At 53.5% G+C, this 103,618-nt stretch overlaps 3 protein-coding genes across 4 annotated transcripts; all 3 read left to right on the top strand.

The window, feature by feature from the left end:
- Positions 1–9,114: 9,114 nt before the first annotated feature.
- Positions 9,115–30,992, top strand: LOC102443810 (SLAM family member 8-like). 2 transcript variants are annotated; one of them, XM_006119411.5, is made up of 8 exons: positions 9,115–9,306; positions 10,560–10,680; positions 19,019–19,360; positions 20,872–21,165; positions 21,843–21,962; positions 22,507–22,595; positions 24,943–25,066; positions 28,831–30,992. In XM_006119411.5, exons 2-7 carry the CDS (start codon positions 10,614–10,616, stop codon positions 25,057–25,059), a joined length of 1,029 nt encoding a protein of 342 aa, XP_006119473.3. In that variant the 5' UTR covers positions 9,115–9,306; positions 10,560–10,613; the 3' UTR covers positions 25,060–25,066; positions 28,831–30,992. The 2 variants fall into 2 exon arrangements, 1 of the variants encoding a protein (XP_006119473.3); XR_012897414.2 differs by lacking the exon at positions 9,115–9,306 and having other exon boundaries at positions 10,303–10,680; positions 22,507–22,584.
- A 272-nt stretch (positions 30,993–31,264) lies between these two features.
- LOC142819719 (SLAM family member 8-like) lies at positions 31,265–47,242 on the top strand. The gene is made up of 5 exons (XM_089772359.1): positions 31,265–37,549; positions 40,516–40,857; positions 45,285–45,581; positions 45,831–45,947; positions 46,661–47,242. The coding sequence occupies exons 1-5, from the start codon at positions 37,396–37,398 to the stop codon at positions 46,732–46,734; spliced, it is 984 nt and encodes a 327-aa protein (XP_089628485.1). The 5' UTR covers positions 31,265–37,395; the 3' UTR covers positions 46,735–47,242.
- Positions 47,243–60,228: 12,986 nt separating this feature from the next.
- LOC106732720 (SLAM family member 8-like) lies at positions 60,229–73,621 on the top strand. Its single transcript, XM_075907590.2, has 6 exons — positions 60,229–60,469; positions 62,733–63,029; positions 66,749–66,868; positions 68,671–68,762; positions 70,034–70,141; positions 72,116–73,621. Exons 1-5 carry the CDS (start codon positions 60,229–60,231, stop codon positions 70,124–70,126), a joined length of 843 nt encoding a protein of 280 aa, XP_075763705.2. The 3' UTR covers positions 70,127–70,141; positions 72,116–73,621.
- Positions 73,622–103,618: the final 29,997 nt, after the last annotated feature.

Genomic DNA, 103,618 nt, shown 5'->3' on the forward strand with positions numbered 1-103,618 from the left:
GGTTTCTTAGAACCGGACAGAACTTGTTCGGGGTAGGTGGGATTGGGTGCTAGGACCCCCTCCACACCTGTGTATGAGGCCCGGGGCCAGCAGGGGCACGGATATTGCTGGGGTGTCGGAAGGGTTTTGCTCGGGAGGCTTCAGGCAGGTTGCTGAAGTGCTCTGTGGGACTGGTTTGTGGCCTGTTTGGAGAGGTCACGAGTCTGGGGGCTCTAAGGAGCCCCGGATTTGAGCATTTCGCCCTGAGCGGACGCCCTCAGCTGTGCCCAGACACGGCCCGGTCCATCAGTCAGGCATTAGGTTAGAGCGGAAGGGGATTGGGGGGGAGGGAGATTGGTTTATAATGGGGGGGGGGCTAGGAGTGCCTGACTCTGGGGGAGGGGAGGTGCATTGGATTAGAGTGAGGAGCTGGGGGTGCCTGGCTCTGGGGGAGAGGAGAGGGATCGGGTTAGAACGGGGGGTTGAGGGTGCCTGGATCTGGGGGAAGGATGAGGCATTGGGTTAGAGCGGGGGTGGGAGGGTTAAGCACCTTAAACTCAAAGTCTTTGTGGATGCAGAATAAGGCAGCCAACACAGATGTTATATTTAAATTCCAGGGCAAAAAAAAAAAAAAAAATCCGCATGTACCTGGTTTACACTGTTTCTTTAAAGAAAATTCAAAGGCTACTATTTACCAGGCTGAAGCAATTATTCTGAGATATGAGTCTCTCCCTTATTGTTTTTGAACATCTCATATTTGCAGCCTGGGACAGACCTGAATTTTTAGAACTATAAAAATGTCACAATCTTCATAATTAAAAAAAAATGAGGAAACCATACCAGAGAGCAACAAATTGGAGTGAAACAGGCACTTCAAATTGTGCTAATTTACTTTTCAGTTCAGTTTAATTTAAAAAACCAGGACATAATAGGGCAGTAGTGTTAAACTTAAATGACATGGTTGGGATGCTTTTTTTAGTGTGAGACTATTACTGTATTTTTAAAGGGTTTTTTTAAATTTCATGTTTGTTCCTTGTCAAGTTCTCTGAAGATCTATAGACTGTCCGTGAATGTTTTAAGTGACTAGAGGCTTTTTTATTGGTTTTTGTCCGAAATGTCCTGTAATGTTATTTTCATCACTACATTTTGTGTGCTGTATCTATCTACATATAGATATACAGACAGTCCCCGGGTTACGTACAAGATAGGGACTGTAGGTTTGTTCTTAAGTTGAATTTGTATGTAAGTCAGAACTGGCGTCCAGATTCAGCCGCTGTTGAAATTGACCAGCGATTGACTACAGAAAGCCCGAGGCAGAGCTGCTCTGCCCCTAGCTTCCTGGAATCAGCTGCTAATGAGTTTCAATAGCCGCTGAATCTGGACACCTGGGACAAAGCAGCTGGGGCACTGCCGGGTTGGTCCCACAGCGCCACTCCTTAGGGCTACTGGACCAACCCAGCAGCACCCCAGCTGCTCTGCCCCAGGTGTCCCCAAGTCACTCGGATACTTCACTCAAGCTTACCTCACCTTACGGCCACACACAGACGTACTCTCCCCCTCCCAAGACGTCCCCCAGCGTGGGGGAATAGACATTTTCTAAGTCCCGCCCGCTCGCCGCCCTCTCCTCGCTCAGGGCGACCGCAGCGAGACCGACCGACTCACCCACCCCGCGCGCCTCCTCCGGCCTCCCCTCCCTCGCCCCAGGGAGGCCCGGGTGGTGGTGGGGCGCCGGGGGCCCTCTGGGCGGCGCCCCGCTCGCCTCCCTCCCTCCCTCCTGCCTTCCTCCCTTCCCGGCAGCCCCCGGGCTCATCTGCAGGCGGGCTCCGCCCCCTCTCCCCGCAGTCTTTCTGTCTTTGCCTCTGCTCTTCCGAGCCCTCACTCCCTTTCTTGATTAAAAAAAAAAAATGAAAAAAAGCGGCGGCTTGCCAACGCTGCCTTTGAAAAAACCTCCCCCAGGAGACCAGGGAGACGCGGAGCAAAGCCGCAGCGAGAAAGTACGCTCCGCGGACCAGGGAGACGCGGAGTGGCTTTGCTCCCCGCGGCTTTGCTCGGCGTCTCCCTGGTCTGCTGGGGGGGCAGCAGATGGGGGGGAGGGGCGGGGAGCCGGCAGACTAGGCAGATGCGGAGCAAAGGTCCAGATCCAGATCCAGCAGAGCAGATCCACAACCGATAGCAGAGGATCCAGTGTAGCAAAAAGGAAAGAGCAGCTCTTGCTTTAAGGCAACAGAAGAGCCTCCGCCAATAGGCAGTCTCAAAAGACCTGCCTGGGTGGGGCCTGAACAGCTGATTGCAGATCAGCTGTAGAGCGCCCGGCAGAAAAACCGCGGTAGGGGTTTAAATCCCTTCCAGGCTAAAAAAAAGAAACTGCACACAACTGGAGCCTTTTAGGCTCCGAAGCGGTTTCCAAGGGGCCTAGAAATACGGCTGTTGATTGCAGAGTCTTGGTGTCAGAAGCCCTAAAAAGGGTTGGATCCGATCGGGTCCCACGGAGCAAAGGATTCGATCCCACGGCGGTTGCTTAATCAGGCGATCTTCAAACAGGACCCCGGGCGGATACTACACTCGAGCTTACCACACCTTATGGTGCACACAGACGTACTCTCCCCCTCCCAAGACGTTCCCCAGCGCGGAGGAATAGAAATTTTCTAAGTCCCGCCCGCTCGCTCACCGCCCGCCGCCCTCTCCTCGCTCAGGGCGACCGTAGCGAGACCGACCGACTCACCCACCCCGCGCGCCTCCTCCGGCCTCCCCTCCCTCGCCCCAGGGAGGCCCGGGTGGTGGTGGGGCGCCGGGGGCCCTCTGGGCGGCGCCCCGCTCGCCTCCCTCCCTCCCTCCTGCCTTCCTCCCTTCCCGGCAGCCCCCGGGCTCATCTGCAGGCGGGCTCCGCCCCCGCTCCCCGCAGTCTTTCTGTCTTTGCCTCTGCTCTTCCGAGCCCTCACTCCCTTTCTTGATTAAAAAAAAAAAAATGAAAAAAAGCGGCGGCTTGCCAACGCTGCCTTTGAAAAAACCTCCCCCAGGAGACTAGGGAGACGTGGAGCAAAGCCATAGACATACCCTTAGAGAGGCTCATTAGCATAAATTGCAATCTCATTAGCATATTTTCTGGCACTTCTTTTTGTGCAAAAAGAAGCCGTGTGAACGCGGGGGAAGGAGGAGTTTGCACAAAACCCCCTTTTTGTGCAAGATCCTTATGCCTGTCCCTGAGACTACATCTACACTGCAAGGTTTTTGCCCAGAAACAGCTGTTTTTGCGCAAAACGCCGTGGAGCGTCCACACCTCGGCTGCACTTTTGCGCAAGTCAATCAACAGTAAAATGGCAGAAGAGAGGGTTTTTTTCCGGCATAGGTAAACCTCCTTCTACAAGGCATAACTCCTTTTTGCACTACAGTTATTGTGCAAAAAGGCAACTGTGGCCACTTCAGAGGGGAAAAGCACAGGTATTCTGATGGCCATTCTGTGAATGGCCATCAGAGCTTTCTTGTGCAAGAACATCCATGCCATGTGGACGCTGTCTTGTGCAAAAGCGCATCTCTTTTGCCATGTGCTTTGAGGTGTGGACGTGCTCTTGCACAAGAAGTTTTTGCTCAAAAACGCTTGCGCAATAGGCTTCTTGCGCAAGAAGCTTGCAGTGTAGACGTAGCCAGACAGGCATAAGAATCTTGTGCAAAACAGGAGTTTTGTGCAAAAAGCCCCCATCCACACAGCTTCTTTTTGCGCAAAAACAGCTTGAATACATTATGCAAATGAAGCACGGCGATATGCTAATCTGTGCTTCATTGGCATAGGCTCTTGTGGCAAAAGCTGCAGGGCAGACGAAGCCCCACTGGGGGAAAGTCGATGGCTTTGCGGGGCCAGCAGACAGACGGGGTGGCCCCAATAGGCCCTTTTGGCTGACCTGTCTCGGGTTCCAACGAGCAAGGCGTTAGACTGCTCGGCTAACGAGCGAGGCGATAACGGACGCCAGGGTTCTCTGTCATTTTTTCCACTTCTGAGTGGAATTATTTGTCTTATGTGCACCCACGCAGGGGTGAGGGGCGGCACATCACCTTCGAATTGGTGCCCAGAGCAAAATCCATGGGGGTCCTGAGTGGGGGCGGGGGCACAGACCAGAGGCTTGGGTGTGGGGGCTTAGCTGGGGGCTCTAGGCTGGGGTTGAGGGGTTCAGGGCTGGAACAGAGGGTTGGGGTGCAAGGGCTTTGGCTGGGGGTGTGGGCTTTGGGTGCAGGGCTGGGGCCCTGGGGGCTGGGGTTTACCGGGGCAGCTCCATGCTGTGGCCAGCAGGGCAGGGCACCTCCTTGCCATTCCCAGCAACGTCAGGGCTTGGGGAGGGCAACTCCGAGCCCGGAGCCCCTGTGGCGGGCTCAGTGGGAAGCCACACGGCTGTCCCCCTTAGGGCAGGGGTCTCCAACCTTTTTAAGCACGAGAGCACTTTTTGAATGTAAGTGCAATGCAAGATCCACCTCATATATAAATACCCTGGCCCCTTCTCCAAGGCCCCACCCCTGCTATCGCCAAGCTCCCTCTCTTGCCCATCCTCACTCACTTTCACCAGGCTGGGGCAGCGGGTCGGGGTGCAGGCTCTGGTCTTGAATTAAGGGATCTGGAGTGTGACAGGAGCTCTGAGCTGAGCTTAGGGCAGGCAGTTGGGATGGTGGAGGGGGGGTCTAGGGTCCGGCTCTGGGAGGGTGTTTGGATGCAGGGTGCTCAGGACTAGGGCAAGGGCTTGGGGTGCAGGAGGGGGTTCACGACTGGGGCAGGGTTTCAGGCTGTAGGCTCTGACCAGGCACTGCTCACCTCCGGTGGCTCCTGGGGGGTGGTGCAGTGGGGCTGAGGCAGGCTCATCCCTGACCTGGCCCTGCACCACTCCCCAAAGCAGCCCGCAAACTCCCTCCATCCCAAGCCCTGTTGTGCCCCCCCTCTGCTCTGTGGAGAAAGGATACAGAATGGGAGGGGCACCTCCCTCCTTGCCCTACCCAGAAAGCAGGAGGCTCCCAGGAGGGCAGGAGATGCGCAGCAGTGGGAGGAGGGGCAGCTGAAGTGCCGGCACTTGACAGCCTCTTGGCCAAACCAGTCAGGATCCCCTGTCGGAGGCACCAAGATCTACCCGTAGATCCCGACCTACTGCTTAGTGACCTCTGGCTTAGGGTTAAGGGTTCTGGAGTGTGAGAGGGGCTCTTGACACTCTCCCATTGGCTGCCCTCCTCCTGCGTCCGGCACCCATCTTGCAGGCATCCCTGCGGGTGTCGGGGAGCGACTGGCCCGATGTGAGACTAGAAGCCACTCGGGAGGGGCGGTGTGGTCCAAATGTGCACAGGCAGCGATCTAAGGCACCCAAACAGACCTGCTGCCCTTGGCTGGCTGGTTTCACTTCCCTCTCGAAGGAGGCATTGTCTTTCCAAAAGCCTTGGGAGTGGGGAGTTTACACTGTGCTGCCCGTCCTCCTTACAAACTGATTCCCCCACAAGTTTTGAAGAGGGTGGTTTCCATCTGCTGCCTCCTCCCTTCACATCTGCAGCTTTCAGTTCCCCCGACTCACGAGGGAATAAGGGAAATTAAGCACAATTGAGTCAACTGCTCCGTCCAGGAACCCGCCGGAAGAGTTTCTGTGAATTCGCTTGAAGTTCACAGTGATACACGCCAGTGGCCTGCTGCGGAGGCATTGGGTGGGCCTGGATGCTTTGCTGTGAATATTGGTGCAGTCATAAGTGCTTGTAAAGTAATGCACATCGGGAAAAATAACCCCAACTATACGTACAGTATGATGGGGGCTAATTTGGCTACGACAAATCAGGAAAGAGATCTTGGAGTTATCGTGGACAGTTCTCTGAAAACTTCCACACAGTGTGCAGCGGCGGTCAAAAAGGCAAATAGGATGCTAGGAATTATTAGGAAAGGGATAAAAAATAAGACCCAGAATATCTTACTGCCCCTGTATAAAACTATGGTACGCCCACATCTTGAATACTGTGTACAGATGTGGTCTCCTCACCTCAAAAAAGATATTTTGGCCTTGGAAAGGGTTCAGAAAAGGGCAACTAAAATGATTAGGGGTTTGGAATGGGTCCCATATGAGGAGAGGTTAAAGCGACTGGGACTTTTCAGTTTAGAAAAGAGGAGACTGAGGGGGGATATGATAGAGGTCTATAAAATCATGAGTGGTGTGGAGAGGGCCGATGAAGAAAAGTTATGTATTAGTTCTGTAAGTAGAAGAACTAGAGGACACCAAATGAAATTAATGGGTAGCAGGTTTAAAACTAATAAAAGAAAGTTCTTCTTCACACAGCGTGTAGTCAACCTGTGGAACTCCTTGCCAGAGGGGGCTGTGAAGGCTAGGACTATCATAGAGTTTAAAGAGAAGCTAGATAATTTCATGGAGGTTAGGTCCATAAAAGGCTATTAGCCAGGGGATAAAATGGTGTCCTTGGCCTCTGTTTATCAGAGGCTGGAGAGGGATTGCAGGAGACAAATCGCTTGATCATTGTCTTCGGTCCACCCTCTCTGGGGCACCTGGTGCTGGCCACTGTCGGTAGACAGGATACTGGGCTAGATGGACCTTTGGTCTGACCCAGTGCGGCCGTTCTTATGTTCTTGTGTTCTTGTCTGCTGCCTAAGGCTTTCTCCAGCCCTCTGCTCACTGGGGAATTTCCCCCTGGAAGTTGTAAGGTGCTTTGAGATCTTCAGAGGGAAGGTGCATCCACTGGAGAATGGCTTAATTAGTGTTTTGGGAATAGAGGACTCATTTCTTGTCAATTTCCAGAACAGCTGATATCAGAATTGGAAACACTTGACAATACCCGGACCCTAGCTTTATCCTGCTGAAACAAAACAAACCATTATGTCAAAGCGCTTCCATTGTTCTTTTACCTTGGGGAGTTTTTGTCAATAAATTAGAATCTTGTTAGCAACATTTCCCTCTTCTCTGCCAGCTCTTTGCAAGAGACCGTCAGCATATTTTTAACTGCTCAGAAAAGGGGATTTCTCCCTTCCTGCCTGAAAAATGTCGTTGAAAAGGGGTGGGAATTTTTTTCCTTGAAGCTTTCAGCAGAAAATGGAGACATTTCTTGTTAGGGCCTAAAATACATGTGGTCCGGGACTGAGAAGCCTTTGTTCTTTGAGTTTCTCCAGTCTCTGGTGAAAAACCAAAATGTTTCAAGGACAGCAGATGCTTTCCGCAAAAAATTTCATTGAATCAAACCCCCAAATTGCAGAAGAAAAAAAAGTACTGGTTGACCTCTCTAGTCCGGCACTTTCTGGTTCAGCAACTTCCATGGTCCGGCATGATTTGAGTGAGCCGGATGTCTGCTTAGCATGGATGTCGCCAAGTTTCCCACAATCCCATAAAGTTTGTTTACAGCCACCAGTGGTGGTTCAGAGTCTTCTGTACTGTGATTTTGTTCTAATTTCCCCTAAATATCTACTCAGAGCCCAGGAAGCAGTGGCAGCGCTGGTGATGCTGCTAGACAATTTTGACCTCCCGTGGTCCGGAAAATTCTTTGGTTCGGCACCGGTCAGGTCCCGAGGGTGCCAGACTAGAGAAGTTCAACCAGTAGAAGGAACCCTTTTAGCCATCCCTAATTAGTATCCCCCTTTCAGTAGGGAAACTGAGGCATAACAGCTAACAAATCTGTGGCAGAACCAAGATTAGAACTCAGGAGCCCTGATGCGGGGCCAGATACATAAGGGTACATTGGTACCTAACTCCTGTTAATTTTAAAGGTCTGCATCTTATTGCCAACTGCCTTATCCTCTGGACTGCCTCCCCCCACACTTCTTGTTAACGCTGTCGCCCAGGGGTTTGGCCATGTTCTAACACCTCCTTCCCATTGCTGCCCTGCTTACTGTGTGTCCAGCTCATCCAATATCAAGGCCCTGATCTCCCTTCCTGCACCCCAAGCCAGCAAGACTCACTCTCACCCCCAGCAGCCTACCCCAGCCCTGCCTCTGGACTTTGCCTGTTTCATGGGGGAAAAAGGTGTCACCCGGTCACACCCCCTCCTGGGCTCAGGTTACGAAGGGTATCAGTTTGTGGGGGAGGCTATCGCACTGAAATTCCCATCCCCATCTAGGTATTGATGTGGTGTGGTGTGGGAAACTGAGGCACGCACCCGGGGTTACTACAGGACAGTAGAAATCACATGCAACATAATAAGGTGACTAAAAGTCCCACAAAGACACAGGAACAGAGGGTGGTGAATTTAAAGGACTCTTTACCCGGGCTGTGGGACACAGCCAGACCCCGGGGGCCCCATGGGCTCCCCGGCCCACATTGTCTTAGCACCAAATTGTGGAAGAAAACATTGTCCTCACTCTGCGTTTGTAAGCAACAAGTAGCCAGAGGCAGTTTTATTACGAGCTGCAGCAAGGGAAAAACTGGTTCGAATGGGGGGGGAAGCCCCCCCGAGGCAGATCTTCGAATACAAGCAATTATGAAGCAGTTTATATACTGTCCATTAGATATAATAACAATAACAATTAGTCCCCTTCCCATTACAAACACCAATGGCTAACAGTTTAGTTCCACCCAGATGCTCCTTATTTCAAGGTCCCTGCCAGAGTCAGCATTTTATCCTTATCTCCGCAAGGTGGTTCTCTTTTCCTGCCTCCACAGTCCTGGCCTGGACTGCACAGGGTTATTGGCTGGGCTACCTGCCTACAGGCAGAATGTGGCTGTAATTAAGGCACTGACTGCAGCTACTTCTCTCTTCTCTAAGCTGCTCCTCTACTTTCCCACAGACCATGTGGCTGAGAACCGAGCGTTTCAGTTCCAGCCCGGTGCAGGTACCGCTAGCACGTCACCCCAGCCGTAGCATGGGAGAGACACTGAGCCGGTTCCCCTGCGGGTGTAAATCAGAGGTCAGTGTCTGGCTGTTCGCATAGGACTTCCGGCTCTCAGACACGGCAGCTTGGTGGTCCCAAGCGTGACCGGGAACAGAGGCTTGGGGCCTGGCCAGAGATGAGTCCATATCCTGGGATAGCTGCCAGAGCTCCGGGTGCTGAAAACCAGCCAAGTCAAGCACATCATCCCATGGAAGGACACCCATTGACTCCCCCGGGACCTGGCCCGGCTCGCCAGCTTGCTGGCTTTAAGAGAAGGAAGCTGAGCCAAACCCCCGTGAGCCTGTTGTGGGGAGCGTTTCCATCGGCTGCCAAGGGCCAGGCTGGACATCGCATTTCCCTGTCTGGAGAGCCTTTTCTTTGTGGCCGGTTGTGGCTACGGCTAAGGCTGAGGCTTGTTCCCAGGTGTCCCCAAGTCCCGGCCGCCTTCTTCTCAAGGATTTCGGCTGTCCCTCTTGGGTGCTTCAGAACAGCAAGCCGGATACGTAGAGGTAGGTGGCCTCCCTGTTGTGGGAAATTCTCCGTCTCTTGCAGTGCGCGTCTGCAGTCCTGCATGTTGCTCTCCCGCCGCGGCCTGGCAGGCTAGTCCAGCCCCCGTGAAATGATGGTGCCTAGGGGATCACACGGAGTCACAGTCAGCTCCCTCCAGGCTTGGCGGCTGCAGAATCCCCCCGGGCCTGATCCTCTGCTGCCCCGTGTCCCAGGCCCCTCTTTACACCGGTGTAAACTGGGCTCCAAGAACCCACAGCGCATAACGATGGCAAGACCACTGCACCGTGGTACGGGACTTGACAGCAAAGGCGGCCCAGGACTCTGGCTTGTGTCTTCAGTCATCCCAAAATCTTAGGGCCCGATCCTTAAAGCTCTCCCTTCGACGTCCTGAGGCTAGGGTTGCCAGGTGTCTGGTATTAACCTGGACAATCCGATATTTTTGCATCCTGTCCAGTAAAAAAATTCAGAAAATACCGGACACCTAGAATGTCGAGTATTTTCTGATTTTTTTTCCCTGGCCAGGAGGTGAAAATCCCAGGTGCTTACCTGGTTCCATAGGGGAGCTCTTGGGGTCCTTTTTTTTTCCTCAACAACTTTGGTCTCCCCCTTTTTTTTCTCAACAGAATTTTTTTCCCTGGTGGGTTTTTTTTTGTGGGGGGGAGTGTTTGGTATTTTTGGTTAAACCATCTGGCAACCCTACCTGAGGCCCAAATCCTTTTAGTTGCCTGACTCCCTGGGGAGATCAGGGGTGAAGTGCCTCTCAGGATCTGGGCCTCGGTGTCTTCACTTCCCATTGCTGTCAGTGTGAGTCGAAAGTTCTCAGCACCGCACAGAATCAGGCCTGGGGTGCCTGCCTTCTTGGTGCCTGCCTGTGGAGATCTGGGTTAATGCATAGGTAAACCGGTGTGCAGGCCAGCCCTTAGATGAGGAGACAATGCCCCTTCTGAAAACAGGAAGGTCCCTGGCTCAGGGAGGATATGGCTCTGGGGAAGGGGTTATTTAATTTCCCTGATGCAAGATTCCTTAACGAGCCAGCTCATCCATAAGCAAGCATTGCACAGCCTGGCTGAGCAGCTGGATGGAGGATCCGCCTGCCAAAGAAGCAATTTTGGTTTTGCATGCACATTGACCAGTGCCCTGCATACTCGATCAAATACAAGTGGATAATCAGCTAATAACGGTGCTGAGTTCCCGGATGCACAGACTCCCTCGAGAGCGTGCATGATGCCGTTTTGCTCCTCCTATCTCCCAGCATCTGCCACTGCTGCCGGGATCAGCACAGAGACGCAGAGAGAACCGTGAAGACATGGAGGTGGCCAGCAAAAAACCCTCTCTCCCTTTCTTGCTCATGACGCTGATTACCCTCTCTGCAGGTAGGTGAAGCAGAACTGATTTAAATTGGACACGTGTAGGGCAGAGTAATGTAATCATTTTCTAGCACAGAGCAGGAGAGCAAAGGGAAACCCGGCTGGTATGTCTTCCTCCATAGTAAATTGCTTTCTGTGCATTTATGGCAGCTTGCTATGCTTTTTGCTTTAGACTGGGTCATTGCTGAATGGTAAATCAATGTGAGTGGAATCTCAAAGCTGTATGAACAGAGGTAGAACAATTCTTGAGCCCATTTTCCTGTTGTCTACTGCAGATTTGTGGCTAGATAGTTTCCAGTGTGTTATCTAATCCAGTTGATTTGTCCGGTTATTTTCCAAAGGATTTAGAACTGCACCGCCGAGGGAATAAACAGTGCTGACAATCCTGATTTCTTCCTTAGGTTGTTGATTTTCAGGTGTCCGAGGAAAAGACTCTGTTCTTTTCAAAGGTATCATCTGATTTGGGTCAACAGCTCATTAATGATATGGGCCAGCTAGTATAAACGGGCGTAGACTCCCTGAATACAGGGCAGCTTTGCCATTTTAGGCCAGCTGAGAGCTGGGGCTCTTATGTAAAAAAAAGCCAGAAGAACCTCCGTTAATTCTCACTTTGCTAATCCACAAATCTAATCATTCTCACCAGAGCTGCAGTTCCTAGAAAAATCTTTTAATAGCAGAGACAGATCCGCAGGGAGGTCTTCTTCCTAAAATGGGCTATTTTTACAAAATATGCTGCAGGACATAGTGGTGCTATGGAAAGATGGTCTCATCCCGAATCCGAACAAACAGTTGATGCTTCAACAATTTTACAACCAGAAGGCTAATCATTCCTTAAAAGGAACGCTCGTCTAGCCCTCCACGTCCCGTGATTCTGCCGGGCGGCTGAGGAAGATCTCAAATAAAACACACTGTCACGAAAGGACATTTCTGGTGACTTAGCACTTCCCAATGGCTCTTTGTTCTCTTCTCTCTGCACCAGGGTATAGGATAGAGGGGGGTGTCACTGTGCGCCGTGACAAAAAATGGGTGAGCACTGAACAAACGCAGAGCCAAAAAAATCTCGTAACAGTGGCACGGCCGTGTAGCTGCGGTGCTGGAATTCAATTAGACCTAAATTGGACTGATTCATGTACAAACAGCACTAGGATCACTTGGTTCAAATCAGTTACAATTCTTGCCTCTGTACAGGCAGTCCCCGGGTAACATGGATCCGACTTACATCGGATCCCTACTTACAAACGGGGAGAGGCAACCCCGCACTAGCTGCTTCCCCCCAGCAGACCGGGGAGACGCGAAGCTAGCGCCCCCCTCCCCCAGCAGACCAGGGAGATGCGAAGCTAGCGCCCCCCCCAGCAGACCAGGGAGACGCGGAGCGGCTTTTCTCAGCAGACACCTCAGCTTGAGAATAAAGGACTGAGGGAAGTGAGGTGTGGGAGAATAAAACTGAGCTCTGGAGAAATGTTTGGCTAGAGTTTCCCCTACAATATGTACCAGTTCCGACTTACATACAAATTCAACTTAAGAACAAACCTACAGTCCCTATCTTGTACGTAACCCGGGGACTGCCTGTACTTCATTAATATCAGCAATTCACAGACACTTACCTTCCTTCCTCCCCCTTCCCACCCCCCCCCCCCCCGCATCCCCCTTCTGTTCTGCAATGTGATTTGTCCTTTTCATATTTGTTCATTTTTTTTAATTGTATCCTTTGGTATATATGGTTGTGACTACTTTCTTCCACTATTTGATCTGAGGAAGTGGGTCTGGCCCACGAAAGCTCATCATCTAATAAACCATCTTGTTAGTCTTTAAAGTGCTACATTGTCCTGCATTTTGCTTCAACTACCCCAGACTAACACGGCTACATTTCTATCACTGTACTTCATCTGTGTCTCTCTCTCATCATTACTCTGTGATCCTTCCCATCTATGTATCTCTGCCTTCTCCTCTCTCTAGCTCAGAGTTTCCTGTGGCACTCTAGTATTTACACTTCCCCCCTTTTACTCCTAGACCTTTCTGGTGTTATCCTCCCTCCGCCTCACAAGCAGTGAGTTTGATGCCAGGATTTACTCAGATTAGCACATTCCAAACAACTGCTGGGTAAACAGGATAAAAATTGCCCGGCCTTTGCCAATTCAGGAAATGGTTTGATTGTCTTAAAGCGAGCCAGCCTTGGTATGTTTCCAACCCGTCATTTCCTCACTCCCCCGAACAATGATGCGGCCGCAGCAAATGGAACTGGAGTCATTGAGACCAAATCGGCAGCTCTGGAACGGTCGCCTTTTCTAAAGCGGACGTTAGCGTTGTGGTGAGACCCACGCGTCGCTCGAGCGACGGGTAAACTGGCACGAGAGCGGATGAGGCTAGTGGAAAAAGTTTGTGGCGGCCACAGGAAAGCGCCGGCATCTGTGTCTGCGCTGTTTTCACGGAAGCGGGGTGCTTGGCAGAGATCTTGATGGGCAGCCCTCACCTTCAACACAATGGGAAGTGTTAATTCAAAGCCAAGTGTTCTAAAAGCGAGGAAGGATGGCCCAGTGGTTAGCGCCCCCGCCTCAAACTTTGATTCATACGGTTCAGGAGCGAAAAAGGTGCATTTGCTCATCTGGTCTGACCTCCGCTGCATTGCAAGCCAGTTTTCACCAGTCAGGTTGTGTTTGTCCTTTAGAGAGCCAATTGCCTGCTCTGGCACAAATGTCCTGGTAATGGGTAGAGGCCCTGTGCCTCAGTTTCCCCATCTGTAAAACAGGGTGGCGTGAGACTTTATAAAGACTGGAGGAACGTGAGTGCCATGGTAGTGGGGGCTGTTGTATCTAGGCACCGAGTCCTCCCCTTTTAAATTGTTTGCAAAGCCCTCGAACGGTGCTCATTGCGCTCCGTGTTTGAGAAGCCTGCCAGAAAGGTAGTGGGCAGGCGGCTAAACTGGGTGTTTGGTGAATACAGTGAGTTGGGCCCACGTGATTAATTCGGATGATTTTGGTTTGTGGTGGAAACATCAAAAGACAGCTGAGAGCAGGTGTTTCTACTGGTGGTGCACATAATTGGGTGCACAGAACAAAATTGATTCCACCCACGGATGGAAAAAATTAGAGGGCACACTGCCACTCACTAGCCTAAGTTGCCCCGCACTGCCAGAGTTTCTGCACACCCCAGAAGTGCTGTGGGTGAATGCCACGCCCCTGGTGAAGTCCATGGGAGCTGTGCGTGGGAGGTGAACTTTACCCAGTGACCAGGGTTTTCAAAAGGGCTCAGTCAAGGACGCTGGGATAATTTTTGCTGAGAGCCATTGAACCAAACTATAAACCCTGTGTAGAATTGAAACCATATCAAGCCAGGGGGAGGGCAACGGCTTCGTCCCCCCCTCCCACCCCATATTCCTGTGCTGCCTCCTCCTCCCCCCACACACACCCTAGTTCCCTCACCTCTGGGCTCAGCACTGACAAGTGAGGCTAGATGTTCCATACGAATGTTGGATCTCCACTGGGCGCAGTGCCAAGGGGAGCCAGGTTTGAAGAAATGTTGGCCATTCCCAGAATGCCTGGAGCTGGCCCACATCGCTCCCCTTCTCAAACTTCCTCCCCGCACCTGCCTATGGCTCTGGGAGGGAGTTTGGGTTTGGGCTCTGCGGAGCCAGCAGACACAGGTGGGGGAGAGACCCAGCCCCAAATTTCCGTGGAGCTGAGCCCCAGGCCAGGAATATCCCCAGTGTCCGGGCACCGTGGGCCCGTAGACCTCACCACCTACGGCTCTGCCCCCTAACTGCCCAGCTAGTTGTCGGCACTGAGTGCTGGAGAAAGTCTGACCCTTTAGCACGTGCTTAGCTACTCTCCTGGATCGGGATAGGTGAGCACCACAGACACCAGGGCTGCGTCTAGACTGGCAGGTTTTTCCGCAAAAGCAGCTGCTTTTGCGGAAAAACTTGCCAGTTGTCTACACTGGCTGCTTGAATTTCTGCAAGAACACTGACGATCTCATGTAAGAAATCAATGCTTCTTGTGGAAATACTATGCTGCTCCCGTTCAGGCAAAAGCCCTCTTGCGCAAATGCTTTTGCGCAAGAGGGCCAGTGTAGACAGCGCGGTATTGTTTTGCGCAAAAAAGCCCTGATCGCAAAAATGGCAATGGGGCTTTCTTGTGCAAAAGCGCGTCTAGATTGGCACGGACGCTTTTCTGCAAAAAGTGCTTTTGCGGAAAAGCGTCCGTGCCAATCTCGACGCTCTTTTCCGCAAATGCTTTTAACGGAAAACTTTTCCGTTAAAAGCATTTGCGGAAAATCGTGCCAGGCTAGACGTAGTCCAGGTGCCCCTTCCTCTCTGCACAATGGCTGCAAACCTGTCGGCTTGGAACGCGTGACGTGGGAGGGGAGTGAAATTCAGAAGTGGTTTAAGGCACAGATTTAAAAAAAAAGGAAACTCAAAGGAAGCCTCAGACAAATAGGATCAGTGTCAGAAAAGCCCCGCTGAGGCTCAGCACGTCTTATGCAGAGATGTGTACAAAGCAATGCAAAGAGGCAGCTTGTAATGTGGGCTGCGGGAAGGTTTATAAGAAGTAAACTCTCTGATGTTGGTATTTAATCTTCTTTAATACACAGGCGCAGCTGTTTCTCCTCCCCATCCAAGCGGGCTAGGAGAGGAGGGAAAGCATGGCTGGAGGGACTAGGTTTAATTTCAATGATGCATCACCTTTCATCCTACGGACTTAACTTGTTAGAACCAGAGATCAGTTCGCCCACCTCTGGGGTGCCCATTGCTGCCTTGGTTTCTGGGCACCCCACAATCTTGAATGGCGTGAGCCTCACCACACCCCTGTGAAGCAGGCCAGTGGGACTGACCCATTTTACTGCTGGGAAAACGGAGGCCAGGATTAGAACCCACAGCCCCGGAATCCTGAGGCCTTAGACCCTGCTACACTAGGCAGTAAAATAATAGGCTGCCTGCTCTGTGCTGAGCCAGAGCCCCATGAGAAGCAGGGGGCGGGCCTGCATGGGGCCAGAGGGCTGCCTGTTGTGCACTGTAGGCTGATAAAGGCTGAAAGAGGCATTATTTTCTGAGGAAGGGAGACAATCCATAGGACCTGCCTGGCCTGCTGGGGTACGGTTGCTAGATACTTTCACAAAAATTACTGAACATGGGGGGGGGGGGAGGGGAATTCGTTGAGAAAAAAAAAACGGGACCAAAGTTGTTGAGGGGGAAAAAAAAGACCAAAAAAAAGAGTCACTGCGCCTTTAAATCCCCATGCTCCCCGCTTCCCCGCCCTGCCAGATGCAGCATTTTACATGTCTGGTATTTTCTGGTTTTTTAAATCAGATAGAGACCACAAATACTGGACTGTTCAGGCCAATACCAGACCCCTGGCAACTCTTTGAGAGAGGGTAATGGGGAACAGCTGCTAGAAGCAGGGAGGCCCTTGAGCTGGAGTCAAGCAGCCCCTGGGTTTACATGGCACTGTTTTATTTGGGGTCTGCTGAAGGCGGCCAGTGCCCTGAAGAAAGGCTCTGGGGTCTAGTGGGATAAGCCAGCAGGCTGCAGCAGCTGCGCTTCCTGCCGCGGCTGGACGACAAACCTGTTCAGCCTGATGTCCCACATTTAACATCGGACGGGAATCTCCAGGGGGGTAGGAAACAGCTGCCCTCCCTCACTTCAGCGGTGGCTGCATTGTGCGGGTGGGCGAAACAGTCCTTTTCTGTAGAGGGCTTTTGTTAACCCTTCCTCCTCCCCCCACTGAAAGGGGTCGTTCTGACAGGGAATCTGACGTCCCACCCAGCACGGTGCCTCCTGCCTCCCTCACTGTTGCGTAACTCCTGGCTGAGCTAGAGCACAGCTTTGGCTGCCTAAGGGGGGAAAGGTGCGAACTATGGTTTATCCGGGGCCAGATCTGGGGTAAATCACAAGAGCCATCCACAGAGCAAAGCGGACGGATCCCTGCCAGGGAGACTTCAATAGAGTCAAGCTCCTCGAGAGGCCGGGGAGATCTACCCCAGCTGTCTCCGAGAAGACATGAGAGAGGCCCACTCCCATTCTACATCCACAGCAAAACTCCCCGGCACACGCTTGCCCGTCGTCACGTCTTTCAAATGCACCAGATGGTTGGGGGATCCCATGGCCTAATCCCAAAGAACTATCAGATTTCTCGGCAGGCTTTTGTGGGCTTTTAATGAGGCTGGCATTTGTCGGCATAGAAACAACACAGAGAACATTCGTTCTCCCTGCCTCCAACGTGACTTCGGGGCTAGGCCGCGGCAGTAGGGTTGCCAGATGGTTTCTCAAAAAATACCGAACACACATGCTAAAAATGTGTTGAGCAAAAACAAAAAAACCCCATAAATACTGAACACACGTGCTAAAAATTTATCGAGCACAAACAAAAAACCCTCATAAATACCAAACACACGTGCTAAACATTTGTCGAGCAAAAACCCCCCCCCATAAATACCGAACACGTGTGCTAAAAAAACCCCACAACTATGCTTAACACTGACTGGGAACTTTATTATAAACAATCAATAGTCTACATCATATATTTTGACTACATGGACTTCCCAGTGCCGATCGCTGGTGGGGGTGGGGAGAGTGGCTGGGGAGGCAGAATCTCCCGGCGCCGATCGCGGCCCCGCTTCCCTAGCCACTCCTCCCACCCCCGCTAGGCTTCCATCAGGCGCCCAGCTGGAAAAGCAGAAAATACCAGACATTGCACATGTCCGGTATTTTCTGAACTTTTTTACTGGACAGAAGGCGCAAAAAACAGACTCTCCAGTTAAACACTGGACACCTGGCAACCCTATTTGGCAGAGGATCCCGCAACCAGGCCGGCGCTAAATAAACCCATGTGTTTAGACCAACGCTGCTCCAGAGAAACAGCTGTGCTCAGAATCCTCGCAGGGTTCCTTGTGCTCAGGAAACTCTTCCTGCCAACAGGCGGCTGGGTCTGGGGAAAGGCATTGCGCTGACCAGACGTTCTCCTCACGCGGATCTAGCCCCGTCAGCCCTTCTTCGGAGTGGGGCTCTCGTTATCTATTGTCTCAGCGGGGGCACCTGGGAGCGCCAATCCCGGAGCAGGATTCTGCTGTGCTTGGCGCTGCACAAACGCGGCACAAAGTCAGTCCCTGAGCTCCCAGGCGGCTGGTGGCAGTAAGGTTTCTAATTTCCGGAGGGGCGTCAGGGGCCCGAATACCTGGGTGGCCTGCGTGGCTATTCACCTGATCTGCAGGCTCAGGCCGGACTCCTGCTGGGTGCACGTTCCCCAGGCAAAGGGCCACTCGAGAGGGGTTAAGCATCACTTAGCTCTGTCTAAAGCCCTATCCCGAGATCGCCAATGGGGCAGTGTTTCTTGTGCCTGCCCTCTGCACAGGGAGGCGCTTCCCTTCCGCCTCGGCCTGCTGTCTTCCCTCAGGGCGTGACAGCAGCATGCGCAGAGGTCCCCACGCCGGCGTTAATCTCACTCGCTCACCCGCCAGCCGCAGGGCAAGGCCACGGCTGCTGAACGCTCCGGCTGCCGTGACTTAGCCGCTCTGGTTCCCAGGCTAGCTCACTCAGAGCTAGTGTGGGTGGGCGTGTGCTGCAATCACACCCCCGGACTGCACACCAGACATAGCCCGATGCTCTATCAGGGTGGGGAACCTCCGACTTGTGTAGATCCAGCCCCCCAGGCTAGCTCCCGCCCAGCATAGGGGAGCCGGCCCTGTGCCCCCCCACCAGCTCTCCATGGGGCTGGAACGCCAGCGTCAGCTCCCACTGTGGGGGCTGGATCCAACCCACAGGTTCTGCCTGATGGGGGGAGGAAACTTCTGCACCCCCCCCCCCCCCGCTCCCACCCAGATCCCAGTGCCGGACTCCGCACTCCCAGCCCGCTCCTGCAGCCTACCACTCTCCCAAACCTGCCAACCCCCAACACTCTCCTGTGCCCTCCCTCCCACTCAGATCCCACATCCCACGCCTGCTTCCCGGCAACCCCGCCCACACACTGAACCCCTCATTTTGGCCCCACCCCAGAAACTAGGGGGCCCACAAAATCGAGTAGCCCCCCAGGCTCTGGTATGTGAAGGGAATGCGGGGAGCATCTTTGCTTCTGAGTTCGAGGCCACCTCGTTTTTGTTTTGTTTTGTTTTGCTTCTCACTTTTGTTCAGCCCCTGACGGATTTTTCTCTGGGTCAGCGACCCCCCCAAAAAGGTTCCTCAGCCCTTCTGTATCAAGAGCGCGGAGGGGGGTTCTTTTTAAAAGAGATGCAGGCTGGAAGGGACGTTTTAGCAAACTAAAAATCATGTTTCGATTGGTCTCCTTGCTGCGGGTTTTCTGTGTCTCTTGTAACACACTCGAGAGTTGTCACCGTTCGGCCTCGCCCTCTTTCTTAGATATCCTGGTTGCCCAAGCGCCGACTCCCCGCCGCCAGGTGAATGGGACTCTGGGGGGATCGGTCTTGCTGTCCGTGGTCCCGTCCCCTGGGAGAAAGGTGAGGACAGTCGAATGGAGCTTTGGTGCTGGGACGGGTGATACGATTCAGCTGGCTGAGTTCACCAGCGCGGGATTCGAGCGGCCCAATCCCAAAGATCGATTTCAGCAGCGGCTAGAAATGCACAACGCGACCTCGCTGAAGATCAAGGCTCTGCAGCTGGGCGACAGCGGCGTTTATGAGGCCCGGATTAAGACAACACTCGCCACTGTGGAGGATCAGGCCTTTCTCCTCACGGTCTATGGTAGGTGATAATAGATCGATATTTAATAGTTTCCAGGAGAACGCAGAGTCTGGTGCTCTGATATTAACAATAATTCCTCCTTCTTTTCATTTGTAACCTCAAAGCACTTTACAATAGAAGGCAGAGGCATTATCCCCATTTGACAGATGGGAAAACTGAGGCCAGGGGAAAGGACCAACCTAAGGACACCCTACAAGGTCGAGGCAGGAATAGATGCCACATCTCCTGAGCCCCAATCCAGTGACCACCATGCCATGCTGCCAAATGGTTTGGTGCACTTGGGGTGAAATTCTCCCCTGGCAGAGGAGAAGCAGCGGCACAGGGTCTATTAAGTCTTCCATAAAAGTTTGAGAAGTGCACTGCATGTGCCTGAATGTTACCCAGGATGCACAAAGTCGGGGCTTCAGCCACACCCAGAGGTGAAAGTTAGCGGGTGCGCCCTGGTGTGCAGCTCTGGCAAGCGCTGGCTGAGCTGTGGCAAAAGCCACCAGGGAGCTATTGAAAGAGCTGGCAGGGACAGTGCCAGTAAGAAATGTTAAGGTACTTTCACCACTGGCTACGCCCACCACTTAAAGCCTCACCTCTAGAGCCATGGTCTTGTCACTGTGGTCATTCTACCTCTCCAAGGAGCAGGCAGCAGCTTGGTCAGTGAAAGAATTCTTCCATCGGCCTATCGCCGTCCATGTGGCGCCATAGGGCAGCGTAATGACATGTCTCAGGGTGGAGGTGCGGTGCACAGGGGGAGGTTCAGCCCCTAAGCAAAGTAGCTAGGCCAGCCTCAGCTTGTCATGTAGCTCAGTGGTTGTCAAGCCATGGCTGTGCCCCAGGACTAGGGGGTGGGACGTCCGGCGCTGGGTCTGGTTGCTGCAGAGGGATCAGGCGAGCAGTGCGGGGAGCGGAGGCAGTTCCCTGCCTGTCCAGCACCGCAAACAGAGCTGTGCCCCAGAAGTGGCCGGCAGCCGACCCGGCTCCTAGATGTGGGAGCAGGGAGCTTACAGGGCACCCCGCACAGCCCCTGCCCCGCACACTAGCTCCGCACTCCCATTGGCTGGGAACCAGCTGCTTCTGGGGGCAGCTTGGTCTGCGGTGCCAGGAGAGGCAGGAAGCTGCCTTAGCCCCCCTGCTGCACCGCGGACCGGGAGCCGCTCAAGGTAAACCCCTCCTGCCCCAGCCCTGCTCCCGCCCAAAGCCGGAGCCTCCCCCAGAGCCCGCACGCTAGTTAAATTCTATTGGGTCGTGGCAGCAACGATTTTCTTTAGCTGGGTGATGAGAAGAAAAGGGGAAACCGCTGGTGGAGACTAGTCTTAGAGATGCCGGCCTCCTGGACCTTGCTGGGGAGCCGCGCTCATAACGCCTACGTTCAGGGAATTTCTGCCTCGCTTTAGGGGCGCTCAGTCATGCCCTTCCAGCCTGCCCTGCATCGGGGGATGGGGCCTCTGTTGCCTTGCGCCGCTGTTACGGTGTCCGGAGCGTGACCGATTCCTCTGATCGTTGCTTGTCTTTGAACCCAGAGCCAGTGGCGACCCCCCAGATCCAGAGTCAGCTGCTGGCCAGCACGCCGGAGGGGTGCAACGTCACGCTGCAGTGCCGGGGCTCGGGGAAGGGAAACGTGAGCATCTTTTGGGGCAAAGGGAACCCGGCTCAACAGCTGGATCCGGGCCGGTACCAGCTCTCCCCAGATGGCAGGACGCTCCAGCTGTCGCTGCAGCCCAGCTCCCTGAATACGACCTACACCTGCACCGTCAGCAACCCTGTGGATCAGAAGATCATCTCCTTTGACCTGCAGAGCATCTGCCTCAGTGGAGGTGAGGAGGCTTGTCACCGTTCTGATGGCAGTGCCTGCTTCCTTGATTCAGGGAGAGAGCGTGGTCTAGTGGTTAGGTCACTGGCCTGGGACTCGAGGAACTCATTTTTATTCCCAGCTTGGCCACTAACCTGCTAGGTGGTTTTTGTCCAGTCACATTCCCTCCCCACCCCCCGGCTCCGTGCCTCAGTTTCCCTGACTGTAAAAGCGAGAGGGTCCTGCTGCTCCGTCTCACTGCGGTGTCCTGGTGCTACGTTTCTTGGTGCTGCCCAGATGCTACAGGGGACAGGAGCAGCAGATCCGATGAGAGACGTGAAGAGTCAGCCTAAGGAACACAGACCCATTCGCTACACAGCATAGAAAGGGACTGCATACCTCAGGGGATTTGGGTGCAGAATGGGCCATTGGTTTGTATCCAGCTCAGTCATCAGGGGGTCTGGTTACTCTTCAGAGAGCGCAATCCGTAATACTCCCTTGACTGGCACTAAATGGCCTTGATGGGTGTAGAAGCTAAACTCTCCTTCTCGCCAAGGACCCGACCCTCAGCCACTAAAGGTTTCCCTTTGGCCCTGGACACCAGAGCAGCATCTTCTCTGGCCACGGCCTGATGAGATGTTAGAACTTCATTGCTGCAAGTTCTCGGTGGGTGCTGCTAACCTCCATCCTCTACAATTCCAGGCGCCGACGCGTCCTTCTCGAAGCCAGGGTACATTGTGCTGACTTTCTTCCTGTTAGTGCTAACCCTCGGGACTGCCGTCTGGTGCTGGCGGATGAACAACAAGAAGTCGGCTGATCCAGGTACGAAAAGTCCTTTCCTGCCCCTTTCCGGCTGCGACGCCTGAATTAGACCCCTTCCGCGGGACTGGGATCCCGCAGGAATCGCTGCCATCATGGCAGGAGGGGGATTCAATAACAGCCCAGCGCTGCTCGAATTTGAACTCTCCTCGGTGAAGGGGGCTAAAATCTGGCTTCTTTTTAAGCACGTGACTCCGGGAGCTGGGGCTTTAAGAAGCACATCGACCACCACAAGGCGGGTGATAAACCCCTGAGAGCTGACCATGGGGAGATTAGCGCTAATGCCCGGTGTGTTCAAGGTCTTAACCCCTTTTTCATGAGCCCCCCCTTCTGATCCAAGCATCCCCATCACCCTGATTTTCTGGAGAAGGACTCACACGGATTCCCTGCCTGTGATTTTGGTGGGGGTGGCTCTGAGGAGTTGGATCTGCGCAGGAGCTCAGCTCATGACAAAGGGGAGGCGTGATCGGCAACGGTCCAGACACTCCAGCCTGCTGGGAACTTGGCTTTTCCTCTCTCCTTTCTGAACCTCGTGTTCTTTCCTCAGCCGCCACCCCCACCGGCCCAATGGAAGAAAGTCTGGCGGAGCCCCAGTATGCTGATATCTTGAGGAGTCCCCCAGAAGGTAATGACCAGGTGAGCGCTCTGATTGCTGATTATCCAGGAGCTTGCTCCTCCTTCCTCCTTCCCCCCGCCCCTGCAGCTCCGGCACTGCCTCGTGGAAGGGAAAGGCTGGGACTCTTTCCTTAGCAGCCAAAGGAGGGATGCGGCAGGCAGGGATGTAGGAAAGCAATCCTCCCTCGGTGTCTCTCGCCCTGCGCGCGTTCGGACCGCAAGCTTTCGAGGAAAGGGGTTCCCACTCCCTCGTTAAACATCCTTATTGCATCAGCCACAGGCTGGGGGAGGACGTTGCGTCGTCTTGCGGCGCCGTCACCAGCTGCCGCTGTTTTTCCCAGCCGCAGTGTGGATGTCGGCCAGCAGATGGGCTCTCTCTCTGGCTGGTGCGCTGCTCCCTTTTCATCTGTGTGGCTGGTCTTTGCTGTGTGAATGTGCCTTTCCTTTGGGGAGCGTCCTGCTCTGCGCATGGGGCAGGGCGGGGGGGTGTCCTCTCACGGTGCGTGTGACTTCTCTCTTGGCGGGGCTGTGTGCGTGATGCTCCTCCGCGCAGGTCTCCCCTGCATCTCCCCCAGGGTTAGAGCTGTCATTCAGGTGTGGGTCCGCAGCAGTGTTCCCTCCTAAGTTTTTCCCATCCGTGTGCGGAATACATTTTGTCCTGCGCACCGAGGCGTGTACGGGTGTGCACCACCAATAGAAACACCTACTGCCGGCCGTGGGCGCGCTGCTAACAGCTGGACGGCACTTGAATCTCTCCTGGGCAGTCACCCAAGTGCTCAGCTTACAGGGAACACCGGTCGATAGCCTCTCCGAGCGCTGCTCTATTCTGAGGGGCTGGGGCTGAATTTCTAACAGGTGCATGTGCCCTTCCTGGAAGGGTGTTGCTCTCTCCAGGATGTGCATGTCTCTTTCTTCCCTTCAGAGACATTGATCTTCCCTTCCCCCCCTCCGCTGTGTGTGCGCATGCACGTTGCACCTCACAGGGGTGTATTGTCCCTGCGGAGCTGGCCTGGACTTTTGTTCTGGCTGTCCCTAACCCTCTCCTGTCCACACACAGTCCTCTCCCCTGAGTTCAGGGGGGCTTTCAACCTGGACTAGCTGGCCCCAAGATGAAGCAAGGGTGGAGCCAGAGGGTTGCTTGCACTCAAGTTGATCCCCCCAAACCAGCTTTGCAGAGTCACCGCAGGCTACGTCCCGCCTAGCCCTCCCATGCCTCCCCACAGACCCTTACGTGCCCAGAACGACAGTGCCATGCAGAGGAAGGTGCAGAGGTGCCATGACACACACACACACACACACACACACGCCGCCTTTGTCTATAGGCTGACAGAGAGGCAGGGAGTCCCAAGGGTTCCGACACGTCCTGTCTCCCAAGGCAGAGTGGAAACTACCTCGTAGGCTTTGCTGCCAGCAGAAATAGAAGGCACTCGGGCTGGGGCCTCCAGAATCCCAGAATGCACTGGTGCAGCCACGGCTTGGCACGACGCGCCAAGAGAGTGTTGTGTGAATGTGAAACCCGCTGCTGAAATGTGCCACCTCACCCTCTAGTGACTGCTATCTAAAGAGGATAACAGCCTACTACTGCCGTTAGTTAATGTGATGCTCCTTTAGCTCCAGCGGATGGGCTTTATGCTTCTTGAGCAGGGGTGGGCAATAGGCAGCCCGGGGGCCAGATGCAGTTCGATAGGGTTAGCCACTGGCAGGCCACCGGTGCTATATTTACTTGCGTGTCCACAGGTACGGCCGCTTGCAACTCCCGTTGGCCATGGATCGCTGTTCCCAGCCAATGGGAGCTGTGGGAAGTCCCAGTTCGTGCTGCTTCCTGCAGCTCCCATGGACCAGAAGCGGCAATCCACAAGCCAATAGGAGCTGCAAGCCGCAGGTAAATACAGCGTCGGCGGCCTGCCAGGGGCTAACTGTGACGATCCACGTCTGGCCCACAGCCTCTTATCACCCACCTCTCTTCTTGAGGCTGAAGGTGCTGGGTTTATCTCTGCTGAAGGCCTAACGTGGGGTCATCACAGACGCATCAAACCATTGCAAGAAAAGAGGGTCAGACACTTCCTCCAAACAGTGTCCCTCCCAGAGTTTCCTCATTTTGAGCTTTGAAGAGGTTAGATTATGTGTTGTCCAGTTCTGAAAGTGTAACAGCAGTGTGGGTCACGCCCCACTCTGTTCTGACTAGAGGATAACAACCTACAACTGCTACCGGGCCAGGCAGTTGCTCTGCTAGCTCAGATGGTAGAAGTCCGTGCTTTGGCACCTTCAACCCTTTCTGCTTTGGGAAGAGACTTGTTGGCAAATTCACCTGCAGAGAAGACGGCTTGCACCGTCCTTCCGAGAACAAGCCTATCTGCTTTTGTTTCAGGCCCTGCGTCACCTGGAAAATAACATGGAGCGGAGCCCGCAGAAAGAGCATCTAATCACCACTGTCTATGACCAGATCCGCAGGACCCCGGAGAATACGTCCGAGGAGGTGACCTAGGCACCAGGTGAGGAGGATGCTGCTTTCTGTACAGGTGTTGAACAAAGTGAGGAAAGGAGCGTGCAGAGAAGTTTGCAAGAGTGCACTGGACTCAGATGGAGCATGCAGGAGCTGAGAGCATTCTCCAAAGCATCTGCTATTTACCCAGAACTGGATGGCTCACAGCATGGGAATAACTATACGGCATCTAGCTCAGTGGTCCCCAATGCAGTGCCCACGGGCGCCATGGTGCCTGCCAGGGCATTTATGTGCGCCCGCCGAAACATTTGGCAATGCACGGCGCCGGCCCCGGGTGCGTGGCGCATGGGCGGCCCCTACCCCGGGCGCGCAGCACATGTGCGGTGCCGGCCTCAGGCGTGTGGCGCATGGGCAGCCGCTGCCCCTGGGTGTGCAGAGCGTGAGCGGCTCCCACCCCCGGACGCTTGGCATGTGAGTGACCCCGCCCCCGGGCGCCCGGCAGCCATGAAGGGTTGGGGACCACTGATCTAGCTCTTCTCGTTCATAGATTTTAGTGCACCCTACCAAGGAGGTCAGTGTCCTTAACTCCATCTCACTAATGGGGAAACTGAGGCACGCGGTAATGCCATGACTTCCCAGAAAGCCACTAACAGAGCCAGGAATATAATCCTGGGCATGCTGAGTCCTAACCTATGGCTCTATCCACTAGGCCACGTTGCCTTCTCCAAAGGGCCACCTGTAGAGGGGCTGGCCTTGTCTGTTGCCAAAGTCCCAGTGGTTTTGTTTAAACCTCTTGAAAAACCAGCTGAGTTAAACTCATGCAAGCCCCCGAGTGGACGCTCTTAATTCATTTTAAATCTGGTTTGTCGCATTAGCGGAACTGGATGAGGAGCTGGCGAACTCACTCACTACAAACCAGATTCAAATCAGAGTACGAGCGTCCACACAGGTAGCTGAATGAGTTGCCGATCGCTCCTTCCCTCCAGTCGCTGCGGTGCTGAAGATGGACGAGGCCTTTGTGACAGCGCATTGGGGTTTCCCCGTCTCCTGCACCCCTGTAGTGGCACGAACAGACTCCGCCAGCCAATAGAATAGAGGAAGTTTATTGCTTCTCCAGGATACAGCACAGCACTGATGTAATCTGGTTACAGGAACTGGGGCTAGGAGGCCTCAGTGCCCCCCCTTGAGATGAGGGATGGCTGGGCCCTACAGTCCCAACCCCCCTCCCTAGCTCCTTCTCCCCTGCTTCCCAGACCGAAACTAACTAACTAACTCCCGGCCCTGCCTCCCTGCCAGGGCTCCACTCCACCTTCTTCCCATTGTTCCGCTCCCTGGGAGATAACTGGCAGGACAGGTTCGAAGCCCCCTTGCATAATGACTCATCCCCTGCCCTGCTGGGCTGTGCTGCAGACAGCAGCCAGCGGAGGTCACCCACAGCCCACTGCCCAGCATAGCAGCCAGCAAGGTACCCCCACTACGTCACAGCCTTCGGGCCAAATAATTTCCAGAAGCATCCCCTGTCCTGGAACACAGCAGGTCCCAGCTGGACACGCTGAACTTTCAAAAGCACTGGGGCAGCTCCCATGGGGGAATGGAAGATTCTCCTCACTTCTTGAGAACAATGCAAACTCCCCTCCCACCCTTGCTGAGGACAATGGGACCAGCTGAGTGTGGGGAGCGGAAAACCTGATTAACAGATCAGTTTCAGATTCATCCTCAGCCAAGCACAGACTACGCAATGGTGTAAGGCAGTGTTTCTCAACCAGTGGGACGAGTCCCCTCAGGCGTATGCGAGAGAAGTCGGAGGGGGAGGGGGGGGGTTGGTCAACCTCACTGAAATTTGGAGAAAACTGAATGTTTGTTTGAAGTTACACTGTGCCTTATTATTTTTGAACTTAGAATCATAGAATCATAGAATAATAGGACTGGAAGGGACCTCGAGAGGTCATCGAGTCCAGCCCCCCGCACTCAAGGCAGGACCAAGCTCCGTCTACACCATCCCTGTCAGATGTCTATCTAACCTGTTCTTAAATATCTCCAGAGAGGGAGATTCCACCACCTCCCTTGGCAATTTATTCCAATATTTGACCACCCTGACAGTTAGGAATTTTTTCCTAATGTCCAATCTAAACCTCCCCTGTTGCACTTTAAGCCCATTACTCCTTGTCCTGTCCTCAGAAACCAAGAGGAACAAATTTTCTCCTTCCTCATAGACTCATAGACTTTAAGGTCAGAAGGGACCATTATGATCATCTAGTCTGACCCCCTGCACAGTGCAGGCGAATCTCAACCACCCCTCTTAGAATAATCCTCTCACCTATATCAAAGATATTGAAGCATTCAAATACTTTGAAGGACCCAACATGCAGAGAGTCCTTCAGCTGTAATCTGTGCCCAATGCTACAGAGGAAGGCAAAAAACCTCCAGGGCCTCTGCCAATCTACCCTGGAGGAAAATTCCTTCCCGACCCCAAATATGGCGATCAACTAAACCCTGAGCATGTGGGCAAGACTCATCAGCCAGACACCCAGAAAGTTCCCTATAGCAACTCCTATAGGGAGTTTTTTACACCCAAAAATGTCATCGCCCTCCTCGCTACGGTTAAGTTGTTTAAACAAATGTGTTGCAAGGGTAGAAAAAAATGTGTCTGAAAACTGTAGGTACCAGGGGTACTTATTTTTTTAAAGGGGTACTTGATAAAAAAAAATAGTGATAGAAATGTAGCTGTGTGAGTCTGGTGTAGCTGAAACAAAAAACAGGACTGTGTAGCACTTAAAGACTAATAAGATGGTTTATTAGGTGATGAGCTTTCGTGGGCCAGACCCACTTCCTCAGATTAAGTAGTGGAAGAAAATTGTCACAACCATATATACCAAAGGATACAATTGGTATATAAGGTTGTGACAATTTTCTTCCACTATTTGATCTGAGGAAGTGAGACTGGCTCACGAAAGCTCATCACCTAATAACCCATCTTGTTAGTCTTTAAAGTGCTACATAGTCCTGTTTTTTGTTTTGATTAAAAAAAATTTGAGAAACACTGGTTAAGGCACCCGAAAATGTGGGGCACTCCTGGGAGTTAATGTTCACCCACCCCTCCTCCTCCTGTCCCCGTTCTGTGGTTCTGCTTCCTCCGGAGAGGATCTAATTAACTTAAAAGTGACACAGCTGGCCAGGGCTATTAGCCGAAGAAGCCAGCCAAGGGGGAATGTAGGCATGTCACAGGCCTGCCCCAGGTAGATACTGTCAGTTTCTGAACTTCCTGTGTGAGCCGACAGGACCTGGGTTTAAAATTTGTTTTACAAAGATTTAATTTGTGTGCTGCGCAAGATGATAAAATCACGTCTCTAAAAAATCACCCCCTCCCCTCCCCAGTTGCCGTTGGGCAGAGGGGTACCAGTTTAACAGTGCTGCCAGAAATCCTTAGAGCAGCCCTGCATGGATTTCAGAGCTGCTGACCCCAGCTGCTCCTGCTGCTGGCAGAGGGCTGGGTGGGTTCCCACGCAGGAGGGAGAGAAGAGAACAGCCCCTCCCCTCCCACCTGGCCGCTCACCCATCTCCTGCACCACGAGCAGGTTGGGTGGGGAAATGGAAGAGAGCAGTGAAAAGAGCCACGCCAGGGATCATGGGCCGTTGTGATGTCCAATGGGTGTCGTGCGCGGTGTCAATCAGGGTAGCTGTGGGGAGGGGGCTGTGTGCCCCAGCTGACTGTCGGGGCCCGTCGGATCAGTCGTGTCCTGCCCATGCTGGTGGCCCAGAGGCGGTGAGCAGGGGCCTGCTGGCCACGCCCTGAGGCTTCTCTCTTTCCTGCAGGAGCCAGAGGAGGTGGAGTATCAGAGCTTACCAAGGGCTTTGACGTGCACCACGTGCCCCCGTCGCCTCTCTAGCTGAATGGTCTCCGGTCCACCCACGAACCCGAATGGGAGAAGACCCGTTCTCCAGCTCTGTAGCCTGCCTTGTGACACTCCCCTCCCCACCCCACCCCCGGATCCTCGTGTGTGAAGCCCTCCCAGGCTGCCCGGGGCAGGAGGAACCCGGCGGAAGGCGGAGGATCGGACTCTGGGAGGAGCAGGACCTGCAGCCGGGACGCTGCCACCCGTGCGAGACGGGCCGCTGAGTCTCCGGCGACGTCGCTAGCTGTTTCGCCGGGGGTTGGGGGAACAGTGCTGAGTGCGGCGCGGCTCGCCCTGCCTGCGAGGGGACGACCGACGGAGCCCGTGTGGCCGGCGAGGGGGGGTGCGGCCCTCCAGCCCCCTCGCCGACTGCAGAGCCAGAGGGCGGAGAGGGGGAATGCACCATGGCCCAGAATGGCCTGTCCCGAGAAGGACGCCGGCCACGTCTCAGCCAGGCTGCCCAACTGTGTAGAAGCCTACGCTGGAAAGCGGCCTCCCCCGGGGGCAGGGGCGTCTCCTCGCCGCGTGATGCTGCAGAGCCCGGGGGCTGGGAGGTGCAGCGTGTATCTATGTATCGGTTCCATTTAGCCCTGCGACACGTGACTGAGGCGGTGGATCTAGGGGCCCGTTCTCTCGGTGATCCTTGGAGGGAGGGAAGTTCTCTGAGGGAGGAATCGGAGCAGATGGTGCTGTCGCGTGGGGGGAGAGAGGAAGCCACAGGAGGTGGGGAGAGGGCGACGGGGGGTTGGCTTTCCCCTGACGGTTGGCTGGCTGAGTGAGGGGAATGCGGGTTTCTGTGGCCGCGGACAGGGCAGTCAGATTGCGGTGCACCTGCGGGAGAACTAAACACTCCAATCTCCCCGTGTGCTGAATATGGGAAGGCACCAGAGCCACGCGGCGCGTGGCTGGCAGAAAAGCTCACCTGAAGCTCAGGCAGGCGCTGCGAGGTGGGGCTGGACCCCGCTGGGAGTGTCCTCAAACAGGAATCGGAGACAGGAGTCCAGTCCTGTTTGCTCCAGAGGGCAGGTGAGTTAAGGCAGGGCCTGATACGAGCGGAGGTGAAAGCGAGCGGGTGTGCAGCTCTGGCAAGCACCGGCTGAGCTGCGGCAAAAGCCAGCCAGGAGCTATTTAAAGAGCCGGCAGGGACCCAGGTTACCATAGGACAGTGCTGATAAGAAATGTTAAGTTATTTTCACCCTGGGTATGGGGCACGTGTCCGCTTGCTTGTGCAACATCTAGGGAGCAGCAGCCCGAGATCTGGGAGATTTTGCTATGCCCCCGGCAACCCTGCTTGGCCCAAGAAGAAAAGGGCCCAATCTGGCACCAGGGAAGGAGAGTGAGTCTCTCGTCCGCCTGAAGACGCTGCCCAGGGTAGCTCAGAGTAGCAAGCGAATGGCAGAGATGCGGGTGTGCATTGGGGTAGCTGTTCCGGCCTCAAAGGGCTAATTGTGGGTAGGCATCCATGCAGAGTCCCAGCCACCTGCTGTTCCTAGCGCTCGTACCATGGAAACCGGCGCCGAGCAACCACCAATCACGAAAGAGCAGCATGAGATGGTCCTTCTGCCTGGGAAAGTTTCCCTTCAGTCCAGGGAAGCTCTTCAGAAGGAGACTCGCGGCCCTCGACGGCCCCCACATCTTTCCGAGGGGCAGGGGAAGGAGAAGCCAATCCGCCGCCACATTGGGTTCAGCAGCGGTGCCCCGGGCCCGTCCGCTCTCGAGTGACGCACGAAGTGCTGAGCAGCATGTGGTGATCCCGAACCCGCCGCCCACGTACTCATGGAGAAAAGCTCCGGCGGGGGAAGGTGGCGGGGATGACGTGCTGGGAGATAGCAGCTCATCCCTTCTCCCGTCTGTCCTGTCTACTCCCCCGGGGGGACTTTGCAGGGGATGGATGGTCTCTGTGTCCAGCAGAGCCTAGCACACTGGGGCAGCTTGGAATATATCACCTCGCCTGTGAACCCCGCCGGTGGGGGTGGTGTGTGGAGAAGCAGCCCCTTCCACTGTCATCTTCCCGAGTCTCCTTGTGCTCTGGCTTCCGTCCCTGGTTACACTAATCTGTCCAATAAAGCATCGGCTGACGTGTGCCCGTGTTCATGCCAATATCAGGAAACGGAGACCACTGGACAGCCTGGCTCGGGGGTGTATTTCTTGGTGGGGGAGCAGAGCTGATGGGACGCAGGTGGGGAGTCGGGAGGGTGTGGGGCAAATCGGGCCTGTTCGCCGGAAGCAGCGAGTGCTCACACCTGTGGGGGATGGCAACAGATGCTGCTTATGTAACCCACACACCTACTGTGGGTCACTGGCCCATGCAGTGGCATTTAGACCACAGCAACGGCTAAGAACAAGAGACAGCACGGGCTGGGAGGCAGCTGGCTTTTAGCTCAGAGGGTAGAGACTCCTATACTCTGCTTCAGAGATCCCAAGTTCAAATCTGCCCGGTGGGTGATTATACTTGCAACCCCAGTGGGAGAGGAGTGGGGTGTTTGGATCAGAGGGCTGTTCAGGGCGGGGGTCTGCTATTTCCTGTGGTGTGTGAATGCTCCAGGATCCCTGCATTGAGGAAAGAGAACTGGGTCTCTTCTGGCTTCTGCTCTCCTCTGCGTATCCCATGGGAGGCTCAGCCCTTCCTTTCTTTCAGAGGGGAGGGAGAGAAGCAGCAATGCCCAGACACCCTGGTGATGGTCGCAGCCAGAGCTGGGCTAGCGTCAGAGTAGGAGCTGCCCCACACCATTCCTGGTTGCTGACGGGTGGCGGGACGTGCTCTCCGGAGCTTGCCTCCTGCATTGGATGACTTTCCCCATTGCACACAAGCCCGGCATGGCAGGGAGAGTCTCCCCGTAGTGATGTCCCATCCGTGTGGCTCCCGGTGCTGACCGTTAACCCCTCCCTCCCGTACGCCATGCTTCCCCTGGAAATCCTCTGCCCAGCTTCTCGCTCCTGGCACAGGGGGGTATGTGTCTCTCTCCTGTTTAGTGGTGGGGGGCGGGGCGTTGTGCCTCTGAGGTGACCCTCTCCATCTGTGGAGAATGTGGCTCATCCCCTGAAAGCTTCACTCTGCTCTGCACTTCTCATGTGCCACAGGGATATGAACATAAGAACGGCCCATCTAGCCCTGTGCCCTTTTTGCCAGGTGTCCCACAGGGAATGAACAGAGCAGGGAATCATCAAGTGATCTGTCCCCTGTCACCCATTCCCAGCTTCTGGAAAACAGAGGCTAAGGACTCCATCCCTGCCCATCCTGGCTCATAAGCATGGATGGCCCTATCCTCCATGAATTTCGCTAGCTCTTTTTGGAGCTTTGTTAAAGTCCTGGCCCTCACAACATCCTCTGGCAAGGAGTTCCATAGGTTGACTGGGCGCTGAGTGAAGAAATACTTCTTGTTTGTTTTAAACCTGCTGACTATTAATTTCATTGGGTGACCCCTAGTTCTTGTGTTAGCCTTATGGGCAGCTTTGGAATCCCCTCAGCTGTGTCCCAACATGGTCCCCCAAGGGCTAGAGGGGAAGTTAACTCCCAGGCCTTTGGTCTCTCCTGGCAACACTAGGGGTACATCTAGACTACAAGCCTCTTTCGAAAGAGAGCGTCTAGATTGCAACCACTTCTTTTGAAAAAGCAAGCCGCTTTTTCGAAAGAGAGCACCCATGCAGTCTGGATGCTCTCTTTCGAAAAAAAAATCCTGTTTGCATTCAGGAACGCCTTTTTTCAAAAGAGCACTTTCGAGAAAAGGCGTTCTTCCTCGTAAAATGAGGTTTACTGCAGTCGAAAAAGCCACCACGTTCTTTCGATTTAATTTTGAAAGAACGCAGCAGCCGTCTAGACGCAGGGAAAATTTTTTTGAAAAAAAGCCTTGTAGTCTAGACACATCTTATGTGTCCATGCTGCAGGGTCCGTGTGGGTCTTCTGCTTGCCCCCTGCTGTGCGGTTGGTCCCCTGTGGGCGTCAGAGAATCTAACCCTCACCCTCCTAGAACACCCTCCCAGGGTATGTCTACACTGGGAAACTATTTTGAAGTAACTAAATTTCAAATAATAACTCCTGAAATAACAAAATCAAAGTAGCGTATCCACACTACAGGGGAGCCTGCAAATTAATCTGAGGCAGGCTCCATTATTGTGGATGTGGTACCTTGACTTAGAGTCCCAAGAAGCACTGGGGAGTAATTCAAATTCCTCTGGGGATTAGTTATTTCGAAATAGCAGCAGCGGAGCATCCACACTACCGCTATTTTGAAATAACTCTTGAAATTAGCCTTCTTTCCCGAGGAACGCAGGAGTACATATTTCGACATAACCAGCCCTTTATTGCGAAATAATATTGGGTTTGGTAGTGTGGACGCTCCACTTATTATTTTGAAATACGGGGGGTTATTTTGAAGTAACTCCCTAGTGTAGACCAGGGACTAGAGCGGGTGTGGGTCCCATCAGGGTTCTATGTGTGGCCCCCAAGACAGATTCTGCGGGTTTCTGTCCACGTAGGGTTTTTTTCCTACCGGTATCACCAGAGGGATGTGCATATAAGCAAGGGCAGGTGACGTGAGGGGTGCACTGATTGCACGCAACTTTGTGAGAGCTGTGGGCTGCCTCTGCAGCCGGTCCCAGCGCTGCTCCAGTTCAGTCAACACCTCCGCACATTCTAGGTACACAAGCACCAGGAGCAAAACTGCCCTGCCTGGGAATCCATCTTGGTTACGACACTCTTGTGGCCCCACAGAGAAGAGGCACCTCATGCAGCCCCTCACTAGCCTAGGTTGCCCAGTGCTGGACTATACCATAGCCCAGCACAAGGACTGATGGGCCGGAGAGCCAAAACTCAGCTTCTCATGCAGGTTTGCTGCCACGGGAAGCCAGCGGCTGCTACACTCGAAAAGCTGAGGACCTGCGGTGGAGACCTACAGGTGTGCAGGTCGGGGTCCAGCCATCAAACAGCCCCACAAAGCAAGGCCAAACGACAGCCGTGCACGCTGCAGGGGAGACAGCCAGGCCATAAGAGGTGCCTACAGACGCAGGGAAGTTGCTGACACCTGTTGGCTCACCTGGCCTGCAGGGCTACAGACAGGGCCAGGAGAGTGTAAAAGAGCTTCAGCCGATGGCAGGTTAGGCTTGAAATTGCAGAAAGAAGGTTGGTAATACTCATAGACTCATAGACTTTAAGGTCAGAAGGGACCATTTTGATCATCTAGTCTGACCCCCTGCACAGTGCAGGCCACAGAACCTCACCCACCCCTCCTAGAATAATCCTCTACTGCGACCCTTCCCCTCAAAAAATAACCTTGCAAACCTCCTGCAACTCCCTGTCATGACTCTCCTCCCTTCCCCATTTGAGAAATGCTGCTCTCCCTGTGAAATGCACGTAGTATGGGATAAAAGCACACATAAGACCAGATTTCATAGAGGGGAGACCAGATTTCACCATCCGTGATGCATTTTTCATGGCATGAGTTTAGTAGGGCCCTATCCGTGAGCCGTGAGCTGGTCTGAGGTAGGAGGGCTGGAAGCAAGATATCTAAGCAAAAGAGCGATGGCAGCAAAGGGGAAGTAAGAGCCCCACCACCAGCAATGACATGGGCCAGAGGGAGACTGGTTCGAAGGCCGGCACACTCAGATGACTAGGAGGCCCAGCAGATTGCAATGAGCGGACAGCACAGAGAATGTCCCTGCAGTGGGCTTTGTACTAATAACCTCTGGCCTCAGCAAGTCAGCCAACACTGGTACAAAGGGCAAAACGGCAATGGAAAGTGTTGCAGGGAAAGAGGGAGCAACCTGCATGGAACTTGGGAAGAGGAGCACAGGTTGCAGGAGGGAAGAATTTGGAGGCGGCACCTGGAAGTCAGTCTGTGCACACAGGACTGGCATCTGGGCTGCAGTTGCAGCATCTCTGTGCAATAATTTGCATAATAAAGAGCCAGGTTAGCTTTCCATGGAGTGCTCGTTTGACCACCCAGCACACGGTACCTGAACCACTTTCCTCTTTGGAGAGGAAAGTTCTAATTTGGACCGTTCAAAAGTTTTACCATTTAAAAAAATGTTTTTGCTGGAAAATTGGGTTTTTTGACTTAACCAAAGATGTACAGGAAAAGTGGCTGCTTTGTGCAGAAGAATTTGCTCTCTCATAATGTTGCATAAATTGCTGGTTTCGTCCCCTTGGAGGCTAGTCTGATTTACCCCAAGAAGAGAGTCACACTTTCAGGCTGGGTCCAACTCAAGTTTATTGGTTGCAACCAAGGTACGGCTAAGGAACTCAATGTTCAAAGCAGAGCCGACCTCGGACGTAGGCTAAGCATCCTTTTTTATACTTTCTTTAACTTTCTTATCTAACTTGGCATGTCTTGATTTGTTACCTTAGCTTCGTGTTGCAGCGTTATTGGTTAGCATACTTCAACTTTATTCCACTCAGTAACAACCACCAGTATAGCTTACTTAAGCAATAGCAATTAGCAAATTTCCCTAACTCAAGTAATACGTGTAATCCAGTCCTTGAGAAATGGGTCTAAACGGCTAGTTCCCCTTTTTACTACAGCTTCTAAAACATGCGCAATTAGCTAAATGATATGTGCTGTTTCAAGCTTAAGTAATGGAAAGGGGAAGAAGCACACATAGTCTTTACTAAATTTTACTACAATAACAAAAAAAATCAGAGTGAGGGAAAATGGAATTATGTTAAGAAATGAGCGAGCAAAAAAAAAAAAAAAAAAAGGTTGCTGCACCTTCAAGAAGATTGTCCCCGCAGGCCTCCCGTCCGAGAGAAACAGACTATACCAGACATTTTACATGTCCAGTATTTTCTGCATTTTTTTACTGGTCAGGTGCCAGAAATAACGGACTACCCAGGCAAAATTCCTGGCAACCTGGGCCACCTGGCAACCCTATTTGTGTGCCTCCTGTTTCCATTCTCTATGGCTGACCTGCCTACATTTCCCACAATGCACCATGGCTAGGGACTCCCAGCGTGAAGAAGGAATTTCTGGAGCACCAAGGGATTTGTAGTCTAACTAGGGAGCCTGGCCTATGTGAAGCAATGGGAATTCAAGGCATCCAGACTACAGTTCCCATCAGGCAAAGTGGCAGCATTTCCAAATTGAAATATTTGGGGGTTTGGCCAAAAGGATTTAGTTTTAAATTTCTACCGAAACTTGAAGTTTTCTAGAGGACAAAAATGATTTTTTTATTCAACTGCCCTTCCAAGGGTTGTTGCCTGTGTCCTGTGTGGGGTTAGCTGGTTGTTAGGGGGTGTTTGTGTTTGCACGAGGCCTGCATGTTCATTGCAGCCTTCCACAACCCTCCCTCCCCTTGGTTTCTCCCTGATTGATTTTCCAAGCCAAGTCAAATCAAGATGACCATAAAGCTGCTTGAGAACCACTAGGGGGCGCTTTCCATCTAGGCCAGACTCTGTCCTGTGGCCCCGTCATTGGCCAGGAGCGTGGGAGATCTGAGTTTTGTCACCATAAGACCTCAGTCCCATGACTTCATCTGAGCTGGGTGTGCGGCTGTGTGTCATATTCCCCCCGCTACAGCTGGACAGGAGTACAGCTCCTGGCTAATAGACACAGGCCATGGCTTCTCTGCCCCCCAGAAGGATGTGAGAATTTCCTTCTCCCTCCCCTTTTTATATAACCAATGTGCTGTAAACCCTGAATGGAGACAGCGCTCTGTAGCCTGTCCTGCCACCAGCGAGGTGAGCTCGCAGACCGGCAGCCGGGTTGACCTCGCCTCGCTGCAGTGGGGTAACAGCTCCGGAAACTGGTCTCCGCTCGAATTGTACTGTGCAATAGGGATCCCCTGTTAGCTGCCCAGGTGCGTGTGCGCGTTAGGTGGTGATGACCTACAGACACACAGCTCTCACCCAGCACGTCTCATCGGTAGCTCTGAAAGCGCTTCCTCAAGGAGGCCTCGCCAGGCTTTTAGCTCAAGAATCAGGGGGCTGCCCTTGGAGATCTCAACTTGAGAACTCGCCGATGCTCAGAGAGTTGCATGTACAAGGCAGACCACGTGGCCCCCGTGTGATGGAGATAATTAGTCCCTATGTGGGAGGCTGGGGGATCGGAGCCGTGGCTGTGTGAGAATTGTGTTCGCCAGCAGAAATGTGCCGCCAATAAAAGCATCTGTGGAAAACAAACCCAGGCCGTTTTCGGCCACTTTGTTGTCTCAGCAGGACGAGTCAGGCTGCCCGTTCGACTCACCTGGCTCGAAGAGAAAAGATGAACATAGAGTCCACTAAGGCGCCGTTTATACTGACTAGAAATGTCCAGCTGGAGAGGCTGAAAGAGCCCAGGGCTCGTTTCTGCCCATCTCCGTGACATGGCTGAGAGGTTTACATGCGAGTGGGTGCAATAATGGGACAGTGAGAGGGTCCCATTCTGCACTGCTTGGTGGCTGGCCGTCCCACCTGCACATTTGGTGGTTAACTAGTTGCTGGCTGTTTTATGTCCCTTCCTCTACCCCCGCCCCCCTCCCTCCGCCAGTGTCTATCTAATAGGCGAGGAGATGCATGGCAGGGTGTGTCTATGTGCTGTCTCTACTTCCCCCTCTGCGTTCGCAGCTCAGCACTGCTCCAGCTGCAGGCAAAGATGAAGCCATGGAGGTGACACTTGTCAGCCCCTCGGTCCCCTTAGTGCTCCTGGCGCTGATCAGTTTCTTGGCAGGTAAGTCACTAACCGCTGGCTTAAATCCTGCCAGCACAGGGGGGAACCCGCATGTGGGCAGGGAAGCAGGAATTTGTCTGCAGTAGGAAAGTGCTGGTGATGCAAAATGAGGTGTGATTAGCCCAACAGGTGCAGGGAACTGCTAGATTCTTTAGCAAATTATCTGGCAGTAGTTTAGATTTGGAGGGAGAAGGGAATAGCCAGTGGAATGTAAGCTGAGTATTATGGGAGTATTTGGTAACTAAAAGCTGGTGAGTCACTAAATCTCTTTAAAGTGCCTAATAGTTTGTAATTCTTTAACCACCAAATGCATTTCAGTTGCAGGGATGTAGGAAACAGGCAGGGCAAGTGGCGTGAAACATTGCAGAGGGAAATTGGAAATGTGTAAATCAACATCAGGACACCCTGCCCTATCGATGTTGCTCAGTGGAACCGAAATGCCTGCTAATGAGAAGAGAGGCTCAAAATAGAAAAGAAAAAACAAGGAGTCCTGTGGCACCTTATAGACAGCAGATTTTGGGGGCATCAGCATATGTCCAAATAAATCTTTCTTTAAGGTACCACAGCCACCCCTCTAAGGGTACGTCTTCACTGCAGAGTTTTTTCAGAAACTTACATTCACACTGCAGTTGCGTTCTTTCGAGAATGAGGAGCATGGGGCCATTTAAAGACGCAGTGGGGGTTTTTTTTTTCTGCTTAACAACTTTGGTCTCCCCTTTTTTTTTCTCAACAAAATTTTTCCCGGTATTGGTTTTTTGGGGGGTAGGAGGCCAGTGTTCAGTATTTTTGTTAAACCATCTGGCAACCCTAGTGTAGACCAGCCTCGGCCCTTTACTCTGCTCCAGCAGCATCAAGAGACATTCCCGTAAGAACTAATTATATTTGTGCCCATTTGCGGGGTGGAGATGGAAGCGTGTGTCTTCCCTGCCCTACAAGATGTGTAGGGCCAGTTCTAGGCCCATCAGCGCCCTAGTTGAGGGCTGACTTTGCCGCCCCCTCCGTTGGTTAGACTTTGGGATGCCTTATTGTGTATTGCGCTGGTAGCTCATTTTTGGACTGTGCATGATTTGCGTGCGTGATTTATCCTCACCATATGGGATGCCCGCTAGGATCTGTAAATCTGTATTTATTCGTGCCGTATGGAAGCAAATAAAACAAATCCATTTGCTCTATGCTTTCGGCAACGGCTTCCCTTTAAGACACACTGAAGTGTAGGCACGTGATAAATGGACCCACCGACAGGCTACACTGCACATTGTACTTCAAACCCATTTCCCCCCAGCCCAGCGCCCCCAAACCCGGCACCCCAGGCTGTTACTTGGGGCGCCGGCCCCTAGATCTGGCTGGAAGGTGGGAACTAACCCTGGCTGTGCTAACCCAGGTTCAAATAGCAAGGAGCACCTGGGCACTTTGCAGTGTGATCGGGGGTTGAGGGCTTCCGGGGGCCCAGCTTGCAAGGCTAACCAGAGCGCCGTGTGGCTAGGTCTTCGTGGTGGCTGCAAGCCGAGCTCAGAGCACGTCGCGCTGCTGCTAGCTCGCTGGGCTGTTTTGCAGCCTGCATGCACCCGGCCGGCTGTGGGAATCACGTCCCTGCAGTGCTCCGGGCAGCCAAGCCACTCTTTCGGGGTGGGAGTGGGAGGGGGTGTGTGTGTGCCGTTTCCCACGGAGCAGACACAGGAAACAAGCAGAGTGTCATTTTGGCCACTGGGGGAGTGAAGGCAGAACAGCCTCTGTGCTGTGGTCAATTGATCTTCCTGTTCAGACACACGCGCCGCTGTCGCCTCCCCCTCAAAGGGCAGCATGGCAGGCGAAGAAGGCTGGCTCTGAGTCCGCCGAAATTTGTGCGCCCCTGACTTTTCATGCAGCCAGCTTCCTCCCAGTGCTCTTTCTAAAACACAGGCCAAATCCCACAGTCCTTACTCAGGCAATGCTCCCAGCAAGAGTCGAGCTAACAGCAGCTTTGCCTGCATAAGGATGAGGTGATTTGGCCCTGAGGTACAAGCTGGCAAAGAGAGGTGTGTGGGGGAGTCACTAGGCTCAGGAACTACAGGACTGAATTTTTCACAAAAGCTCTGCTCCCAACATACAGAAATGTTTCTGAACATCTGGCTCCTCCCCTCCCCCATTATATTCTTTGGGGTCAGGGAGTGACTCTCACTACATACAGCACCTAGTACAACAGGGCCTGATCTCAGCTCGGGTACTAGGTGCTTCTGAATGAATAATCTACCCCTGGAATGCAACCACCTCTGAGGTGGAGCGGGGCAGCTGTTCAACAGCGCCCAGTAACACAACAGCAGTTCAGGAGAGGAAGTCAGAGAAGGAGCCTGTTTCCCAGTGGAATTGCAGTAGTTAATTAAGGGGAGGAATTGAATTGGGAGGACAATACAAAGAACAGATCTGTGTGATTATCTGCCCCAGGGCCATTCACACTGGGGTAAGATGAGGTGAATTTAATGCAACCAGAATTACCCTCAATATCAAATTAGAAGGGAGACAAAATGACACCAAAAATGACGAGAAAAATGTGGATATTTTGCTGGTTACCTGCCATTCATGGGAAGGCTGCGATAAAGAAAACCTGTGCTGGTGGATAAGAAACAGGTTCTGTAGCAGAGAACAAACTATTCCTGCTTATCAAACAAACACAGGGAGGGGTAAGTTACATTTAAGGAGCATGTGAAATGATGGGGGGTGGGTGTGAATGAAACGTTCTCACCGCCACTAACTGTCTGTGCCTTCTCCGTAACCAATACCTGGAGACGGGATGTGATACCCTGTTAACTTCTCCGTTCTTGTTCTCCACACGCCACATCAGCCCTGCGCTTGGTCCGAAGCCTTACAAAAGCAAGGGGCAGCTCTAGCTGTTCCTAGGCAGCGCCGGTCTGATCAAGTATCACTGCCTGTGTAGGGGAGAGTTGTTTGGTTTGGATTGTTTTGGGTGGCTTGTTTTTGCATTTTCTTAGGCATCAGAACTAGCCAAGAATTGACGCCCCACCGCCGGGTGAATGGGATTCTGGGAGGATCCGTCCTGCTGTCTGTGGCTCCATCCCACAAGGGAAAGTTGAAAGGCTTCGAATGGAGCTTTCGTATTAGTAAAGAGGAGACGATTCTGCTGGCTGAGTTCATTGGCAGTAAATTTGAGCGAACCAATCCCAGTGACAGATTTCAGCAGAGGCTGGAAATGCACAACGAGACCTCGCTGAGGATCAGGGCCCTGGAGCTGGGCGACAGCGGAGTTTATGTGATCCGGATTAAGACAGAACCAGCAAATGTGGAGGATTGGACCCTTCTCCTCACGGTCTATGGTAAGTGACGACCAATCGATGTTTTAGCTGTAACCAAGTGACCAGACACACTAGGGTGCGGCTGACGCGCTCGTTTTGTGCGTTTAGGGAAGTTCCCCTCAGTGCTGAGGGACCAGCACCTCTAGCGTCTTTGTAATAGGGCTGAAGGGGAGCCATAGAGTCTCTCATGTGCAGCAGCCACACGACAATCCCCCCTTTGTAGCGCTCGTATCCCAGTCCTGTCTCCTCTGCACCACAAGTGCCGCGTCACGGCCGGGCCCCGGTGGGCCAGTCTCACCACATTCGAGTCTATAATGTATGAAATGGAGCCAGATACATTGGTGCAGTGAGTAGGGGCGCCTGGGTGCTGCATAATCCCCCAGATTTTAGACCCTACGCCAGAGTCCCAGCCCCCAGCCCACGCTCGGGGCCCTGCTGCCCCCTGGTGTCTTGGGCAAGGGATGGTGAGAGGGGGTGGACGGGTTTGCAGGAGGCAGTGAAATAAAACACTCATTTTTGACATCTTGGGCACAATCGCACGGGACTGGCTGTTCCTGGTGGCGGTTGGTTGCCCCTGAACCAGGACGGGGAACCAGCTTTGGTCTTAATTACTCATCCCTATCCCACACAGCCCTGTCCTGCACACGGAACCCCTCTTTTCTCCCCATGCCAGAGCCTTAAGGGGCTCCATAAAATTCACTAGCTCCAGAACCCTAGAAAAGTAAATCTGGCCTATGGGAAGCCCTGAACTGGGGATGTTAGGGAATAGTCAACTACAGGCAGTCCCCGAGTTACGCGGATCCGACTTATATCGGATCCGCAGTTTCGAACAGGGATTTTCTCGCCCCGGAGGACTCGAGCGGCGGGACGCCTGGTTCCGCCGCCCGCCTCCTCCGGGGCGAGAAAAGCTGCTCCCCGTCTCCCTGGTCTGCTGCGGGAGCCAGCAGACCAGGGAGACGGGGAGCAAAGCGGCGGAGGATCTGGAAGCGGCCGCGGGTCAGCGGATCTGGAAGCGCCGCGGGTCTGGCCCAGGTCCTCCGCCGCTTTGCTCCGCGTCTCCCTGGTCTGCTGGGGGGGGGGGGGGGGACGAAGCTAGTGCCCCCCCCAGCAGACCAGGGAGATGTGGAGCAAAGCCCGGTGCCTGTGGTAGAGCAGGTGGGGCGCTGCCAGTTGGTCCCGCAGCACCGCTCCTTGGCGCTACTGGACCAACCCGGCAGCACCCCAGCTGCTCAGCCCCAGGAGTCCTGATTCAGCCGCTGCTGATCAGTTTCAGCAGTGGCTGAATCAGGACGCCTGGGGCAGAGCAGCTGGGGTGCTGCTGGGTTGGTCCAGTAGCACCGAGGAGCGGCCGTGCTACTGGACCAACCCAGCAGCACCCGAGCTGCTCTACCCCAGGCATCCCCAAGTCAGCTTCCGCTGAAACTGACCAGCACTGACTACAGGAAGCCCGAGGCAGAGTTGCTCTGCCCTGGGCTTCCTGGAATCAGCTGCTGATCAGTTTCAGCAGCAGCTGACTTGGGGACGCCTGGGGTTCTTAAGTTGAATCTGTATGTAAGTCAGAACTGGTGTCCAGATTCAGCGGCTGAATCTGGACGCCAGTTCCGACTTACATACAGATTCAACTTAAGAACAAACCTACAGTCCCTATCTTGTACGTAACCCGGGGACTGCCTGTACCTGAGAAGCAAAAGCTTAATGGGTAGTCGAGTAGAGTATCGACTACTTGCTCCCCGCCCCCTTGCTGCCGAAATAGCTGATGCTGGGGGGAGCTGACTTAAAAGCCGGTTCCCCCGTACCGCCTCCACAGTGCTGCCTGCCCCTGCACCCGTTGCCACTATCAGACGAAGCAGACGGGGAGCTAGGGGAGGTCTGTGGCAGGCCAAGGCTCGCTGGGGGCAGAGGCTACTCGGGCAGCAGCCGCTGTCCGCGGGGGTCTCAACGGGGAGCTGGACCCCTTGCGGACAGGGGTTGCTCCTGTTCATTGTGGCCTGGGAGGTCTGCCATGAACAGGGCCACTGGACTCAGTGCGAGCCGGGTCCAAGCAGTCCTGGCTTGTGCTGGTCACTGCGCCTCTGCATGTTAAATGTAATAAGAGTCTGGCGGCTCTTACTACATTTCAAATGCAGAGCCGGAGCACGGGTGGCTCCCAGGATGGCTGAGTCCCAGCTAAAGCCGGCTCCTGGAGCTACCCCACTGAGGCTCTGCAGAGCGGTCCTATCGACTAATCATGTAGTTGATACAACTACGCGGTTAGCCTGATAACCACAATTTAACATCCTTACCTTGAACCTCTGTCCCGTCTCCTCACCCTGTGGAGCTGGGACACCAGAGGAGTGAGGTGTCTCAGTTGGGGGCCAGATCAGTGAGGGGTGGGGGGGGGGGTTCTTCACACCTGTGTGGTCCCCAGCTGATTTCTCTGTGGGCCAGTGGCCCCCAACCCAAAAAAAGTTCCCTGGCTCTGCCATAAATAAAGAAAACATTGAAACCATTTGTGTTGGTCATCAATTAATATTTTACTTTATTTAAAATGAAGTTTGATAAACTAATATGAGAAAGTTAAAACACTTAATCTGTTTAACGATTTAAATTAAACCATTCTCCCTAGTTGCAGTGTTAGCAAAATGGATCGAGCCTTATTATGTAATTAACAGTGGGTGTGTCTAGACTACACCTCTCTGTCGACAGAGAGATGTAGATTAGGCACATCGAAATTACTAATGAAGCCGGGATTTAAATATTCCATGCCTCATTAGCATAAACATGGCCTCTGCTTTTTTTCAAAACGTAATTTTTACGGAAAAAACGGCAGTCTAGATGCGGATCTGTCGAAAATAAAGCCTTTTTCGATAGATCCTGTAAACCTCATTTTTTGAGGAATACAGGATCTGTCGAAAAAGGCTTTATTTTCGACAGATCCGCATCTAGACTGCCATTTTTTTCTGAAAAAATGCAGTTTCGAAAAAAAGTGGTAGCCATGTTTATGCTAATGAGGTGCAGGATATTTAAATCCCGGCTTCATTAGCAATTTCGACGTGCTTGATTTGCAGTCTAGACGTAGCCAGTGAGTTTTCATTAGCAACCGGTGGTTCGCAGAACGGTTTACATTGAGCCAGGAGGTTCACAGGCCAAAAATATTGAGAACTACTGAAATAGAGGCACCCCTGGCCTCTCCCCCCGAGTTAATGCAATGCAAGTTGGATTAATGAAATTGCAGCATAGTTGCATGGGAGGGTTCTTTGGGGGCCAGACCCATCCCTACTGGCAGAGGAGAGTGGGAAGAGTTCTTAGAGGGGTCACATGGCACTCTTTACTCCCAGTCATGTGTCCATTTTAAGCATGGAAGTACTACCTCCAGGGATGGGACTTTATGTGACAGGTGGGCGTGGCCTAATGGATCAGGAGGTGTGGCTAATAAGGTGGGAGGCGTGGCTAATGTGTCTCTATTTTTGGTTCAGAAAATATGGTCACCCTATTTCTAAAGCAAATAAGCTTATCAGCTTCCGTAAACACACATTGAAAAACCTGGGTTTTACCATTGAGAGCAACAGCTGCCATCTGTGCCAGGAGCAAATTACAGGCAATAAAACCTTAGTGCAGCGAGGAAAAGAAAAGTCTCCGTATCCCGGTACCATCCGTCTCTTTGTCCCTGGGTGACTCAGCCAGAGGTGAGGGTCTGTCCCAGGAGTGGGCGGAGGAGGCTTTAGGCCTGTGATGGGCAGGAGGCCCCCGCAGCTGATCATGATGGTTCCTTCTAGCCATAAAGTCTCTGTGTCCGTGTGCAGGGGCCTGACTCTCCATCCCCCTCCCTGCGTCTGTCGATCGCCCTTCCCCTCCATCCTAGCCAAACACCCAGCGTGCAGGGGTCCCTGCCTGGGCTGCCCACACCCCACGGGGACAATGAGGCCAGTTACTCAGGGACACCCCAATGAGTCGGCTCCCTCCCTTCTCCACTGACCCCTCGGCCTCGCATTGGGGCTGAACAGACTCCGCCTCCCCCTGGCCACTGGGAACCTGTGGGGCTCCTGCACCCGGTACAACGAGGGGCTGGAGCTGCTGTTGATTCCAGTCCCCGCAGCGGAGGGGACGTTGGCCAGGCCGGCCCGGAGCGGGTGCCAGGCCCCAGAGACATTCTATGGGGTAGGCAGGATGCAGCAGCGGGGAGGTGCCACAGGCTGTGGGCCACTCTAGGGTGAGGCTTGTGGGTGGCCAGTAGCACCAGTGCAAGGCAGCGCGCCGGGCAGGGCCACACAGGGCAAGCAGAGGAAGCCAGGAGGCCGCCTCCCCTGCTGGAGGGGGTCTCAGTGGAGGGCTGGTGGGGCTTTCAGCTGGGCTGGGCTGACTTGGCCCTGCCTCAGCGCAGCATCTGGACTAGATGCCCTCTCGAGGGTCCTTCCCACCTGGCCTTGCTGGGGTCTGGGATAAGGGATTTCTTTGTGGTTTCAATCCAGAGCCCGTGCCGGTGCCAGAGATAAGGAGCCACTCGCTCTCCAGCACGGCAGCTGGGTGCAACGTCACCCTGGAGTGCCTGGTGCCCGGCAGGGAAGGGGTTAACATCTCCTGGACCAGAGGGAGCCCACTGCGAGACCTGGGCGATCTGGAGCGGTACCAGCTCAGCCCTGATGGCAGGAGCCTCCAGCTGTCCCTGCAGCTCAACCCCCCGGAGTCTATCTTCACCTGCACGGCCAGCAACCCTGCGGACCAGAAGAGCTCATCTTTTGTCCTGCCGAGCATCTGCCAAAGCAAAGGTGAGGGATTTACAGCCTGTCCCAGCCTTGCCTTTTGTTTCTTGATATTTCCTGGCCCCTCCACGGAGCAGCAGCAGAATTCAGGGCATGGCAGGACAGCTCCTTGGTACAGGAGGAATCAGTGAGGCGGAGTCTGAGTATTTTCCCGTGTCCTTGCTTTGATGGGATGTTAGACGCTGACTCTTTATTATTGCAAGCAATGCAACCAATGTACAGGGTGCCGCTAACCTCCAGCCTCTGCAATTCCAGGTGCACACAGGCCATTCTCAAACCTGTGGTGCATTGTGCTGACTTCCTTCCTGTTATTGCTAATCCTTGGGACTGCCATCTGGTGTTGCTGGATGAACAAGAAGTCGGCTGATCCAGGTAAGAAAATCCCTTTCTATCCCACTGCTGGCACCAGGACTGGACTGTGCCATGATGTCTGAACTACAGTCCTGCAGCGGGACTGGGATCCCGCAGGATTCCCTGCCGTAATGGCGGGACTGGGATTCAATAACAGCCCAGCACTGCTCGAATCTGAAATCTCTTCTGTGAAGGGGGCTAAAATCTGGCTGATTCTTAAGCACATGATTCTGGGATCTGGGGCTTAAAGAAACACATCGACCACCACAAGGTAGGTGATAAACCCATGAGAATTGGCCACCGAGAGAATAGCCCCAATGCCCGGCGTATTCCATGTGTTGCCCATGCACAAAGTTGCTGGTGCATTTTTCACGAGACCCTCTTATGCTCCATATATCCCCAACAGACATGCCTGGTTGCGCCTTCTCTGGAGAAGGACTCACATGGATTCCCTGCCTGTGATTTTGGTGGGGGTGGCTCTGTGGAGCTGGATCTGCGCAGGGGCTCAGCTCCTGACAAAGGGGAGGCGTGATCGGCAACGGTCACCACATGCCAGGCCATTGTGATGTCAATGGGTGTCGTGTGTCAATCAGGGTAGCTCTGGGGAGGGGGCTGTTTGCCCCAGCTGAGCGTCGGGGCCCGTCGGCTCAGTCGTGTCCTGCCGATGCTGGTGGCCCAGAGGCAGTGAGCAGGGGCCTGCTGGCCACGTCCTGAGGCTTCTCTCTTTCCCGCAGGAGCCAGAGGAGGTGGAGTATCAGAGCTTACCAAGGGTTTTGACGTGCACCACGTGCCCCCGTCGCCTCTCTAGCTGAATGGTCTCCGGTCCACCCACGAACCAGAATAGGAGAAGACCCATTCTCCAGCTCTGTAGCCTGCCTTGGGACACTCCCGCCCCCCGGCATTGAATCCTCATGTGTGAAGCCCTCCCTGGCTGCCCGGGGCATGAGGAGGTTGCTCTGGGAGGAGTAGGACACGCAGCTTTGGCACTGCTGCCCGCATGAGAGAAGGGCCGTTCCATTTCAGGCGATATTGCCTGCCCAGGGGGATGGAGGTGGGGGTGCAGAAGTCAAGGCAGGTGGCAGGTTCAGGACTCAAGGCAGGGGGCTCAGAAGAGGAGGTTGGGAGGTGGGGGGAGCTTACCAAGCCACCCATGATAGCGAGGGTGGTTCTGCTCCGGTGACGGCTCCTCCCAGGGGGATGTGGCAGTGCTCCGCGGCCAGTGGCTCCTCCCGAGGGGCTGGGCCTTTTCCAATGCCGATATATATATTTTTGAGATGAGGCGACCATACCTGTATGCAGTATTTAAGATGTGAGAGTGCCATGGATTTATACAGAGGCAATAAATAGTCTTGGTCTTATTTTCTCTCCCTTGTTAAATTATTCCCAATGTTCTGTTTGCTTTTTTGACTGCCGCTGTACACCGAGTGGATGTTTTCAGAGATCTCTCCACAAGAGGGGTGGGCAGTAGCTTTTGGTGGGCGGGGGGCACTCCAAGGTTTTGGTAAGTGTTCAAGAGCTGCACTTTTCTGTGGAGGGAGAGCAGAGTCTAGGATAGAGGCTGGTGCAGAAGGGCGTAAGGAACTGGGGGTTCAGGAGACGGTGTGGGGTATGAAAGAGTGTTTGGATGCAGGAGGGGGTTGTGACCTGGGGCAGGGGATGGGGCTGTAGGGTCAGGGAGGGAGTGTGGGTGCAGGAGAGGATTCTGGCCTGGGGGAGGGGTGTGGGAGGGAGTTGTCACCCGGGGCAGAGGGTTTGCACAGTGATCTGGGGGAGGAAGTCGGGGTGCAGGAGGGACTGGGGGGCCACAAGCAGGTGCTGGCTGGGAGGAGTTTATCTAGGTGTTTCCTGGCCAGCAGGCTGCAGCACCCCCAAGGCAGGCTGGGCTCCCTGCCTGCTGCAGCCCCAGCCCCCTTGGAAATACAGCCTACTCCTTCCACCTGGCTCTTAGCTCAGGCTGCCCCAGGCGCTCAGGCCAATCTCTCAGCTCCGATTGGCTGGCTGTTTCCAGCCAATTGGAGCTGAGAGATTGGCTGAGGTCAGTTCTTATTAGCCGGTTGTTTCTGGCCAATAGGAGCTGAGGATTGGGCTGGGGGCGGGGAGGTGGCAAGTCGCCTCCCCCTCCCCCTTCCTGCAGAGCAGAGAGCCACATGTGTTTTAAACTGCAGCAGCTGCTTGTGCCTGAGGGTCCTGGCAGGGGGACCGTGGGCTGGATCCGGTGGCTTGCCGGGCCGGATCCAGCCCCTGGGCCGTATTTAGCCCAGTCCTGATCCACAATGCCTTCAGGATCTCTCTCTTAGGCGGTTGTAGCTAAATCAGTCCCCATCATGTTGTAGCTGGGGTCATTTTTTCCAATGTGCATCACTTTGCATTTATCAACATTCAGTGTCATTTGCCATTTTGTCGCCCAATCCCTTAGTTTGCTGAAGCTCTTCACAGGAAGCGCAGAGTGGAGGCAAAGCTACAGACTGCAAGCGGGGGGGGGGGGGGGGGGGAAGGGGGGCTTGCTCCGAGACCCCAGGGAGGAGGTGTTGTGGGAGCGGTAGGGGAAGTGGCCCAGGGAGAGGATGCTGTTGTGGGGATAAGGACAAGAGAGCCCCGCTGGTGGCTGCCATCTAGGGCCCTGGGCTGCAACCCAGAGTAAGTGGGTGGGACCGGGTTTCCCCACAACCCTCCCCGTGCCCGGTGTGCTGCCACCAGGGAAAAGGGGACTTTTGGACCAGGGAAGGGTTTTTCCCTCCAAGCTAGTGACTGGCCTATGATGAAAATGGCTCATGAAGCAGGGAGCCCTCCCCTCTGAGAGAAAGAGGCAGTGGAAGAGTCACTGTGAGCCTCTGAGGCACACTAAAAATTCACCAGGAAGCGTAGGACCAAGGGAGCACAACCAGAGCTCTGCCACAATATATATTAGAGTGTGTCTGTCTGTCTGTCGTTCCATTGATCCGTGCGTCCGTTTTTTCCATAACTCCTTCTAAACAATAAGACCTAGGACCGCCACATTCGGTAGGCAGCTTCCTCTGATGCTAACTTAAACCAAGGTGCGCGTTTGGTTGTGCCTGGAGAATGGGAAGTGCCAGAAATAGGACTGTTTTCCATAACAGAGAGGGAGGGGCACAGACAGCAGGGATGCAACACTGAGGCTGTGTCTAGATTGGCCAGATTTTCTGGAAAATCAGCCGCTTTTCCGGAAAAACTTGCCAGCTGTCTACACTGGCCACTTGAATTTCCGCAAAAGCACTGACTTCCTACTATAAGAAATCAGTGCTTCTTGTGGAAATACTATGCTGCTCCCGTTCGGGCAAAAGTCCCTTTTGCGCAAAACTTTTGCGCAAACGGGCCAGTGTAGACAGCTCAGATTTGTTTTCCACAAAAAAGCCCCGATTGCAAAAATGGCAATCGGGGCTTTTTTTGCGCAAAAGCGTGTCTACATTGGCCACGGATGCTTTTCCGCAAAAAGTGCTTTTGCGGAAAAGCGTCCGTGCCAATCTAGACGCTCTTTTCTGAAAATGCTTTTAACGGAAAACTTTTCCATTAAAAGCATTTCTGGAAAATCATGCCAGTCTAGCCGTAGCCTGAGAGTGGCCAGTGGGGCAGGTGCAGGGATGTGGTTGCACCATCTTGCCTGCCAGCACACTGGTAAGTTGGCCCTAACTGTGTCGAACCTGGATGTCACTCTCCCTCCCCCCCCCCCATTAGATTGCATGCAGGCTGCAGGGGAGCGTGAGAGTGGGGCAAGGGGCAGCCCCCCGAGCCTCTCCCCTGAACAGCCTGCAGGTTGCAGGGGAGCCACTGTAGAGAGGGCAGCATGAAGGGGGAAGGCCCCTGAAGTCTGGCCACACCAGACAGCCCTCAGAGCCTGTCCCCTCCCAAACAGCCTGCATTACATGTGAGGAGGGCTCACTGGAGGCGTGGACAGCCGCTGGAGCCTCATTCCTCACCAGACAGTCCGCAGGCTGCGGAGGGGATGCTGGAGGCTGGGCAGAGACCACAGAACCTCACCATGAATTTGGTAGGGCCCTAACTACGATTCTTAAGCTGGTCTGACATCGGAGGGCTGGAAACCAGAGAACTCGGCAGCCCAGCATCGACGGAGCGATGGCAGCAAGAGGGTGGAGTTACGTCCAACAAAGGGCAGAACAGCATTGAAAAGTGTTGCAGGGAAAGAGGGAGCAACCGGCGCGGAACTGAAGAGGAGGAGCACAAGTTGCAGGAGGGAAGAGCGTGGAGGAGGCACCTGGAAGTCAGACCGTGTGCCCAGGTGTGGCGGCGCATCAGGTACCCCCAACCCAGCACCCCCGTCTGCAGCTAGACGTGACTCCGCCAGCTAGTGAAATAAGGGGGGTTTATTGCTTCTCAGAGATACAGCACAGCCCGGGGTCAATGTGGACATAGGAGTAAGGGTCAGACAGGGGTACACAGGCCCCCTGATCCCTCAGTACTCGACTTAGCCTGTTCTCTTCATGTTTGCACAGCCAAGACAGCCCCTTCTCCAAACCACAGACCACTCATCTCCCCAGGTAGCCACACCCCTTCCTTTGTTCAAACTCCTTCCCCTGGCCAGGTGTGAAGCTGCTCACCATGCCTACCTGCTTGTCCTCAGGGATGCCTCTCCCTCCCCCACCCTGGGGTAGTGCTTACAGACACAGGCCAGTAGGGGTCACCCACAGCACAACACAGCACTAGTGAATGCCCAACCAGCGTGGACTCAGGGCCACAAGAGTGTACAGCACACCCCACTACGTCACACGAGGGCTGACATCTGGGCTGCAGTTGCAGCATCTCTGTGCCATAATTTGTATAATAAAGAGCCAGGTTAGTTTTCCATGGTGTGCTCGTGAGATCACCCAGCACACGGTACCTGAACCACTAACAGCTCTTTGGAGAGGAAATTTGGTCCGTTCAAAAGTTTTACCATTAAAAAAGCTGTTTTTCCTGGGAAAATTGGAATTTTTGGCAGAACAAAAAATTTACAGAAAAGCAGCTGCTTTGTGTAGAAGACTATTCTCTGTCATGAAAAAGAATCTGTGAGGGAAAATGGAATTATTTGGATTAGGAAATGTTACCATGGTGCTTCATGGGAATTGTAGTTTGTGCCTCCTGTTTCCATTTTGTATGGCTGACCTGCCTACATTTCCCACAATGCACCATGGCTAGGGACTCCCAGTGTGAAGAAGGCATTTCTGGAGCATCAAGGGATTTGTAGTCTGACCAGGGAGACTGGCCTATGTGAAGCAATGGGAATTTAAGGCATCCAGACTACAGCTCCTATCAGGCAAAGCAGCAGCATTTCCAAAATGACATATTTGGGGTTTGGCCAAAAGGATTTAGTTTTAAATTTCTACTGAAAATTGAAGTTTTCCACAGGGAACAAAAATGTTTTTTTAATCAACTACCCTTCCAAGGGTTGTTGCCTGTGTCCTGATAGCTGGTTGTTAGGGGGTGTTTGTGTTTGCATGAGGCCTACATGTTCATTGCAGCCTTCCACAACCCCCCCTTGGTTTCTCCCTGCTTGATTTTCCAAGCCAAGTCAAATCAAGATGGCCATAAAGCTGCTTGAGAACCACTAGGGGGCGCTTTCCATCTAGGCTAGACTCCGTTCTGGAGCCTCGTCATTGGCCAGGAGCGTGGGAGATCTGAGTTTTCTCACCATAAGACCTCGGTCCCATGACTTCATCTGAGCTGGGTGTGCGGCTGTGTGTCATATTCCCCCCGCTACAGGCGGACAGGAGTAGAGCTCCTGGCTAATAGACACAGGCCATGTCTTCTCTGCCCCCCAGAAGCTGTGAGCATTTCCTTCCCCTTCCCCTTTGATTTAGCCAATGTGCTGTAAACCCCGAATGGAGACAGCGCTCTCTAGCCTGTCCTGCCACCAGCGAGGTGAGCTCGCAGACCGGCAGCCGGGTTGACCTCGCCTCGCTGCAGTGGGGTAACAGCTCCGGAAACTGGTCTCCGCTCGAATTGTACTGTGCAATAGGGATCCCCTGTTAGCTGCCCAGGTGCGTGTGTGCGTTAGGTGGTGATGACCTACAGATACACAGCACGTCTCTCAAAGCGCTTCCCCAAGGAGGCCTCGCCAGGCTTTTAGCTCAAGAAGCAGGGGGCTGCCCTTGAAGATCTCAACTTGAGAACTCGCCGATGCCCAGAGAGTTGCATGTACAAGGCAGACCATGTAGCCCCTGTGTGAGGGGATGATTAATCTGTATGTGGGAGGCTGAGGGATCGGAGCCGTGGCTGTGTGAGAATGGTGTTCGCCGGCAGAAATGTGCCGCCAATAAAAGCATCTGCCAGCATCTCTGTGGAAAACAAGCCCAGGCCGTTTTCGGCCACTTTATTGTCTCAGCAGGACGAGTCAGGCTGCCCGTTCGACTCACCTGGCCCGAAGAGAAAAGATGAACATAGAGTCCATTATGGCGCCGTTTATACTGACTAGAAATGTCCAGCTGGAGAGGCTGAAAGAGCCCAGGGCTCGTTTCTGCCCATCTCCGTGACACGGGTGAGAGGTTTACATGCGAGTGGGTGCATAATGGAACAGTCCCATTCTGCACTGCCTGGTGGCTAGCAGTCCCACCTGCACACTTGGTGGTTAACTAGTTGCTGGCCACTTTATGTCCCTGACTCCCACCCCCAGTGTTTATTTAATAGGCGAGGAGATGCATGGCAGGGTGTGTCTATGTGCTGTCTCTACTTCCCCCTCTGCGTTCGCAGCTCAGCACTGCTCCAGCTGCAGGCAAAGATGAAGCCATGGAGGTGACACTTGTCAGCCCCTCGGTCCCCTTAGTGCTCCTGGCACTGATCAGTTTCTTGGCAGGTAAGTCACTAACCGCTGGCTTAAATCCTGCCAGCATAGGGGGGGAACCCGCATGTGGGCAGGGAAGCAGGAATTTGTCTGCAGTAGGAAAGTGCTGGCGAGTCACAGTGACTTGTGATTAATCCAATGGTTGCAGGGAACTGCTAGATTCTTTAGCAAATCATCCGATGTGCTGGTGCTCGCAGCAGCCACCTTATCTATCTGGGTAATAGTTTAGAATTAGGGGGAGAAGGGAATGGCTGGTGAATGCAAGCTGGGTATTATTAGAATATTTTGTAACTAAAAGCTGGTGTGTCACTAAATCTCTTGAAAGTGCTCAGTAGTTTGTCACTCTAACCACTAAATGCATTTCAGTTGCAGGGATGTAGGAAACAGGCAGGGCAAGTGGCGTGAAACATTGCAGAGGGAAACTGGAATCGTATCCCTCAAAAAAATCTCACAGTTGTCAAAAAAAGTAAGCAAAGCCCTTGGACTTTTGTTCATTTTTGACTGGCTGTGAGGACGAAAGGCAGTTAGTTGGTCTGAGCGGCTTTTTCATACCCGTAACCCATCTGGCTGTTCCTGTGGATTTATTCAGTTTGCTGATATGTGTGCATTTTTGTGCTCCAAAGCCCTAGGTACTTGATGGTTTTCGATGCTGCCGTATATACAGTAAATCTAGAGAATTTACAATACAGGCTATAGTGAGCAGCAACCCAAAACTATGCCAGGAGATTCCTTCTTTATTCTGTTTCGATGCTACCCATAAAAAAGAAATAACAATTTCTGTAGAGTGTGGAAAATGGGTAGCCTGAGAAATCCTAGAGAAACAAAAAATGGTTTTGGATGCTGCCATATATACAGTAAATTCAGATAAATTTACAATACACACTATAGTAAGAAGCGACAGAAAATTAAGCCGGGGGTTCATATCAGCATTTTATTCATTCCTTATTCTGTACCACTGCTACCCTTAAAAAAACAATTTTCCGTAGAGTTCCATAAAATGGGTCGCTTGAGAAGTGGTAGAGAAACAAAACGTTTGAAGGATTTGGGAGTTCCAAGTTAGAAAATGCCTGTCTCGGTCTAGGCACCTCTCATGCTATCAGTACAGCTCGACTTTGAAGTGTTGTGTCTTAAAACTGCTCCAAGGACAGTTAAACCAAGTCCTGGGCATACAAGTGTGTGTGGAACTGATCACAGACTGCATCAGAAGGGTTTTAACATGCACAGTCCCATTTTTGGAATATATTTTTGGACTGAAATGCCGCTCTCCGTTCTTTTCATTTGCCCATAGAAGTTTTAGAGAGGGATAGAAATTTGAGGCTATGCTTTCTTCATTGGATAAAAATATTATTTTACCTCTGCAACTGGCAAAGGTGTAGACCACGGTTCTAAGCCTTCAGTGTCAGGCCACCCTGCCCTGTCCATGTTGCTAAGTGGTTCTGAGATGCCTGCTAATGGGAAGAGGAGGCTCAAAATAGAAAACAAAAAGAAGGTGTCCTGTGGCACCTTATAGACTAGCAAATTTTTTAGGGTATCAGCATATTTCATTTAAATCTGTTTATCTTTAAGGTGCCACAGGATTCCTCGTTGTTTTTGCAGATCCAGACTATCAGAATCACCCCTCTAAGAGTACATCTACTCTGCAGAGTTTTTTTGGAAAAACAGTCATGTTTCTGAATAAACGTCACTTACGTCCACACTGCAATCGCATTCTTTCAAAAAAAGTTTTAAGAACAGAGGGGTTTTTCTGACATCTTTCTACAAGGGAGTAGCCTTTTTCCGAAAGCTCTTTCGGAAAAAGGCGTGTGTGGATGGGGAAGAGGGAGTTCTTTTGGAAGAAGAGGAAAAAGTGGTGGCCATTCCATCCATAGTAATCACATGTGTCCATTGAGTGTGGACGCTATACTTTGAAAAAGCACATCGCTTTTTCAATGTGCTTTTGCTGGGTAGATGCTCTTTTTCGGAAGATCTCTTCTGGAAAACCTTCTTCCGAAAGAAGCCTGCAGTCAAGAGATAGCCTAAGATAGAAAAGGGTTGTCTGCTCTGCTAGCTTGGTGTTTCTTAACCAGTGGTACGATTATCCTTAGGTTTTGTCTATACTGCAGAGTTTTTGTGCAAGAGATCTTCTGCAAAAACTTCTTGTGCAAAAGTACATTCACACATCAAAAGCGCATTGAAAAGTTTGATGTGCTTTTCCACAAGAACATCCACAGTGCATGGATGCTCTTGCACAAGAAAGCTCTGATAGCTGATAACAGAATGGCCATCAGATAACCTGAGTTATTTCTCGTGGGGAGAGGAGTAACTCTACTGGCAAAAGCCCTCTGTCCTGTCGATTGTCTGTATTTTTTTTTTTTTGCGCAAAATGCGCTTGAGGTATGGACACTCCACTGGTTTTTACACAAAAACCTTGCAGTGTAGACATAGCTTTAGGGGTACTCGCGAGAAGTCTGGGGCATACGTCAAATTTGGAGAAAACTGAATTTTTGTTTTAAGTTTTACAGCGCTTTGTTATTTTTGTATTTTTCACACCCCAAAATTTCATTGCCTGCCCAGCTACGATTAAGATGTTTAAACATATGTGTTGCACGGGTAGAAAAAAAAAAAGGTGTGTCTGAAAACTGTAGGTACTGGGGGTCCTTTATTTTTTAAATGGGGGTACTTATAATTTCTTTTTTAAAGAGTTACTTTATAAAAAAAGGTTGAGAAACACTGTGCGAGATTATGGAGTGATAGAACTCCATCGTTACCCTTAAAGTAAAGCTTCCATTATTCTCTCTTTCTTGTTCTTCTATCCATCCAATTGCCATGAGGAAATTACAATAAGAGTAAAAATGGTCAAAAACTATGTTCAGAAGCCTGTGAATCTCACCCCCGCAAAAAGCCCTCTCTGTCTCAAACCGGGCGAGTTAGCTCTGGGGTTGAGGCAGAATTTTTGTCTCACATTGGAAGGAAATGGGCCAAGAATATCTTAAAGTAGAACACTCTAATAATAGGACTGGGAGTTAAAAAAAAATGTTCTCACACTTATAGAACACTGTGTAGTAATGACAGAGAAACAGGGGGACAAAACTTCACTCTCGGGATTCCCCCAGTTTAAATCTAGGGTTGGCACACTGTCTCTCTCTGGCACCATGTGTGGCAAGCACAAGTGAGCTCAGTTTAGCCAGTGAAAGAGAAATCGCTGGAGACCTGCCTTTTCAAAGGGAGCAAATTTTCGTTTACACCGGGCGGGGGGGTATTTGTGCCAGTTTCAGCCAGTCGACTGCTCTGGATCCCCCCGGGCCGGGGTACTAGGTAACTGCAAACAGGGCACTCCTGCCTGTAAGCTGGAAGAACCACTTTATACCATTCACACCAGTTCCAAACAGGAATAATAGCTATCAGTGCAAGTAACGGATTTGCCGGGTGATGCGGCTGATCCTGGGACCAGAGCTGGGGCAAAACCCCAGTGTAGACAAAGCTTCTGGCACTGTCCAGCCCACAGACTTCTGCAAGTTCAGTTCTGCCAGTCGGGTGTGAGGCAGGGCTGAGTCCTGGCCCACCAACGTCCCTGGGGTAGACACAGTTTTCCCAGGGTTGCTCGTTTCGCTGGGAAGCGGCGCAATGAGCCTTCCCTGCAAAAGCCCTGCGTGGCTGCTCTCGGCCGTGCCCGCTCTAGAAGCGCTTTGCTGGTCTCCTGTGTAGACATGGCCTCCACCTCTAGCCCTTTCCCTGCAGGCTTAAAGCCCAGTGTGCAACCAGAGTGCAAGGGAGACACGGCCATAGGAACAGGGCCATGTAGCTAGCCACAGATATGGCCCCCCCCCCCACACACACACCTGTTCCTCTCCTGCTTCATGCTGCCCCTCACCGTGGCCTCCAGCCTGGTGTAAAAACTGCCTCATTTTAGAGCTCCTATAAGATCACTGCCTACTCCTGTTGTCGATGTGCAAGAGCCCAGTTTCTCACTGTGTGTAGGTGCCCCCATCAGACACAGCGGGACCTGGAGTATGAATGGCCCGGAGTTCAGGGACCCTTGGCTCTAGGGGAGCCCATCTGTCATTTTAGCTGTAAAACTGCAGACTGATCCATGGGCCCTTGAAAGCCCGTCTTGTCTCGAGAGGCGCGCAGCTGCCCAAATCCTTGGGTGACAGCGGCTCTTTGGATCCACCCTGGTGTTCCCTCCAGGGAGGCGTTGATCAGCTGTAGGAATGTTCCCGCTCAATGAATGCACCAACTCCATAGAAACTAATGACTAATTACCCGTTAATTAATGACTCACTAAGGATAAGCTCTTCATCTTGCCCAAGCTCAGGGCTGCGTATTCGCTCACTCCCAGCGGGAGGGGCTCTACTCTGGTTCAGTTCCATCTGGTCCCGAGGGAGGCCCCGTGCTGGGAAATCAGGCTGCGGGTTGGAAAGTCTGAGAAAGGAGGGAGTTTGGGTCGGTGGCTCTGGACTGGTCCCTTTCTAAATAAAACACAGATAGTAACACGGTGCAGGTGGGAGCCAGCCAGGCCCAGGTCCCAGGCAAGACTCTGCTTCTCACAATGCCATTCACTCAACCCTTCACTCAACCTCAATTCGTAATGACAGGTGCTGGGACTCATGCAGGTTTTTTACTTTAAGTGATGCCGCAAGCCCGGAGGTGCTGGGGCTAGAACCTAGAGGGACGGGGGCCTTGGCACAGATTAAACCCTGAGCCTGATTCCCATTCACACTCAGGCTCTGTCTACACGGCAGAAAAGGGAGTGAGTCTCAGAGCCCAGGACCACAGACTCACGGTGCCCGGCTAAAAAAGCAGTACAGTTATTTGGGGTGGGGCCGAGCTCTGAAACCAGCCAGGGGGGAAGGTCTCAGAGACCTGGCTCCAGCCCAGCCCCCAGAGTCAGCCCAAGTCCGATGTCCCAGGATCGGAGTGTGGCTGCTGCTGGATTTTGTTTGCTGAGCAGACAGGTTCTCAGGGCGCACCTGGGCTGCACAGCTGCCCCCTTAGACTCTCCCCCACTCCATACCTGCACTGTCAGAGCCACGTTGCCGGCATAATCTGAGCTAGCGCAGGCAGGGCTGCCGGGACTGGATCTCCCACGCTCAGCTGCCGTGTAGACGCAGCCTCGGCCCTTTACTCTGCTCCAGCAGCATCAAGAGACATTCCCATAAGAACTAATTATATTTGTGCCCATTTGCAGGGTGGAGATGGAACCATCCATCTTCCCTGCCCTACAAGGTGTTCAGGGCCAGTTCTAGGCCCATCAGTGCCCTACTTGAGGGCTGACTTTGCCACCCCCTCCATTGGTTAGACTTTGGGATGCCTTATTGTGTATTGTAGCCCATTTTTGGACTGTGCATGGTTTGCGTGCGTGATTTATCCTCTGCATAGGGGATGCCTGCTAGGGTCTGTAAATCTGTATTTATTTGTGCCATATAGAAGCAAATAAAAAAATCTATTTCCTCTACGCTTATAGCAATGGCTCCCTTTGAGACTCACTGAAGTGTACACCCATGACAAACGGGCCCACTCAGCACATTGTACTTCCAACCCATTTCCCCCCAGCCCAGCGGCTCCAAACCCAGCACCCCAGGCCGTTAGCTGGGGCGCCTGCCCCTAGATCTGGCTGGAAGGTGGGAACTGACCCCGGCTGCACTAACTCCGGTTCATATAGCAGAGAGCACATGGGCACTTTGCAGTGTGATCGGGTGTTGAGGGCCGCCAGGGGCCCAGCCTGCAAGGCTAACCAGAGCGCCTGGGTCTGCGTGGCGGCTGCAAGCCGAGCTCAGAGCACGTTGCCCTTTGTCTAGCTTGCTGGGCTGTTTTGCAGCCTGCGTGCGCCCGGCGGGCTGTGGGAATCACATCCCTGCAGTGCTCCAGGCAGCTGAACGACTCTTTTGGGGCGGGGGGCGGGGCGTGCGCCGTCTCCCACGGAGCAGATCTATGCGTCTCATGCAAACCCACATGCCGCAGGGAGTCTGGTACAGACAGCGTGCGGTGGCTTGGCCAGGCCTTGGCTGGCCATATCAGTTCGTGCTTTGCAAACCAAAGCGGCTTCGGGGAAAGCAGGGAGCGGGGGAGCGATTCAAATGATTATCTGTGACCGGTAAAGCAAAACCCAACTCTCCCCAGCCCCTGACACAGAGCCGGGCGACGTCTCTGCAGTGCAGGAAACAAGCAGAGTGTAAATTTGGCCACTGGGGGAGTGAAGGCAGAACAGACTCTGTGATGTGGGCACTTGATCTTCCTTTTAAGACACGCGTGCCGCTGTCGCTTCCCCCTCAAAGGGCAGCATAGCAGGCGAAGAAGGCTGGCTCCGGGTCCGCCGAAATTCGTGCACCCCTGACTTTTCATGCAGCCAGTTTCCGCCCAAGCCTCTTTATAGAACACGGGCCAAATCCCACAGTCCTTACTCAGGCAGAACTCCCAGCAAGAGTCAAGCTAACAGCAGCGTTGCCTGCTTACAGATGAGGTGATTTGGCCGTGAGGTACAAGCTGGCAAAGAGAGGTGCCTGGGGAAGTCACTAGACTCAGGAACTACAGGACTGAATTTTTCACAAGAGTTCTGCTCCTAACATACAGAGATATTCTGAACATTTGGCTCCCACTCCCATTATATTCTTTGGGGTCAGGGAGTGACTCTTGCTACATATAGCACCTAGTACAACAAGGCATAATCTCGGGTGGGGTACTAGGTACTCCTGGATGAATATCCACCACTGGAATGCGACCACCTCTGAGGTGGAGCCAGGCAGCTGTTCAACAGCGCACAGCAACACAACAGCAGTTCAGGAAAGGAAGTCACAGAAGAAGAAGCCTATTTCCCATTGGAATTGCAGTAGTTAATTAATGAGAGGAATTGAATTGGAAGGACAATACAAAGAACAGATCTTCCCGGGGCCATTCACACTGGGATGAGATGAGTTGAGTTTAATGCAACCAGAATTACCCTCAATATCAAATGATAAGGGAGAGAAAATGACACTGCAAATGACAAGAGAAAAACGTGGGTATTTTGTTGGTTATTTGCCATTCATGGGACGGCTGCGATGAAGAAAACCTGTGCTGGTGGATAAGAAACAGGTTCTGTAGCAGAGAACAAACTATTCCTGCTTATCAAACAAACACAGGGAGGAGTAAGTTACATTTAAGGAGCATGTGAAATGATGTGGGCTGGTGTGAATGAAACGTTCTCACCGCTACTAACTGTCTGTGCCTTCTCGGTAGCCAATACCTGGAGACGGGATGTGATACCCTGTTAACTCCTCTGTTCTTGTTCTCCATGCGCTACTTCAGCCCTGCGCTTGGTCCGAAGCCTTACAAAAGCAAGGGGCAGCTCTAGCTGTTCCTAGGCAGCGCAGGTCTGATCAAGTATCACTGCCTGTGTAGGGGAGAGTTGTTTGGTTTGGATTGTTTTGAGTGGTTTGTTTTTGCATTTTCTTAGGTGTCAGAACTAGCCAAGAACTGACTCCCCCCCGCCGGGTGAATGGGATTCTGGGAGGATCCGTCCTGCTGTCTGTGGCTCCACCCCACAAGGGAAAGATGAAAAGCAGTGAATGGTACTTTCGTATTAGTAAAGAGAAGATTCAGCTGGCTGAGTTCATTGGCAGTAAATTTGAGCGACTCAATCCCAGCGACAGATTTCAGCAGAGGCTGGAAATGCACAACGAGACCTCGCTGAGGATCAAGGCCCTGGAGCTGGGCGACAGCGGAGTTTATGAGGCCCGGATTAAGACAGAACCAGCAAATGTGGAGGATTGGACCCTTCTCCTCACGGTCTATGGTAAGTGATGACCAATCAATGTTTAGCTGTAACCAAGTGACCAGACATACCAGGCTGCAGCTGATGTACTCGTTTTGTACATTCAGGGAAGTTCCCCTCAGTGCTGAGGGACCAGCACCTCTAGTATCTTTAGAACATGGCTGATAGGGAACCACCGGGTCTCTCGTGTGTAGAAGCCACACAACAATCCCCCCTTCGTAGCCTTTGCATCCCAGTCCTGTCTCCTCTGCACCACAGGCGCCGCATCATGGCAGTGCCCTGGTGGGCCACTCTCACCACAGTTGAGTCCATCATGGATGAAATCTAGCCCAATACATTGGTGCAGAGAGTAGGGGCGTGTGGGTGCTGCAGAATCCCCCAGATTTTACACCCTGAGCCAGAGTCTCAGCCACCAGCCTGCTCTCAGGGTCCTGCTGCCACCTGGTGTCGCGCTGTCGCGGGCAATGGATGGTGGAGGGGGCGGGGACAGATGAGTTAAAGGGGGGGCTGAGATAAAACACTGATTTTTGCCATCTTGGGCCCAAATCGCATGGGACTGGCTATTCCTGGTGGCGGTTGGTTCCAGCTAAATCAGGACGGGGAACCAGGCCCCGTTTCCGCATTCGGGTCCAGCTTAGAACCCAAACCAGAGAGACAAGGATGAATCCAGCAGCTCACATGGAGTCTGAGACTAGGAGGATTCAGACTCGAGAATCAGGTCCCAGCCCAGCCTGCTTTGACTCTGTGCTCATCCTATATTTTTAGCGTATAGGTTAATGCTGTAGACTACACACATTTTCCCCCTCTTCCCACCAGTAAATTACTTAGCAGGCTGGCCAGCAGCCCGGCTCAGTCCTGGCTTGCACTGGGTCCAGGACCTACCTCTGCTGTGGCTCTGCATTGAAAGTCTATTGGGAGCTAGATGGGCAGGCAGCCTGGCTCAGTGCCGGCTTGTGCCAGCTCCGCGAGCTCAGAGCTCCCCTGGACAGGGGCTGCTGCCACCCAACACTGCTGCCTCTGTATCGGAGGCAGCAATGCCAGGCGAAAGGCAGCCAGTCTGTGAGGGGAGTTGGTTTTTAAAATGGCTCCCCTCACAGACCAGCTCCTACCTGGCACCCCATGCTGCTGCCTCTGGTACAGAGACAGTAGCACGGAGTGGGGCCGGAGCGCACTGGTAGCTGGCCCCACCCCCAGGTACTATAGAACAGTGGAGTATCGATATGAATTCATGTGGTTAATCGACTATCCAATTAATCGATATTTAACATCCCTAGTTCAGACTCGAGGATCAGGTCCCAGCCCATCCTGGTTCGACTTCCTGTATTTTCCTAATGCAAATAAGCTTATCAGCTTTGAAAAGCCTGGGTTTTACCATTGAGAGCAACAGCTGCCATCTGCCAGGAGCAAATTACAGGCAATAAAACCTTAGTGCAGTGAGGAAAAGAAAAGTCTCCGTATCCCGGTACCATCCGTCTCTTTGTCCCTCGGTGACTCAGCCTGAGGTGAGGGTCTGTCCCAGGGGTGGGCGGAGGAGGCTTTGGACCTGCGATGGGCAGGAGTCCCCCCCAGCTGATCATGATGGTTCCTTCTGGCCTTAAAGTCTGTGTGCCCGTGTGCAGAGGCCTGACTCTCCATCCCCCTCCCTGCGTCTGTCGATCGCCCTTCCCCTCCATCCTAGCCAAACACCCAGCGTGCAGGGGGCCCTGCCTGGGCTGCCCACACCCCACGGGGACAATGAGGCCAGTTACTCAGGGACACCCCAATGAGTCGGCTCCCTCCCTTCTCCACTGACCCCTCGGCCTCGCGTTGGGGCTGAACAGACTCCGCCTCCCCCGGCCCACTGGGAGCGTGTGGGGCTCCTGCACCTGGTACAACGAGGGGCTGGAGCTGCTGTTGATTCCAGTCCCCGCAGCGGAGGGGACGTTGGCCAGGCCGGCCCGGAGCGGGTGCCAGGCCCCAGAGACATTCTATGGGGTAGGCGGGATGCAGCCGCGGGGAGGTGCCACAGGCTGTGGGCCACTCTAGGGTGAGGCTCATGGGTGGCCAGTAGCACCAGTGCAAGGCAGCACGCTGGGCAGGGCCACACGGGGCAGGCAGAAGAAGCCTGGAGGCCGCCTCCCCTGCTGGAGGGGGTCTCAGTGGAGGGCTGGTGGGGCTTGCAGCTGGGCTGGGCTGACTTGGCCCTGCCTCAGCGCAGCATCTGGACTAGATGCCCCCTCGAGGGCCCTTTAGCCTGGCCTTGCTGGGGTCTGGGATAAGGGATTTCTTTGTGATTTCAACCCAGAGCCCGTGCCGGTGCCGGAGATAAGGAACCACTCGCTCTCCAGCACGGTAGCTGGGTGCAACGTCACCCTGGAGTGCCTGGTACCTGGCAGGGAAGGGGTTAACGTCTCCTGGAGGAGAGGGAGCCCACTGCGAGACCTGGGCGATCTGGAGCGGTACCAGCTCAGCCCTGATGGCAGGAGACTCAATCTGTCCCTGCCGCCCAACCCCCCGGACTCTAACTTCACCTGCACAGCCAGCAACCCTGCAGACCAGAAGAGCTCGTCTTTTGTCCTGCCGAGCATCTGCCAAAGCAAAGGTGAGGGATTTACAGCCTGTCCCTATGTTGCCTTTTTTGACTTACCTCGAATATTTCCCCAGCATTGCTCGGGTCCTTAGTTCAATTACTTTGTGGTTTTTGGAAAACGAAACGGGAATGTCCAGGCTGCATTTAAATCATGGTTCTGGGGTGGGGCCGAGGAGGAGGGGTCCAGGTTGCCGGCTGCCTGGAGAGAGAGGACAACCCCAGCCATCTCTCACTGCAGCAGCTTGGGGCCAGGTGAGAAGCGCTTCTCCATGGCTGCTGCAGCTCCAGCGGGAACTGCCAGGGGAGGGGTGTACGTCCCCCGGCTGGGGCGGGTCCAGGTTTGTCGGCTCCCTGCACTCCCCAGCCAGAGTGAAGAATGCAGCAAACTGTGCACTTTCCCCTCGTTCCCTGACAAAGGGGAACAGCCACCAACATCTCCATAAGAATCGGGGGTTGGGACGGGAGGGTGTCTTGAATGTGGGAAGCTCAGGGCTTGGGCAGTCCCTAGCTAGCCCCTTTCACCTGCCTGATGATTCTGCCTCTTCTGTACGGTTTTCTGAGAAGCAGTCCCAATCCAGGCACATCCCACTGTCCTGCCACAGGCAAACCCCGACCTTGCTTTAAACTATGCCAAGAAGAAGCTGCTGAGCAAATCTGGTGGCCTTAGCTCTTACAGTGTAGAAGGAGTTCTCGAACAAATGGACAAACACAAAAACAGCTCGCCAGCCAGCCAGACGCTGGCCAATATACAGCAGAAATACTCTGACCACTCTGTGGAACAGCCACAGAACTCAGGACCTGGCAGGACAGCTCCTTGGTACAGGAGAAATCAATAAGGTGAAGTCTGGGTATTTTCCAGTGTCATTGCTTTGTTTGAAGACTGTCCACAGATCCTGTTTCCTCTAGCAATGCACACAGCCAATCCCCTCTTGTTGAAAGCTCCACTAAGACACAGCTGGCTTGGCTTTCAGAGTGTGTTTATCCTGCACCTAGAAACTAGGGTGAACACACATCCTGTTTTGAAAGAGACAAATCCACATTTAGTTTGCTAGTAAATAAACACACCTATGACATAGTTGGTATCACGGAGACTTGGTGGGATAATACCCACGACTTAGAATATTGCTATAGAAGAGTACAGCTTGCTCAGGAAGGATAGGCAGGGAAAAAAGGGAGGAGGTGTTGCCTTATATATTAAAAATGAACACACTTGGACTGAGGTGGAGATGGACAGAGAAGACAGACTTGTTGAGAGTCTCTGGGTTAAGTTAAAAGGGATAAAAAATAAGGGTGATGACGTGCTAGGGGTCTACTACAGATCACCTACCCAGGCAGAAGAGGTGGATCAGGCTTTTTAAAAACAATTAACAAAATCCTCCAAAGTGCAGGATTTGGTGGTGATGGGGGACTTCAACTCTCCAGACATATGTTGGGAAACTAACACTGCAGTGCACGGACTATCCAACAAGTTCTTGGACTGCATTGGAGACAACTTTTTATTTCAGAAGGCTGAGAAAGCTACTAGAGGAAAGCTGTTCTACATTTGTTTTTTAACAAATAGGGAGGAACTGGCTGAGAATTTGAAAGTGGAAGGCAGTTTGGGAGAAAGTGACCATAAAATCTTAGAGTTCATGCTTCTGAGGAATGGTAGAAGGAAGAACAGCAAAATAGGAACAATGGATTTCAGGAAGACAGATTTAAGTAAACTCAGTAGGTAAGGTCCCATGGAGAATGGAAAGTGGTTGTCTAGGAAGGAGTCCTGCAGAAAGGGATCTAAGGCTCATAGTGGACCGACCACAAGCTAAATATGAGTCAACCGCATGACACTGTTGCAAAAAAAGAAAACATGATTCTGGGAGGCATTAACAGGAGCACTGTGAGCAAGACATGAGAAATCATTCTTCTGCTCTAATCTGCACTGATTAGGCCTCAACTGGAGTATTGTGTCCAGTGCAGGGCACCACATTTCAAGAAAGATGTGGGAAAACTGGAGAAGGTCCAGAGAAGTGCAGCAAAAATTATTAAAGGTCTAGAAAACATGACCTATGAGAGAAGACTGAAAGAATTTGGCTTGTTTAGTTTAGAAAAGAGAAGACTGAGAGGGGACATGAGAGCAGTTTTCAAGTATCTAAAAGAGTGTTACAAGGAGGAGGGAGAAAAATTGTTCTGCTTGGCCTCTGAGGACAGGACAAGAAGCAATGGGCTGAAATTGCAGCAAGGGAGGTTTAGGTTGGACATCAGGAAAAAATGTACTGACTGTCAGGATGATCAAACACTGGAATAAATTACCCAGGGAGGCTATGGAATCGCCATCACTGGAGATATTTAAGAGCAGGTTAGACAGACACCTGTCAGGGATGGTCTAGAGCAGTAGTTCTCAACCGTGGGCCATATGGCTCCCCAGGGCCATGCCCTACCTCTAGGGGGCCACATGGAAAAACGGAACATTAGGTAAATTATGTACCTTTTTTTTCCAACTAACAGCGGCTATGAGGGGGGCCACAGAGGTAAACGAGGCTCAGAAGGGGGCCAGGAGCAAAGAAAGGTTGAGAAACACTGGTCTAGACAGTACTTGGTCCTGCCGTGAGGGCAGGGGACTGGACTCAATGCCCTCTCGAGGTCCCTTCCAGTTCTAGGGTTCTATGATTCTATGATTTAAGACTTTTTCTTAAAAATGGACAAATTGTCCATTGGCTTCGGGGCTCCACCCCCAGGTTTGGCTCTTCGGCCAAGGGTCAGGGGAAGACATTTCCTGGAGGCTTTGGGGCAGGGAGGCCACTAACCTGGGTCGGTGTCCTGCAACATGGAGAGCCCCGATCCGAGCTGGCTACTCTCTTGCTGGTGAGGCCACTCCCCTGTGATCACGCTGCAGAACAGCTGTCCCCTGCGCTTGCTGCCCCCTGTGGTCACTGCAGAACATAACTGTCCTTGCTTTCCCACCCCTCCCTTTCCATGTGATGGAAAACAATCAGATTCCAGGCACATCCCATTGTCCTGGCACAACCAAACCCTGACCTGGCTTTAAGTTACGATCAGAGGGAGCTGCATACTGAATTTGGTGGTCCTAGCTGTTACCATTTAGGACAGATCTTGAACAAAGGGGCTCACAGACAGACAAACAGACAGCACAATTATTACGTTTGCAGATGTTACCAAGCTGAGAGGGGTTGCAAGTGCTTTGGAGGAGAGGGTGGACATGCACATTTCTAAAATATATACATTTCTAAAATATATAAATAGAGTTTACCATGTGTCCTGCATTCAGCATAGGGAAATAGGGTCACCCTAACTAGAAACTGGTGGTTGGCCTGTGCTGGCGGGCAGGGCTTGGGCTACGAGGGCTGTTCTGTCTTGGCCTCTGGGACTCTCCCAATCGCGAGGCCCGGATTCTAGCCCAAAACTGGACATCTAATCCTGTTGCCTGTGTTGGAGTCAGCTTCCAAACCTCTCACTCCTCACTTGCTCCCAAGGTGGGAAGCAAAAAACCCCCAATGCCCACAGGGAGGTGCCGAAACTCAGGGCTTCTGGCCCATGATGCAGAGACTTGCTACGGGTTGGATCAAATTGAGCTGGAGGCTAAATTCAGCCCACGGGCTGTACGTTCCCCATCCCTGGGCTAGACAAAGAATCCTCAACCTTTCTTCCCACGTGCGGCCAGCCTGGTTCTGGGAACGCTGCCTTGCCTGGTGTTGAGCTGGGCTGTGTCAAGTTTCTCTGATCTGTCGTCGCAGACACAGACACGGACTTACTCAAATGGATGTTGCCTGTTTGCATTGGGTTGATTGTTGTCACGGCAGCATGTGTTGGGACGTGGCTATTGAAGAAAAGGAGGGAAAAGCCAGTCAGCCGAGGTAGGTAACATCCTTCTTACCGCAACAGTCAATCCCCAATCAGCCGATGGGCCTCAAATAAATCATTACTGATTATTAACGAAGTCATTGGCCATTCTGCCCACCATTTACATCACATTAGGAAAGTCACTTCCCCTCCCCCTTTTCTGCATTTTATGGTGACACAGTTTGTTCTCTCTTCTTTAATGTTCAATACCATAAAGGTCCAGCACATGTAACATACATGTAAAAATGTGTATTGACGCCTGCTCTAATGGGTGGTTGATAAAAACCCTCTACTGCTACCAGCTGCTGGAGTGTCCCCGTTAGCTCAAGTGGGAGACCATTTGTGACGTAGTGGGGGCTGTCTGCTCTGTTAGCTGGGGTTCCCCAGCGCTGTGATGTGTGATTCCCAGTGACTCACCCACATGTGTATTGGCCCACACACCTAGTCCCAGCATGAGCAGATAACACTGCTTTTCCCAGGGGGAGAGACAAAGGAAGGGAGGCGGAGACCGGTCACCTGGCTGGGGGGCAGGATCTGGGAGCCAGGCAGTTTCTGGCTAGAAAACATGAAGGGAACAGACTAAGCTGAGGGTTGAGGGGGTGATGGACCCTCTAACCCGAGGGGTCTGAGGCATCCGGGCCCTGACTCCTGTAACCACATCACGTCCATGCTGTGCTGTATCCTAGAGAAGCAATACACCCCCGCTAGTCTACTGGCTGGCGGAGTCTGTTCTTGCTGCTACGGGGCTGAAGGATCAGGGGGAACCCCGACGCGCCATCCCACCATTACGCTTTGGCAGTGAAAGCCTTAGGTTCAAAACTGCTTGCAGCCCCTCATGGGCGTTAACACACCAGTGCTTATTGCTGGGGCTAACGCTGACTCTTGAGAGGCGTCGCATCGTGGCCAATGGGGCTACTGGAGGGTGACGGCTGGCAGTCCCAGCTGGCATTGTGTTAACGTGTCCGTTGGAGATTTGTTTAAGTGAATAACACTTTGCATGGGGCGTGTTTTGCATGTGTAACCCACAGTGGGGAGTGTGGTACCAGGCCCCCTCGGTGCATCACCAGACTCTAGCTTCACCAGAAGCAGGGGCTGGACCACTCCACAGCCGTCCTGTTCTGTTCATACCTCCCTAGCGTCTGGCACGGGCCGCTGTCCGAGACAGGGTGCTAGGTTAGCTGGGCAAACCATTACTCCAAGGGCCCTGCAGTAGCTCCAGCTGTTAGCGCTGGTGATCCTCGATTTAGTCCCTGATGTGAAGCCAAGTGGACGACCACCGCACAAACATCTGTTGTGTCAATTGCTACGGCAGCTCCTGGGAGCCGGCCAGTAACACTATCCTCATTGTACAGGGGACACTTCCCCTCACAGCTGGCCTGGCTCTGGCAGGACCCCCCGCAGGGAGAGGGGTGGAGGGATATAAAGAGGCACGCTCTGATCTCAGTTACGCTGGGGCAAATCTGCAGGAACTTGCACTGGTGCCCGGGAAAGGGTCAGTTCACCAGAGCTGCTGGAGTGACTCCAGATAGCGCAAGGGAAAGCAGACTCTGGGAGGCAGTGCGGCCTAATGGAGAGAGCTATAGACGAGGGATCAGGAGAGCTGTGGTTCTATTTCCTGTCCTGACCTCGAGGGAGTCACTGCCCTCCTCTGTGCCTCAGTTTCCCCACCTGTAAAACGGGATCATTCTTCTCTGGCCCTCCATGGGGATTATGACACGCGTAGTGCTGGGACATGGTTGCTGCATCCCTAGTCCTGGCAGGGACCTCCTCAGCCTTGCTGTGTAGGATAATGAGCTGTCTCATGTACTCCCCTAAGATGCTGTCCCCTCAGTCCTGGAAAAGGACCTTTTTCCAGAATGCCATTATGCTGAGATCAAGAGGAGAAGCCCTCCGGAGGGGAACGAGCCGGTGAGTTCCCTTAGGCTATATCTACTCTGCAGACCTATTTCAGGACACCGGAAGTATCCCAAAATAGCTATTCCACATCTATTGAAGAAGCCCATTATTTCAAAATAGATTTTGAATACCAGGCGGCTTATTCTGATGTCCCGGTAACCCTCATTCCACGAGAGTTAAGGGACATTTCGGAATCGCTGTTTATTTTGAAATTTGGCGCTGTGTAGACAGCCCCACATTTCGAAATAAGCTATTTCGAAATAAGTGACGCAATTCGCGTAGCGTAAATTGCGTAGTGTATTTCGAGGTAAGGGCGCAGTGTAGACGCACCCGTAGGGGGAGTTTCCTGCAGACGTTGCCCTTATGGCCCTGGCTCCATCAGGTGAAAGCAAAGCCAGGGTCGTGTTTAATCAGTGAACATGTGGACTTGAACCACACTGGCCCCAGGCTGTCCCAAAGCAGCAAGCCCACCTGGGAAAGCAGCAGCAGCTCTGTGCTGGCCCTCAGACCTTTTGGCTTTGCTTGTAATTTTTGTTTCAAACATCTGCGGTAACCACAGGAAATTGCACTTACGGGCTATGGCCCTGCACATTATTAATCAGCCTTGTTTGCTGGGGAGTGACTGGTTCAGAAGTAGCATCCTGAGTTTCTAATAGGTGATCTCCAACTCGCCAGCTGCTGTTTCCCTACAGAGAAAGCAGCATCTGTTAAATGTGCTCCCATGACGCACACCAGGAAGGGAGTCGGTCTCCCTCCTGTCTCCTGTCTGTTATTTACTGTATCTGTGGTGCTGTGTTTGAGTAACTCCCTTGCATTTCAGTTAGGGGTTTCTTCTCCTTCACTTCCTGTCCTAAACGACTGAGCAGTTTTGCTGTTAAACACCTGACACGCCCCACCCCAGAAGTGGGTGCATTTCAGTGATGGGTGAAACTGGAATTTCTGGATAATCTCCAAAATTTTTACATAGGGAAAACTCTCTCTGACTGCAATAGACGTTGGAGTGAATGAAAGATCTATGGTTGAGGGTATTTCCCACTGCACTAGGATCCCCTTAGACACAAGGTCATTGTTCCTAGAAGACAAAAGTGGTTTTATTTGTTGTGTTGCTGGCTAGGGGATAAAGGACTTTGTGGAATTCCCTCCCCATTGATCTCTCTCGCTAGTGGTCTCAGGGACACACAGATGGCTCCTAAGGGCCTTCCAGGAATGAAGAGCCACTTCCAGTTGTGCTAATTAGCCAACAGAGACAGGACAACAAACAAGGTTTTTTCTTGCTCTTGTAGGACCCTAGCTGCCCGCATGAGGCGCCACCTGTCACCACTATCTACGATCAGATCCGAATGGTCCCAGCTGAAACCTATGAGCAGATCACTTAAGCCAGTGATAGCCAGGTGAGAGCTGTGGCCAGGGTGGGTCTCAATCTGCGTCTACACTAGGGTACAGTATCCTAATGGAGTGGAATTGGTTTCTGACTCCATATGTCTGTTCAGACTGCTATCCTAGGTATCCTAATGGAGTGGAATTGGTTTCTGACTCCATACGTCTGTTCAGACTGCTATCCTAGGTATCCTAATGGAGTGGAATTTGTTTCTGACTCCATACGTCTGTTCAGACTGCTATCCTGACCACGCTAACCCTGGTCTAGCTGCAGTGCCCTTTGGGTGCCTATCCTGCTGTGCATGCTGGGACGTTAAAGGCATCTCCATGCACTGGTACTCCAGCACCTCCCAGTCAGTCTGGTGCTGCCCTAGAGCAGTCTGCAATGCTCTTAGACCCCCAAGCAGCCAGGCTAAATGAAAGGCTATTTGGCCTCTGTCGGCTCCCTCTGGAGAGCTTTGAGGTGCAGGGGGAGGGGATGCTGTACATTAGGCTGGCTGAAATGTTTCTGTCCAATCTGGTTTTGATACAACTGACCTGGGAGGGGGGTGTTAAAGTAGATTTTTCTGTGGACTTTTTTGACTTTTTGTCAAAAAACCTAAAGGAAACTAAATGAAAATGTATCAGTCGAATACAGCCTTGAGTTTGGCTGCCTCGTGCCTCCATTCTGCTGTCAGGGCTGGGTTCCCCAGCCAGACTACATTTCCCATGATGCACCATGGGACACGCATCGCCCCTGATCAGCAAGTGAGGAGACTGTGGTGCATTATGGGAGATGTTGTTTAACCCAGGGGCCTGATCCACACAGGAGAATGCCCCCCTACACTACAACTCCCATGAAGCACTGCGGTGGCATTTCCAAATCAAAGGAGCCATTTTTTCAGCTAAAAGTTTTGATGTCTGGGTGAGATGTGGGGAGGCATGTTCTGTCCAACCTTAGATACCAATTCTAGAGTTCACTGTGGGGGAATATACCATTCTCAGCATAACGGGTCTGATTCGTGTAGAAACCAATGTCCCTTTGCCCCACCATGGCTGCATAAAGAGCCCTTAAAAGTGGGCATAAATGGTAGTTAACCCCTATAATGCCCCTGGACATTCCCAAGGCCTTAGTGTAGAAATAAGGACTTTTCCACATGGGAGAATGAACTGGAATAGCTACATCAGAATAGCTCCCCATGTAGACATTCCTGGGTGAATTGGAAGTGGATTAAGCTCATTTGGGATACATCTCTCTCCTGTCCATACAGGGACATAAATAGGCATAGCTCTAGCCTTTCAAATTCATATCTACCTTAATCTGGACTAACTTCCCCTTGTGTAGACAAGGTCATGAGTCAGGGACGCTTGGGGGAAGCAGAAATAACAACTTTCAAAGTGTAGGTGTTTCCCTGCATTCTCTGGCCGGCTTGTCCTGGAAACAGCATGAGAACGGAGCTGTTTGACCATTCCAAACATCCCCTTTTTTACTTCCCTCTTCATAAATCACATGGGGTGTAAAATCCACCCAGCAGGATGATGGCCTGGGAATAGCTCAGCAATGTTTGTCTTGCAAGTGGAGTGGAACTTCGGGCCACGTTACCAGGCAGCAGAAAGCACCACTGGTTCGGGGTCAAGTCCAGCGCGGCTGGGAGTCTAATCCCAGTGGGGCAGTGCCACATGATGGCACGGGCATGTTCAAAGAACCTCCACGCCGGGAAGGAGGCGAGATGTCTTTAGCACTGGTGAGGCCGAGGTCTGCCAAGGATTAGAGCTGGAGGCTGGGAGTCAGGATGTGTGACTTCTATTTCCCCGACTCACTCCTCATCGGGCCTTCCTCTTGATGAGATTTCTCTGCCACCAAGGGAGGGCTGTTGTGTAAATCTCAGTGCAAGTGATTGGACACTCCTCGGGCGAAAGCCCCACATGCTCACGCTCCTCCCCCCACTCACGCACACAAAGGGTGACCTTGCAAAATGTGATCATTTGTCTGCTTTCTTTCAAAACAGGCGTGCCGAGAGAAGAGTGTGGCGGAGTCGACAACCCCCTGCGCTACCCTTTGAGGCTCTTAGGGGGGAAAGTGTGTGTGTTGTGCTAATAGAGGGGGGATTGTCTTAGTGCATCAATGCTGTGTGTGTCTGTTTTCCCTGCAGGTGGCGTGTTTAATGAGGGAGATGGGAGAGGGGTGTCGTTGCTGTAGAAGACCAGGAGTGATCTAGCCTACTGGTCGTGACTGAGGACAATAGCGCAGTGTCCCCCCTTGTGGGGGGAGCACCCTTCCCCAGGCCAGTGCCGCCGAGCGGGGAGATCGGTGAGAGCCACCCAGCTGTGCAGCCTGAAAACCCCCGCTCGGGAGGAGCCAGACGCGGGTCTCCAGGCATCGGGAACAGCGACAGGGGGGTCCTTGGGTGCTCCCAGGGGGAGTTACCCAGAAACGGGGGGCCAAAGCCAGAGGGCTGGGACAGGCTGCGCCCGGCTGTGCCACTGTGACTTTGCAAGGGCTGGACACGCCCCAAGAGAAGCAGCTGGGCCCGAGTGTGCTCCGGGGTGGGCGTGACGGATGGACGTTGAGTTTTGTCCCTTGGCTCCTGCCGCCATCAGGGATGCTGGGGCGTGTCGGCTGCTGCTTTCATGCTGGAGCCCTGGGCCGGGCGGGGGCCTGATCCTTCCAGCTGGCAGGATGGAGCCACCTCTGCCTCCCCATGCAGGGCGGCACGCAGCCCGACGGCAGCCCTACGCCCCTCTCTGAGCGGGGACGTGCCTCCCATCTGGGCTGAGGATGTAAAAGCCCCTTTAATTAGTTAATTATTAACCATTTAAATGGGGGGAGGCAGGGGCTTCTCTGGCCAGGCTGGACCCTCCACCGCCTGCGACAAGCCCCACAGGACTGGGGCAGCTCCCTGCTCCCGGCGAATAGGGGCTGCTCTAGTCCCCACTGGTTAACTAACCAGTAAGCGTCACCCATTAAGGGGGATACTTACGGTTCACTGGTTAACCAGTCCCACCCCCAGTCAGGGCTGGCGTAGTGTCTGGCGAGCCAGCGAAGGCTCAGTGGCAGATGGGATACAGAACAGGGCCTGGGGGGGTGTCTGCGGGGGCGGGGCAGAGGATCATCCAGGCTCTGCTGAACAAGCCTGAGGCTGCAGAGCAGCAGCCGGTCTGTGTCCAGCCGCCTCCGTCTCGAATCGCCGGGTGAAGGCGGCCCAGTCCGCCGTGTCGGAGACAGTCCTAAGCCCACCAGCAAGAGAGTCTGAGCTCGGTAAGAAGCAGCCTGCCAAGCTACCGGCCCCTGCACCAGCTGTGTAGCCCGTCAGAACATCCAACCTGCGACCACATCCCCATCAGGGGCCTTGTTTGCAGAAGGCCCAGAAAACCAGGGTCCTGTTGTGAAAACAGCCCTCTCCTGGCTCTGCTCACATGCGGGGCTGTTGCTCTGCTCTGGATCGTCCTGCCCAGGAGGCCAGGTGCCAGGCTGTCCTAACGAAGCAATTAAATCCCCCATGCACGGGTGTGTATAACTCGGGCACCTGTGTGGTCTCCATCACAGCTGAGCACCTCCACATCTTTAACGTGTTTATCCCCACGGCACCTCTGTGAGGAAGGGCGGTGCTTTTACCCCTCAATTTAGTAGATGGGGAAACTGAGGCACCGAACCCATCAGCAGCAAAGGGAGTTAGGCACCCCAATGTCTTTGAAGAGGCCAAGGTCTTGCAGAGTGGGCAGCAGTGAATGTGGGTCTGTCGAGGCCCAGGCTAGCCCCTAACCATTAGGCACTCCTTTCACTCTAGCAGCATTGCACTGGTCCACCAGGAACCAGGAGATCGGTGGCGTCAGGCCGCGTTCGGAGCCCATATTCTGCAGCTTTCGTAAGAGAATGAACTGAGCGACAAGAAAAGCCCCCGCGCTTAGCTCTGGTGCTGCCGGTGGGTACAGAGCAGCCTCTCCCTATGGACAAGGCGTCCTACGCACGCAGCACGACTCCCCACTCCCGCTGCGGCAGGAAGAGCCCTGGGTGTCAGGAAGGGGGGGCGAGAGAGAGATAGAACTAGGGGAGAGAAATGAGGCATGTCCTCTTGAATCCCTGCTGGGAATAAGGCAGGGAAGGGGGCGGTGGGAGAGGATGCAGCTTGCTACTTCCTACCTCCCTGCTGCTGAGAGGCAGATGCTGCTAGGGTGGTGTGAGCAGGGAGGGGATGAGGCTCCTACCCACCCTATTGCTGCCTGGGGGCAATAATTGAGCTGGGTAAAGTCAGGGGCTATGGGGCTGATTGTTGATGAAGGGGAACCTCCCCCTGGTACACCTTATTCTGCAGAATTCACGGCCTCATCGCGGGAATCACTGCCAGCTGGTTGCAGTAGGGGGCCTAGGACACACAGCTGAGGAGTCCTGGTTCCAGTCAGCACCGGGTGGCGATGCACACACCCTGCTCAGTACGGTTTAGGGGTGGGTCTGGGGGTGGGGAGTGACAGAGTTTGTTTTGGGGTTCCCGGTCAACCTGACTTTGCTGTGGTTGCTACGTGCCAAGCAGCATCTTAGTTACACTCCGACTCCTGTAAGCTGCTCAACCCCTGAGAATTGGGCTAAGTTAGTGTGATGGGGTGTGAAGGCATCACACCCCACATCCTTCCCGCTCCTCACCCACCTGCTTCACCCCTGCCCCGAGGACAGATCCAAAGCCCCTGCCCTGCCCATATCTAGGCTGGATCCTCACCGTTCGCTTCCCCCTCCCCACAGAGAGGTTCCATGGGTTTCTCCCCACAGAGAGGTTCCGTGGGTTTGTTACCTAGGTTGATTATGGAGCAGATCGGCAGTTGCTCTGCCAGCTGGCTGCCCCTGCTCCATACCAGCTTCACTTCTGTTCTGCCTCCCCCTTTCCTGCCTGCACTTCCCGCTGGGATCCCTTTTCCCAGCTGTGCGGAGCTGCTGTTAACTGCCCCCCAGAAGTAGCTGCATTTCAGCAGGCGAGGAAAGCCACCACCCAGCATGGGCTAGGGCACTGGGATCAATCCTGCCTCGGAAGGGAGCACGTCCGGCCATGCCCCCCGGTAGAACTCCGTGCATCAGGGAAGGTCTCCCATCCAGGTGCAGCCCCGGGGAGGCCGGTGGCGACTGCATGGTGCCTCACAGCTGCTAGCAGAAGTGGAGCGGTTTTCCTGCGGGCAGGGGAGGGCCAGATTGCACCTGGCATTCACACAGTCTGCTCCCAGCTGAGCCTGAATGAGCAAAGCCAGAGGCCCGGTGCATCTGAGCGCCGAGCCGCACAAACCACAGCTGGCTGGCTTAGAAGAGCTCCGTGGCGCTCGCCCACCCCCAAGGAAGTGCCTCCGGGGGCAGACCACTTCGGCCTCCCCGCCTGGCGCTGCCAGGCTGAGGTTGCCTCGTTCCTGCTCCGGCTGCTGGCCTCGCGTGGGTGGGCAGGCGGGAGGACGCAGGCGGTTCCCACTTGTGGAGGAGTAGATGCATAAGCCAGTGGCCCCAGCTCGTCAGCAGACCCGCGGGTGGGAGGGAGGCCGGGCCGAGCTGCCGTGGCAGGGCTCCAGAGCAGGGGGTGCAGGGGTCGGTTCTCGCGAGGGATAAGACTGGGGGGGGGGGGGGGATTGTGACAATTCATGCAGAGCCAGAGCCCTGGCAAGAGGTGGCATGGCTGGGCCACGCCGCACGCTACCCTCCGCCAGGTCAGTCTTGTGGCCTGCACCGCAGCCTGTCCGTGGGGTACTGCCGGCGGAGCTGGGAGAGGAGCGGGGGAAGGATCATCTAGGGCAGTGGTCACCAACCAGTCGATCGGGATCTACCAGTAGATCTTGGAGCCTCTCACAGGTGATCCTGACACGTTTGGCCAGGAAGCTCTCAAGCCCTGGCACTTCAGTTGCTGCTCCACCCACTGTCCTGCTGCTCCTACCCTCTGCTTTGGAGCTGCCCCCCGGGAGACTCCTGCTGGCTGTGCAGGGTGTGGGAGGCAGAAGGGGGTGGGGTGCTGTTGTCAGGGTTTCTCTCCTCCTCCCACCTCTGTACCCTGTCTCCACACAGAGAGAAGGGGATGGAGGGAGCCTGGCCATGCAAATCTCTCTCACACTCACACACTGTGTGTGTGTCTGTCATTCTCCCAAACACACGCTGTCCTTCCCTCCTGTCTCCCGACCCAACACGTACATGGGGGGTAGTTGTTACTTCTGTTACTGCTTGCAGACCGGGTTAGTTTTGGTTTGTGACTGGTCTGTGCATTTCATCCTTTTCATTTCTCTTACACTTACATTTAATTCTTTGGGTAGTGAGTTCTAAATTGCCCAACCTGGTGCAGCTGGAGTCATTATTCCCATGGTAATTGCTTCTCCTGGAGGGGGCTGGCACATCCCTGCAGCCCCTGATGACAGGCAGAGCAGGGGGTCTCCACATGCCGTCCTTGCCTGCAGACACCACTCCTGCAGCTCCCATTGAACCGTGGCCAGTAGAAGTGGCACAAAGGTATCTGGGTTTGGAGGTAGATCTTACATTGCACTTAAATTGAAAAAGTGATTTTTTGGTTAAAAAGGTTGGAGACCCCTGGTCTAGTGGGACTGGGGTAATGGGGGCTGGTTCTTGGCGGGGGGGGGTGCATTTCCACCCATTTTAACCCCCCCCCCTTTTACGGTGCTGGAGTGGAGCAATCCAGCAGGTTCTAAGTGCAAACAACCCCGTGTCAGCTGCCAGAGCTGAGCACCAGCTTGTCCTCGGAGGGCGGGACTGAGAGGAAGAGGAGGAGCATGTGGGTGCAGGGGGCTGCCTGCAGGGGGCAGTGTGGAGTTAGGGAAGGGCTGTGACCAGCCAGCAGGGGGCGCCCAGAGAAAGGTGCGAGGTTCCTAGTTCCAGGCTGAGTCTCTGAACGGCCCCTAGAAGCTGCCCCCTGGCCCCATGTCCTGTCTCTGCAGTGGGCCCTACCAGAGCTTCATGGCCAGAACAGGGCCATTATGGAGCAAGCAGCCCCCCTCCAACTTCCTCTCCTGCCTGCTGGCAGCCAGAGTCCTAGGGTTCCTGGGCAGGCTGGGGGCAATCGGAGCAGAGACCTCATCCCGATGGAGCCGTGCCCGGATTCAGGCAGAGCCTGGCTGCGGCTGGGGTGGGAAACATTACTCGATGGGCCACAGGTGTTAGAGGGTCGCAGTGGGGACAGGCGGCCTGCCCTTGACACTCGTGCTGAGGGATGCTCCTAAGGTGGAGAGGGGAGACCTGAGGAGGGATGGCTAGAAAGAAATAGACCCCATGCAGGGCCCCTTGAGAGGATCAGCCTGGCTCCCTCTCCCAGAGCTGGGCTGGCCCTGTGGGGCTCACAGCGATAGATTCCGGCTCCCCCTCCTGCAGCTGGGTTGGACTTTATCGTTAGCAGTAGGTTGTGGCCTGCTGGGGCTTTGTGGCGATAGGGAGCAGAGAATTCAGATCCTGCAGCTCCCAAAATTGCAGCCACTGCCACATGAGGTGGGGAGATGCCGCATAGCTCATAGCAGTATGGGGCATATGATACATGGATGAGCAGTTTTGATTTCATTCAGGAGATGGCAGCAGTCTTTCTCTCTCTCTCTTTCACTAGCAACGTCTAGACTGCAGGCTTCTTTCAAAAGAAGCTTTTCCAGAAGGGATCTTCTAAAAAAACTTCTTCTGAACTAGAGCATATACATTGCCAAAGCACATAGAAAAAGTGATCTGCTTTTTCAAAAGATAGCATCCATACTGAATGGACGCTCTCTCGCATGTAAGCTGTGATGACTATGAATGGAAAGGCCACCAGGGCACCTGTGTTTTTTCCTCTTTCCTCTTCTTTTGAAAGAACTCCCTCTTCCCCATCCACACACGCCTTTTTCCAAAAAGGCTTCTTCCTCATAGAAAGAAGAATGTCGGAAAAACTCCTCTGTTCTTTCAATTTTCTTTTGAAAGAACGCGATTGCAGTGTGGATGTAAGTGAAGTTCTTTCGGAAAAACCGCTGTTTTTCCAAAAAACTCTGTAGTATAGACATTGCCTCTGGGTGTGTGTGCGTGTATTGCACTCAAGGTCTCCCAAAATTGCAGCCACTACCACTTGAACTAGGGGAGATGCCACATAGCTGATAGCAGTACGGGGCATATGACACATGGATGAGCAGTTCTGATTCCATTCAGGAGATGGCAGCAGTCTCTCTCTCGCTCTCTCTCCCCTCTCTGTATTGCATGCAAGGTGAGTTGAATTCAGGCGACTCTGAGCTGCCTTTTCCCAACTTCCCTAAATGTGCCATACAAATCCAGGGAGGTTTTTCCGGACACAGCCGGTGAGGCTGAGGTGGCCACACATCGTAAGGCCCGGAGTGCGGCGGAGGGTCGGCAGGGCTAAGTGGGGATGAGAAAATTTGTGTGACAGCAACAAGTGGAGGCTTTTCGAATCAGATGGAGGGTCAAGGGAGCTGGGAGGCCAGATACGAGCCAGATACGAGTGGAGGGAGAAAGTCAACAAAGTAGGGCCTGGGACTTCCTATCGTAGCTCCTTGAGGGGTTTTTTGGGGGAGGGAGGTGTTACTACAGCAGAGACTCTGCTTAATGCCTCCCCAACTGATCCCACACCAGGGCTGCCCCGGTCCTCAGCACCTCTGAACAGGGCCAATGAGGTCCCCACATGTGCCAGCACGGGGCTAGCCCTGGCTCTCGGGGCCTGGATGCCTACCGTTCCTTGAGAGAGCAGCTGCCGCCCATGGCTGGCGTTAGCCGTGCTGAGCCCCGGCGGCTCACTTCACTCCCCCGTGAGCTCTCCTGCCGGGCAGGGCGGGATGGGGCTGGGCGGCAGGGGCAGGGAGAGCCCAGCTTGCCGTTCTGAACTCGGCCCGCGTGGTGCTGCCTCCTGCCGGGGGCCCTGGACTGGGACAAGTGCAGGCCCCGCACCAGGTTTGTGGTCAGCCTCCCCGTGACAGATTCGGTAACAGGCGCCTGCGTTTCTGGTCAACGTGTGACTTCCGCCGGCGACCCAGTGTGTGAGAAGGAGAGTCTGTGGTCGGGCGGGGGAGCTCAGGCTGAGGTGAGCGTGTGTGTGTGGGGGGGGGGAACCAGCCCCGGCAGCTCCGCCTGGGGAGATTCCCATGCCTCGCTTAGCCTCAGCACCCTTCCCCCACTCCTCCCCTTACACCACAACCCTGCTATTGCCTCCCTCCACGGCCTGCTTCCGTCACCTGCCCCCGCCTGGTCACCTGCCCACCCCCTCAGCCTCTCACCTCCATGCACTTCCCCCTCAGACTCTGCTTTGCTGGATCTCCTACGGAAGCTTATGCCACAGTCCGATCCCCACCCCCGTGCCACGGTGCTGCGGCCCCAGCTTTCACGTGCATGGGCGTGTGTTGTCCCCCCTCCTCGTGGGTCAGATCTGCCCCTGGGTAGTGGGCAATTCTTTCTGTTTTCATCTTGCAGTAGAAGAGCCCCACCCTGACAAGAGGCAGACAGACCCTGCTTCAGGAAGGGCAGGAAACGGTCTAGATTGTGGGGCGACTGCCCCTCATTAACCCAGAGCCCTCCTTGTTCTTGTGGCAGGCATGGAGAGGATTTCTCCACCCTGGAAGCTAGGGAAGGGGGAACATAGAAGAGGCTGAGGGCAAACCTGGTGGCAACAGAGATCAGGGGAGAGAAAACGAACCCCCCAGCGCCAAACCTCAGAAGAACTCACGTCCGTCCCCGAACAGCTCGGTCGCACCGCTGCTCCGAGAGCCAGATGGGTATGCTTGGCTACGCCAGGCAAACCTCCATCAGCTGCCTGGCTCCGGGGCAGAATCTCCGGGCAGGGTGGAGAAATGAGCAGAACTTCCTGGCCCAAAATTTCTGGGGACCTATTGGGATTAAGAGGGACATGGCCTATCCAGCCTGAGTCCTCCTTTACTTTCTGTGTCGGGGACACAGCGGGGGGGGGGGGATAAAATGGAACCCAATTTAATATCCAGATGAACAGCCTGAGGGGTGGGATTGCCCTTGTGGTATGTACCCTTGTATTGATTAACTCAGTTAATACCTTCCAGTATGAATTTCCCTAAAGCCGATTTTTCTAATTACTTTTTACCCCGGCGCTGTGGAGGTCTCAGCTGAGAGCCAAACCCACTCGTGCGAGGCGCTGTGCGTACACATACTAAGAAATAGTCCCTGCCCCAAAGAGTCTACACTCAACATAGACCAGTGCCAGGAGGGGAAACTGAGGCACGGGGGAAGGGAGCGGGGGATACACATGACCAAAATGAACCCGCTGGTTAGCATCTGAGCCATAATGCTGTGAAATGAGGCCTGAGCCACACAGAGCAACTGGATGAATTTCTAAACTGCCACCATGTTATTTGCAGGGGCGGGTGAAAAGGAAGCTGTTTGAGGAGCTGAACTGGGTTTCATAATGGAGACCCCCAAAGCGAAGGGGAGTGTTATTCGAAAGACTCCTGTCCGTGGAACTGGGAGGGAAACTGAGGCAGGGGCTGCCGTGGCAAGCCATGCTCAGAGACTGCCCCCTCCCCACCTATAAGCATTCAAAGTAGCTCTGTATGGAGCCTCATTTTCATACTCCTTGACGCTGAATAAACAGGCCCGCGGCTAAGCCTTATGTGTTTGCCTTGTCCACTCCCAGCCTTTCATTGAGCAGGGCCAGGGCGTTACCTATTTTCCCTCTATGGCGGGGGAGCCTCCGACATGGATCAGAGCCCCGTGGCTCGGAGCGCGGAATGAACAGAATGGCGCTTGACAGCTGAGACACAAGGTTGCAAGTAGCAACCCGGCTTGGCTTACAAGGGGGCTGCCTCCTTGCAGCCTAGCCTTTGCATTTTTTGATGGGCATCTCCCCAAAGGAGAGCCGGCACCTGAGGGAAGCCCGTGGTGGGCAGGGACTGTGCTGCCAAGTTGCGCTTCCTTTTTTGGAAAGCGCGGTTGGCGGGGTTTAGGTCTCATGAGTCACTTCGCCTGCTCTCGCCTGGGTTGGGTCAGCCGTGTCATCTAGGGAACCGGCAGACATGTGCCTTTGCGGGAGGAAGTTTCGACTTCAGGGAAAGTTCCGCTGTCACTTTTATTATTATTGACTCCCTGTGTTGCAGCTGTGGCTCCGAGCCCCAGTCCTGGCCCAGGGCGTCAGGCGCTGGACAAACACAGAGCAAAGAGACCACCCTAGAGACCTCACAACTAGCTGGTTGTTTTGCTGGGGTCTTGGGTCTCAGACTTGGCTGCCTGAGTTTTCAGAGTCTCAGCGGGGTAGCCGTGTTAGTCTGTAACTTTAAAAACCACTTTTTTTAAAAAAGCAAGTGGTCCTGTGGCACCTTAGAGACCAACAAGCTGTGTCTAGACTGGCAAGTTTTTCCGCAAAATCATCTGATTTTGCGGAAAAACTTGCCAGCTGTCTACACTGGCCGCTTGAATTTACGCAAGAACACTGACGATCTCATGTAAGATCATCAGTGTTCTTGCGGAAATACTGTGCTGCTCCTGTTTGGGCAAAAGCCCTCTTGCGCAAATCATTTGCGCAAGAGGGCCAGTGTAAACAGCACAGTACTGTTTTCCGCAAAAAAAGCCCCGATCGCGAAAATGGCGATCGGGGCTTTTTTGCAGAAAACTGTGTCTAGATTGGCCATGAACGCTTTTCCGCAAAAAGTGTTTTGCGGAAAAGCGTCCTGCCAATCTAGACGCGATTTTTCCGAAAATGCTTTTAACGGAAAACTTTTCCATTAAAAGCATTTCCGGAAAATCATGCCAGTGTAGACGTAGCCACAATGTATATCATAGAATCATAAAATACTAGGACTGGAAGGGACCTCGAGAAGTCATCGATTCCAGTCCCCTGCCCTCATGGCAGGACCAAATTCTGCCTAGACCATCCCTGATAGACATTTATCTAACCTACTCTTAAATATCTCCAGAGATGGGGATTCCACAACCTCCCTGGGCAATTTATTCCAGTGTTTGACCACCCTGACAGTTAGGAACTTTTTCCTAATGTCCAACCTAAACCTCTCTTGCTGCAGTTTAAGCCCATTGCTTCTTGTTCTATCCTCAGAGGCCAAGATAAACAAGTTTTCTCCCTCCTCATGACACCCTTTTGGATACCTGAAAAATATGTATTGTATCATGAGCTTTCGTGGGCACAACCCGATTCTTCAGAGGAGACGGTGTTGGGCCCAGCCGCTGCACTGAGCATTAGATCCAGCTGGGACCCTTGCTAAACCCCATGTCCCTGCCCCCGAAGGGCCTTGTGCCAGACCCCAGAAAGCCTCAGCCAGGCCCCTGACAAGCCCCAGACAGGCTCAGGCCTCTGCCCCCACAGAACACGACAGCCAGTCCCCCCAAAGAGCCCTCTACCCCCTTGTTCTCCTCCCAGCACCCCAAACTCAGTACTGTGACAGGCCCAGCCATGCTAATCCCCTCCCCCACTATATGGCACCTCAGCACCCAACCCAGCGCCCATCAAACCAGCGCCCATTTACCACCCCTCGCCCTGCTCCTCTCCGCCAAGTCTGGGGCACCGCCCTGCCCTTTGAATGGCATCCAAAGCCAGGAGACGCTGTGTGGTCCTCTAGTCTGACCCCTGCATAGCACAGGCCGGAGACCTGCCCCCGATCGATTCCTGGCTCCTGGGGAAACACCCAACCTGCATTTAAACACGGTCTGCGACGGTGAATCCACCTCGCCCCCGGATCCGTCATCCCGGTGGGTAATTAATTGCTCTCCCTGTTTAAAGCCTGTGCTGCCTTTGCAAGGGGAGACTGTGTGGGCTAGGGGGTGAAGATCACAAGCTGAAGTTGGGAGGGATGTGCAAATGCGCTGAACGTATGCAGATCATTAGATAACATCCCAGGTGGAGCTGCACAGCTCCCCACACAGCCCTGGGAAGGGGAAAGGGAAGGAGTCTCTTTCCTGGTACAGACGCGCCACCGTGTGGTGTGAGTGATAACAACCAACAAACACCCGGCCTCCAGCAATGCACTTGACCCTCCGTAATCCAGCAACTTTGGGCAATCGGCCATGCCAGATTATGGTGGGTTCTGGCCCATGGGAGGTGGGGGTGGTCTGAATTTGGTGGACTGAATTTTTATTTCTCACATGACATGGACAGCAATACAGACGGGGTCTGGGAGGGAGGGTGCAGGAGCACCCTGGGGCTGGGGGCTGCAGGGGCTGGGAAGGAGGCAGGGCGTGCGCAGTGGGGGTGGGGTGCAGGGCCTAGGAGGGAGGTCGGGAAATTGCAGGCGCGCACTGGGGCTGGGGGGTGCAGGGCGTGGGAGGGAAGCAGGGAGATTGCAGGAGCACGCTGGGGAGTTCAGGGCCTGGGAGGGCAGGGAGATTGCAGGAGCACGCTGGGGGTGGGGGGTTCAGGGCCTGGGAGGGCAGAGAGATTGCAGGAGCACGCTGGGGGTGGGGGATTCAGAGCCTGGGAGGGCAGAGAGATTGCAGGAGCACGCTGGGGGTGGGGGATTCAGAGCCTGGGAGGGCAGAGAGATTGCAGGAGCACGCTGGGGGTGGGGGGTTCAGGGCCTGGGAGGGCAGGGAGATTGCAGGAGCATGCTGGAAGGTGGGGGGTTCAGAGCCTGGGAGGGAGATTACAACATCGCAGTAGGGGTGGGGGTGCAGGGTCTGGAAGGGAGATTGCAGGAGCGCACTGGGGTGGAGGGCATGGCAGGGAGGGAGCGTGTGTGAGGAGGATGCAGATGCGGGGTCTGGACACAAGGGGGATGGTGGTGGGGTGCTTACTTGGCACCCCTCTCCAGGGGCACATGTGGCTCTGCTCCCCCCACTGCTCCCAGCACCGCCCCCCACCTCTGGGAGCAGCGGGAAAAGCCTCCGGAGAAGCGCTGCACTACTGCTCCCCCTGCTGGGGGGGAAGGGGAATGGCAGCCGCAGAGCCACTCCCTCCTCCCAGATGAGAGACACCTGGATGAGGGAGGTTCAGGTTTAGGCCCACAGTTCACCTCCTGTGTGATGGGGAAAGCACCATCCTTCCGGTGCCTTGTCTGCCGGCAGCGAGCTCTATGGGAGAGGAGCTGGGACTCCCCACAGGGAAGAATTTAGGAATATCTGTCCCCTAGTCGCTGCGTGTGTGGACAGCCCTGGGACCGTGTCCCTCTGCAGCCCCCTAACCATTCGCCTGGGACTTGACAGACCCACGTTCACTGCTGCTGACTCCTGAATGACCTCGGCTCAGCTCCCCAAAGATGCTGAGGTGCCTAACTTCCTCTGCTGCCGATGGGTTCGGTGCCTCAGTTTCCCTTTGTCATCGAAAAAGGGAGCAAGAGCAACACCCCCCAACCTCACAGAGGTGCCGTGGGGATAACTACATTAAAGATGTGGCAGTGCCCAGCTGTGAGGGAGACCACACAGGAGCCCGAGCTATACAGACCCATGCATGGGGAATTTAATTGCTTCGTTAGGACAGCCTAGTGCCTGGCCTCCTGGGCAGGACGATCCAGAGCAGAGCAACAGCCCCGCATGTGAGCAGAGCCAGGAGAGGGCTGTTTTCACAACAGGACCCTGGTTTTCTGGGCCTTCTGCAAACAAGGCCCCTGATGGGGATGTGGTCGCAGGTTGGATGTTCTGACGGGCTACTCAGGTGGTGCAGAGGCCGGTAGCTTGGCAGGCTGCTTCTTACCGAGCTCAGACTCTCTTGCTGGTGGGCTTAGGACTGTCTCCGACACGGCGGACTGGGCCGCCTTCACCCGGCGATTCGAGACGGAGGCGGCTGGACACAGACCGGCTGCTGCTCTGCAGCCTCCGGCTTGTTCAGCAGAGCCTGGATGATCCTCTGCCCCGCCCCCGCAGACACCCCCCAGGCCCTGTTCTGTATCCCATCTGCCACTGAGCCTTCGCTGGCTCGCCAGACACTACGCCAGCCCTGACTGGGGGTGGGACTGGTTAACCAGTGAACCATAAGTATCCCCCTTAATGGGTGACGCTTACTGGTTAGTTAACCAGTGGGGACTGAGGCAGCAGGGAGCTGCCCCAGTCCCGTGGGGCTTGTTGCAGGCGGTGGAGGGTCCAGCCTGGCCAGAGAAGCCCCTGCCTGCCCCCATTTAAATGGTTAATAATTAACTAATTAAAGGGGCTTTTACATCCTCAGCCCAGATGGGAGGCACGTCCCCGCTCAGAGAGGGGCATGGGGCTGCCGTCGGGCTGCGTGCCGCCCTGCATGGGGAGGCAGAGATGGCTCCATCCTGCCAGCTGGAAGGATCAGGCCCCCGCCCGGCCCAGGTCAGGGCTCCAGCATGAAAGCAGCAGCCGACACGCCCCAGCATCCCTGAGGGCGGCAGGAGCCAAAGGACAAAACTCAACGTCCATCCGTCACGCCCACCCCGGAGCACACTCGGGCCCAGCTGCTTCTCTTGGGGCGTGTCCAGCCCTTGCAAAGTCACAGCGGCACAGCCGGGCGCAGCCTGTCCCAGCCCTCTGGCTGTTGGGCCCCCGTTTCTGGGTAACTCCCCCTGGGAGCACCCAAGGACCCCCCTGTTGCTGTTCCCGATGCCCGGAGACCCGCGTCTAGCTCCCTCCCGAGCGGGGGTTTTCAGGCTGCACAGCTGGGTGGCTCTCACCGATCTCCCCGCTCGGCGGCACTGGCCTGGGGCAGGGCGCTCCCCCCACAAGGGCTGGGAGCAGCACGTCGGCTGCAGGTACAAGCCCCTGCACTGCTCCTGCCAGGCCAGCGCCTTTATTGCCAAGGGGCAGCATCCCAAGGCAGACAGATGTGAGCAGAACAACCCAGGCTCAGGTCAGATGCCTCCCAGCCCAGCCCCGGCCCTTGAAAGTCCACAGCCGGGTGCTCCCCAGGGTGGGCACAAGTTCGTCAGCCTCAGCTCCGGAAGCAGAACAGAGACCGGGCCGAGCTGCATTGTCCTCCTGCCACATGGACCCCGATCTCGGGCCCCGGCCACGTGATTGCAGCAGGCAAGGGGCCGCTCCGCAGGGCGCAGCTTCCGACGGCTGGTGGGGGGTTGCAGAACCAGCATGGGGGGAATTCAGAGGAACCGCTCCCTTGGGATGCCCCAGGAAAGCCACTTCCTGTCCCAAAAGGCCCCGAGAGGCTGGCAGAATTTCAGCAGAGCCTAGGGAACGGCAAGATCTCACATCGGCCAGAGCGCTCCCCTGGAGAGTGGCACGGACTCGCAGGGCTCCTGCTCCTCGGCTCCGTACAGCCCCCTTCAGTGTGACAGCCTCCCCGTGGGGCTAGACAGATGATGGCAATTGGTAAGCTCTCGTGTGGGCAGCCAGGGTCCTACAAGAACGAACAAAAACCGTGTTTGTTGTCCTGTTTCTGTTGACTAATTAACACAACTGGAAGTGGCTCTTCATTCCCGGAAGGCCCTTAGGAGCCGTCTGCGTGTCCCTGAGACCACTAGCGAGAGAGATCAATGGGGAGGGAATTCCACAAAGTCCTTTATCCCCTAGCCAGCAACCCAAGAAATAAAACCACTTTTGTCTTCTAGGAACAATGACCTTGTGTCTAAGGGGATCCGTGTGCAATGGGAAATCCCTTCAACCATAGATCTTTCCTCAGAGTTTGCTCAGTCCTCACTCACTCCAACGGCTATTGCAGTCAGAGGGAGTTTTCCCTATGTAAAAATTCTGGAGATTATCCAGAAATTCCAGTTTCGCCCAGCATTGAAATGCAGCCACTTCTGGGGTGGGGCGCGGCATCTGTGTAACACCCCACAGCAACACAAGTCAGAGATCATTTGCTCAGCTCTGAAATGCAGCCACCTCTGGGGTGGGTGGGTGGCAGCTGTGTAACATCACACAGCAACACAATTCAGACACCATTAGCTCAGCTCTGAAATGCAGCCACCTCTGGGGTGGGTGGGTGGCTGCTGTGTAACCTCACACAGCAACACAAGTCAGAGACCATTTACTCACCTCTGAAATGCAGCCACCTCTGGAGTGGGTGAGTGGGTGGCAGCTATGTAACATCACACAGCAACACAATTCAGACACCATTCACTCAGCTCTGAAATGCAGCCACCTCTGGGGTGGGTGGGTGGCAGCTGTTTAACAGCCCTGGAGCAAAACTGCTCAGTAGTTTAGGAGAGGAAGTAAAGAAGAAACCCCTAACTCTGAAATGCCAGGGAGAATCTGGGCGGCAGAAGGGAGTTACTCAAATACAGCAGCACAGATACAGTAAATAACAGACGGGAGACAGGCGGGAGAACGATTCCCTTCCTGGTGTGCGTCATGGAAGCACATTTAGCACTTGCCGCTGTCTCTGTAGGGAACCAGCAGCTGGCGACTTGGCTATCACCTCGCAGCAGATCAGGACGCTGTTACCGAACCAGTCACTCCCCCGCAAACAAGGCGGATGATGCAGGGTCACAGCCCGTCAGTGCATTGGCCACGGATGTTTGAAACAAAACTTACAAGCCACGCAAGAAGGCCTGAGAGCCAGCACGGAGCTGCTGCTGCTTGTCCAGGTGACCCTGAGACCAGGAGGATACGTGTCACCCTGAGGTGGCCCGGAGTCAGTGTGACACAAATCCACAACCCGTTCACTGATTAAATCCAGCGTGGATTTTTTCATCAGTGCTTTTCCGGAAATACTATGCTGCTCCCGTTCGGGCAAAAGGACCAGTGTAGTCAGCACAGTACTGTTTTCCGCAAAAAAGCCCCGATTGCGAAAAAGTGCTTTTGCGGAAAAGCATCCTGCCAATCTAGTCGCACTTTTCCGAAAATGCTTTTAACAGAAAACTTTTCCGTTAAAAGCATTAGCGGAAAATCATGCCAGTCTAGACGTAGCCCTCTATCATATCCCCCTGTGACAGGGCATTTGCTCTGCACTGGCCCTTTAAGAGTAAAACCCCAGCCCTGAGCAAGGACTGCGAGCAAAGCCCCACCTGAGGCAGGTCTGGCTAATGAGGGCCCAGCTGGGGACTATATAAAGAAAGACACCTAGCAGGAGAACTGACTGCTGCTCTGGAGAGCAAGCAAGCAGTAGGGACCTGCTAGCTAGGGAAGCAGGTGGATTTCTGGAGGTAGAGCAGAGCTGCGGAAGGCAGGCAGAGCTGGGGAAGCTCTGGCCCAGCAGGTTGCAAGGTCTGAGGCTACTAGTGCTGTAAAGAGGCAGCCGTGGTGGGCAGGGGCAGTAGGTCCACACCCCTTTGCCGGAGGTGAGTGGCCATAACGGACTGCAGTTTGCCCCCGAGGCAGGGGCTAGATGAGACTGGCAGGGGGTCACTGAGGAAAAGTGGGAACAGGGTGCCCTGGGGAAGGGAGGGCCCTGGAGTGCGAGCAGGATAAACACCAACCCCTGGAAGGGGGGCTCAGACACCGGAGTGGGCCCTGCCGCAGGGCAGCGTCCTGGAGAGGAGGCCATGGTGAAGGAGAAAGAGGGGGAGCAGTGTTTCTTAAACTTAAATCTTCTAGTTATGTCATATAAAAGGCAAGGTTGGGACAGGCCATAAATCCCTCACCTTTGCTTTGGCAGATGCTCGGCAGGGCGGGAGAGATGCTCTTCTGGTCCGCAGGGTTGCTGGCCGTGCAGGTGAAGTTGGAGGCCGGGGGGTTGGGCTGCAGGGACAGCTGGAGGCTCCTGCCATCAGGGCTGAGCTGGTACCGATCCAGATTGCCCAAGTCTCGCAGTGGGCTCCCTCTGGTCCAGGAGGCATTAACCCTTTCCTGACAGGCACTCCAGGGTGACGTTGCACCCAGCTGCCGTACTGGAGAGCGAGTGGCTCCTTATCTCCGGCACCGGCACGGGCTGTGGGTTGAAACCACAAAGAAATCCCTTATCCCAGACCCCAGCAAGGCCGGGCGGGAAGAGCCCTTGAGAGGGCGTCTAGTCCAGATGCTGCGCTGAGGCAGGGCCAAGTCAGCCCAGCCCAGCTGCAAGCCCCACCAGCCCTCCACTGAGACCCCCTCCAGCAGGGGAGGCGGCCTCCAGGCTTCCTCTGCCTGCCCCGTATGGCCCTGCCCCATGCGCTGCCTTGCACGGGTGCTACTGGCCACCCATGAGCCCCACCCTGGAGTGAGTGACAGCCTGCAGCACCGCCCCGCTGCTGCATCCCGCCTACCCCATAGAATGTGTCTGGGGCCTGCTCCAGGCTGGCCTGGCCAACGTCCCCTCCACTGCGGGGACCGGAATCAGCTGCAGATCCAGCTAGAGTTGCCAGATACTTTCACAAAAAATCACGAACATGGTGGGGGGGAAAAAATTGGTTGAGCAAAAAAAAAAAAAAGACCAAAATTGTTGAGCAAAAAAAAGTCATTGTGCCTTTAAATCCTCACACTTCCTCCTCCCCCACCAGACGTAGCAGGGGAAGAATGTCCCCACCGGCCTTCTTGTCTGATATTTTCTTGTTTTTTTACCAGACTGGTGAAAAAATAACGGCCTGTCCGGGCGAAAACCGAACACCTGGCAACCCTAGATCCAGCTCCCCGTCATTCCAGGGGCAGGAGCCCTGCAGGTTCGCAATGGGCCAAGGGGAGGTGGAGTCTGGCCAGCCCCAAAGCGAGGCTGAGGAGTCAGTGGAGATGGGAGGGGAGCCAACACTTTGGGGTGTCCCCAACTGAGGCTACATCTACTCTGCAGTGCTATTTCAGGATCCCGAAATGGCTATTCCTTGTCTTCTGAGTGCACCTGTTATTTCGAAATATAACGGACTCGCTTTTCCAACATCCCTGTAAACGAGGAGTCAGGGACGTTTTGGAATAGCAGGTTATTTTGAAATAAGTACTGTGTAGACAGCACCAAATTTTGAAATCCGCAATTTCGAAATGAACTTGAAATACGCGGTGCAATTTGCGTAGCTCAGGTTGCGTAGCTTGTGTCGAGCTCCGTGTGCAGTGTAGATGCTCTCTTACTGGCCTCATTGTCCCTGTGGGGTGTGGGGAGCCCAGCAAGGGGGCCCCTGAGTGCTGGGGGTTGGGTTAGGACAGAGAGGAAGGGTGATTGTGGCTAAGGCAGCCAATTGAGGTCAGATCCATAACCCAGATCTACCCCCTGCCAAGGCCAGGCCGGGCTGCTCACAGGTCCTGCCCCACAGCACAGGAGAGGCGCAGATGAGCGGGGCATAGCTCAGAGTGGATGGAGGATGAGGGAGGATCACAGAGCAATGACAGATACAGAGAGAGAGATGAAGAGTCCAGCCCACACCCATGGACACAGAGGATACGTCTAGACTGGCTTGATTTTCCGCAAATGCTTTTAACAGAAAAGTTTTTCCGTTAAAAGCATTTGCGGAAAAGAGCGTCTAGATTGGCACGGACGCTTTTCCACAAAAGCACTTTTTGCAGAAAAGCGTCCGTGCCAATCTAGACGCGGTTTTGCGCAAGAAAGTCCTGATCGCTATTTTCGCCATCGGGGCTTTTTTGCGCAAAACAGTTTTGAGCTGTCTACACTGGCCCTCTTGTTCAAAAACATTCCCGGAAAAGGGCTTTTGCCCGAACAATAACGTCGAAGCATTTGCGCAAGAAGCACTGATTTCGGACAGTAGAACGTCAGCGCTTTTGCGCAAAATCAAGCGGCCAGTGTAGACAGCTGGCAAGTTTTTGCGCAAAAGCATCTGCTTTTGCGGAAAAACTTGCCAGTCTAGACACAACCAGGCTGGGTCTAGACTGCATCCCTTTTCCGTAAAAGGGATGCAAATTAGACACATCGCAATTGCAAATGAAGCGGGGATTTAAATCCCCCCCACTTCATTTGCATAAACATGGCATAAGGAATAAGGGATCTTTCGGAAAAGGCTTTATTTTCCGAAAGCTCCCCGTCTAGACTGGCGCTTTTTTCCAGAAAAGCTCCGAGCCGGAAAAAAGCAGCAGCTATGTTTATGCACATGAAGCGGGGGGGATTTAAATCCCCGCTTCATTTGCAATTGCGATGTGTTTAATTTGCATCCCTTTTACGGAAAAGGGATGCAGTCTAGACACAGCCCCAGAGACTTTAAAGCCAGAAAGGACCACCGTGATTAGCTTGGGAGGGTGTGGGGAGCTCCTGCCCACCTCAGGCCCAAAGCCTCCTCTGCCCACTCCTGTGACAGACCCCTCACCTCTGCATGAGTCACTGAGAGATAAGGAGCCAGATGATAGCTGGGTACCGAGACTTTTCTTTTCTCCTTTTCCTGGCTGCACGAAGGTTTTATGGCCAGTAATTGTCTCACAGCACAATTGCAGCTGATAAACAGGGTTCAATATGTTTTATGGATACGGATGAGCTTATTTGCATTAGAAGAACACAGCAAGAGCACGGAGGAATCTGATCCTGGAATCTGAACTCCCCCTAAGCCTGAGAGACTCCACCGGAGACACTGGATTCATCTTTCTCTCGCCGATTTGGGTTCTAGTAGAAAAGGGGCCTGGTTCCCGTCCTGATTCAGATGCAGCAAAAGGCCACAAGGAACAGCCAGTCCCATGCGATTTGGGCCCAAGATAGCTAAAATCTCTCTGAGGGTATGTCTACACCACAGAGCTTTTTCCGAAACCGGCAGTTTTTCCGAAAAAAACTTCAATTACATCCACATTGCAATCGTGTTCTTTTGAAAAGAATCGTGTTCTTGTGAGCAAGACACGAGGAGTCGTTCTTCCGCTCTGCTCTGTGCTGATTAGGCCTCAGTTGGAGTATTGTGTCCAGATCTGGGCACCGCATTTCACGAAAGATGTGGAGAAATTGGAGAGGGTCCAGAGAAGAGCAACAAAAATTATTAAAGGTCTAGAGAACATGAGTTATGAAGGAAGGCTGAAAGAATTTGGTGTGTTTAGTTTAGAAAAGAAGATTGAGGGGGGGCATGATAGCCGTTTTCAGGTATCTAAAAGGGTGTCATAAGGAGGAGGGAGAAAATTTGTTTGTCTTGGCCTCTGAGGATAGAACAAGAAGCAAAGGGATTAAACTGCAGCAAGGGAGGTTTAGATTGGACATTAGGAAAAAGTTCCTGACTGTCAGGGTGGTCAAACACTGGAATAAATTGCCTAGGGAGGTTGTGGAATCTCTGTCTCTGGAGATATTTAAGAGTAGGTTAGATAAATGTCTATCAGGGATGGTCTAGACAGTATTTGGTCCTGCCATGAGGGCAGGGGGCTGGACTCGATGACCTCTCGAGGTCCCTTCCAGTCCTAGTATTCTATGATTCTATGAAAAAAAAATCAAAAGAACAGAGGGATTTTTCTGAGATTGGTAAACCTCTTTCCATGAGGAAGAAGTTTTTTCCCCGAAAGAGCTCTTTTGCAAAAAGGCATGTGTGGACCGGGAAGAGGGAGTTTTTTGGAAGAAAAGGAAATAGCTCAGGTGCCCTGGTGGCCATTCTGCCCATAGTAATCACAGCTTACATGTGAGAGAGCATCCATTCAGAGTGGACGCTATCTTTCGAAAAAGCAGATTGCTTTTTTGATGCGCTTTGGCAGTGTGGACGCTCTCTTTCGGAAGAAGATTTTTCGGAAGATCTCTTCTGGAAAAGCTTCTTCCGAAAGAAGCCTGCAGTCTAGACCTCGCCTGGGTGTTTTATCTCAGCCCCGCCCTTGCCCCGTCTGTGCTCCTCATCAGCCAAGGCTGAGGCCATAGCGGGAGGCAGCTGCAGAGTCCCAGGAGTAAGGCTGACCGTCGGGGCTCTGTGGCCTGTAGCAGAGCCCCCAGACTCAGTGGCTGGGACCCCAGATAGCAGCTGGGCCCCTGGTGACCAAGACCCCAAGACTGACAACAGAGCCTGCAGGGCCAGCCGCTGGGGTCCCCCTGGAGCTGATGGCCAGGGTATCCGGTGGCAGCCGTGCCCCAGGCAAGGGTTGGTGCCTGGAAACTCTGGTGTGGGGTATAAAATCCTGCTGTCCGGGCCAATGTATCTGGCTAGATTTCCTGCATGTTGCACTGAAATGTGGTGAGACTGGCCCACCAGGGCCCTGCCATGACGCAGCACCTGTGGTGCCGAGAAGACAGGTCTGAGAAGCGAGGGCTACGAAGAGGGGATTGTAGTGCGGCTGCTACACGTGAGAGACTCGGTGGTTACATTCAGCCCTATTACACAGATGCTAGAGGTTCTGGTCCCTCCGCGCTGAGGGGAACTTCCCTAAACGCACAAAACGAGCGTGTCAGCCGCACCCTAGTGTGTCTGGTCATTTGGATACAGCTTCGATTTGTCATCACTTACTATAGACCGTGAGGAGAAGGGCCCGATCTTCCACAATTGCTGGTTCTGTCTTAATCCGGGCCTCATAAACTCCACTGTGGCCCAGCTCCAGGGCCCTGATCCTCGGCAAGGTCTTGTTCTCCATTTCTAGCCTCTGCTGAAATCTGTCGCTGGGACTGAGTCGCACAAATATCCTCCCATTGAATTCAGCCAGCTGAATCTTCTCCCCTTTCTCAGCATGAAAGCTCCATTTGATGCTTTTCAACTTTCTCCTGGGGGATGGGTCCACAGCCAGCAGGACGGATCCTCCCAGAATCCCATTCACCCGGCGGCGGGGAGTCAGTTCTTGGCTAGTTCTGATGCCTAAGAAAATGCAAAAACAAACCACTCAAAACAATCCAAACCAAACAACTCTCTCCTACACAGGCAGTGATACTTGATCAGACCGGCGCTGCCTAGGAACAGCTAGAGCTGCCCCTTGCTTTTCGGACCAAGCGCAGGGCTGATGCGGCGCGTGGAGAACAAGAACGGCGGAGTTAACAGGGTATCACATCCCGTCTCCAGGTATTGGTTATGGAGAAAGCACAGACAGTTAGTGGGAGGTGAGAACGTTTCATTCACACCCACCCACATCATTTCACATGCTGCTTAAATGTAACTTACCCCTCTCTGTGTGTTGCCACCGTGTTTGATAACCAGGAATAGTTTGTTCTCTGCTACAGAACCTGTTTCTTATCCACCAGCACAGGTTTTCTCCATCGCAGCTGTCCCATGAATGGCAGGTAACCAACAAAATACCCACGTTTTTCTCTTATCATTTCTAGTGTCATTTTGTCTCCCTTGTAATTTGATATCGAGGGTTATTCTATTGCATTAAATTCACCTTATCTTACCCTAGCGTGAATGGCCCCCCCGGTCTCCTTAATTAACTACTGCAGTTCCAATGGGGAACAGGCTCCTTTTCACTGACTTCCTGCCCTGAACTGCTGTTGCGTTGCTGTGCGCTGTTGATCAGCTGCCCGGCTCCACCTCAGAGGTGGTCGCATTCCAGGGGTGGGTTATTCATCCAGCAGCACCTACTACCCCAGCTAAGATCAGGGTCCTGTTGCACTAGGTGCTGTATATAGTGGGAGACAATCCCTGCCCTGGAGAATGGAGAGTGGGGGGGCCGGAGTCCCCACCACGGCACCTCCTGCTGGTCATTCAGGGTATGTCTACACTAGCTTGTTAATTCGAGCTAAGTAGGCAAATGAGGCGACCGGAGTTGCAATTGAAGCCCAGGATTTAAATATCCCGGGCTTTATTTGCATGTTCCCGTCCGGTCACCATTTTGAAATTTCACTAGCCCAAACTCACTGCCGCGCGGCTACATGAGGACTCGTGGAATGAGGAGTAACAGTTCATTCAAACTAAGGACTTAGTTCGAATTAACGTTTCGGGTTAGTGAAATTTCAAAATGGCGACTGGACGGGAACATGCAAATAAAGCCCGGGATATTTAAATCCTGAGCTTCATTTGCATCTCCGGTCGCCTCATTTGCCTACCTAGCTCGAATTAACGAGCTAGTGTAGACATGTCCTCAGGTATTAGCCTCACTCAATGCTGGGGTGCCCCCTTCTGGCCACTCTCTCACCTGTGCTGGGGTGGGAGTCGGGGACATAAAGTGGCCAGCAACTAGTTAACCACCAAGTGTGCAGGTGGGACTGCCAGCCACCAAGCAGTGCAGAATGGGACCCCCTCACTCTCCCATTATTGCACCCGTTCGCACATAAACCTCTCAGCCATGTCACGGAGATGGGCAGAAACAAGCCCTGGGCTCTTTCAGCCTCTCCAGCTGGACATTTCTAGTCAGTATAAATGGTGCCTTAGCGGACTCTATTTTCATCTTTTCTCTTCGGGCCAGGTGAGTCGAACGGGCAGCCTGACTCGTCCTGTTAATACAACAAAGTGGCCGAAAACGGCCTGGGTTTGTTTCCCACAGAGATGCTGGCAAAATGCTTTTATTGGTGGCACATTTCTGCCAGCGAACACCATTCTCACACAGCCACGGTTCCAATCCCCTGGCCTTAGAATGCTTCCCACATACAGATTAATTATCCCCATCACACGGGGGCCATGATTTCTCCAATGTTCCCTGCAATTTTTTTCATACATGTGCAGAATACATTTTGTTCTGTGCACCAAGGCATGGGCAGATGTGCACCACTCATAGAAACACATGCTGCCGGGGGTGGGCACTGCGTTAATCATCTGGGCAGCATTGGAATCTCTCCTGGGTGGATGCCCAAGTGCTCAACTTTCAGGAAACACCGGTGGTCTCCCTTGTACATGCAACTTGCTTGGCATCAGTGAGGTTTGAACTAAGGATGTGATAGTGTAGTCGATTAACTGATTAACCGATAAGCAAAAGCTTATCGGTTAATGCTATAGACTACATGCATTTCCCTCCCCCAATACTTGCCAGTACATTTTTAGCAGGCTGGCCAGCAGCCTAGCTCAGTTCTGGCACCCGCTGGGTCCAGAACCTATCCCTGATGTGGCTCTGCATTTAAAGTGTATTAGGAGCTAGATGGGCAGGCAGCCTGGCTCAGTTCCAGCTTGCACTAGGTCCAGGAGCTCAGACCTTCCCTTAGACGGGCTGCTGCCACACTGTGCTGCTGCCTCTTTATCAGAGGCAGCAGCATGTGGACAACAGGCAGCCTGTCCAGAAGAAGCAGCTGGTTTTTAAACTGGCTCCCCTCGTGGACCAGCTCCTGCCTGGCACCCTGAACTGCTGGCCCCGCCCCTGGGGGACTATAGAATAGTCAGCTAACCAATAAGAATTCATGAGGTTCCTCGAGTAGTCAATTAACCGATATTTAACATCCCTAGTCTGAACACAAAATCTTCTAGGGCAGGCCCCTGGCTTCATGAGCTCAAGGCCTGCGGGTACCAATACTGATTTCCTTGTAAAATGCTCCGACAGCTACTGATGAGAAGTGCTGGATGAGAGCTGTGTACCTGTAGGTCATCACCACCAAATGCAGACACACCACCTATGCCACTACCGTGGGCTTGCTGTTTCACAGTACAATTTGAGCAGAGACCCTAGTTTTTACCCCCATTGTCGCTAGGTGAGGTCAACACTGTTGCCAGCCTGTGACCTCATCTAGGTGTTTGTAGGACAGACTACGGCACGCTGTCTCCATTTGGGTGTCACAGCACTGGGGGAAATATGACACACAATTACACACCGAGCTCAGATGAAGTCCTGGGACTGATCTTCTCAGGCAGGGCTACTCAACTTTGGAAGCCCCGGGGGGCACAATGATACTCATGCCGAGGGCTGAAACTTCAGTGCAGTTGCATATACATGCAACTATATATATGCAAATAGTTTCTTTCACACTGACAGGCATGAATACGGCCACTAGGATGATCCGAGGAATGGAAAACCTGTCTTATGAAAGGAGACTCAAGGAGCTTGGCTTGTTTACTTTAACCAAAAGAAGGCTGAGAGGGGACATGATTGCACTTTTTAAATATATTAGAGGGATAAATACCAGGGAGGGAGGGGAATTATTTAAGCTTAATACCAATGTGGACACAAGAACAAATGGATATAAGCTGGCTAGTAGGAAGTTTAGACTTGAGATTAGACGAAGGTTTCTAACCAGTAGAGGAGTGAGGTTCTGGAACGGCCTTCCAAGGGAAGTAGTGGGGGCAAAAGATCTATCTGGTTTCAAGATTAAACTAGATGGGTTTATGAAGGGGATGGGTTGATGAAATAACATGATCTTGGTAACTAATTGTCCATTCATTATCAGTGGTAATAGGTCAATGGAGGGATGATAGGAGTTACTATAGAGAACTTTCTGGGTGTCTGGCTGATGAGTCTTGCCCACATGCTCAGGGTTTAGCTGATCGCCATATTTGGGGTCGGGAAGGAATTTTCCTCCAGGGTAGATTGGCAGAGGCCCTGGAGGTTTTTCGCCTTCCTCTGTAGCATGGGGTACAGATCACAGCTAGAGGATTCTCTGCATCTTGGGGTCTTCAAAGTATTTGAAGGCTTCAATATCTGAGATATAGGTGAGAGGATTATTCTGGGAGGGGTGGGTGAGATTCTGTGGCCTGCACTGTGCAGGGGGTCAGACTAGATGATCATAATGGTCCCTTCTGACCTTAAAGTCTATGAGTCTATGAGTCTATGAGAATACAAAGATTAAGGCAAGACTACACAACACGCAGGCCCCATTTAAGTCACTTCTGCTGATAGTAATAAAATGCAACATTGACCCGATTTCTACCCATAGGACAGCACTTTTAATGGGCAATGACAATCCAGGAATTTAACTACTAAAAGGCATATCAGCAGAAGACCATTATACTGACGACTTTTTTGTTTTGGCTCCCCCTTGCATGCCATGTGTTGAGCCCCTCGTAAATCCAAACCACATGGTGGGTTGCCCTGGTCTAAGGTGACAAAACTCAGATGTCCCACATTCCAGGCCAATGGCTTAGCCATGGGACCTTCCTCTTGCAGTCTAGCCTAGATGGAAAGTGCCCCCTAGTGTTTCCAAAGGGCCTTTATAGTCAGCTTGATTTGACTCAATATGGAAAACCAAGAAGGGAGAAACCCAGGGGGTTGAGGAAGGCTGCAATGAATGTGTAGGTCTTGTACTAACACAAACACTCCCTAGTGAGCATCTAAAAACCATGATTTTTGTCCCTGTGGAAAACTTCAATATTCAGTAGAAATTCAAAACAAAACCATAGTGGCCAAATCCCCAAATATTTCAATTTGGAAATGCTGCCACTTTGCCTGATGGGAGCTGTAGTCTGGATGCCTTAAATTCCCATTGCTTCACATAGGCCAGACTCCTAGGTCAGACTACAAATCCCTTGATGCTCCACAAATTCCCTCTTCAGCCGGGGGGGGGGGGGTCCCTGGCCATGGTGCATTGTGGGAGATGTAGGCAGGTCAGGAAGCCTCCGGATAGAGGGTGGAAACAAGAAGCACACAATCCACAGTTCCCCTGGGGCACCCTGGTAACATTTCCTAATCAAAGAAATTCCATTTTGTGGCACTCAGATTTTTTTTTATGACAAATCAAAGTTTTCTGCACAAACCAGCCACTTTTCCTGAAAATTATGTGGGGCCGCCCACATCAACAATTTCCTTCAACTGGTTCATGAGGAAAAAAAGTCTGAAAATCCCTGATCTAGTCTGTAGAACGCAGGCCGGAGACCTGCCCCCGAACAATTCCTGGCTCCTGGGGAAACAGCCAACCTGTGTTTAAAAACGGTCTGTGATAGTGACTTCCCCTCACCCCGGATCCGTTGTCCCAATGGATAATTACTCTTCCTGTTTAAAGCCTGCACTGCTTTTGCTGGGGTGGGGGGTGAAGATCACAAACTGTAGTTGAGAGGGATGTGCAAATACGCTGAGTGTGTGCAAATTAATTATCTCATTAAATAACATCCCAGGTGGAGCTGCACAGCTCCCCATACAGCCCCAGGAAGGGGAAAGGGGTCTCTTTCATGGTACTGGCTCGCCACCGTGTGGTGTGAGCGCTAACGACAATCACACACCAGGCCTCCAGAAATACACTTGACCCTCTGTAATCCGGCAACTGGCCATACCAGATTATGGAAGGATCAGTCCCATGGGGGGAGGGGGGGTTCTGTATACCCTTTGTTTTGGTGGTGAAAATGAAAACAAGTTAAAAGACTGAATTTTTATTTCTCATATGACATGGACCACAATACAGACGGGGTCTGGGAAGGAGGAGTCAGGAGCGAGCTGGGGTTAGGGATGCAGGACCTGGAAGGGACGGAGGGAGGGCGGGATACTGCAGGAGCGCGCTGGGGGTGGGAGTGTGGGGTCTGGAAGAGAGGGAGATTGCAGGCATGTACTGGGGGTGGGAGTGCAGGGTCTGGGAGGGATGAAAGGAGATTGCAGGCGCATACTGGGATTAGGGGTGAAGGGTCAGGGAGGGAGGGAGATTGCAGGCACGTACTGGGGGTGGGAGTGCGGGGTCCGGGAGAGATGAAGGGAGATTGCAGGAGCGTGCTGGGGGTGGGAATGTGGGGTCTGGGAGGGAGGGAAGGAGACTGCAGGAGTGTGCTGGCGTTAGGGATGCAGGGCGTGGAAGGGAGATTGCAGGAGCACATTGCGGGGGTACAGGGCGTGGGAGGTGCATGTGTGAGGAGGATGCAGATGCGGGGTCTGGACATGAGGGGGTTGGTGGTGGGGTGCTTACTTGGCACCCCTCTCCAGGGGCACATAGAATCACAGAGCTGGAAGAGACCTCAGGAGGTCATCAAGTCCAGCCCCCTGCCCAAGGCAGGACAAATCCCAACTAAATCAACCCGGCCACGTGGCTCTGGTGCCCCCCCACCCTGCCCTCCGCTGCTCCCCTCCCCCACCACGGGGGGCAGCGGGAAAAGCCTCCGGAGAAGCGCTGCACTACCGCTCCCCCTGCTGGGCGGGAAGGGGAATGGCAGCCGCAGAGCCGCTCCCTCCTCCCAGATGAGAGACACCTGGATGAGGGAGGTTCAGGTTTAGGCCCACAGTTCACCGCCTGTGTGATGGGGAAAGCACCATCCTTCCGGTGCCTTGTCTGCCGGCAGTGAGCTCTACGGGAGAGGAGCTGGGAGGCAGGGACTCTGGGGACAGGGACTCCCCACAGGGAGTTATTTAGGAATATCTTTCCCCGAATAGCTGCCTGCATCGACAGCCTTGGACTCGTGTCTCTCTGCAGCCCCTCACACCTGGGGGCTCTGATCACAGCGGGGCCTCTAGGCACCAATGTTCCCTCTAATTTTTTCCATCCATGCATGGAATAAATTCTGTTACGTGCACCGAGGCATGTGCAGATGTGCACCACCAATAGAAACACAGGCTGCCGGCTGGGGGTGCTCTGCTAACAACTGGGAAGAACCTGAATCTCTCCTGGGTGGGCGCCCCAGTGCTCATCTTGCAGGGAACACTGCCAGGCACTGCACTAATTACACCTCATGATGATCGGAGCCGGTATTGTAGTGAGGGATGGTAAATATCAGGTAATTGAATAGTTGAAGAACCTCATGAATTCTTATTGGTTAGTGGACTATTCGATAGTCCCCGAGGGCGGGGCAGCAGCCAGTGTATCACAGGTGGAAGGTGGGAGCTAGTCTGCAGCAGCGTGGTTTGACAGGAGCACCTGTCTAGGGCAGGTCTGAGCTCCCAGACCCAACACGAGCTGGAACTGAGCCAGGCTGCCTGCTTGCCTGGCTCCTAATACACTTTAAATGTGGAGTTGCAGTGGGGATAGATCCTGGACCTGGTGCGAGCCAGGACTGAGCCAGCCTGCTAAAAAACTCACTGGGGGGAGAGGGGCCAAGGGAAATGCGTTTAATCTATAGCATTAACCTATTAGCTTTTGCTTATCAGTTAATCGCTTAATCAACTACACTATTCCATCCCTAATTGTAATAATGCTCTTAGTGCCGAGGAGTGAGCCTGCACCATTCCTTCCCTCCCTGGTGCTCACAGGCTGCCCTGAGAGCTGGGCAGGGGGTGCAGTTTTAACTCAACAAGCCCAATTTCTCAGCCCCCCTCCCCACTGGGGCTGCTTTCCTGGCTGGCAGAGGCCTTGTCCTTTCACTGCTGTGATGCCCATTTATGCCACCTGGAGATCTGGCCCATCGACTCTGATGGGGAGGAGGGGGGACTCTGCTAGTGGCCGATCTGTCCCGGAATGTATCCACGGAGTTAGCTTTGCTCCCAACTGGGAGGCACAGCCCCGGGGCACAGTGTTGGCACTAGGGCACATTCTGCGCTGAGCATCTGGCCTCCGGCCTGGAGAGTTGTCAACTAGAGAGGAGCTCTGTCTCTATGGCCCACTCTGCCCTCAGCCTCTACCGAGGCTGCCAGTGAGGGACAACTGCCGTGGTGATGCCACAAAGAACACGCTGCAGATGTCACGAGCCGGGAGGAGGGTGGCTCCCCTCTCTGTGCAGAAGCAGCCAGAGACCTGGCAGCTCGTGGCACCCAACATCCCCCCACATTCCGACAGCTTTCCGCTTGCCAGTGCCCCTGCCTTGGCTTTGAGCCAGTGACATCGAGGTGAAAATCCTGCCTCCCCTCCTGGTCTTGTGCGTGTACAGGGGTTGCTTCGTAGCGACTTCTTACCGTCGTAGGACACCAGGCATGGCCGGAGCTCTATATAATGTGGCTAGTCGTGCCCTTCTCAGTGCAGATTGGATGGGGAGGAACATGTCCTGGACAGAACCTTAGTTCATCAGCACTGAGGAGTTAGCACTGAGTTCAGCCACTGGGAGGCGCTCAAGCCCCAAAGAGATAGACTGGTGCTGCACCAGCCAAGGCTCCTAAAGGCTTAGAAGAGAGTAAATACACATGCCCTGACCTCTCCTCTCAAGGCAGCTAGAGCAGACCTGTCCACTTGCCGCTCCAGTTTGAACGAGTTGATTCTGCCCACAGGACAGCAGAAAGAGAAGTCAATGTGGGCTGTTCCCCATCCCCAGGATTTTCCCATCCCAGGGACCGAACTGCACTAAGCAAGGTGGAGTTTAATCAATGCTTGAATGGGAGACTTTCAGAGAAAGACCCATGTGCTGGACATTGTTTGCCGCGTAACAGGTTAAATGTCTCTCGTCCAGAACTCTCTGGTCCAGCAACACCCATGGCCCAGCATGATTTTAGTTAGCCGGGTGTCCACCTTTCATGAGGGTGGCCAAGTTTCTTATAGTTCCATAAAGTTTGTTTATAGTCACCAGTCCTGGCTCTCAGTGTTCTGTGCAGTTATTTAGCTCCACGAAAGCTCATGATACCATCTACATGTTTTATTAGTCTATGAAGTGCTACCGGACCATTTATTGTTTTTTCAGTTTACCCCTAAATGTCTTCTTAGCACCCAGCAAGCAGTGGAAGTGTTGGTAATACTGCTAGACAATATTGGCTTCCCATGGTCTGGCAAATTCTCTGGTTCAGGTCCCAAGACCACCAGACGAGAGAGGTTCAACCTATACAGTCCTGCCTTGGAACCCCATTGCACAAATCGCAAAGAGAATTCCCAAAGTCGAACATTGCAACAGGTGAATAAACACAGCAGAAAGAAGGTGGCAGTAGCTGATTAGAGTAGCTACATGGGGTATGTGTATCTGTTACACTGCTCCATGATGAAGATCTGTTGGGACATGAAACCGATGGCATGGCTCAGCATGCTGAGTTTCTTCATGGGCCCATTAAAATCCAATTAACTCATAAATGAATGAGCGGATTTACGTGCCACTTCTCAGCGGCTTAGTGCTGCGCTCAGAGAGGGAGGAGTGGAGTCACGCTGCCGTCTCCATACATGGAACCCCGCTGGGGCTTTGATGCCAGGTACTTTCCAAAGCTCTCCTTGCTGGCCCGCTTATTGCAGCCTGGCACGGGCACTGCCCGAGCAAGGGGCCAGCACAGTCTGACTCAGTGGCTTGGCACTGATTTGCTGCACAGCTGGATACCAGTCCAGCTCCAAACAGCCCAGGGTGCGCTGATGCCACTTACCATGGGAGACACACACACAGCTCATTCCCTGGCATGCATGCCCTGCAACTAGCTCAGGCTTCCTGGAGTAGCAGAAGCCACCGTGCCTGGTGCCTGTTCTGGCGCTGGGTGTGTTTCATCCACTCCTAGATAGTGAAAGGTCTCCTGGGGATTGTGAGGAGGGTGTATGCTTGAATCCTTCAAAGGAAAGGCTTCTTGAGACCAATGAATGAGGGTCCCCCACCATGATCCCCTAAGAACCCTGCCCCCCACCTACTTGGGAATGCCCAGAAGGACCCCTGTGTGCAGTGCATGGACAGGACACCCCCCAAAAGCAAACAGATGCCCCCATAAAAACAGCATTGTGCATGGAAGGTGACTTAGCAGACAACCATCACTGTGACCAGGAGGTGTGACCCCAGCCTCTCCCTACCTCTGCTCTCCATAACCCTGTTGCTGACATGGGGCTTTTACCCTGTGCAACATCTTTCTAATGCCCTCTCCAGCTGGGCCTTCACATGTGCCTTCCATTGCTGTTATTTGCGCAGCAGCAGGACTGACAGGGTCCAGCCGAGATCCAAGCCCATAGACGCAAAGCAAGAGCTCTAAAGCGCGCCCAGTCAGCAGCCACAAGACAGGTAATGGGTGGGAGGGACTTGCCGAAGGTCACGCAGCAGGGCTGGGAATAGAACTCCCAGTGCAATTCCCTAGCCCCAAGAGCAGCAATGGGCAAACTAGGTTAGTGAGTGGGCTGCAGGAGTGGCCCTCCTTTGTCTCAATGGGCTGCAAAATTGGCATAACCAAGGCAGTCCTCTGGTATAGGGCAGTTTTGCTCACTGCACCTGCCACCTAGAATCGGAGGGGGGTGCCGACGGAACCGTAGCAGTGCTGTGATTGGCTGCAGAAGGCGCGCACGGCCCTCACAGTCAGTGTTGAGTGCAATCAGCCCGCACCTCCCTGCGCCTGCCCTTGCTTT

Source organism: Pelodiscus sinensis, chromosome 22, assembly GCF_052426305.1.
Source record: "Pelodiscus sinensis isolate ZL-2025 chromosome 22, ASM5242630v1, whole genome shotgun sequence".
Lineage (NCBI taxonomy): Eukaryota > Metazoa > Chordata > Testudines > Trionychidae > Pelodiscus > Pelodiscus sinensis.

Coding starts and splice junctions, on each gene's coding strand:
- LOC142819719 (XM_089772359.1), top strand. CDS start 37,396: ATGGCAGGGTGTGTCTATGTGCTGTCTCTACTTCCCCCTCTGCGTTCG. Junction 37,550..40,515: donor GCTGATCAGTTTCTTGGCAG/GTAAGTCACTAA, acceptor GCATTTTCTTAG/GCATCAGAACTAGCCAAGAA. Junction 45,948..46,660: donor CAAGAAGTCGGCTGATCCAG/GTAAGAAAATCC, acceptor TCTTTCCCGCAG/GAGCCAGAGGAGGTGGAGTA.
- LOC102443810 (XM_006119411.5), top strand. CDS start 10,614: ATGGAGGTGGCCAGCAAAAAACCCTCTCTCCCTTTCTTGCTCATGACG. Junction 21,166..21,842: donor GAGCATCTGCCTCAGTGGAG/GTGAGGAGGCTT, acceptor CTACAATTCCAG/GCGCCGACGCGTCCTTCTCG. Junction 21,963..22,506: donor CAAGAAGTCGGCTGATCCAG/GTACGAAAAGTC, acceptor TTCTTTCCTCAG/CCGCCACCCCCACCGGCCCA.
- LOC106732720 (XM_075907590.2), top strand. CDS start 60,229: ATGAAAAGCAGTGAATGGTACTTTCGTATTAGTAAAGAGAAGATTCAG. Junction 63,030..66,748: donor GAGCATCTGCCAAAGCAAAG/GTGAGGGATTTA, acceptor CTGTCGTCGCAG/ACACAGACACGGACTTACTC. Junction 66,869..68,670: donor GGAAAAGCCAGTCAGCCGAG/GTAGGTAACATC, acceptor TACTCCCCTAAG/ATGCTGTCCCCTCAGTCCTG.